Source organism: Aricia agestis, chromosome 1 (genome assembly GCF_905147365.1).
Source record: "Aricia agestis chromosome 1, ilAriAges1.1, whole genome shotgun sequence".
Lineage (NCBI taxonomy): Eukaryota > Metazoa > Arthropoda > Insecta > Lepidoptera > Lycaenidae > Aricia > Aricia agestis.
The window spans coordinates 19740557-19884735 of NC_056406.1; the positions used below are offsets into that span (position 1 = coordinate 19740557).

Below are 144179 nucleotides of genomic sequence, written 5' to 3' on the forward strand. Positions count from 1 at the left end.
TTGCACTAGCTTCGTTACAAAATATCTCAAATACTTATTATATTTAATAAAATAAATAACATACTTATTATATTCGAAATAAAAGTCACCGTTGTTCTAACATAAAGTGGAATTACGACCGCACTTAAAAATATTTAACGACTTGATAATTTTAAGTTACAAGCAGTTTTTTTATTCTGTCAATTAAAGTTTGCAATCATTAAATGTCAGTTAGTGCGTCCATTAAACTGGCAGATAATAACAATTACTGCGTAATTTTTTTTTTACTAGACCCGAGATCGCGGTGTCAATGCCTTATACTTGTATTCAAATGTATTTAGCATGTGAACAATCTGCCATTTTTTTTCGCTTCCGTCATATTCGATCACTGTGGACTAGAGTAAGAAATAATATTAATACAAATTAAAACACGCCTAAAACTCACTTCATACAAAACAATTCATTTCGAGAGTCAACATTTTTAATTGAATTTTCATCTGTACTTATCTGAAATTTTTCATTTATTTTTTAACCGACTAAGAAAAAGAAGAGGTTTTTAAAAAACATCTTATCGGGACTGTGAAATAAGATGAGTTTTATAAAATTAACAATATATATTACAAACGATAATCTGGCAATGCTATATTTTATACAAACTCACTAGCAACGCTACATTCTTTAGTTACTACTTGTTTACAGCTATTATGTATTTACAATTTGGGCAGTGATTTTTACAATGTTACTATCTAAGTTTTAGTGCACAAAAATAACATTCAAAAAAGTTTGGAATACTGGTTTCAAAGAAATAATGTAACTTTCAAATGTTAACACTATAAGATCAGATTTCTATCTTAAAAGCTTGTCTAGCGCTAAATAATATTCGAATTTTGACTAGCAACTATTAAGGCGCTCTTAATTAGTATAAACTTAGAATTAAATAATATCATATTTACATCGTCCACGTTCGAACATTTCAATATTTATATAAATGACTTTTAACTCCACATGATACATCTAGTAAATAATATAAATAAGTGTAAATAATCTTTTCATTATTAAAATTAATACAATAAAAGTTCGTGAATACCACATTAGATATTTACAGATTCAAAATAATACTATTAAAAGTGAAATAAAATATTTTTAAAATTATTTATAATAATACAGTTCATTTAATAGCAGAGATGCCATTCTGTTCTATAAATTCTTATTCTCAAAATACTTTCTTTTCCATTCGAGCTATAAATACAGTCAATTAATACTTTTACAAGCTGATGCTATTGAACAGGTAAAGTAAATCTGATACACAAGACTGGATATATGATTTGCGTCTTAGTAGCCATCGTAGTATGTACTATGTACCACAAATCATTCATACGCTTGTATCAACTCTATTGCCGTGATAAATTCAAAAATTCCCCATTTAAAGTCTTTTTACTCTTTAACATAAAAAACCTCTTTTTGTCCCAATAAAAATTATTTATGCGTTGCATACGAATGTCATCATTACCAACTGTAGCGATAAATTTTTGTACCGAACTTTTCAAAAACCGCACCCTCAAACTATTTCTACTTACAAATGTATAAGCTTCAACCGTAGTTAAAAAACGACCTCTTCCTCATAATACTATGATAACGTATCAAGTCCCTAGCAAAAGGAACCAGAAGGCGTGTCCAAAAAGGAAAGATAATAATTACCACCCGTGATATTATTTACCTTTATCTTAGTTCTCTGTGTATCAATCCCCTTTCCGTTTACCTTTTACTTAAAAGGAACCAAGCGTGTCACGCGCGAGCTGGTAACGCTTCCAGTTCCAAAAAAGGAAAATCCCCTTTAACGTTTACCTTCCATGCTACTGGACCTATCAAGCTCCTAGCGAGGGGAACCAGGAGGCGAGCCCCGCGCGAGCTGGCAACGCCGCACGCAGTAGCGCCTCCTCGTGCGCGGAGAGGCGGAGCAACGTCGCGAGTGCGCGCGTGAGCTGCCGCGCCTCCAACTCGCGCGCCGTCAGGAAACGGAGGACCACGTGCTTTAGATACCTGAAATGGTCATAAGCGCGGTTTTAAGGTCATTTTTTAAGATCCCGAAAAGTCTATAAAATCACAATATACGTTCTATTAACTGAGCAGTGGCCTAGCTGAACCTAGAACTAGGAACCTTCTCGTATTTGTATGTGTACAAGCAATACAAGATCAGTCTTTTATCTCACCGTGTAGTATTGAGAATTACGTTAAAATGTTAAACATGAATTGTAGTCTATACGACATACGTTTATACAAAATTACAGGTTATCGGTTATCTTATAGCAATCGGTCAAAAATATCTGCAACAAAATAGTTGAGTTGCAATATTTGGCTCTAACTTACATTGCAAGTTAAATATAAAGGTTTCTAATATAAGCACGATTTTAAAAGTAATAATAAATACCTTCTACTAATATCCTGTTCCTCTGCGGTCGTGAGATCACTTTTGCTGCTCTGCAGTTCCCTCTGTAACGTCTTCTTCATATCCGATATCCTATTATCTAGAGTTTTTATTTTCTAAAACAAAGAAAATGATAATATTATATAAATCTGAAAGTGATTAATGGTAATACCTCGATTGTGGGAATCGCAGACACGATACATTTTCAATTGTTATGCGACAGCCGGGTGCCGCTTGGGGATTAATGGGTTAAAGTTCTTAAGTTATAAAAGTGTTTACACAGCGAATGTACCATCGAGGAAGTTGATTGCTATGCAATTAACAGATCAACGTTCGTCAATTCAATGTTAATTGTGATCTGTCAGCTGGGTTTGACGTAACGCGACCAAACTACTTAGGTCCCCGATTTGCATAGGAATCAACTTCTCTGATAGTACCATCGAGGAAGTTGATTGCTATGCAATTGCCAGATCAACGTTATTTGGTCGAATATGTCAATTCAATGTTAATTGTGATCTGTCAGCTGGGTTTGACGTAACGCGACTAGGGAATGCAATCTCGTTCTCGCGAGATCTCGGCCTTTTTTAGCGAGATTGATCTCGGACGAAAAAAAGGCGAGATCTCGCGAGTTTGACGAGATTGCACTTGAGCATAAAAACGTCTTATTTGAAGCGCGGACTGACACGGACGGAGTTGCGATCACGAAGTTAAAACAAAGAGGAGCTGGCCTAAGCAACTGTGCACTGTGATTCTCAACTAGGTCCTGAATTTTAACTTCTCTTTGTTTTGTTTGTTATAAAATAACTATTTTATTACTAAACGATTTGTGTTTGATAGTGCGCTTTTATAATTATGTACGTCACGTTTTCGTGGACGCCGGCTTCCACGATAAAACGTTGGGTAATGGGATACGTTAAATGCCCTTTTGATTTTACACACCGCGGACGTTTTGTGGGGTTCAGAAGTGTAAACGTTGTGATGTCCTCTAACGTGCACGTTAAAAAGTTATTGTCGACGGAAATTTAAAAGCGTCTCCATATATTTCCATTTACTTTACTTCCCTATGTTATCGTTTTACCGCGGATGTCCACGATATTACCCCACGTCCAAAATTATAAAAGCGCATTAGAAGAGAAGACTGGCTGTTTGTTATTTGATAGATAGTAGATACGTATGTCAAAGTTTACTACTTAAAAATTATAAAGAGATACTTACATCAAACTATGTTTGATGCAGAAAATGCTATTGAAAAAAATCGTGAAAATGAATGTTAATCTTATAATACTTATAATATTTATTACTTTTTTTTCGTAACTAATTCAAATAAGTATTGTGATTATTTGCAAAAAAACTCACCAAACTGCTAATCTCGCGAGATCTCGAAATTGGCGAGATCTCGCGGTATTGTATTCGTAAACTCACGGGATCTCGCTTGAGCCCCGATCTCGCGAGATTTGCATTCCCTAAACGCGACCAAACTATTTAGGTCCTCGATTTGCATAGGAATCAACTTCTCTGAAAGTACAAGGTCTGTAATCTCTGTCTGACTCTGATTAGAAAGTTTAACAAGACTGACAAAGGCCGCAAACCTTGTAAAACGCTAGAAAATACCTTTATTAGTCAGACATTTTTTAGATTAAGAAAAACATGAGACCAGATACATATCAAATAAAAAAAATAATGAGTAAGTACTGACCTTATTTTTATCACAGATTTCAACTTGTAAGTCTTGTATTGTCTTCTTGAGATCGGTCTCGCTGGCTTCCCTCTCCTGGATCCGCCGCTGCAGTTCGACGATCTTGTCCTCCTTCAACTTGTCGTTCTCTTTGATAACCATGCACTCCGCTTGGACCTGACATTATTGTGAGACCACATAAATATTATATTTGGATGTATCATCTCAAAATCGAAAATGTATGACTGGTAAACTTATTAACGCTTTAACACAACAGAAAACGAAATTTTTTACCAAAAAGATATACGTATGGTTCGGATAACGGCCGTTCCCAATATTTGATCTATCTCTGGTTTTGCCCTACTAGAGATAGGAATAGCTCACAATAGACATTAGAGACATAATATATTTCACGTCAATTCAATGTTAGCTGCGATGCGGTTGTATGTCAAACCAGAGATAGATTGAATATTGGGAACGGCCGTAAATCGGTTTCAGCGCCACGAACTTGCGGGCTACTTCCATCTTATCTCTTCTTATCTTATGAGATAAATACTCACTTTCGCACTAATAATATACTGTATACTTATAAGATGTAAGTTAATATTATGATATTAACTCCTCATAGCAAACCGCAAGGCGTAGACCCGATTTTGATGTAATTTGATAAAGTTATTAACACTTCAAGAGAACACAGTATAGTTTTATTGCGGCAAAATTTTGGTAAGGGTCAATTTATAATAGGGCAGAGTCGAAGCGCGTCGCTTCGACTCTGCGACGCGCGAATACAGCTAATACAGCTAAAATAAATCACGTGGGCTTCGGCCCGACCGAGTATAAGTGTCTAAACACACTAGGCCGAAAAAACGCGGCCGAATTTCGGCATGATAACGCTTCAATATCTTTTAAATTACCGATTTTAAAATACCGTAGCGCATTGCTGACGTAATCATGCCGAACTTCGGCCACATATTTTCGGCCTAGTGTGTTTAGACACTAATACACCTCGCTCGGTCGGAAGATCTTCCTTAATTGTGGCCACCACGCATATCCTACAAACTTTCATATAAGAATGACAATAGCTGTTAACCGTACCTCCTTGTGCTGCGCGATGACCGCCTCAAGCTCCGCCACCTTGCTCTTGAGGTCGACAACTTCAGTCTCGAGGTACCGCACGTTGCACTGACTCATCTCCATGCTCTGAGACATGTGAGCGTTGCGCAGGAGTGCCTCGTCCTTCTCGCGTTTCTCCCTGAAAAAAAAAGTAAAATATTAATTACCAAACATAATAATATTATGGTCATAGAAATTGGTTATTGAATAGCATGTGCTAGATCGTTAAAAATGGACTACACGCAGTGACGGATTAAGACTTATTTGATTGTGATTTAAGAGTGGTCACACTGACTGGAGCTATCCAAAGTACTCAAAATCCGTCAATGCGATGCGGCCCGGCCCGGCAATAGTGTGCTATAGCGCATTTTGCGCTGCACTGAGCCCCGATCCGCCCCGGCACGCGCCGACAAAGTGAGCGCGAACTCTTCTGGTGCCCCCTCAGACGTGATGCCCTAGGGCCTAGGCAATCGCTTAATTTGATTAAGGGCTAATCCGTCACTGACTACAGGGCCCTGAATCCTGATTCACAATGCGGAATTCGACTCGGATTCGGAAACTTCATCGCGCGACATCCAATAAACGCTCGCCGCGCTCGGCGTTGGCCAATGACCGCACGGTAAAGTTTCCGAATCCTTGTCGAACGGGAATCGTGAAACGCCCTGCAGATCTTCCTTCTGCCTCAGATATCTGACACATCATTATTATTGACGTATCGCTATTTGTCTCATACACTCGCATACAAATAAATAATAATGTTATTAAGTACGTTTCAATATTATATTATGAGAGTAAACGACTCTTTGTTGACAATGAAATTAACATAGCGATAGGTTCCCAAAGAAAAAATTCACGTGTTAACTACTGACGTAGCCATAGGTTTGATATAAATACTCGACGGACAACTTAGTGCTCACAAGTGGAAATATTTGAGCAGCGTGCATTTACCCATCAAGCCCCATAAGCTTACCGGTGAGCGAGACACAATAGAATAAAAATAGATTTCCAAGAATCCACGATCGAAGGATTAAAGGTTCGTTGACTTCGACGGTCATGTGACTTTCAAAATATGCCAGACATACATACCTTATACGAAACGCTTTGTAAATACTTTTAAAAGAGTGTTACAATTATTCAATGTAATTATTTTAAAAAGATAAAAGCGACTTCAAAATTGTACGTAATTGAGAATTAAAATTCCCTATCTCAAAAATTATTGAATCGATTTTGATGAAACTTGCAGTATTTCCTAAGTTGAACAATACCTAGTAGGTACAACAAAAGAGAATTACTTAAATTGGAATTGTAGTTCCGGAGATAATATGCAAACAAACATAAAAATATACATACACTTTTAAAATAAGAGACATTTGTTCATACGCTGATATAGACTTAGGGATTGCAGTCCGGTAATAGACTAACATATACGAAAACTGAGCAGTTCTGGAAATGTTACATACATTCGAATTGATAACCTCCCTTTTGTGAAGTCGATTAATAAAATGATACATACTTGTCAAACTTCCTCTGCATATCAATAAAGTCGTGCTGCATGTCCGCCATGGTGGTGTTGAGGTGGTTGACGCGGGCCGTCTGCTCGTCGTACATCTCACCGGACTTGTCCACCTTCTCCCGAAGTATGGCCACCAGCCTCCTCTCACTGTCCAACGCCTCCCTCAACTCCTTATTCTCCTCACTCAAAGCCTCGATTCTCGCTTCCAAACCCATCGCGACCTCCTGTGAAAGAATCTTAAGTTTGTCTTCGGCAGCAATGCTGTGGCTTATGCGTGTAAATAAAACTTTAATATGGAGAATAAAAAGGTGAAAAATAAAAAAAATGTCATAAAAGAAAAACGTATTTATTAAAATATAGTAACAAAAGCATAAAATAATACAAAATATGGTGGAAACTTACATGGAATGTTCAAAGTCTAAAAATTACTACGAGATAGCCGTGTGACTCATAGCTTATCTCGACAGCGTCAACTGTTTATCTTCGCATTAGTTCCTTCTAAAAGGCAGCCGTTGTGTACAATATCGCAACAAAGAATAAAATCTTGATAATAATCTATGCAACATTTTTTTATCGAAATCTCTTTGTTTAACATGGACGGATTTCACATTGTATTAGTGTATGTAAGTATTACAAAAAAGTTTCAAACAAAATAAAAAGTATAAAATAAAAGTATTGTTTTTAATTACTAGGTATAACTTAAAATAATTACTTTTTTATTAAGTACTTTTTCTATAAGCTGTGCTTTAAAAGCGAAGCCACATTCATATTGTGCTTTACAATATAAATTATAATAATGTGCCTAAGGCTAATTACATACTATTAGACCGAGAGTGGTGACACAAAATATTAGGTCATTTGTACCAGTATGGCGATTCTTCAGGGGTCTAATTATTGCGTAAAGGCAAATAGGAAAATGATGGTCATAGCGCTCGCACCGGCGAATCGGACACGTCGGATAAATAACGATTTGTTCCCCAACAATGCTTGTATTTTCAGATAGTCGACAAAAAAAGAAGTAAGCGGTAACGTACTAATGCCATACTTCTCGGGTCTGACTGTACAGCCCGCCATACCTTGTTTTGTGTCACCATATCCCGGTCTATATGTAGTTACATTATATTGCACTGCAGCACGCACGATTCTACACTAATACCACTTTAATAATGACTCTCGGCTACTTATTCTATGGAAATGACTCAAGGTTTGTAAATTGTAATATAACGACGAATGCCGAAAGACACTAATATCGTGGTTTTACTCTAATATACTTAATATAAAAAAAAAAATCTGTATAAATAACATTATAAGCTGATAAATAAAGGATTAGCGGATTTCTGTGATGATAGTAAAATAAAATCAAACAAAAAACTTAAAGAACGCTTACAAATCATACGTTCATAACGTCAAAATAGATTTAAAATTTTAGGAACTTTCTTACAACTAAATGCAATTCTCTTAGTTTTTCTTACCCAGTAATTGACAAATTTAAAAATTTTATTATAAGTAAGCACGACGCATTAATATTAATAAAATATGATATATTCTCCTTATGTATCCTTACTATAGTGTACTCGGCGAAACATGGCGGTAGCGGTCATTGACTCCCTGTCTAAAAATTTGTCATTTTCTATATTAACCGCGATTGACAATGGACTAGGAACATCTGACACTTCATTGTGAATCTGTTTATATAGAAAATTATAAGTTTTTGAAAGGGAGTTAATGACCTACGTTATTTGGTCAGATTATGTCAAACTCTGTAAACAGATCACGATTCCATAGCTAAGGCTTCTTACAAACGAACGGCACTTGTACGCGGCGCGCTTCGACGGCAGTCGCTGGGCTTTTTTTGACACTTGTCGACGCGTGCCGTCGAGAAATGCCGTTCGTCTGTAAGCGCTCTAACATTAACGTAACCCAAACAAATAACGTAGGTCCCACCTATAAATGAATCTATAATATCTACTACACTACTGCGGCTATATACTGTAGAGGGCGGGACTCACGTCGCTGTGCGCGGCGCCCGCCCGCAGCCCGCGCACCTCCTGCGCCAGCGCCCGCACCTCGCCGCTCAGCCGCGCCACCTGCACACACATGCCGCCTCACGCACACATCCTCACACACATAGACACTACCATACACGTCGATGCACACATACATACGTACTACGATACACACGTAGTTTTAAGTTTTTACATTTGGGCAGAGTTTTTTTATTGTTTCCATTTCTATGGAATATGGATTATGCCTATTCCTATGGAAAATTTAACATTGCACACGAATGCAATTTGAGATTTTAAAATAACGAGGGGTCTTCCGCGCATCGTTCATTGCTCTTTCTGGAAACGGTGGCAAAAACTATTCTTCAGCTTGTTCAACAAGGCCTCGTTAAGACATAACACATCTAAAAGACAATATGACTAAAAAATTTAAAATTTAAATTTTCTATTCCATTTTTAAAAAAACAAAATCCAGTCGACTAGGTTTGTAAAACAAGGTAACAAATATACAAACCTTTGCCTCACTATTAGCCAGATTCTGTTTAGCTTTGTCCAACTCGGTGGTCAAGCTTGCAATCTTGTCTAACAGCTCTCTTCTCTCCGCCTCCATTCTCCTTCTCTCCGCCCCCTCCTCGCCCGCCTGTCGCGACACTCGCGCCACCTACAACACATTTTTAGTAAAAACTCAAAAATTGCAAAATATAGTAGAAAAATTTAGTAACTTTTCATTTACGAGGGCTGCTATTTATGTATCCGGAACTGGCCACTTACAAGAACAATATTTAAAAAGTAATTACAACATTTGAAAATAGAACTCTTTGGTTGAAGAATACATTTTGTTTCATGTGACTGTCAATTATTTTTCCATTGTGGCGTCATTTTGAAAATTGCGTGTCTTCATTTGCCATGGATTTAACGCGTGAACATTTTCGTGCAATGATTTACTACGATTTTCGGCGGGGGCTAAATCAACAACAGTGCTTTATTCAACTCACCGCAACTTTTGGAGATGAAGCACCATCAAAAACCACTGTTTATCACTGGTACAGTGAGTTTAATCGTGGGCGGTCTATGCTCACGGATGAAAATAAAGAAGGTCGCCCAAAAACAGCTGTTGTCCCACAAAATATAGATGCTGTGCGGGAACTAATAATGCGTGATCGTCATGTTACATATCGCGAGATAGAGGCGTCCTTAGGCATAAGTATGACGAGCATACATAAGATATTACACGAACATTTGGCTGTAAAAAAAATATGTTCGCGTTGGATTCCGCACAACTTGACAATCGATCAAAAACGGGCTCGTGTCGATTGGTGCAAAAAAATGATAAAAAAATACAACCGTGGTACGTCAAAAGCCGTTTATAATATCTACACAGGTGACGAATCTTGGATCTATGCATATGACCCCGAAACTAAACAACAGTCAACGGTGTGGGTGTTCCAAGATGAGCCGAAACCAACAAAAGTTACTCGTGCAAAAAGTACTTTGAAGCAAATGGTCGCCTGTTTTTTTGGAATTAATGGACATGTGGCTACAGTGCCATTAGAGAATCGTAAAACGGTTAATTCTGAATGGTATACGACCATTTGTTTACCAGAAGTCTTTGAAGAAATAAGAAAGGACAACCGACAACGCAGAATCATATTACATCACGACAATGCTAGCTGTCACACCTCAGCTGAAACAACTCAGTTTTTGGAGGGTCAAAAGATCGAATTGACTGGTCATCCGCCGTACAGCCCTGATTTGGCACCTAACGATTTCTTTTTATTTCCATACGCGAAGAACAAATTACGTGGTCAACGTTTTTCGAGCCGCGAAGAGGCTGTTTATGCGTTCAAAATGCACGTTTTGGAGATACCTCAATCAGAATGGAAAAAGTGCTATGAAAATTGGTTCCAGCGTATGCAAAAGTGTGTCGATCATCGCGGCGAATATTTTGAAAAGCAATAAAACCATATTAAATGATATATGTTTGTTTCTTTTTTTAATTCCGGATACATAAATAGCAGCCCTCGTATCGGCAGTTAGTTTCGAACTTGAGCTACCACCTGATATCGAAAAAAATTAGATAAGATGATAGTTCATAGAGATTCATGGAGAGGGACATTTTGTGTCACTTTAAAAGTTATAGTCTGTCACCGGTTAAAATAGATAGTATGTGTGAGTACAGGCAAAGAATTTGGGGTTAAGTAGGTAAGTTATAATGCAAAATATAAATTGCTTACCGAGACACACAAATCACACACACACAAAATATTGTTGTACGCATGAATACATACAGATAAACAGATATTTTTGAATTTCTTATAAAATAAAATATAAACTTTACATAATAATAATACATCCGGCATGTATGACACTAATATAATTAAACATAATAATCAGAAGAATAACGTGTGGCAAACTTTGTTACTTTGATATTGTAGTTATATTAATAAATGTCTTTTGGAGTACACAAATGATGAGCAATATTTAGTGTAAAAATAGAATACTTCTTGGTGAAGATTTAAAAATATCGCTGGGTACAGAACATGATATATTTAACGATCAAGTTCTTTCAAAAATCGAAGATTGCTGAGGGTTAAGCAACATGTTTGCTGTATTAAAACTTCAGTTTTTTTTTCACGTTTAAAGAATAGCAAGGAAACTGTATAGCGATATGCAACATAACGCATTATCTGGTTTTTGACCTTGCGTCTTTAGTGTTATTCCGGCGCTTTTATACCTATGTATTTAAGGGCGGTAATCGCTTACCAGAAGATTCAATAATGCCATACCTGCGTCTCAAGCGAGGCGATCTGCCCGCTCCAGGACGTCTTGACGTCTGCGAGCGCCATGCGCGCCTCCGTCAGCTGTCGCGACAGCACCGCGCGCTCGCGACACACGCGGTCGAACGACTCGCAACCAGTTGGAGAGATTTTGTCTGGAATAAGATTATCATTTTATATATTTTAAGGTCTTTATATTTTACATTTGATTAGTAAATAGTAATGATTTAATGAACAATCTTCAATTATAACAGTGTTTCTCGAGAGCATTTTTTGTAGAGTAAAAATATTAGCCAGTCCAATGTATATTAGGCTAGGTTAGGTTAACATAGCAAAATACGGTCTGTCCAATTTGTCCTCGTATTCTTCATTGCTGGGAGTCATGCGCGAAACTATAATACTTTTCTTATCCAACTCAATTAACATTTATTTCGCAAAACATTTATTTAGTGAGTAAATAATTTTTCATTTTAATTAAAATCCCACCGTCATCATGCATGTGGTGTTCAGGATGGTCGGTCGGCAGCGCCGCCCGCAGCAGTTCGAGCTGCTGCTGCGCGTCTGATGCCAGCGCCTCCGCCGCGCCCGCCGCCGCCCGCAGCGCGCCGCGCTCCTGCGTCCAAGACCGACGCAGCTCTTCTACCTCCTCCTAACATTATAATCAAACTGGAATATTAGTAGTGTCCGCACTCCGCTACAACAACATAAAAACTGATAATGATATTATTATAAAATTAAAAAAATATAACGATTATTATTCCTTGGTATAAACATTCCTAGAAAAGATATAATCTGCATCCAAGGACCGTCGCAAATTTACATATGCTTAATGCTGTTTAATCACTACTTTATTCTGTATAGGTAACATCCTTATTAATTTATTATATATATAATTAATAAACTGTTATTTTATTGTCCTTGTCTGATACATCGGAAAATGCGCCTGATAGGTCAAAGCATTGTACACATATCGTTGCGAAACAATTTTTATTAGTAAGAGGCTATGTAAACAATTTCTTACATTAAGGGCATCGAGTTTTAGTTGTGCACTCTCGGCAGCAGCCAGCCGAATCTTGAGTTCATTGAGCTGCCTCTCTGTTGCATCTCTTTCGGTTATTGCCTTAGCCGCCTCAGCTTGTGCAATACGAGCCACACTCTGTGCTGCTATTGCTTCTTCTCCTAAATCAAAAACAAAATACGTAGTATTATAAAAATATGATAAATGACATAAGAGTCTTGTTCATCACTTGGAGGACTATACTATTTTACTAACACTAAATAGTTAAATAATAATATGTAATGAATCACATACCTGAGCTGGGTAACAAAAATTTTAAATGAAAGATGATGTAAGTATATAAAACAACTTTTTAAGAAAACATTGAGACATATTCAAGAGAGATTGTATGCTTAGTCAGGTCTGAGTTGTCAATTGCATAATATTGTATAGTTACTGTAACAGAAAACTTTGATAGCGGGATTAAGGATTGTGGCGTTAATTTATTAGCCAAAATATAAACGAGACATTTTTTGTACTATTTTTTATACTATAGTATTGAAAACAGTTACCTTGTGCGGCTGTGAAATTATTTCGTAACTCTTCAATTTTCTGTTCCCAATACAAATCTCGGTCTCTCAGCTTGGCCTCCAGCTGCTCGGTGTACTGCTGATGTAACGCCACCTGGTCTATCTCGCCCCCAGTACGATCAGATAGATATGTTTGTAGTTGTGGTGAGATGGACTGAAATTAATGAAATCAAATAATATATTTAAATAAGACTTTACTTGCGATTGACAGTATCGCATGTTAGAACTTAGAATGTTTGTTAAATAAAATACATAATTGACTTCTACAGAATCCATGTACTAATTATGCGCTAAAAATATTTATAACATGTTTAAATATACTATAGAATGCTTTGTTCTTGCCTAATACTCAAAATATCTTGACGAACATTTCATTCAAGAGACAGTAATATGTCCTTCAAAAAAGGCAAATACTAATCATTGCATAGCTTATACATAAATGTAACTTATTTTATTAATTATTAGTGAGGAGGTGTGTGAAAAAACTAAAACATCTATACCTGTTAACTAAAACACACTGTTATTGTGGATTTATTATTAAGGGTGGATTGCCCCAGAAGCGTAGTTAAAGTTAAGGTTAAGGTTTCGTCAAATATTCCATTATGGACTTTTACTAGGGATTTGACAGTTCATTTGACTTTTTGTTATGGGTTATAGTTAAAGTAATTTGGTGCAACCCACTCTAAGTAAGTGTAAAGTGGTTTAATACGCAAAAATAATTTTGTAGTTAACAAACTTACATCTGAGGTAGAATCCACTTGCCCAGCGGAACTGGTTGGCGTTGTTGTGGACTGAAAATGTTTAACAATTGCTTTACATTGATTATTTACTCAAGCAGCTCATTCTTGTAATAATATATTGTATGATTATTATTAAGGAGCTTACACAGGCGATAATTTGGTCAATAAAAACGTCAAGAAGTGTTGTTGGCCAATATACATAAAATACACATGTACACAAACAGAAATTTTTAATTTTTTTTTTTAATTTAGTTTTCTAGCAGAGTATGCACCTTTGTGCTTGACCACTCATACCTAAAAACTTTAAATAGGCCCCTTAACACATTTTAACCATAAAACAAATAAGATTTAAATTCAACACTAAAATTAAAATGACCCACCCGCCTATGAATCAACTTCTTTAATAGTACATAATATAGTCCGTGCAATCCACGAAGACGCGTCCCACCACTTTTTGGGTGAGCATTTTTCCGTTTGACCGTGACGCTTTTTCTTAATTGGTCTATTTATTGTAGTGTGAGCATGCACTCTTAGGTACCTAATTAGTGTGTACCGATAACACTCAAACATTGGCGAAAGCTTGCACACATATATTATAAACGATGAGTAGCAGGGCGCGTCTTCGTGGATTGCGCGGACTATACCTCCCCCATTCTCCTATATCCGTCAATAAATAGAACATAATATTTTAATACTTTGTCTAACAAGTCCCGCTATCCCCAACCCGCGGCCCGCCGGGACTTTATTTGTGGCCCGCGTGATACTAAATTTATTTTGAAATTCACGCTCACCGGCAAAATAACGTAAACTGTATGTGATAGTCGTTAAATTTTTTCCACTTTTAAATCATTAATTTTGAAGAATGTTATTTTTAACCCTAAAAAATTTTTGTTGCGTCGCGCGACACCAAGACCAAAACATGTTTGTGGCCCGCATGAAAAAAAGGTTGGGGACGACTGAACAAGTCCATTAAAAACATTGATTTTAAAGATACATAATATATCAACTTTGAATTAAATCTATACTAATATTATAAATGCGAAAGTGTGTCTGTCTGCTACTTCTTCGCGCCTAAACTGTTGAGCCAATTTTACTGGGTATGGAGATACTCTCTCAAACTCGAAAGTCCCGGGAAATGACATATAATACTTTTATCCTGGAAAAATGTATGGTTGCCACATGATAAAACGAATTTTGGCGCAATGGCGTCATCCAGTACCTTACAAAGTTTTCAATATTTTTTCTATTGGCTAGTAGACAAAAAACATTTCGCTTAACAATTATTTTTAAATTATACAATTTAAAAATAATTTAATACTAATTGTAAAATTAAAAGCAAACAGGTATAAACTGTATGCTCAAGGTCTTGGTTTAGAAATATGTTTCAATGTCAGTACCACCTGCTAACTTTCCCTTGTAAACCTTTCATTACAAAATATAAGTATTGGAAACAGTTTACAAACCAGTGTACACTGTACTGTAATTATAATCTTAATAACTTTAACCCATCAATCCCCAAGTGGCACCCCACTGCCGCATAACAATTGAAAATCTATTGTATCTACGATTCCCACGATCAGGGTATTAATAGCTACAATATTAAAAATGAAGGTTTATTGTTAAACTAAGCAGTAGTATACTTAGTTTTACAGGCACATTAATTCATCAAGCCCCATATGGTCACCAGTGACCGAGACACAATAGAAATTCTATTGTGTCTCGTTTTTCCATGATCGACTGGTTAAAATGTGTGTGACTTGTTATACTGATTAAATATTTCTAGTGTTGCTCATAAACATTTGCAAAATGTGATAAGTATTAAGTTTGCATTGTATAATATTTAATGATATTTCTAGTTTTACTTTTTAGGTAATAGAATAATATTTCTTTTCTAGTTTTACCTACCACCTAGTTTTTTTTTTAGTTCAGAAAACTACAGTGGTAAATTCTGGACATCATGTTTTTATTTCTAGTTAAAATCATCAGTGCCACATCTGTTGAACAATTTAATAATATACTTAAATCTATAAGTAACTAAACAAAGCTACAAATACTAACCGAGTCATCTCGCAGCGTTAAGCGACTTAGAAGAGCGCCACTTCTCCAACTACTAGTCAATTTACTGATGTCACTACCGGTTTCTTCTTTTATCTTGCTTTTGAGGCTTGCGAACATTGCTGCTAGAGCGTCTTGGGGCTACAACGCAACAAAGATAAAAAGCTACAGTCCTCAAACCAGTAAACTAATTAATGCGATAAAATTCGCACAAACCTGATATGTTAAATGAGAGGAATTATTTGGAAAAGTGGGGTGTTAACCATTTTCGCAAAAAGGTAGCACTACTTCCTATTATTGCTAGTATAATTGGTAAAATATCAACACAAAATTCTAATAAATTATTATCGATTTTCGTCTAATTTTAACAGAATCTAGAATTTAGTGTTTCAGTACTATTGACAAAATGTAGCGCAAATTGACAAATGACAACTGACAAGTGACAGCTGACTGCTTTTTTCTTTTTCTTATTATGGCGCTCGGTTTTTTATCCATGGCCAGTGTCAAGTAAAATATAGCGGGAAAAAAATTGTCGTAAAAACCAAGTTTTAAAGTAGTTTTTCCAGATTATCGTCCAGTTGAAAGTCTAGTAAAAGTCTAAAAAGTACTCGGTAAAGTCAACGAGTCAAGTCAGTTGTTTTAGTAAAGTGGTAGACCCTTTACTAAAACTTTCGATAGAGTTTTAGAGGGAACACAAAATTGCACGTTTCTTGAAGTTGTATCTATGGTTAATATTGATCTACCCACATTACACACTAAAAAACAAAAATAACACAATTTTAGGAAAATAATACAAAAACACAACGTCACTCTTTCTTGTTTATGAATCCCGGCAAGGGGCATGCTCAGCGGCCTCAAGCGGCCCAGCTGACTGCTTATGAGTTTTTTTTTTCTTATTAAGGCAGTTGGCACAGTTTCGGCTATTTTAACCATGGCCAGTGTCGATTATATTATTAAGGTTAAACGATTATTCTATAATACAATTTTCAGCAAAGTTTTTCTATATTGTCAGGTCGTTGTCAGGTCTAAAGTCTAGTCAAGTCTAAGTAAAAATCAAGAAGTCAAGTCGGTCGATTCAGTAAAGTGGTAGACGCCTTACTGAAACTATCGATGGAGTTTCGGAGGGAACACAAAAAAAGCACGTTTCTGTATATTGAATCACTTTCTTACACTTGTGCACGATAACTAATATCTAATAGTTAATATCCTGCTAATATTACACATTAAAAACCTAGTTAAAACACAATATCACACTTTCACATTCCCGGCAAAACTCTGCTTACTACAAGTTGACACTTGACAGTTGACAGACATGACAACAAGATGGAAAAGGAATATGCAACGAATACTATACTCACAAGGAGGACCGAGGAATATGCTTTTTTATTTATCTTAATTAGCCTAAGAAAATTAAGCCGAAAATGGACGATCAGCGGAAATAATTCGTGTAGTTTTGAAAATCGCTACAGTTATTCCTTGAGATATCCAGATAAACATATCGAAAATCCCCAAGGGTGGGGGGTGAGCTAAAGGTGTAGGGGGGGGGTCAAAGGACCCTTTTTTTAGATTTTAGCTCATAAGTCTAAAACCTGCACAAATAGCGTAACGGTTACTTCTAGGAAAACAATCTACATAAAATTTCCTTTAAATTTGATTCTATAATTTTTTTTGTATGGTCGATACTTTAGAAGTTACAGAGTGTTCAACTTTATATAGGTATAAAAAATGAGACGGTTTTATAAATAAAATAAAATTGGTATGTTTTCAAAATGTATTCAAAACTAGAAAATAATAATTAGACAGTCTTAATTAAATCAATAATTTTCTTCTACTACATCATCACCATCTTCACCTTCTATATCTACCAAATCTACAGGTACGCCATTTGTACACGAACCCAAGCAGCCGTTGCATACTAGACTGCACGTGATACCAGCTTTTCGGCATCCACAATTACCAGTGCAATCACTTTTGCAGCGACAAAATATTGACTTCAGCACGGTGTCAGGAGCTGGAGGATCATGAGTGGTAACAGGCTCGAGGTTTCCATCAGCTCCTCGCTTCCATCCCCACATTTCAGGAGGCAGTGCGTTACCTAACCACTCTTGTACTTGGTGGAACACTCGGAATGAGTGAAATTTTGCTGATCCTTTTGTAGGTGGGAGAGAGGAAAGATCTGGTTTGGATTTGGTGCTGGATTTGACAAAAACTGAGTATCGATGTCTGTTAAGATCAAGCTGATCAGTGGCTGCACGATACATCGTCAAAAACATCCTTTCTCCTGACTGTGCTATTTCTTCAGATGTTGATGTTGGATTGTAGAAGATGGCGGCAATATCCTTGATTTTTGGTTTTTGTGTGGAAAGAGTGACTAGCATGGAATTAGTAAGAACTTCGTACAGCTGGAAAGCTTACTGTGCATTAAGCATGCGACGAGCGAGAGGTCATTAATCTTGGTCTGTCCCTTTCAAACTAGTGTAACCATGCTTCTTGCCTATGTGTAAATCTTAAGACATTTTAAAAGAAAATCGCACAACTGAGAAGCTCAGTTTAATAACAATTATTGAAATTAAATAATATTAAACTGAAGCAGGAAAGCGCAGTATTAAAACATGTCGTTTATATAATATTTATGCCTTATTTTATCGTTTTCTACGAAAAATGCTTTTTTCAATTTACTACCAATGTATTATCGTATATTTTACATGGCAATTGTGCGAAAGGGACAAACCAAGAAAATCGATTTCTCGCTCGTGCTCGCTACTATAAGGAGATATTAGTTAATAAAAATAATACTTAAAATTAAATATTAAAATGAAAGTAAGGTTCATTTTAATATTTCAAAATGATGAAGTAAGCCTTCCAGCTGTATAGTACTTCCTAATTCCATGGTGACTAGTCTAACGTTTTGTAATAATAGCAGCTAGGACAAATAATTATCTGTGAATAGCAGGTATTTGAATCAGAATAAGTTGTTTTCTTAGTCTCGGACGTTCGATGCGTGTTATTTTCGCGATTCGCACTTTTGAGGAATTTGACCCCCCCCTGTAGTTCCTAAAGTATCGACCGTACAAAAAAATTTATAGGACATAATTTAGAGGAAATTTTATGTAGAAAATTTTCCTAGAAGTAACCGTAATGCTATTTGTGCAGGTTTTTTACTTATGAGCAAAAACCTAAAAAAAGGGTCCTTTGACCCCTCCCTACACTCTTAGCTCACCCCCCACCCTTGAGGACTTTTGACATGTTCATCTGGATATCACAAGGAATAACTGTAGCGATTTTCAAAACTACACGAAATATTTCCGCTGATTTTATTAATTTGATCGTATTAAATATTTTATTGAGCAACGGTGAAGGTGTAATAATGTTAGAATGATTCCGGCTCAGCTCCGGTGGAATAAAGTATTTTTATGAAATTATTAATTAATAAAAATCAACGGACATAAGATAAATCGTTTAATAGGCTTTCAATAGACATGCGACAGTCCACCGGAGCCGATTAAGTCAGTAATCGACCCCCTTTAAAAGGTTATGGGCCCAGTACGCTTCCACTGGCTGTTAGGCTCTACATAGGAATCTGTGATATAGAGCAACAATCTCAAGCTTTCAAATGAAACCGAAATTGGCTTACGTCTGTGTGTAAAAATATGTGTACGTATACACTTACACAAGCATGATTGAACATGAATTCTATGAGATTAAATTATTGTCAACGTGTCGATAAGTGCCGACTGGACGTCAAAAAAAGAGTTATGGTGATTAGTGTCATGTATAAGACGTCTCTTTTTACAACGCAGTGTTACTGATAGTGACATCTCGCTTGCTCAGGCCTTTGTTTCTCTTTTCCGCTAGGTATATTAACTTTTTGGTGCCGACTGCCGACATAATATGATACGTAACTGAGTCCGACAAGGCTTTATATGAACTAAATGCTTCTATGATACACAAACGTCATTTTTGCCACGTGTTTGACTGTTCTCCTTTACCGGCAGCGCTCCCGTCAATGTCACCCACGTTCATTTAAAGCCTTGTCGAGCTGTAATCCATATGGCATCCTCTTTGCTGTAATCCATATGACATTCTCTTTGCTGTAATCATTGAATTTACCAGGGCGTCTGAGAGCGTGCAGCCGTGCATCTCGTGTCTTACTAACTAATATGTATTGGCCAATATTTTGATGAATGAGACATGATTAGATTCCTCGACATGTTAGCGAGGGTAACTCTACAAGTAACAAGACTTACGCTACAGCATCCTAGTTTCGAGTTCTCCGACAACCATTTTATACTGTGGTTTCGACAAACTTATAGATACGATAAACAGACGTTAAACCTGAAGTAGGCTTATCATAAATTTGTGCACTAAAAAAAACTATGCCAGGTGTGCTTCCGAGAGCACACCTAGCATAGTCATATCCTACAGTACCGACACTGCAGGATGAAATTACGTAGCACGCTAGGCATGTTCACTGGCACTGTAAAGAGGTAAAATCACAAAAAGAAGGACTAATTTTTTTCTTAATTAAAAATTAGTTCTTCTTGAGTTACTGCAGATATATTTTGTTTTTAGCAGTGTTTATGGTTTTGAAGTTTTAATTATGGCAGTAAATAGATTCCGAGGTAAGTATTTACCTATCGTAATTTGATCAGTGAAAAAACCTTTGGTTAATTATATAATATGATTTTTTAGAGAATAGAAAATATGAGCTAGAAACAGGGGAATATGATGATGATGCGATGTAAGCAGATAGTGCCCCATCAAATAAACGTCTAAAAGTAGAAGGTGAGCCGATAACTCATATTCCTTATCTCAATTTGTTATAAAATTTTAGTGCACTTATTGTGATATGGTGGATTAGTGATGAATTGTAAATCATTCGTTACCTATTATATCTAATGATTTACAAATATAGAAGGTCTTTATGATATACCTATAGATAGGCGATAGCACATATTGTATTGTCAATATTTACGTATTTCTGCTTTTTAAAGCATCATGATTCATGGCAGGCATGCCGCATGGCGTACCCAGTGCTTGTGCTGTTTCGTTTTTCATCAATATCTCAAAGATAAGACAGTGTTTTTCATAGAAACGCAAACTTTGTGCCGTAAGCTAATGAGTTATTAAGTTTGTGGTTCCATGATCTAATATTTTTTTTATGTCATCGAAAATAGTTTAATATGTAGATAATGCCGCGAACATGCCAGGCGTGTTCATCTACACGAGTTCTCAATCTTTTATAGTGTTTGGTCAATTTACCAAAACTTTTAATGCGAATAATAAAATAATAATAATAATAATAATAATTTGTTAAATATCTTTTTTGTTCAAATTATAAAAATACACTTAAGTATAGTAGTAGCTTGCTGTGTAGGGAATTTACCATAAAAAAATATTTTTTTAAGATTTTATATACCATTAATATGTGCATTCATGCTTAAGTACAGCTTTGTAAATTGTAGGTCCTATAGTCTCTGAGCAAAACCGCGGACAGACAGACAGACCGAAACTTTAAGGGTTCCTTGTTGACTACGGAACCCTAAAAAAGATTCGAGTATCTACTACATACTAGGTTCAGTAGGTACAGGTTCTAATCGGAAGAAGGGTAAAAATATGTATGTTTATTCTAAAGTAGCACCTAAACTACTTACTAGTCGATATTGTCATTGTCATCAGAGTCAGTTAGGTGCTTTTCAAAACTTTAAGTAAGTATTTTCAAAATCGAACCCGCATTAAACAATGTGACCCAGTAAGTACTCCCAAGTCCCAACACCAGTGTCCGATACTTTAAGAGGAGTCCACACCGCCCTTTTTTCCATACAAACGTTGTCCCCTGTTTCCTCCCTGGATAATGCTAGTAGTTATAATTTTTTCCTGAATATCAACGGCCACTAATACAATGTCCCTATGTTTTATTTTTTTTTCATAATTTAATGATAAAATAAGATATGAACGTTCAAAAACCCAAAAAAAAAATGGCCAGATTTTCCGCTGTGTTCAACGATCCAGAAAACAGATTTGGCTACATTATACAAAAAAAAAAAACAGGAACACAGTTCAAGCCTCTCTTTAATCTTTAATGAAAAAAGTACTTAAATCGGTTAAGTTTTGGAGAAGGAATCAGGGGACAACGAATAGTTGATTTTCTGCAGTTGTCTCTATCGCGTTCTGCGGTATAGGCTTGAGGTAAGGGAGACAGCTATAGATATTACACGTACTTTTTTTTCATTTCTCTAGCTCGACCTGGTGTATCCTCTTAATGTTATGAAAAATTGAATTTTTTAATTGACAAAATGGCCCTTATTCGAACGGTAATAGCTAGAGAGTTTGTACATATTTATGTTGCCGCTATAACAACAAAGAAGTACTGTATACTAAAAACAAAATAAACTAAATATTTAAGGGGGGCTCCTATACAACAAACATGATTTTTCAAACATTTTTTGCTCGGTATCAATAATGACAACAGGTAGGCAACTGAAATGTTCACAAAATACTCAGCTATTTTTATACTTTAATAATCTTATATATAAAATTCTCGTGTCACAATGTTCGTTCCCGTACTCCTCCGAAACGGCTTGACCGATTCTCATGAAATTTTGTGAGCATATTGAGTAGGTCTGAGAATCGGCCAACATCTATTTTTCATACCAAAAATGATTTATATGGCAAAACAACGTTTGCCGGGACAGCTAGTTAATAATAAAATGATTAATAAAGGGGGCTCCCATACAAAAACACTTTTTTACTATTTTTGCTCTATTATGGTACGGAACCCTTCGTACGCGAGTCCAACTCGCACTTGACCGATTTTTTATGTTTAAACATGAAGGAGGTTTTTAACTAGAATACATTCCTAAATGGGATAATTAGGTACCCAGCGAACCCAAAATGATTGGACGCTGTCCAGTTTACACCATACCAGCTACCATCTATCCAACTAAAATAAGTATTTGTTTTTTTAAGCCTTGAGAGTTTAGAGTTTAGGATATCGGCTAGGTCAGGGATTCCCAATCTTTTTCAGCCTACGGCGCAGTTTACCTAGCTATTACAAAATTATACATAAATAAACACCTTAACTTTAATGATAGTTACGTCATGCAGGTAAATAATAATAAACAAATATTTATTCATAGAATTACCTGCTTTACATAATTATTATTTTATTTTATGATACTTGTGGTTTTGGATAATAATGAAGGATCGATTCACGGCGCCCCTTTTGCCTTTCCACGGCGCACCAGATCGGCCGCGGCGCACACTTTGGGAACCCCTGGGCTAGGTCAAGATTGACTGTCATCTTAGATTTTCTTACAAACCTGTACAAACTTTCTCACTATCCCCTTCAGATACGATTACTGGATACCCGTAGAATGTGAGTGAGGGCAATAAAACAATAAACGATTCACATATTCAGTTGTTTATTATCTATACTGTACTCAAAATTGATCCGAAGATCACATCACATAGTAATTTCATAAATAATATTACAATGTCATGTACTTTCTGTGATTGCTCGTGAATAAAAAAATGTTTACAATATTATCAATATTTTGTTCACTGGACCGGTTTAGTAGACTGTTCCTACTACATAATAACATACCCTCTTAAGGTACTCGAAGAACTTACACTGTATTTGATGAGAATTATAATAATCAATTATTGTGTTGCAGTTCATTTTTTAAATATATTTACAGTTTTACATTTTTTTTGTGATTTACAAATAAATTCTTGAATATTTAATTAGGTCTTCATTATTCCACATGGATTTACAATAACAGTACTTTATAGTTAAAAATATCACAAAAATGAAATATATTATGTGTAAGACACACGTAACGTTAAAAATACAACAAAAGAAAAATATAAAATCCACTAGAAACCTCGGGCCTGAAGAGTCCCTTCTAAATGGGAAGGATACTTTCGATGTTCGATCTTTCGTAACGGCATTTTTATACCATTATCAATATTATCACACTAATTAATTATAAAATAATCGATTGTCTTACAATAAATGCGTCAGATCATAAAATTTCGATAATTAAAATAAAAAAGGCAACAAATAATCAATGAAACGATAAATTTCAACAAAAATAATATGACAACTTATATATTTCAAGACTCATAATATATTTTTGTGCCGTATTGATAAAAGCGACGGCCACACGACGGGCGGGGCCGCGCGACTGGCGATCCGCCAACCGCAATCGCAACCGCAACCGCAACCGCAACCCAGGATAACAACCAACACAAAACAAACGCAACACCGCGAGTTTGACTCTCTCCGCACTTCATCTTTTATCGATATGGCATTCACTTACAATATACGACAATAAATATAACGCGCTTACACATTAATCACTTGTTTAATTCCGACGCTAGGAATTATTTTATAATATATACCTAAAAATATAATCACGGCACAAGTATCCCTCCGACTAAATTACTAACATAGTGTCACTTTATCAGGATTTAGAATCAAATATGTATTATGTATCTTAAATATTTCATTATTAATATATCATTATCAAAATATCCACTAAATGGGAGGAATAAATCAAATTATTAATATTTTATTCTAACATTAATCGCATGACTGATCAACAAAAGGATATGGACTAGGAATAATATTTAGGCATTATGCTTCCATGCCTCGGGAGCGCGCCGCTGCGCCACACGCGCGTGTCCGCTCGCCCGCTCGCACGCACGCTGCGGCGCGGCGGCCACTCCCACCTCTCTCTATCCGCATATCACCTCTACATACATACAACAAGATTTCGATCATAAGTTTAATACTGTTCTTATATAAACAAAAGGGGAGCTAGAATTTCACTCGTTCGGGGGTCACTAATCGGACTCGATCGTCGGTCGCTATTTGTGCTTCGATAGACGTGAATCGATCGGATAAATCATAAACATCTAGCAAAATCTATCGGAAATCAAGCCGACCTTCTAACCTATAATTTAGGTAAATATTTTGGAAGTTCGCCTTCTTCGTTTCAATATTGTCCGAAAACTTTGATCGTTTTAAGAACGTACCCGCTACCACTCTACGAGTGTCGTGATCTATGCTACGGTGAGAACGGAGGAGGCACGGACGACGACCGGGCGACCGGACGACCGGACCGGGCTCGCCTCGCCTCGAGTGCCGAGGGGGAGAAGCGGCTACTCTATAGGTGTTTCATTATTGATCCTCCTACTCTAATCTAGTGTAAAACTCGTCATCTATAAAAAAACTTAATTTCATAACATAATAAAAAAGTAACATAATTCTCACAAAAATGCTCACAGTAGGAGTCGGGTGGAGCGGGCCCGGGGCCGGGGCGGGCCGGGCCCTCCGGGGCGGCGCGGGGGGAGGGGCGCCCCCGCCCCCCGCGCCGCCCCTCATCTACCTCCGATTATTTACAACAAAGTTTCGAACGGCACCTGGAGGCACCCGTATCGATCTTTACAGGAACTCATATCGTATCTTAAAAAAATAATATACAATAGTAATAAAACATTTAAAACCTCACTAACTACTATTCGACCTCGGTACGATCTCGACAGAACTAACCGAACGGCTCCTGCGTCTCGAAATCTACTCATATCACAATCGCATGACCGTGCCTGAGAATCATATCCCGCTACTTATGTACACTCTCCGAGACCTCTCGGCGACGCGCGCGCGGCGCGGGCGGCCGGGGCCGGGCGGCGCGCGCGCGTCCCGCCATCTACTACACTAACCGATATTCACTATGATATCACCGCCTCGGACCTGCCCGACCCGAGAGTGCCGGAGGCGCGACCGATATGGATGAGGGGCGCGGGCGACTTACGGAGCGGGAGGGGTGGGGCGAGGGTGAGGGGAGGGGTGGAGGTGACGGGCGGAGGTGGAAGGGTGGGGTGAGAGGCGAGGGGGGGAGGGGTCAGGTTAGGGGGGTCGCAGAGCCGGCGGCAGCTGCACGGGGATGTGGTAGTAGCGGCAGGCGGCGCGGCGGCACGTGCCGGCGGCCGCGTCGCGACACACCACCACACGACACCCCACCACCTGCAGCCCGCACCCTGCAACACCACACGCGTACACGTTACTACACCGTCACGCCGCCGCAATATGCAGCTAAGATATCCTCAAACAGCAATGGCAATGTTTGACTTTTAAAAGGGTACTGGCATTCTTTTACAAACGAACTTAATGTTGGGTCTCTCTTTGAAATTGATAAATAATGTGCTAAATTACTGATTAATTACCAAGAGTTAAATAATTTTCGAAAAATTGAGTCTAAACACTAATCTAAATAAATTTTAGCTAACATTAATATTTTAACATTTATAATAACCGAAATAAATTAAACACTATGACTAGATTATAAAATATTTAAAACTAGTAATTCCACTACCACATTCAACTAACGTCTACTATAATATTTCATAGGAGCAAACTATATGGCCTCTACTTAATGATATTCTGTAATCAAAAATATTTATTACATACATATATTTTACTGTGTGACATCATGCAAAGGGGGATTTAAAGGAGGTCGGACGCATGCAAGAGTAGATACTTAAGTTATAAAAATTTTGAATTCATTGCTCATCAAAATTTCAACTTTACTAAGTTGTTATTTTCTCAGACTATCTACTTCGATTGCAATTCATTTGAGCCAATTATAAAGCCAATCGGGAGTTAATATAGTAAGTACAGAAATGGTCATTACCTTCACGAATATGAACGAATCTGCAGGTAGGTCTCGTACAGCCTTGACGATTAAAATCTTGGCACACCGGGAGGGTGTCCAGTAACTGTGGACATAACGGCGCTCATGAGTACACGGGACAAATACACGGGTATCAGCATGGGTAGCTGCGCTGCTGGAGGTGTCTTTATCCCGGAGTTTGATGAGCTTATATAGGTTCCAATTGTTAAACTCTGATTAGCTTATTTCTGCTTTAGATATTATTATTACTGGTCAGTCCAGTTGCTTTTGCAATGGTCGGTGTGAGAGATAATGTTGACTGAACTCTCATGAGCACACCTTCCACTAATATTTTTTTCATGAAATTCTTTTCTAGCTCTATTCTTTCGAGCTTTTCAATTGTTCTCTTTATTAGGTCTATTCAAAACAGTACTACAGATTCAGTACTAATATAATCAATTATTTCTCTACACAAAAACTCGTTTTAGGCACCTCTACAGCAATCACAGCTACACGAATGCCACTCAGTTAATGATGATTTCATAAACAGTCAAAGTCATCTCTTATTTACATGATACATCGTCTGACGGTTTACGAAGCTCGCATGTTAATAGTGTTAATGCTAAAACTAAACTTCCACTCCATTCATACATCTGACTGACAAGTATCCTCATCGCACAGCCTTCGGGAGATAACGCCGGACAGTCGTTGTAATATTAAAGAGTAGACCCGGAATGGAACCTAGCGTTTACCGCGACAGGAAACTAAAACGTGCACAACGGACACACGGAAGGCTAAGTCAAATATTGCCGCTTCAATATTACAATGACTTTACAAGATTCGTTGCACAATATGATTGGTCCTTCCAAGCATTCTTTGGCGCGCTAAAAGTGTGTCACTTTCATATTGTAATCCTCCGTCCGTCACGCAGCATAAATATAAACATCGTCATCGTCAGATCCGTAACCGGGAGTGTTAAGAACGCGGCACTATGCACATAGGTATGAAATATATATATATATCTAAATGGCATGCAGAACGCTTGAAATATAATCATTATTGCGCAGCCAATCTCATTTAAGCGTGACTATATTTTACAAAAAAGCTGAAGCATGATGCTAGACATATTGTACCAGGGCGAGGGCGTTCTAGGTTCTGCAGCGTCCAAAATACCCATAAAACCAACGGTCGCTAGAGGAAGCATAAGAGGCTGTGTGGGGAGAGTTGCGAATGCGTCTGCTCGGCGGTGATCGTTGAGGTCTCAGTAGCTCATGCTCGCCGGGAGGTAGCCACCATTACATATAAGCAAAACTGACCACCGAGTTTCCGACGACGCCCTGCGGTCGACTCTGCTCTACGCAGTTCGGTATAGGTAAGGTGTTAATTCTCACGAAGCGAATCCTCGCGAATCGCGACACACCGGGCGCGTTAAAAACTCAGTCAGTGTTTGGTTATATGCGACACGGTTACATGTAAATAGACAAATTAAACTTATACCTTTAGCTTACATGACAGTTCTGGACGTGACATGTTAGTGGTTGTACAAACTGCAACATAATGACCATTATAGAGTGCGGTTACTGTACGACAAACAAAACAAAACCGAGATTAATTACGGCTACGTGAGAACAAGCGTCGGAGAGGTTTCCACGTCAAGCGAGGACTGAGGCCGCGCAGGCTTAAGCGGTCTGAAGGGAACTTGAAGTGGATACGCGGCGAACTGCAGCGGCTGATCGCAAACACCAAAATTACTTAGCCAGTTTGTGCCGCTTCAAATTCCCTTTTTCGCCCTGTCGCCTCAAATACCAACTGCGGTAAAAAATTAAAAAGTGAAGCATTAAATAATTATTAAAAAATATATTAAACCCCCTTTTGAGCAGTTGATAGTTGAATTTGACGAGGTGCGAATTTCGGACTACCAAAGAGTTGATAAAGCATATTACAAACTCGAAAATACTAATTTTATTTGTTTTCTTTGAAGAAAATAACATTTTATTTGTTGAACTCAATTCTTTGATAGTTTGGGCTTAGTTACTTATATCGATTGTGTCTTTACTGAAAATAACGCGACTATTTAAAGTGTACAAGTTATTGAAAACGAGTTAATATAATGCAATCGTTACAGCGTTAGTGCAGTAAAGACGGCGAATTAAGAAAAATCACTTATACTCAGGATATTAAAGAAAGCTGATTATATCTTACCAGGTGTAAGCAAGGCATTACTGTAGAGTGACTTCTTCCACATTTGAAAGCAAATATGTTTCACTATACAAACTAAAAATTATCCACATACAAGTTGTAGCATCAACTGTTCGATACAATATTAGGAGTACAGTTATAGCACAATGACTAAATGATATAATATGTGATGTAGGTACATAAACATGATCACTATAATAGCTCGCAGTAGTCAGAAATGATTTAAATTGTAGTCGGGCAAAATAGAAAGTGGGTAGGACTGCCAGCACACAAGTACAGTATCATTTTTAGGGTTCCGTACCTCAAAAGGAAAAAACGGAACCCTTATAGGATCACTTTGTTGTCCGTCTGTCCGTCTGTCAAGACCCTTTTTCTCAGGAACGCGTGGAGGTATGAAGCTGAAATTTATATCACTTACTCAGGTCTACTGTCCCTTGAAGCTGTGAAAAAATCAAACTTCTAAGCCAACGCAATCAAAAGATACAGCCGTTTATGCCGCAAATTTTCGATACTTGCAAGGGAATCAAAACCTACAGGGTGCTTCCCGTGAACTCAGAATCTTGAAATTTGGTACGAAGCAACGTCTTATAGCATAGATAAAGGAAAAATTACGAAAACCATAAATTTTTAGTTACATCACATAATATATTTTTTTTTAATAATTTTTAACTTACTACCCATTTCCTCATAAACGCGTAGAGGTATTAAATTAAAATTCATACCAAATACTCAGGTCTATAATACCTTTAAGCTGTCGGAACCCTCGGTGCGCGAGTCCGACTCGCACTTGGCCGGTTTTTATTAAATAACAAAAATGCTTTTATAAATGTAGAGACTACTGCAACATAGAGGTGTGTGTTATTACAAGGAAACTGTTTTTATTTATCAGGTGTCATTCCTAGTTTGAATTACAATATTTCGATGACAAAATAAACTGGCAGCCCTAGGGAGAGATTCACGCCCTGAACTAGATGTTATAGCGAAGCGTCGAGAGCGTGTTACTTTAATAAGTTCGGTCCTACTCTGTATGCGTGATTTAGGTTGAAGCTTCGTTACGATACCTTTCCCAAGTCGGTGAATCGAATAACCATAAATTAGATACTGTTCGAGAAGCGCTTAGCTACAAAACATAAGTACAGGCGATCAAAATACCTTCGGAAGCACAGATTGAAGCACGAAAGGTGGAGGAAATGAGTTCGATTACGATCGGGGCTACCGATCGAGTGTTCTGGTCCTCCGGGTGTTAAGTTCACTAAACCCACGTGAATTAAAATGAAAGACAAAATAAAATTAATAACGTCAAGCGGAGGAGGATAGAGGTGATATGCGTCGTGTCAAACCGAGTCCACATTAGCTTCTAGGTTAGAGCGAGCACGCCGAGTCCGCGGCCTACAGAGTTACTGGGAGAGGATGTTACAGCCTACAGAAGGTGCTGACTCCGGAGGTTGGAAGTGCTAGGGGGTTATCCAGCGTCATGCCGGGAGATCGCTCGCGGAGAGAAGGGAAGCGATGTCGGTGCGTTAGGAGCAAGCGTGTGCGTGCGCGGGGCGGCGCGTGGCGGCGCCGGGTGGGGGCGGGGAGGGGAGGGGCGTCACGCGGCACACGTTACCTGTCCGCGTTCGTCCGTGTACTCCACGTACGGGGCGTTAGGCGGTGCACAGCCTTCCGTCCCCAAACAAAAAGCGATAAAAGATTTGCAATGCAGACCGACAGCCGAAGCGGTCATTCGGATGGCATGTAAAAGAAAGCGTTAAAATAAATAAGAAATTATTGCGACCGAAATAAACAAAAGGCTCTAAATAAAACACGCCAGCACACTCAGCACACACAGAGCACTAGAGTAATGATAGTAATACCTGATGAGCCAAACGTATAGGGGTGGTGGATTCTATCCATGCGAAAATTAGAAGGCGGTTGTGTTAGGTGCGGGCCTTCTGCGGCAAGCCTGCGACCTCCTAGAGGTCACCGGTACTGCGGTACGGCGGTACTGGATCGACACAATGGCCAAAGCGCACCCGTGCGGTTGCGGAGCTCCTTCGAGATCAAGCGTGTACGTAGTGGGATACGGGGTCGACGGACCAAGCGCTCAACTCTCAGTACGACGATACGATAAACGACGATCGACAAGAGGTAATAAAAAACGTCCAGTCATGCATTTTTAAGCGTTATTATTACCGGGATCGTATAGATAAGAGAAATATACACGCACAAGATCATAACGACGAGTGAATAGATACACAATAGATAAGTCATAGCGTAAAACTACCGAGACATCCGCGAGACGGGAACCGCTCGCTTCGTCCTTACAATAATACAATACAAATGTGACAACACGCCTAGCGCTAATGCCCCGACAGGCCGGGGCCACACACTTTCACACGTACGAGTCTCTACGCGGAGACCCCGCGTCCCGCGCCCCGCCGGCCGCGGCCACCTGCGCACCGCCTTAGGTCGTCTTCATCTTTTTGTACGGGTTGACCGCGGCCGCCGCCGCCGCAGCCGCCGCCGCCGCTGCCGCCGACTGCTGCGTCGGCGGGGGCATCGCGTACATGTAGGGCTGCTGGTAGAACGCCTGCATCTGCATGGGCATCGGCTGCCCCGGCCACCCCGGCCGCATCATGAGCGGCGCGCGCATCAGGCCCGGGACGGCGGCGGCACGCGCCTTGTACGCCTGCTGCGTGTACGCGGCCGCCGCCATGGCCGAGTGCTGCGCCGCGAGAGCGAGCGCGGCGGCATAGTGCTTCTGGGCGACCTCCTTAGCCATGGCGGCCGAGTCCGGGGTGGGCGCGTCCGGCAACTGCGGCGCGGGCGGCGTGGCGGGCTGCGGGGGCGGCGCGGCGGGCTGCGCGGGCTGGGCGGGCGGCGCGGGGGGCTGCGGCGCGGCCGGCGCGGCGGACGGGGCGCTCGTGGCCGGCAGCGCCGCGGTCGGCGGGGCGGACGAGGCGGGCGCGGGGTACTCACATGACACGGGCACGAACGGCTGCTGCAGCTGCATCAGTTGCTGGTATGTGGTTGCCGGCTGGTAGACGGGCATGCCGGCTTTGTCGGCGGCGGGTCGTTTGTACGGCATCACACCGGGGAAGGCCTGAAGAATAAAAAAATTCAAGTCAGATACGATTTTTTACATCCGTCTAGAGTCGAGTCACTACTCACTACGCGTCGGATACTCACGAAGTTATCGTAGTAGAAGGAGCCGACGCTCTTCATGTCCATCTGAAACGAGAAACGACATCGAGTTGAGCTAGGGTCGACAGAGTGGGGGCGAGGACGGAGGGCGCGCGCGCCGCCGGGCGGGCGGGGGCGGCGCGGCCGGCGACGCGCGCGCGGAGGGGCCGCAGGGAGCGTGCGGGAGGGAGCGGGGCGGGGAAGGACAAGCGTGCAAAGCGCTGTACCGGTGGCGGCTCGAGCTCGGCGGGCGCCGGACGTTTCTTGCCCGGCTCCGAAGTCGCGCTCGCTGCCGGCTGCTGGGCTGCGGCGGCCGTCTACGTGAAGCGAAGCGTCGCAGGACGGGACGGAAACAATAACGATGTAATAGATGCACAGAATACACCTAAAGCTCGGCGAAAGGTGATATTATGCGAAGATAAAAAAAAAATTAAACGGAAGCGTGAGTGCGACGGAAGCGTGACGCGGAACGGGACCGCGGCGAAATCAATAGAACAAGCTCTGCTAACATAAGCGGCGTCGCGGCGAGCGAGACCAAGCGGAAGAAGACAAGCGAGCGCGAGCGAGCGAAGGCGAGAGCGTGCAGCCTGGTGGCGTACCGCGCCGCGCGCCTGCGCCTTAAGGTGCGCCTGCAGGTGCAGGGGAGGGTGGAAATAGCGGCAGGGGTCGCGGACGCAGCGGCCCTTGACGGCGTCCATGCACACCGTGACACAGCCGTCGTCGTGCGCGACCACGGAGGGCGGCGGGTGCGCGAAGCGACACTCGGGCTCGGCGCGCTTGCACGCGCCGCGCTGGAACTCCCGGCACACCTGCACCACCACACACAGCCATGTCCCCGCTCGCGCCCGCACCGCGCCCACACCGCGCCGCGCCTACCCCTACCCCCGCGACGTCTAGCCGCGTCTCGCCCGAGTGTTCGTGTCCAGGTGTGTACGATACTATTTTAAACTACTGTCGCCTCAGAATGTAGCAAGGACGAGGAATGGTTACTTTACTTGTATTGAGAAGTTTTGTGATTGTAAAATCTCGGTCCTCTCGACCGGACGCCGCTTACCGAGTAGAAAAATTTTACTCAATTATATCGGTACTTTTACGTTACTGTTACGCATCCGTCGCATCATCGTTACATTTCAAATAAAACTTTAGACATTTTCCAAATTTAAATCTTTAAAGTTTAAGACTGATACGAATATAATTATTTCAATTTTCAGATACATTATAGGCAGACCTAGTGCAGGTACATTTTTGTAAATGCAGGGAATGAGCCTGCTCGAGTACCTAACACATAGTAGAGGAGCCGTGGTACTATCTAGTGTATCGGGAGGCACCCCGGGTAAGCGTGCGATGCTCACAAGCGCACGTGCGCCGGGCCAGTGCGCCCGCGCGCCGCAGACACACGGGGATAGGTGTTAGGCCTTAACTTAGCTAGGCTCCGATGTTACATGGAAAATAATCATTGCTCGTATTTTACGTACCATAGGAATCTCTGATATGTGAGCGCCAGAATTGCCCTCGTTGCAATAAAACTGCTAGATATTAGACAGCTATCGGTCATGTGGCGTAAATGATCCATAGATCACAACGATAACTACGTATACTCCTCAAAAGATTAATTTACATGAAAATAAAAGACTTCTAAAAAATTTCTACCTTTCGCAATAGACATCCAAAAATCTTAGTGTTATTGCAACGATGACATACGACCGTAATGATTATTTTCCCTCACCAGATCTAGTGCGGCGACATCGGAAGCGCTGCTCGCAATTCGACCGGTTCGTATAGTTACCTCGAGGCGGTCGGTGCGCGGCAGCTTCTGCTGCAGCACGGGCTGCTGCATGACGCCGAGCGGCGAGGCGGCGGCGGCGGCGTGCTCGTGGCCCAGCATGGCCGGCACGAGCTGCGGCGCGTAGTACTGCGCGTACGTCGAGCCCACGCCCGGCACGCCCGATAGGTACGGCGACGTCGCCTGTAACACGCCACATCTCGCGATAAGACGACGCTCCTCTCCACCCGACCGCAGTCTCGACTAAGAGCCAATAGCCCAATACACACGGCGCGTTGCGTCATCGCAGCGATATTACGAAGCAGTCTTAACGTCAACAGTCGGCTGCTGTCCGTCATGTGTGCGTTGCGACGACGCAGTGCGCCGTGTGAGCACCGGGTTATTTGTATGTAAAACAACGCAACGGCAGCGCTACGTCGACGCACCGCGCCACGTGGACTGGCTCTCACGCGAGCGCTTCGAATGTAATAGCGCGTCCCTATCAAACATGGCGCGGCGTCGTCACCGTGCCACGACACGACGCCGCGCCGTGTTCGATGGGGACGCGGCCTGACGACGACGAAGCACTCGCGCTATCCAAAACTGTGGTCAAAACGAAAATTCACAAAACATTATAATTTTAACGAGCAATAGATAAACAAGCACCGAAAATACAATAGGAAGCGCATCTAACACCGGTTTATTAAAATAAGTAAGGTGATTATTACGGCTCGTACTTGCCTAGGTAGAGCTTAATCATGCAGTAAGATTAGTAGTAAATATACATACTGAGAAATTAAGGTAAGCATACGCATCTGGTTAAACTACTTCTACCGACCACCGAGGACAGGGGGATATTGGGAAGTAATACAAGGGGTTTAGGATGAAAACATATCAATAATGTTAAGTATAAGTGTCCTTTGGTAATGATCAACTGGAGCTAAGATAGAAAACAGAAAACGACAAATCAACCAATATAACTTAGTTCCAAACTAATATTAAACCCTTAGAAAAAGGATCGAGGTTTAGGAACTGGGTTAACAAACTCGACTAATAGTGTGGGGTGGGTGGTGGTGGTGGCGGCGCGGTGGCGGCGACGGCTGTGGTGGGTGTTACCTGCGGGGCGAGCAGGGCGAGGCTGATGGGATCCAGCGCGGCGAGGTGGCTCGCAGCGCCCGCTCCGCTCACGCCGCCCACCTCGACACAAAACCACACAACACGCTACTTATCGTGCGAGCGACGCCGACCTCGCCCGCCGGCATCCCTCCGCTACACGATGCGAGTGCTACCCAGTGTTGCCAACCCTACAGTTTTAACAGTACTTCTAATGTCCTTTAAGGTCCCTGTTTTCTGTGTTTGTTCTAAAATCAACTTTTTTTTTTTTCAATAAGTCGTAATTAAGATTAACCGATTACTTATCTTTAAAGCTTTGTGGCTGTGGCAAAGTTAACAAAAAATACATAATAATATGATTTTTTATACATGTAAGTATTGTGAATGAGATTTAAATGTATGTGGATCCTACAACATAGGTACTAAAAAATGTTTTAATATCAAATGTGGCATTTTTGCTTCACCTACTTTTTTATACTGTATTTTCAATGACGAACTGGCTTTTTTGTGTTCTCTGGCGTTGGCAACACTGCTGCTATCTCCAGCGAGGGACACCGGCGAGCGAGGCCGCACTCGTTAGCGACAGTGTGAATAGTGAGGGATAAGTGTTTAATTGACATCACCGCTGATACCCAGGTCATACATTTGTGAGTAAAATTTGAGAGAAGTCATGCCGATTAAGAACGAACAAAATTGTACAAACATGCGCAAGCAGGGAGCGACCGGCCGTCGGCGGGGGAGTTTAAGTTGTGCCTGTTCTTCGCTAAATCTACTCTCGACCTCCGGGTAGTGAGTGCAGTCGACTGCTTTACTCATTTAAAACGAGGTCAAATACCATACATCGATCCATTTATCAAATAACTATCGCCTACTATCACTCGAGATTTCTGGAGACGGAGGACGTTTATCGTCTACTGAACAAAACTTTAGGCACAGCGTAAACGTACAGCTCTGTCTACGTGTCGTTCGTCAATGCAGAAGGTACAGTAGCGAGGTACACCGAAAGCTGCGTGTTGCGTGCGCGTACTTACAGGAGGACCGGTCGCTCAAGCGTTAGGATCGAGGCCAGCTCGGCCGGGGACTCACCACTGTGGGGACCTGGCCAGGCAGCACCTGGCCCGGTGTCAGGCCCATCTGCTGCATTAAGGCGTTCTTCAGTGCTAGGTGATTTCTACCGTTGATTAGGAGCTGGTCTTTTAAGTGTTGCGGCGGATGGAAGTACTTGCACGGGGGCTTCTCCCGGTTACACCGACCCTGGAAAATACCAACAGGCGACATTAAAACAGTGTCTCGAACTGCCAACGATACGCAGTTTGTTCGTTCATGTTACGAGTAAAACATACAAGTTATTCTAATATAAATGTTTCTTATTTTTCTTGTCGTCTGTATCTGATGTTCGTGTTGTCTTTAAAAGCCAGACAGACGATAGGTACACGAACTTCGTCTGAAGGTCTCAGTGAGGTAAACAGTAAAGCCACAGTTAGTTTGTATTTATAAGCCGCTGATTACTCGAATTTCTATACAAATTTTAATTAACTTTATAAAGTAGTATACACATTGATGTTAATTATTTATTATGGAGTAGGTACGCGTATTAGCCGCAAATAGCAGCTCGTTGCTAAACAGTAAACAGGTTATTTCGTTATATATTTACATTCAAGGAATGTGTATGTGGAAATGTCTTCAGTACCTAACAGCGGCCCGCCTAATCTTCGCTATACATATAATATATTATAATGAAATAAGTTAAGTAGTTTTAAGGTTTAAACGAACACAGTGCGCAATGAACTATATTTTATAAATATGTAATCAATAACCATTTACATTTATAATGAAAAATAGTAACAAACAAGCGCTAGTTTCGACAGTGTTTACAATATATGCAATATGCATTCAAGGTGCAAATAATCGTATGCTCGTAGCCTCGCTGCTACGTGGCTACGAGCGTAGCTCTACGAATACAAAAAATCTTTAGCATCATAAAAAAACACTTCCTCATACTTTTTTATGATTTAATCAAGGAAAAACAAATATTTCTTTGATGTGAAACTCATCTCCGTCAACATTTGTCTGGTTAATCAACCCTAGGCAGTCCGATAGCGGTAACCGCGATATTGGTATTGTCTGCGATGAATAGTGCTTACATTACGTCGACCCAATAGACGTTATCAAATATCTCTCGAGTGGCGGAAGGCTGCGGGTCTCTGCTCATTTTCGGCGTCAATGAGGCGCGAGATAATTGCCTTTCAGTGGCGGAGCCACCCCTCGCCGCACCCCCTCCCCCCGCGAGCCTCCGATGATTTATTTACATCCGCGTAATTAACTGTCGCAGTACGTGACGGGAGGCCGCGTTTATCGTCGCCGAGCCCCGGCGCCCCGCGAATACCCGCCTTATCATCGCAAAGAAAAACAACTCTGGGCGACGTATTTATAATATCGTAAATCATAAGAACGAAAAACGTATCGTATTTTTGTTTCGAGCGCAATATGTACGATCCCCTCGTTTCGATAGGAGGTGCTCTGCGAGCATATTCTAAGATAAATTACGTACTTCTGTCGAAACAAACAAATCTGTTGCCAGAACATCAGCGCCGGCCGGAGCGTCGTGGCCGCGAACGGAGGCCCGGAGTTCGGTCAGTTATTAAAGTTAGGCGATGCGTGGGCCGAGTAGCCGGAAGCTGCATTTAGATTAACTTGTTACTGGCAGGCGTAATGTCGGCCGGCCGTTAAGCGGGATGAAGTTATTATTTCCCGCTACGCGCCGCCCGCCGCCGCCCGCCTACTTTAGCCGAGTTTCGCCTCCTGGCCGGTCGTTTGCGAAACTTCAATGGCCGATCACGTTTCAATCGTAACTATGATAACTCGGTTAGCTCCATCCGACTAATATTTATTAGCTCGGAGGGTTTCGACAATTATTAACTTTGTAACGGAATTCGCTTTACAATCGTGTTCCTAATGCTGTAGACCGCTTCCACTCTTACTTTCTCCGACTCCTAACCATCGAAGCAATAAAAAGACAACAATATAGTACAGAGGTTGATAGTTATGGAACAGTAAATACCAGGACACACAGCACACTACACCGACTTTTACAGAACTGGTATCGAACTCCACTATTTAGAACTCTAAAAACTGATGTTATTCGTGAAAAGTAAAAACCAAATCGAATCTACTCTTTATAATGGATTACTCGCTGCCAGTAAAACTTCTAAAATATCTGCAATATGCGGTAAATTTTACGCTAGCGCCCGAAAAGTTTAGATTTGCTTTTTCTAATGGTTGTTTTCGGAACTACATAGAATAGTCAATAGTCATACTGCGGAATCTAAGTAAATATTACAAGTTTTTTTTGTAAAAAAACTTAGATACGTTTTAGATTAGGTAATATTACCATATAATAGTTGTTCATAAAAATATATTAATAAGCTGGCAAAATATTTGTGTTTACTAAAATACTAAGGTACAGTATTAAAACCACAGTAATGTTAATTAATCACGTCAATCATTGGTCTTATGACAGAATGGGAAAAGATTGACCTTTACATCTGACATCAGAAAACACTGAACCCCGCCCACGCGCCAGCCCGAACTAGCGTGGGCAGAGTCCTTTTATAGCGTTTCCTACACCGCGCAATGAAAAATAAAAACAAAAACTGTCATTCCAACTATCAAAACGTAAACCATCGGCGCTAACACGGGAAAAATCGGGATGGATCGTTTGTCATCGCTGATGAATAGTGAATTCTAAAATTCGCGGAAACCATCGGATGCAGACCTATATCGAGCATTGCGAATCGATGGCCTATATTCGTGTCGTCGCTGCGGTAACGATGATGATGATGATTTTATAGATGAGCTATCGCACGTTGGCTAGTGTTCGAGATGGAAATAGCTGACGCTGGGGGACACGCGGTGCGAGGTGTCGCGGTGACAGCGAGGTGGTTACTAATGACCACCCGCTCTAGACGGATGACTGCTGGCGTTACGCCTTACCATGTTGGCCGCTCCATCGTGCTCGAATACATGCGACAGATACCATTATATATACTTAGTACTTTTTAGTCGTTGTCACTAATAGTCAAGCCTCCTTTATTGAAATAATTAGAAACCACTAACCGATTTCGGTCAGTGGTTGGTTTTTATTGAAGAAAAAAAAAAACAGGTACAATAAATTCATAAGTATTTGCAGTGCTCAAGCGTAATTTATACAATACTCAAGGGGGCGTTATCGCCCACTTTGGAAAGACTGCTCTAAACCACGGATGCGTGAAGTTTAATTGAAATATTTGAACTGCAACTATGAGGAATTTTTAATAATTCGACTTATCACCGTTTTTGTTTAAGGCCACATAAACATCAAAGTCCAATAAGCTTTTAATATGCGAGCGAATCATGTCAAACTCTGAAGCAGAAAATTTTTGCGTCCTTTGAAGTAAGACTGGCATTGTTTTGTAAACGGAGCGTATATTTTAGTGCATTCGTACTGAAAAATACTGGTGAATGTGGCGTACAATTACAACATAGTGAATAAATACTAAAGTAGTACTACTATTGAGCGTAAATGTCAAATATAATAACTAATTATGTTGTGTAATAATTGTATGTTGTATTTATTGTTATCGGTAACGGTGTTATTGTACTATAACATTATCGGTTTAGCAATTCCTATTTATTTATTATTTGACACGAAATTAACGTCATGCTAAATTGGCCCATTATTATTAGACTAGCACGTTTATCTTCGGAGTATGAGTAAATTATTATTATATCAGTGTATGCAAAGTCTTTGTAGTTTTAAAATAAGCGATTAGCGGTCCTTCTTCTTTTAAAAGCTACGTCGTTTTTAAAATATAAGCATAAGTATGTTAGTAAAATATTCTCGTAACCGCAGCTCTATCATGGCGTCAGAATAGAAAAAGTACCTAATATTGTAAGTTTGATTAGAACAAAAAGTTATCGAATCGGAATTGATAAACGGGAAACCTTTGAGCTTCGTGTCAGATGGGGTGCGCGAGGAGGGTGGCGGGCCGCGGCTTCCACCCACAACTTATAACATTCTTGTGATAGTAAACTCACTGACTTTGCGATCACCTCACACCATAAAACGTTTCTTTCACCGAGTATATTGATTATTTCAAATAAACATATTCCATGTTTTTTTACAAAATTTAATTGAAGTTAATTGCGAAAATAAATTGTTACAAAGTGGATAGCGAGGTAACGTTAGTATAGGGAAGTCTTTAAATCTGTGCGCCCGCAAAAACCATTTAAAACCGCCAACTTCGGTGTAAAAAATACATCAATGAAAAATGAACTAAGCCGTTCTTGTCTTGTCGAGTCGAGTAAAGCGGCTAAGTGTACTTAAAAACTGTAACGCGTATAACGAACGAGGCTCGAGTGGCGTGTGGAGCTGCAGTCTCGCAGTCGCCGCCAGCGCCGCCGCCCGCGCCGCCCGCCGCCCGCCCTGTCAATTATAATTAAACGAAAATCCTGCCTTTTCAACTACACAAAATATACAGACGAAAACTATCCTCCAGTTTCGGAACTCCGCTCGCTCTCGCTCCGCAGCTCGGTTAATTGCTTTCTTTAGCTTCGTAATAGAATATTAATATCGCGTTTATGGAGATTCGTTAGCGAGTAGCGTCGACGGTGCAGTAGCGGCCGAGGGGCCGAGAAGGCGACGCGAAATAATGATATAGATGTTATCGGTGCAGTCCTCGTCTTTTTCGTTTAGCGATTAATTAAACAATGGACGGTTGCCAGCGGCTGATGGGGCACGCCCGAGATTGACTAAATAGTCTCCCCACGACGAAGTGGGCCTAGGGCGAGTGACGTGTCACGTGCCCGACGGAGTTGATCAATTGATCGATCGCGATCGATCCGTCGGCGGCACGCGGTCGGCGGGCGCGGCGCCCGCGGCACGCGCCCCGCCATGCCATTGGCCGACCCGACGGTCCGCGGCGTGCTCCGCGAATCGACTCGCGGCAGAAACAATGGGCATCCGATGAATGACACGCTCGCGGCGGGATCCGAGATCCACTTGTACGCCCGAAGGTGGCTGCCAAAAATGTTCATGATGTCAAAGGGGGCCCGGAATAGCCGCGGCCGGCGACTCGTGCCAACTCGCGTACCTGCGTCCGCGCGCAGATGTGTGGGGCGGTGCGCGTGTCCGCGTGTCGGTATCCGCGGCTCGCGGCCACGTGCCGGCCGGCTACGTTTTGTCCGCGAGGTGAATATAATATTATGATATTTAACGCCGCCCACACCCTCTCGAGCTATAAATAGGTCGCGGCCGCTATGATACCGTTAAGCCAGAAAATATGACTCCGGCGGGGACGAGAGGCCGAGCCGCCGGAATATCGTGCCCGGCGCGCTAAGTTAATGATATTCAACAGGTAAAATTAAATTTTGTCGAATCCGAATCGCAGAAGTCGAGAGCCGGGCTTCGACGTTTAGGGCCGGACGTTGTAAATGATTTTTGGTGAAAAATGAGTGAGAGCGAAATCTAATTTGCAAAATTTTGTGGGCGGGAAGGAAATTACGTAGGCAAAGTCGATTGTGAATGTAAGTAGAATTAAAATGATTTATAGAGGCGCAGGGCCGCGGCCGGGAGCGGCTAATGAGCCGTCACGCGAGAGGGGCGCGTGTTTACGCTGCGCGGCCGACACTCTTTCCGATCTCCTCGGCGCGCGGCGAGCGGCGCCGTCGCGACGACCGCCGAAACGCTCACGTAACGCCTTTACGACCCTTTCCTTTTAGTCGGGAGCGGAAAACTGCACTAGAGTTATAAAATAAAACAGTGCGACAAACGGACCGTTCGAAACGAACGACACGAAAACTAGTCTCATTTTAAGAAGATTTAAATTAAGAATTATTCACACTGGTGTAGTTCCGAACGAGTTCGCCGGCGACTGCAGCTTAGCGCTGAAATATGCATTCGGCCGCGGAGTTATCTCGGCCACTTTTACAGTCGCCGGCGGCGGCGGGCGGTCAGCCATTGTTTAACCCGGCGTTATACTAGACGCGAACATAATGCGCTAATATAGCGGCCGCCGCACTCGTCCTGCAAATTATAATTACATTTCGAATGAACGCGGCGGAGCGGGCCGTTTATCAGGCTGATAAACAGTTTTAATAAGGACGAGCGGCCGGGGCGGGGGTTTATCTACGTATAGTGGAGGTCGGGGCTCGAGGGTCGCGGGTCCTCGCTGGCGGCAAAGGAGCTGCGATATTAATGCAGCGGCGGCTCTCCAGGTGTTTCATTATATCGCACGCGGCGCGCGGCCGCTCGCACGGCTATTATGAAGGCTGCGAGCTCGAGGGCCATTCGCTTTAAGAACGCCCCGCGTCACTTTGTAACGGCCTTAATGAATCTTGTTACTTATAAGCTCGCGTAAATTACCCGTTTCACCGGGAAGAAATATTAGTCCATTGAAAATGACGGACACACGTTAGCCCTCTTTAACAAGTAGATAAAATATGTGGCCTCTATTCACTATGTATTAGTAGGTTCCTACTTTGTTTATTGTGTTTAATGTTTATGAATGTAGGTCTTTTTTAAGTTCTTTTTTTTGTTTAAAATTGATGCAAGCAATAAAATCTGCATTCTAACCAGAAATTGTCATAAAATGACGTAGTGCTAGATCAGAAGAGCGTCAAGAGCCCCGCCCGCCCAGCACCGCCTAACCGGTTTAGCGGCGCTAAGGCCGTAATTACCGAGCCGGGGCCCCGCATGCCCCACCGTCGTGCCCCGCTCGGCGTACTCCGCTCGGCGTGCCCCGCTTGACACACTTCGGCACACTCGCTCGTCTCACTCGCGATGATAAACACGCTTCATTATTCCACTAGAACGTATTTTTTCAAGACTCGAGACGGTTACCCTCCATAGTCTCGAATAACAATAGTACCTACCCATCTATTTTAACAAAGGTTTCTGGGTCGGTTTGCAACGGTATATTTGTAGTCGAGTTATTAAGCGGACGTACATCAGCCCGCTCCTGTTTGTTCTTAATTATATTCGGCGAACGTTGGTCCATTCTCAAAGTTGGTCCACTCCGTCGCGGGACAGGCCGGTACTCATCGGCGGTATTTTCAAAATCGCTACCTTAATATGGGCCAACTCTTCGAGGGCAGTCGTCGTTCGCAGTAAAGGCGACAACTACGAGGTAGACTAACCAGGACCCCCGCTACCATATGTGCAATGTGTGCAATGCACACCGGCGCCATCCTCTAGGGGCGCCAAATCGCCATCTTTAGGGGCGCCAAAACCAAGGACCCAAAAAATTTGCCTAAAGGGACGCCAAAATCCATTTCTTGCACACAGGCGCCAGGAGCCCTTACGGGGGCCCTGAGACTAACTACGAAATAAAGAGCTAGCGCGATAAGGGAAGTTTAAGGGGAGTTTTCGGCGGGTCGGGCCGATAAATCGGGCGACACTTAATTATGATCTCGGGTGGCATCTTGCAGGCGGCTAATGTCCCGGAGTCGCTTAATGCGCGAACTCGCCGGCTCCGGCGCGGGCGGGCGGACGGGCGGCTGCGATAAATTCTCATCTGCGTCACGCTACCCCGGAGCCCGGACCGCCTGGCGAATAAACACCACTTATTTGTTAGCAACACGTTTATTTTACCTCCAGAGTCCAGGAGAATGGATGGCCGCCACGTTAGGTCGGAATGAAGCCCGACCGAACCGAACTGCCCGTTTAGAAGAAACATTTCATGGACGCTAGTGACATACGAGGCGCTAACATCGTTCGTGCTTGGATCACGATCGAATACTTCAGCTTCAAAAAATAAATATATTTGATATTGAATGTACTGTCACTTCTTGGTGGAAATTCATCTTCAATTAAATAATTATACACTTTCCTCGCACTTATTCCACTTTCCATAGGCAAATGAAGTCATCCACATATCTGTACCAATATACAATATTATCTTTATATGAGGATTCAAGAATTTTTGTTTCCAGATCGTCCATGTACACCGGCTGCTGAAGGTACCTCTGGATACAAAAGATTTCAGGGTGGAACTAAATACCATAAAGCACATTGCTGAAAATAACGGCTACAAAAGAGGATTGATCGACAGAATGTTAAAGAGAGCTAAGAAAAAAATAATAGAAAAAATGCTGTATAACCATAGAGAAGAAAAAGAAAAAATAGTAAAAACATGGGTAAAAATTCCTTACATTGGTCCATTATCCTACAGATTTCAGAGAATTCTGCAAAACAAAGATACAAAGGTAGCGTTTTACACCACAGGTTCCCTTAAGAATTTATTATGTATTAATAAAGACAAATATAATATCACGGACAGCAGTGGTATATACAAACTTACCTGCGATACATGTAGAGAAGTATATATAGGCCAAACAGGTAGAAAATTTAAAACAAGAATCAAAGAACATCTAACAGCATGGAAGAAGAAAACGGATAGATCCACATTTGCCGAACACTTAAATACCAATGGACATCACTTCGATCCCGATAAAAACATCGAATATCTACATGTATTGCCGAAAAGCAAGAAGATGGATGCATTAGAAGCACTGGAAATAAACAAACACAAGAAATATGGGAACCTTTTAAATGATCAGACATGCCTCTCAAATTCGGTACCATTACAGGACATTTAAAATTTATTTTAGGACATTATTTTACATTTGACATTAATTAATTTAGTTATTAGAGAATTTATAAACTGACATTGGCATTACTTTGACATGTTTTTTATCAATTTATTATTTTGTGACATTATTGACTTATTTAAAGATTGACGTATTTTTATGAATTGTTATTATTATTATATTATTAATTATGGTTAAAGGACATTTAATTGATTTGCTGATATTTTTAATGTAATTATTGTTTTTAGTTTATCAATGTTATAGGTATACATTTAAAATTGAATTTGTGATTTTTGGTAGAAAATATTGTTTATGGTATAAAAATTTTACTGAATGGTAGAAAAATTTTGTGATGCCCATTTTTTGTTTACAAATTTTTTAAAAATTTAAAATTACCTACAGTACACCTGATGATGATTTATTCGAAACCTGTCGTGTATTTAACAATTTTGTAATAAATATATTAAAATAAAGTGGAATAAGTGCAAGGAAAGTGTATAATTATTTAAATAAATATATTTATCCTTTTCGCCTGCTCCAGGTCGCTTTAACATTAAATGTATATTCCAGGTTTTATAAGGGAACACTTTCAATCGTATAGAGGCTTATCGCATCGATACAAGAATAAACGAATCGAAGCCGGAGTAGGCTTAAGTCTGCGATCTCGGCGCGGCGCGGCGGCGGGCGTGCAGTCGGCGCCGTTCTCACGCTACATCGTATTTCACTCACTAAAATCCGAGAAGTTCGTAAACATGTTTTCGAAATCGATACCCGCCGTGCCGGTATTATCAACGTAATTGTTTACCAGGAAAATCTCCGTTTAATACCTCGCGGTGACCCTAATAGGTATATCGTCGAGGAAATATTCGGTATTATTTTTCACCGGCGAAATTGGTTTTCGCGAGGACGTGTAAAAATCTAAGTCGCCGGGTTTAACGGGAAAAGTTTCCCTCCACTCGGAGTATATTGTAGTGCAGCAAACTCATAAAAGAATCTCTCTTAGATGGCGAACCGTAAAGTAAACATGGGACATCAGGTACGGTGGTCTTTTATTAAAAATCTAATATACCTGGCGCGAGTGAATGTAGTGAGATAAGGATATTACGTCTAGTCCGGCGGGCTGGAGGCATCAGGAGGCAGGCTAGGAGGCAGGAGGCGGAGGGACAAACGGCGAGCACGATCGGCGCCGATGCCGCAGCCCGCCGTAATTACGGCGAAGGCGCTGCCGAGACGCGCGCCGAGCGCCGTCCTAACGACTTTTATGGCGTATGTTACATTTCCGGCACATAAAACGAATGTGCCGCCTCCAGTGCCTCCAATATAGCTCAGTGCTTCCGAATTAATAGCACCGAAATGTTTGCTCTTAAGCCGTACGACTCGCGTTACTCGCAATTTACACATATTAATGACATAAATATCGGGAAGCCGGTATTTCGTTGCGGCGGGGCGGAGGAATATTAGACCGTGTTATGTGTGCATTCGTTCGAGTTACTGCCGCGACGTGATGGGCGGTAATGAGGAGATATGATGATGGGAAACCATTGCGTGTAGCCACTGATAAACAATGATACAGAAGAATTATCGCTACGTACCCCACACGGAGCTCCGACATACGGGGTCAACACAGTGTCGAATGAAAATATTATAAGGAATCTGTATATATAAAACTCAAAGGTGACTGACTGATTGACATAGTGATCTATCAACGCACAGCCCAAACCACTGGACGGATCGGGCTGAAATTTGGCATGCAGGTAGATGTTATAACGTAGGCATCCTCTAAGAAAGGATTTTGATAAATTCCAACCCCAAGGGGTTCAAATAGGGGATGAAAGTTTGTATATAATAATACTTATTAACGCGAGCGTAGCCGCGGGCAAAAGCTCGTTAAAATATAAAAGAAAAACAAAGGTGCGAAAAAACAAAACGTGTTCCCCGATAAGCCTCCCGACGATAACAAAGTGGGAACAAAAATTTGACCACGTTAACGGCTCAAGTGTACTGCCATGAGATAATCAAATCCACAGAAACAACTTTTTATTAAGCCGCTTCAATTCTTATTACTGTCACTCATTTTATTGCCGCGGAACTTTGATTACGTTTCGTAAATCGTACGTACGAACTTTTATAATGAACTCGGGGACCTGTATTTTATAGGACTCGCCGTGATAAATTTTGGGTGCTTCGGGGATAAAGCGAAAGAATGTTAAAAAAAAAACCGTTTAAAACCGTTTCCGGCCGATGGACCCGTGCAGAGGTGGTCGTCCCTTTTTCGCGCGATTGCACAAAAGGAGTGTAATGTTTTTTGGAATGAATGATTGTACCTTTGTTCTGCTATCGTAGCATAGCTAAGCCAATTTAAACGTGTGCCCGCGTTCATAAAGCCTTGGGGTCCGGCTATCACGGAAAAGATTTTCGCTGCGTCGAATTTTCAACGAGTACTTAGGTTAAAGTATGTTGTTATTTGGTAAATCAACGTAAAATGTCTGATATTGGACCGCGCTGTATTTTAATAAAAATAAATGTTACAATTTTAATTCTATCTTTGCCTAAATTTTGATACTCGTAGGACGTACCAAAACATTTTCTAATCACAATAATGCCACTAGCTACAAATACGAACATAATTGTGTTGTCTTCGGGCGTTATCGGCCTAGTTAATATAATAGAGAGAGGAGTAATGGGCGGCTATAAACATTAGACAGGAGTTGTTATAACGACGACATTGTTTTGTAAGCCCAGTCCCTAGCCGATACACAATATATGGCTTCGTGCGACACACTGCCTTTTATATACTGCCTACACTCCGCCGATAAAATTAGATTAACGTATACGGATTACTCTGTTTGCAAAGCTGACTGTAATCTGGTCAGTGAGCACACTGGAATATAAAATCAACTGCACGAACTAATGAGTTACTGTAGTTGCTTTTATATTTTACTCTACAATAAAAACATTCAACTTTTTGTTCTACTAAAAAACATGGTTTTGCAGATGAAAATTTCGATTTTGATTTAACCCAACTAAAGTATTTCGAAAATGTGTACATTGTAAAACAGGAGAATGTAACACAAGTTTAAATTTCTTCGTACTGAATGCAGGTATGCTGAAATGTTTAGACGTTTCTGTTAATCGTACAAATATCACGTATACTCCAAATTCCAGCTCGGCCCGGCCCCGCCCGGTATTCCCAATAACATTATTGTAGCAGGAACGGATTACTTTGCCGGCCGGGGCATTAGGACGTCGGCCGGCGGACGGATCGGGGATTCTCGTCTCGCAAAAATTGGGCCCCCGCAAAAGGGAAAATATTCAAAACAATAACCGCTTTTCATATCTCAATCCCCGAACAGCCGTAATCTTGACAAATGACGGTCTTTGGAGTGTACTCCGCGCCGGCCGCCGGGGCTCGGTATAAACTGGCGCGGACGCAGGAGGCGTATTGGATGTTTTATTGACTATAGGAAATGCGAAGGAAATAGTTTCCCGCGTCATTACGCGACACATCCATCAAAACTCGACCTCCGCGATCGGAAGGAGGCCATTCATTTACATCAACATATTTGGGTTATAGATAATGCGCCTTTTGTAATGGAAAAATTGAGTAACGAGAGCGGGATCCCTTCCGACCTTCACATGTTTGAATTTACATTTCCTTGCTCCTCCAGATGGAGAGCAAATGTTAGGACGTAACGCGTAATATAGCTTATTACGCGTTATTAATATCGAATAACAAACAACATAAGTTAATTACTGCGGCTAAATTCACTTACACGAAGCAACTCGATAATTACCGAGATCAATGCTCGAAACATTTAATAAGGTGAAACGAGTAAATTATAATTAATTAAATTTTGTTTGAGATAACATTACACCGTTGGCGCTCCGAGTTTCTCTATTGTGACTATGCAGCGGGGGACTTTTCATATTATTGTATTGTACTCACGTAATTGGGAAAATTTTGTTTCATTTAAATTTATTTTTGGCTTATTGTCTATTTGACAGTTTGTAAAATATTATATAATTGTGTTATAAATTATAATTTAATATTGAACAAGTAATTTCAATACGTATTCGAAATGTGGTGGGTCGTGTTTGTAATAGTTTAGTTTCGGTGTTGCAAAATGCGAGCATCTTTACCTCCACTAGTTGCTGGAGAAACTACTTCAGTTAAAACAATTGAAAACTTCGCAATGAAAATGATATAAGGGAAAAATGTGACAATACTTTCCGCTTGAAAAAATATAACACACTAAAATAAAGGGCAAATCTATCATAGTCACCATATCACTACATCAGTCGAATCAAATCGGACCAACTACACAATAATAGTCAATATTACTAGTAACATTCTAAAGTCTAAAACATCACGAAATTCGCCTTTGCAGCTCTTAAGTCTTAACTGATCAACTTAAAGGCAAAACCCAAGTAATTTACCGCTATAAAGCTAAAAACAAATCTAGTTCAAAGTGGATAGCGTGCTTATGGTGTTCGCGGGGTCTTGAGTAACGATTTCCCGAGCACATAAAGCAGGGGGTTTTGGCAGTGGTGCACACTGCAGTGTGGCGTCGCGGCGCCGCCCAGGCGCCAGTCGCCGCGGCGCCACTACAACCTACCAGCGATTGATACTGCCTAGATAATTAGTAGGCTTTTACATGAGGTTCCTAGGGCGAATAATCTAAATAAATATAACTCAAAGGTTAAATATATTTAGATTAATCGCCCTAGGAACCTCATGATATATATATAACTGACTGGCTGACTGACTGACATAGTGATTTATCAACGTACAGCCAAAACCAGTGGACGGATCAGGCTGAAATTTGGCATGCAGATAGATGTTATGAAGTAGGCATCAGACATAGGACTAAGAAAGGATTTTGATCAATTCTGCCCCCAAAAGGAGATAAAATAGGGGATGAAAATTTGTATGAAACTTTGTCAATTTTAAACCGATCGGGCTGACACCTACTTAATAATAATTAGACATCAGATTATATGCATTTGCATACTTGCATATGCAAATGCATATAATGGCACTTTTTAGGGGATAGTGCATATTTTGGCAATTTTTCGTTGATAGTGCATATTTCGGTAGTTTCATGCCCTCGTAGTCTCTAAACTAGCTATCATGCCACACACCGAGGCCACAAAACAGAGGTACGATAGATCAAAACACTTCAAATATGTGGCTCCATCTCCATTTAAAAAATGCAATACACCCAATAACAAAATTTTTCTTTGTAGTTGGCAACATTATTAAAAAATATCAGTAAAGTAGTTAAGTAACGATTTAATAAACTTCCATGGGCATTAAGATTTTAATCGGAAAATGTTGCCAGAAAATTATAATTAGTGCTGTATAAGAAATGAAAAATCCTGCACTTGATAAAATTATTAAAATTTGCGCTTTTATTAACGACACCACCGGAAAACTCTTCAAAAAAATTAATATAATATTAAGTGACCTTTGATTGTGCATATTTTGACCATTTTTTCGTGCATATTTGATGCATATTTCGGCACTTTGATTGTGTATATAATCCGATGTCTAATAATAATACTTCTTGACGAGAACGAAGCCGCGGGCAAAAGCTAGTGCCATATAAAACCTAACATCGATTGATATTGCCTAGATAATAATTAGTAGGGTTTTACATGGGGATCTAGCGATTACTGCCATAGATATATTGTTAAGATATTATGTATTAGCGAGATAATAAGTAAGTAATTACTAAAATAGAAAATATATACACTTTATGTGCGCCCTCAAAACAAAAACTTTTGTATTTTGCTTGGACTCTAAAATTATAATGAAACAAAATATATTAAGGAAAAACGTACGTTACCAGAAACATTTAGTTCTTTTACCTATCTGTTACAGTGTAGGAAGTCCTCGCTATGGTAATTCTCTTGTGGCTAATGACGTGTTTAATCGTATTAGTAACGATAAAGTTACTAGTTTATATTCGCGTATCATTACAAATATTACTCGTCTAAAATTTACATAAATATACGCGGTATGATGAAAATAATTAGCTTCTAGGTAATAAAACGTCTTCGTTATTGTTATTACCACTTCGAATATTTTAATGTCTGAATAATAATTTCTGCTGGTATTTCGTTTCGCATTACTATGTAAGCGAGTAATTCGAAAATATTTCCATAATATGTAGCCAGTATTTCGATTTACATATTGGTTATTTACTGGCCGTATGAAAACTAGATTAGCTCAAAATATTATCGATTCGATAAACAAAAACCGTATTAGAGAAACCTTAAGTAGGGATTAAAAGTATCGGTAGGTACATTACGTACTTAAATTTTTAGGCAGGATTAGTCTAATAAGGACCTTTATAAAATCACAGAAACATTTTTCTAGCCATTCTATGTAAGTTAGTAAGTATAATGTTTATAAGTTAAAAGTAGTTCGTAACCACGTAGGCCGCGTAGCAGCTCGTAGCGCGTGGGCGGGCTGCGTAGCACCGGACCGATATTGTGCCGTTTTTTACGCTGCGTAGCGCGCCGTAGAGCGTAGCGTAGAGGTTCTTAGGGTTCCGTAGTCCGTACCCAAAGGGTAAAAACGGGACCCTATTACTAAGACTTCGATGTCTGTCTGTCTGCAGGCTGTAACTCAAGAACCGCTATATCTAGACTTCTGAAATTTTCACATATTGTGTATATCTGTTGCCGCTAATAATACTAAAAACAAAATAAATTAAATATTTAAGTGGGGCTCCTATACAACTAAACGTCACTTTTTGCTATTTTTTGCCCGATATAAATAACGGCAACACATAGGCACTTGAACGATTCACAAAATACTCAGTTATATTTGTACTTTAATAATTATTAATAAAATTAAAATAAATGCAATAATTAAGGGGGTCTCCCATACAAAAGAAAACACAATTTTTAGATTTTTTTGCCTATTTTTGCTCTGTACTGGCACGGAACCCTTTGTGCGCGAGTCCAACTCGCACTTGGCCGAATTTTTTACGTTGCTTGTCATTCGTAAACACGCTTAGCTTGTAAGTCTAAGTCGTAAGGCTTCCGAAGGCAAAGTTAATTTCCATTTTCCAATGTATACGCAATCTATACGTGCCTACTACAGGGAACTGGAGCTTTATTGTTGACGATACGAATAGTCGTACGAACGCTAACGTAGCATAATAAATTGCATTAAACTCGAAACTTGTAGAACCGTCGCACAATGGGGCTCTAATTGCAAACAGTATAACAATCTGATTGAAATAATCGCTAGTCGCTTCAAAGGACACACAAATGATTGCGGCGCGGCACGAGGCAGCCACCGCGAGAGAATTGCGGAGTGCACCGCTGCCATTATCCTATGCAAATCCGGATTTGGCAAATATCGTGCGCGGCGCTGCGCCGCGAGTCCTCGCCCTCGCCGTCGCGCGCTGCTGCGTCGCCGACCCTGTTCGTGTAGTGCCCGCTACTAACTTTCTGAACTGTTATGATTTGTGAAATTTAGAGCATACGAGACCCATAAACTTGATATCTACTTGCACTATTATATGAAATACGTCTTTTAGTAAAACATAGACATAAAATATTTAAATAACATATCGTAAACACGTAAACGCTTAAGAATCTGGCTAGCTAACGGTTAAAAAGATACGGCTGAAGAGTTAGCAGAAAGAAAACAACCTTTTAAATAAAAACGATTTGGAGAACGAGATGTCATCTATATTTCGTTACTACCCAGAAACGTACAAATAAACATTCCCTAGATCTTCCAACGAGCAACTACCCCATAAAGGGCACTCATGACGATGCGAAATCGATAATATTTATGAGCACTTTATACACATCCATACGGGGCACTAATGAAAATGAAGAAATGCAATTATCGTACAAGAGAAATGTTATCCCACCCCATTACAAGGGCGAGCTCTTATAAGCGGCGGGTGAATTAGTGGAGGGGCGGGCCGGACCGGGGCGGACGGAGCCGGATCGGGGACAGATTGCGGTCAAATATGATTTTATGCTCGCACTCGGCCCATTATAAAACGACCGCCGTACACTCGATCGCCGACTGACTCCGGCGTTCGGCCTTTCACGGGGTTTCGTTGAAGAAATTACTGCGTATTTTCGGGGAATTTTCGTGGGCCATAAATGTTAAGTAAGCGAGGAGTTCGAAAGGGTTGCTCGGAGGGAAAAGGTCAAGCGATATTTTGTCATGGAGTAGCCGAGTTTCCCTCAAGGAAAATAGCGCAAATGTGTTGAACTTCGTACTTTAAACACAATAATTAATTATATTCGAGGGCGGCGCCGCTTAGTGGCGACCCGTAATAGAGTTAACTTTTGACTTTTCCCATTCGTAGCGTGCTTTCAATGTTCTACGAGTAATTTAAATGAGCTTACCGATATATAATCGAGGCTGACACAAAAAACTCGTCCGTGCAGGTGCGCAGTCGGCTAGGAAGTGCCCCGTGCCGACTGCCACCCCCCACGTACAATTTAATTAAATAAGGCTTCAGATTAACTCGCTAGGGCTTCGCGGCGAGTATTCCGTTTCATAATTTACCAAACAATCGGGGAATTAATTTACCGCGACGTCGTAATATTTACCGGGCCGTCGTGGAATAGCGGCGAGCGCCATGTCGCGGGGCAATTACCTGGAACAACAAAATAACTTATCAGTCGAACAGTTCGCGATTAATCGGCGTATCGGGCGGGCGGCGGGGGCGGGCGGGGAGCCGGCGTCGGGTGACGAATTAAAGCTATTGTGGCGTCTTGACTGCGACAACAATGGACGCGCGGGCGCGGTCGTGATTGTTTCCGACGATAACACCGGCCGCCGCGACGCCCGCCGCCGCCGCCGCTCGCCGCTAATTAAACACGGAGCGGGAGGGCACGTCGTTTCTCTGTATTTAGGCCGCGACGGGTTACCTTGAAAATATTTGACCGGCGCCTTTGAAAGCTTTTAAACCACTCCAATCAAATTTCACTCCGTCACGATTCCGCCGAGGGAAAATATAATGCCGGGAAAGCGAGCGCCGGCGATGACTGGCAAGAATAGACTGAGCCGAGTAATGTTTGACACCTCGACTGAAAGCTTCTAAGTGCAATAAGGTCGATGCTCGTCGTGGCGCGCTATTTGCTCTTTTTTATTAAAGACCGCTCGTAAAAGTAAACAGAGTGGATTCTTTATTTAGTCACGATATAATTTCAATAAGACGTTCTTTGTTGGCGTCATCGGTTCGGCCGTGGTTTTTGGTGCCGTCATGCCGAACGAGTGGGGCGTGCTTCGTATATTATGTTTGTAGACTATTTATTTGCTTATTGTTCGGTAGGAACGTAGGTTTATTAGGAGTTCATTGAGAACTGGCGTAGTAGTAATTAGCGATCAGTTAACACCAACATGGTGGATATGAACGGGCGGTATTACGCAACCGGTTGCAAGAATAGAGCATTGTTAGCCAGTCGAGAGCGACTCGCATGTCGATCACTGTAACGCTTATGACATAGATCAGAGGCTTTATTGCCGGATGAGGGTCCGTTGTAAAGCTGACTAGGTTAGCATTAACCGTTGCATCGTGAAGTTATCAATCGTTTAATCATGTACTTTTTAATGACATAACATAAACAAATCTTTATTTTCACTTAAAATTTTACGCTACTCTTACACAATCACTGATCTCCACACTAGGATTTCTTGTGATGAATGCATGAATGACATATTTATAACTGAATTGAAGATCATTTTAATTATTCTTTTTTACTTAATTTGTGACCAGCAAATAATTAACATACAAGTAAATAATTACATACTGCCTGTATCAAATCAAATCTCATAAAATGAAATGGTGGAATTTACCACTATTTTTCGTCTTTTTCACCCACACACACAATGTTTACTCAAATAAGCCGGAAGGTTTATCGTAAGAGCATCAAAAGCTAAACGTGCGCTCGGCCTTAGCTGACGAGGCTGAAAATTATCATTACGTAACGTTTCCATTGGAAAACATTGTCACTGGGATGTAGATGAAAAGTACTTCTGTGTATGAGGCCAATTAAAACGGCGACAGCTCCGATCTATCAGCCGCTCGGCCGCCCCGAGCCTGACGCGCGTCAACAGGCCGATTTATAGTCCCGCGCTAATTATCATGAAAACCGGCCAAGTGGGAGCCGGTGCGACTCGCGGTGGAGTTCCGTATATTATGCACAAGATACTTCCGGGGTTTAGAAAAGAACGTAGGATAGTTTTTTGTAGGTATGCTTAACATGCGAATTAAGCTACTTTATGGCGTAGGTTTAAATGCATCTCTTTGTAACTTACATTATTTAAGTAACATAATAATTTTATTTAAAACCATGAAAAACTGAAAAATGTGATTCCGCAATCCAATAACTAACAATACTGTATAAAATCACCAACAATCGCAACTGCAAAACATTGATAAACGACAGCGATAGTGCGCTCGAATAGAAATGAATAATTAAAAGCCGGCCGGAGTTTGGCGTCAATTAAACGGAGGTATTGCAACAACGCCTCTTAAGCGCCTTGTAAAATTCAATTCGGAAAATTAACCCGGAGATAGGCGCGGGTCGGCAAAAACTTAAATGGATCCCCCTCCCCCCCGGCCGGGTAATCTGGTAGTGTGAAAATGTGGAATTACCGCGGCCGATCCGACCAACCCGCCCCGTGAATTATTCAAAAGCGCGGCCGGGATGGATCGCCGAAGACAAACTTTGTTTATTCTTTATGAGCTCGACGTAAGTGCGCGACTTACGAGTGAATCAACATACATGCATACTATATGAGTCAACTTCATCACTTTGTATTATTTGCGCATTATTTGAGTATGAGATATATAGATATTTAATAAATAATAGTAATTTTTTATTATTATTATTATTTATTAGATATATAGATATTTCTGTTGGATAGGGTGATGTTTATCGTACTGTTTGGAAACTACAGTCTACATTAAGGTCACAGCACACATATCAACTCGGAAAGGGATCGTCACCGTATTTACCTTTCGCCTCGCCGTCAACCAGGCGACAACCAGGCGCGGCGTCAACCAGGCGACAACCAGGCGCGGCGTCAACCTAACGTATGTATTTAACCAAAGCGTATCAGTAGCGCCTGCATGTCAACTCGGCTACGGCTAAGCGACGCCTCGCTTACGGCTCGGGGAAGGGGAAAGGGGCAAGGGTGGACGAAGAAACGTATGGAGAGACGTAATCACGGGGACAACGAGCCGTAAGCGGGGGGACTGCTAGTTGACCACGCGTCGCATCCCGGTTTGGAGCCTGTTCCGAGGCGAGGCGATTACGTTACGGTTCCGCTTCGTGTGCGTTGCAGTAGGAAGTTTCATACAAACAATATTGAACGGCTCGAGGCGATACGGTGCCGATCCCTTTCCGAGTTGATATGTGTGCTGTGACCTTTAAATGCAGTATACCAAGTATATTTCGCAAAAAAAAAAACAATCGATAAAAATATTACGACATTTTTTGCAAAAACCCGTGCCGACAAAACAAACAATAAAATTTTATTCCGATTGCACTCGCGGGGGGAGTCAGCGAAATTATTCCACTGTATCAGCGCGCCGGATGTCGCTAGTAAAATAGAATCAATAATTAAGAGTAATGAAATAACAAACTTGATGAATGTAAAATCATTTTATTTGAAATTTATGTGGGGAGTCGGTTTCGCGGGGTGGGTAACTCATTAAAGGGCTCGCGGTTCGCGGCGGGGTAGGGGAGGGGAGGGGGGTGTGGAACCCACCACGGTCGGCCGGCAATTACCAGTGCGGCGCGGCCGGCCGGGACCAGCGACACACTGAACACAACAGCTATCTAATTACTTTGTGCCTCCGCGGTGACACTCGTCCCTACATTGTACCGAACCCGCAAACTTGCTTGCGGTTCTCCGAACACACCGACAACACTAAACTTTGGAAATTTTGATTCATTTGCTCGATTCGTATTTCGTACAATGTAGTAATCGCACTGTCCAAACAAATCGTAGAGTACTGGACGATAATATCGGAAGGTGGAATACGACGGTCATTAGAAACCGATCGGCTAGGGACGCGGACGATAAAGACATAATTTGCAGTAAAACCTTTCGAACAAACTTTTGTTTCCACTTATCGAAATTAAGATTGGCAACGTAGGGGGAGAGTATCCGATCGGTACTTACGTCGGAAATTACCGAGCTATTCTTTTAGATCATTAAATTGAAGCCGGGGGCGTGGTCGAATACAATCGGAATCGAATTAGTTCGGCAGCGGCGGCGGTCGGGTTAAGTTGATTCAGCAGACGGACACGCGCCGCTCCCCCCGCCTCCTCCCCCCGCGCCCGCCCGCTCGCAATAAGAATAAGAAATGAACCGATAAATTCTGCACAGGGCTGCCTCATGAGTATGAGAATTTACAGCGCGGAGACGGTAGCCGACTTACAAGTATCGAACATATTACAGTCTCCAACTGCCGCACATTGCTATATTTTTATTCGAAATCTATTCATGTGTCCGTATGTCTGTTATCTATACCCAGACTTTGACATGATTTAGAAATTAAAATAACAGTGTCTATATTATACGCATAAACATCTGTGATCTAACAAATCATGTTTTTCTTACGTGAGTAACGTGACAAGCGACCTGTAACCGACCCACCTTCGTGCAATCTTCTTAACAATGCATTATCACTGCTTATAAGCGCTCCACTCCGTGAGCGTCTTGTTATTGGAAATTCTATTCAGGAAAATGAAATTCTCTAGTTTAAAGGAGATTGCAAAATACAATGCGGCAACTGAAAACAGCTAATGTAAATTCGGCGCGGGGCGGCACAATGCACGTTATGCAGAATAATCGACTACTGTGCATTTGTAATGTTAATTATTAACTCGTGTTGTCTGAAGTTAGTAAACGCGGTAACACATACGAGGAATATTATAATAAAGTTATTTAGAGCTCCCGCCGCGACCCTGGAGCGTCGCATTATGCGGTTATCCGAGCGCTGCCGTTTTAACAACGATTGCATTTTAATTGTAATGCGGCGAAAAACGCCCCGGAATATCCGGAATATTTCGATCTCTAAAACTGTCCGCGTCCGACGACCGACGAGGGAGCCAGGATCATAAAATCGGAAACATGCGGGGGACAAAAACCCGGCGAGGAGTGACGTCGAGTGAACGTTTGACAGCGGCCGACCTATAGGCTAGGCGATACGAAATTTCATGACGGAAATGGATGGCCGAATTAATTGAAATATAGCGTCGCGCCGATGAGCGGTCGTCCGCGGGCGGGGGATCAGACTTGCAGCAGCGGGGGGCGGGGGGCTGCACTGCGGCGCTATCAGCTTCCCAAACACGAAGCCGAAGCGTTGAAAAATTGCGGCGAACGTCTTGAGTCCGCCTTCGCGCCGCGCCGCGAACACGAGCCACATACAAATCAGCAACACGAGCCGCGCCGCGCGCCACAGCCGCCCGCCCTAATACATGCTCACGAACGTTGAGCAGAGGAATTGAACAATTCACTATATTATCGTATATATCTGTGGTGCAATATGATGGCTTTGCAATATTAAGATCTACTTATACAGAGGAGTATCTGGTAGGTATTTGGCTCTACATTTCACATAATAAGTATATTATATTGCTAGTTTTCACCCCACAACCAATCACATCATTACTACTACACCCGATTTGTGTTACGTGACCTACAACTGTGGCCTATGTTTGCTCTTGTAAATGTGGTTAGTGACCGTTGTAGCTAAAACCACAATGTTCTATTGTTTGCGCTTTACGATGCAAATCAACCTAAACAGCTACCAGACTGCTTAACACACCTGCATAGGAAATTGGAGCTCTAAGAAAATCAAAACCCAAAACGACAATTGGCACCTCACGGCCGAAAACCAAAAATCAATAGGGCACCAAGCAGCCCAGGCCCCAGGGGCATAACATAAAGCCTCTCCGAGGTACCCGACACGTCACATCACGAACAAAATGAAAAGACATTTCTAAAATAAGAATCGCGACAACAAAGCAGATAAAAAGTCTAAGTTATAGAAATAGCAATATAAGTTTGCCATTTACTAAATCTAAGTCTTCGAAAACGGAAAGGTCGGGGAGGAAAATATTACTGCGAAACTGAGCGCAACTTTTGCTATGACTCGACGAATTCGCGACGCTGCAAGTCTGTACTGCAATATCAAAATAAGATTACACGTTTCGTCCGTTTTCGTTCGGCGCGGCCATCGCTCTTCGGGCTTTCAATTATTCGCGGTACCGAAAGGTTCGTATCTGCTAACCTTTTGTCAAAATCAACGGGTAGGAAATAAATTAAGGCGAAACGCAACAAAGGGCGAAATACCCAATTCCACTCGTATGCGAGTTATTCGCTAACTTTATTAAATCCCCGTAAGCGGGGGCGGACGGGGGGCGGGCAGATACCCGGCCTCGATAAAAGAAACTTTACGGCGAACAATAACATTTATATCATACTCGTCTATTAATTCCGAGTCCATTTACAGCTCTGCGGGCGCCGAGACGGCGACGGCGGCGATTGTCTGCCGGCCCGCGTACACTGCGCGCTGCCGCAGACAATGTGACCAGAGACGGCAAACAACCGAAGCGGTGGACTACCAGCTCATTAATTAAACTTATACTTTCAGCTCTGTTTGTTCTATTTAACGCTGCCAGCCAAATTATCGCCGGAGTAGAAAACTATTGTTTTCATAATAGTCGAAGAACTTGTCGCTCGAAAGCAACTTAACATGCAAACGACGTGAGTTTATTGATCATGAGCGATTACATTAGCGACAGTAAAACTCAACAGCTATAAATAAAACGACGGCGATCCTCGAGTCGGGGGCGGCAGGCGGGGGTTGTCCTATTCCAAAGCGGTATAAAATTTTATATCTGGACATTATACGCGACAAACGACGGGAACGATGTCTCCCAAAGAAACGTTTCCACCGTGAGGGTATACATTTTCATTTCGGGCTCACCTTACACCGAGCCTGCCCTGCTTATAAATTGGTTTCTATGATATAAATATAAGTGACAGTTAACTGCTTACATTATTTTGGTATAAAGTAGAAGTTTTATTTTAATACTTATTAGTTATATCTAATCCATTAAAGGTCATCAAAGTTTGACCGCGAACTAATTTATTTCGCATAAAATACTATAATTCAAAATAGCCAAAACGCTATTTATAATTAATATGTATATCTAAACATTCCATACCCAGCACACGCTACCAATAATAATATCTAAATCATCACAACATTTAGTGTGCAACACGATATTGCACACCGCGCGTTGTCAGCGCTTCACCAGTCCGCCACGTAAACACAAATCATCATATTTTAATCTGTGCCCGGCGGTTAGGTAAGGAAATTAAACTACAGAATAAATTAATACTAGCAGTGTGGCTCGCAGTGATAACAGTGAAATGTGTCATGCTTATACGTCGGCAGTCGGCACTAATTCCGCTGGTGTGAATGTTGAACATCTATTACTGTGACGAGGGGCCGCCTCCTGGCATGTAACCGTCGGCAAAAACAACATTCGGCGGAGAAGTAGTTTGTGGATTTAATTGATTTAAACCCCGACCGGCGGCGTTCGGCACAGAACTGTCATTCTTCCGGATTTCAATAGATTGTCCCAGTTAAACCTTCCGCCTGTGGGGAGCGTTTTTGTGGCGGATGTTTAAAGATGCGATGCGAGTTTACTCTTTTTGCTGTATGCTGGTCGTAAACGTAATTGGCTTCGGTGATTAACAAATTCGCTCGAAATGAATTTGTGAATAATAATAACCTACGGACTATTATTAAAACATTACTCGAGAAACTAGGTACATTAAAATAAGTGTTTCAGGTTCCTATGTCCTAACATCTATAAAGCTATATTTGAAAACATACACATACTGCCATGGGATACGTGTAAAAGATACACTTATGGTGTTCTTTATAAGTCGGTAAAGTTTTACAATAGAGTCTGAAATTAACAACACGTATGGTAAACAACACACAACTTTACTTTCCTTCCGTTTGCCTGACGTGGACGTTTCAGGTAAGTACTTCGTATAAAGTATAGTTTTCCTGAAAGTAGACGAGTATAAGAACAAGAAAAGAGTATAAGAACGATAGTGACTTGGACAAAATGTATTAAAAACAACAACACATTCATTCCTAGCGCAGGGCATTAGCGACAACATTAAACCTAGAAATACAATCTGCTGGAATATCCAAAAATACGAGTATCTATTTCTGTGTAGCAATAAAATTTTAGCGGTGCTCGGCTAAAATAAACCGCCGCCAGTCTTAGATACAAAGTACGGCGCGAAATCTGCATCACATGAATCACGGAGATATTTCATCAACGAGTACTTCGCTGCTGCGTAGCAGACGTATCAGGAGCATTTGCAACGGGAAACGGGCGAATAAAAATTTATTATATCAGACGGTAATCTACGATTGAGTCGGGGGCTAATGTGTGTGTGGTGACTGCTGAGTGCTGAGTGGTGGTGAGTCGGTGCCGGCTCGTTACTGCTCATTTGCGTATCTGAGTGCCCGTGGCGGCCATTAGCCGATCGGCGATCATTACTGCGAGGCCACGATAAGGGCGGGCCCTTAACGACGCGGCGAAAAGTGGACAGCGACCGCTCCACCTCGCTCTCGAGAAATCAAACCAAATGTTTGCGGAACTCGACATGTCGAGTGGCTCACGAAAATATAGAATGGAAAATATAAGAAGCACGAGGTTTCCAGTTATAATGTGATTTGTACTATTTCATTTCCTTTACACTGAATATCACACCGATATGATAAAGGCGAAAGTTTGTATGTCATCAAATAATAATTTACATATAGGCATGGTAATAATTTACATATAGGCTCTGTATTAACACATAAGCTACTTTTATCCCGAAAAAGTAGAGTTTAAAGCGTCCGTTATGAATTTGCATCTAATGCAACAAAATATTGTATTCGAAACATAAACATTAAATAACATAATCTGCATAAAAGCATTCACTGCTAAAAATACACGAATTAAATACGCATACAATTTGACGAGTATAATTAATTCGATCACAGTAATTATCAAAGCGTTAGACGCTAATTGTATAAAACTCGATTCCCAATCGATATAATTAGCCAAATGTATGCGGCGGATGATGTGGTGGTATATTTCGCGGAGTGGCAGCACTGCGCTCTCCGCAGCCACGTCGCCGGTTTTAACGAGATTGCGCGGGGCGCCGCGATCCAATTCTTGGCGGAGGGCCCTCCAAAACTTTGCAACTTATTAGGGAATCCTACCGATTGCATTTTAAATCGAAGATCCCGACTATATTTCTTTTCTCTATATTTTGTCTGACTCGATCCATGTGCTCGCTATCAACATTGTAAATTGAAGATGTCTCCGACTTCTCTTTGACTAGTTGTCGGATCAATTAAGACTTCGTCCTAATATGATATTCACTTGGAGCGGTCTCTACTTATTGTCCGATAGAGCACCGAACACAAAGATCTTAAAAGATAAAGTCGAGGGGCCTGCCAAAGTCCTTATCGCTGTGCAGACTTTGACGTCATTAGCTAGCGTCTAGATTTCTAGAATCACAAGAGTCATAAAATATTTTTAGCTTTTATTCGTAACAAAATAGAGTCAAATTCAGCGGAAGCGGGTAAAACATTAGCCGTGCAATTTATTTCAAAAAGTAGAGAATTAAGGTTGAAATAAAAGTAGTGGCCTCTTAAAGTACTAAGTAAAATTAAATTAAGTCCCGGCCAGTACGTCGCCTTAAGTGAGCGGGAATGTTTTGCTACTTTTATTTTCGCCTGCCTTTTGATATTTTGTAACAAGTATAAAAGGTCAGCGTACTCTACTTACATAACTCTAAGTTCCGGAATATCAAAGTTAAAAAATAGAACCACCAAATAAGAAAAAATAAGAGTCAGAATAAGTTCTACATCCGCGAATTTACTAAAATATGAAAGCGATAGCAATAAAATGAACATTGAACTGTAACAGGAATATAATATTTTTAATACATCATACATTCCAGAGAGCCAGTCATGCATAGGCGTTGCAGGTTGTTAAGGCACTAGACGCAATCGGTTTTTATGATGTCATTGCAACATTGTCTCGTTGCATACGTTTTACAATATTCCCACAAGTATTATTTGTTTGTGCCAATATTGCCAGCAATATATTATCTAGTTTCAATGCATACTTTATAAACTATATCCTTTAATATTATAAATTCTTATATTGCTTTCTTTTCATTATTATCTGTTAACGGCAGGTCCGTTCGCAGGAAAAGGAGCCAACAAGAAAATAAGCTGCATTAAGTAGAATCGGGGTACAGGTAAATAAAACCGTTAAAGTTGCAGCAAACGAAACCGTGCAAATAATGATATCAAATAAAAATATTCCGCCGCCGCGCGCGCCATATTGCAAAATGTTAAGTGACCAGCAGCCGGCCGTCAGACCAAAATAGTCATTTGCATAACAAAACATAATTATTTTCATTTTTGCATCGAACCCTCCGGCTGTCTGCGTCCCGGTATCACGCGAGTATTTGTTTATGATAGTAACGGCAAACAGTTTTAAACGCGGTTCAGCTCGTATCGAATATTTCGTTGCCCACGCGGTGCGAGGGAAAATTATTAGCAAATTACAACAGGGGTTGTCATTAAAAACAACAGTATCCGCCGCGGGAAAACGACAGACGGCTGATATTTCCGCCTAAGGGTTGATTCAGACCGCAACGCGACGCGTAGATGCGTTTCTAAATTTGTATGGATTTGACAGATTTCAATTGCGTCAGACGTCTTGCGAATCTGTCAAATCCATACTAATTTAGAAATGATGTCTGAATCAACCCTAAACGTTACATGGACAAAATATGCAGGTGATTTACGGCCGTTCCCAATATTTGATCTATCTCTGGTTTTGCCCTACTAGAGATAGGAATAACTCACAAAACATAAAATATATGTCTCTAATGTCTAATGTGAGTTATTCCTATCTCTAGTAGGGCAAAACCAGAGATAGATCAAATATTGGGAATGGCCGTTAAAACGCGTCGATGATCGACGTAGGCAGTGTAACTTTTCAGTGTAGTATTTTGAATTTTCAGTGTAGTGTAGTACGAGTAAGACAGTTGTGTAATGGCATGAGTCATGATGACCCAACTTGAAAATCTTGAGCCGTTTTGTTGTTCAATTCTTTTATATCCTTTTTCTATTAGCAAAAGGTAAATTAATTGGTATTGTAAGCCGATATTTGGGCTTTGCGTGACAGGCGGTGACTGGTGCAGCTCGGCCGGGCGACTTGGGGCTAGACAACGCGACCGATTAAAATTTCATCTGTCTTTGTTTGGAGAGTGATATTCGGGCGCCGCTAATGCCGGCCGGCCGCCCGTCGACGAACCCGATTCGATTCATTGAATAAATCCCTGAATATTTCAACCGAACTCGCAATTCTAAATTGCAAAGCTAGATTTTTCTTCGGCAAATACATAATGCAATCTAGAACAAACAGAATATGAAAGTAACTAAATAAGTTTTATTCGTTGTGCAATCATTTTTATACGGCGATAGTGCTAGTTCCTGCAATTCTCTAAAATAGCCTTTGGGTATTTAAAGTGCGAATGGTAGCGCTCATTGTATTTGTTTATTGAAAATGTACACTCTTTATTGCTAATATTCGACTCTCCGGACTCTATTTTAATACAAAATTGTTTATTGCTCATTTACGAACTCTACCGGTCGAGTCAGTCATTTATGAAATAAAAATTGCATTCTTATTTTAATTGCGGTAATAAAACACAATGCCAGGGATCCTCATAAAGTATCAAAGCTATGAATTTTTACACAAGTAATAAAATTTTTACTTAAATTTTACAGCTGTTTCCGTTGGTGTTCACAGTTGTTTACCAAAACTTTTAGGTGTACTCAATTTCACAATGAATCTAGGAGAAAACGATCTAAACGCTTAGCGAAAGGCTCACTAAACCAATTAAGGGCGATTGGAGGAGACTAGCGAGTACGGAGATGAATAAAAAGAACAGACGAAAGTTCGTCCGATGGAAGTCTGCGCAGCTGCTTTATCGCAAAAGAACAACTCTTAAATATTTTAAACTTCCATTTAAGTTGACGAGTGGCTAAGCGACGTAACGCGCGTCACCGCCGGCGCCGGCCGCGGGATCGAATACCGAAAAGGAAAAGTTTTTGCGTCTGCTGCCGTAACTTGCAAAGTGCTCTGTTCTGCATTAGGGTTTTACATTAGCGAAGATATTGGAAGTTATAACGCTACAATAACATAACGGATGTGAACTCCCTTTATATTCAATTGTACTTTAACGAGAATTTATCTATTCGAGCCGTGTCTGGCTTCTGTTTCAGCGCAGGAGCGAGCAGAAAAGGTTTATGAATATTGCGGCAGTGTAAGCGACAAGTTAAGGCCGCACAAATGAATGTAAGCTCTTTATTAGACGCGTCACAAATATCTGCCATGTATTCCTGCAAATTGTTTTCAGACAAATGTTCATTGTAAATTGCTGTAAGAGGGAATATTTTATATCGTTTTTCAAAGTGTATCCTTCATGAACACAGATTAAGTAATCAAAATTAGTAAAGTGAGTTTATGATTACATTTAGCAACGTGTATGTCCACTTCAGAACTCTAAAGCTTAATTTCCTACAACGCAATCCAAACATCTCCCAGCACCAAAAAATAAACAGAGAGCTTACGGTCGCTAAGGAAATAACTCAGTGGTATAAAAATATGACAAAGAAGGCCATTTGTTTGGGTATTACGCTATCAGTTATATCCGGCTGTTCCGCACTCCTGCCCGTTCAATTTTTCAGCAAACACCTCGCGGTCTTATCGAAATAGTGATAAATAGAGGCTCGCCTATGAATCTACTTAGGATTTTGGCCGCTTAGACTTTTGTTTTTAAAACGTGATTTACGATCGCTCGATAGCGCTGCGGACTTTCTGAGGCGTCATGAATCATCGTTTGCCACGAGTTAAATATTAAAGTAGAAGTAGAATGTATTTTTAAACTTCAGCGAAACGAAACGTTCCTTCTGAGTTACATCGCGGCGGCCGTCCTCGAGGTGGAAATTAAAACTTAATAGAACTTTACCGGAGCTAATTCCGACGAGAGAGCCGCGGATTGCGGAGGAGCCTCGCTCGGCTTCCGCGTATATTCGGATCGGTTATTGTTCCCGTCGCGTCGGTTAACAGTATACAATGATACGGTTAATATTGAGGAATAAATCAGGCGCGCTTTATATTCCCGTCGCAGCCGACAACGGAGCCTCGGAAGCTATTACAGCAGCCGTAATGAGATTTAGAGCGCTCATATAGAGTTATTTATGTGACGAACGAGACTCCACTATGGTGCAACACTTTCCCGGGAGCGGCAGCCCTGGGGGAAATCGTTCCAGGTCGGCACAGTTTTATCGAGAAGACGCTCCCGATATAAATATATTAGTCATAGTGAAAATACGTGTCCCGTTTCGACGTTAGCAAAACACCCGGCACGAAAAAATCGAGCAGGCTAAAACTATCGCTGTCACGCGACCATTGTTTGAGCGGCGTCGGCACCCCATTATTTATTATTATTTTTATTCGAGGAGGTCGGATGATCGATCGCGGGCCGCGGGAGCCTTTGTTCGGCGCTAGATTAATCACACGGCCACGTATGACGAGAGTGGAGATATTCATTAGCGCCGCGCCGCCTCGCCTCGCGCCGCGCCCGGCACCGCGCCGCCGGCCCGACGCGAAACGAGCCGACACGGGAACTTAGCGAATAAACTTCGTGCTTATCTTTGTGATAACGGAGCGTGCGAGTAAAATATTAGCCTCCGTACCTAACTTAGTGATTAATACAACGTACAATATCACGCTTCGGTTGAACGTTCTCGGAAAACCTGAGTAATGTAAGCTTTAAGACCGATTTCTGCGAAATGTTTTAAATATTTTTATGGTGGATGCTGTTAGCTGCCTTATTTCTTTTATTCACTTTAACAAGTTACAGATAATTTTGATTATTTTTGTGTACGCGTGATTAGTTGCTATTTATTGTGCTTTTAATGCGAACATAATGAAGTTATTGTAATGTTCTAATTCTTAACCTAGTTAGGGTTGATTCAGACCGCAACGCAACGCGTAGATGCATTTCTAAATTTATACGGATTTGACAGATTCTCAAGACGTCTCGCGAAATTCAAATCTGTCAAATCCATACAAATTTATGCCACGCCGCACCTCGTTGCGTTGCGGTCTGATTTTTTTTTTATTGATTCACTAAACTAGATAATACACATTTTCAACTTATTTCTAAATACAAGTTAGAAGTATCATAACGTAGTGTACATCCTTCTTGAAGTGAATACTACATGCAAAATAAATCTAAGTTACAAAAATGGTGCTAAATTCTTGTTACCTAATCTTTGCTTACAATTTTATATAAATTATCTTTGAATAATGAGACAGAAGTACCAAAAATATCGATTTCACCGCAGGTCTTATTGTATAAGGCACACATTCGGTATAATTGACCCTTATCTGTTTCCACTGTTGGTCCTGCCGGAGTAAGTACCTAACTTAACATAACCTACGGCTAACTGACAACGGTGTCCATAATTCTGAACCAAAACAGACCTAACGCGAAATGCAAATACTAATGACTAATAACGCCCGCGGGGTTCGTCTGCTTAAATTTTCATAACCGCATACACGGCGGCGTAGCGCGGCCGCAATGCACTAATAACATTGTAAGTTACGTATGCGCGGCGTAATGGATCGCGTGTCACGGCACATTGCTCTAATTCCCGCCTATCGAGCCATCGGGCTGATCGATCAGACGGACATGCCTAGACAATCTGTTGTTTTCGTTGCACGCCCGCTTGACCGTCGCCGCGTCGCCGCCTGACCACGGTCGGATTCAATCTGATTTGTATTGCGGATTAGGGGCAGATTTAACTCGTTTACGCATTATTAATTCGATTTGTTCTCTATTTGTTCATTGTAATATGCCAGCTTTACTTAATTTATTGAGGGATACCGGATACGCCATTATGTCGTAAAAATATATTTCTTCTACAATCTTGCAATTCTGTTTTTATTCAATTTAAAATATTTAAAAGCGCTTATATTATACTCATAAATTCTCGGCAAAATCCTGTAGAGCGATGTGGGAGGCACATTCAGGATGTAGTTAGGCGAGCGCGGCAAGTTGTCGCATGACGCCATACTGAGCCGGCGTTTAACCTAATCCTTTCATATCTAGCCACGTAGCCGTATAACAACTTTCGGTGTTTAGCATTTAAGGCCAACACAAAGGCATATTAAGGTGTGCTAACTTTAGCTAAATGTGAACTTAAGGCGTTATCGTATATCGTAGGAGACATTAAAAATACGACGTACAAGATACAAGATAGTAATTTTAACCTTTATAAAATTGCAAATGGTTGATGAAATAACTATAATAATATGCAATATGCATTCAGTTCTCTACATTTTTGCGACTATTTTTAGTGAAGGGTGGACTCTGTATTGTGTGCTATTTTTATCGTGTGCGGTATCTTAATGATTTTGAGTTTTGCTTTTGACATTCATGGAGTGTGGCTCGAGCGAGCGTCGGCGCGGCGCGGGCTGCGGACGTCGGGCGGCGGCGCGACGCGGCCGTAACACGATAGTGCAAACAAACGCTCGGACACCACGCCTCGCCATGTCAATTAAGCTAATTAAACACCGGGAGAGCGGCCGTCCCAACCCCACCGCGCCCCGACCCTCCCGACGCATCGGTTTAACAACAAAAGCCGTATCTCGCAAGTGGAAAACAATGGTCAAACCGCTAAGCTCATATTTGTATAGAATTCTAGAGCCGGCATTATAATGTTGATGCGGTATGTTGATTAAAAATAGCTCCATCCGTTCCGGGGTAGCTTATCTATGCGACCGGCGCGGGAGGAGCGGGCGGAGTGCCGCAATTTCGTAACGCACGGCCGCGGACCGAGCGATGTCAAAACGTGTAAACGAGCCGAGATCCTCGCTCCGTGTTGAGTAATTACCGGACGATGAAATTATGGAAATGAGCGGTGAAAAGACAAATAATAGAACGAGTGCTAACAAGAGATAAGACACGGCTTAATTAATAAAGTTTGCGCGGCGGGCGGCGCGGAGGCCGGCCGCGGATCGGCGCTGGATCCGAATCGGATAATCGCATCTCGCTAATTGAGTATAAGATTGACGCTATCGAGACGTGGGGCTCCCGTCGGCCTTCGGAGGCGCCCGGTTTGACGGCATTATCTAGTGTTCGAGGAAGTCTCGGCAGATGTAGACTCGGAGGAGTTAGCTGCTAAGACGCGGTATTTATAATGACACATAAAAATATCACAAAGGGTTCGTTCGATACGTCCAATTTGAGAGCTTTAAATGAGGGGGCGGCCCCGTCCGCGCCGGGCCGCGGGGGGCTGCGGGGGGCGGATGTCACGCGAGCCTCTATCAATGTGCTTTAAACTGTCACCGGTCGACGCGACGGCCGCCGCCGCTGCGCCTGTATTTATACAATCGATTAACATGCTATATAAATATCATCATAACTTCGAATTACCGCCTACTATAACCATATCATTAGCTCTACATTACTCTAGATTGACATGTGCCTGTTAAAATATTTGTTTATTACTATAAGCTGACCTACAGTTAACATAACGATAAGTAATATAAGAAACAGCATTCCTCCTTCATATTTAATTTAAAATAAAAAGAATTCATATATTTTGATATGTGAATATATAAATGGAAATAAAAAAGATAACGAAACATATGGCTGCCATCTGCCAACAATGCTCACACGGTAAGAAGATAAATTATTATTCATGTCAATTCAGATATCAGGATAAAAAAACTTGAGAGGTATCAAGGGACACCCGGATGGAACGAAGTAACTTATAAAAAAATAAAAAAGAATATGAGTACCATCACCCCACCCAGCTAAAAAAATCAAATTTTCCGCCATAAAGAAATGGTAGAATTTTTAATTTCCCGCCAGTTGACGTCATCGCCACATCAACGCCCTCTGCCTCTACTTCGCAGGTACTAAAAAGTGTCGTAACAACTTTTTCCGTCTAGCTCCCTTTCGCAACGCGCGATAAGGCACTTCGTTCCAAAATCAACATACAACGCCTAACGATACGCATGTAGATTGTAGAGTTTTTCATATTAAGTATGATAAAACTTCTGCACATTTGAATATTATTTAAAACAAGCTCAAACAAATTTAATGGATTTAAAACAGTCGCAAACCTGAAAAATATATTATTTCACATACAAGTCCTGTTCTAAATATGTCAAATTACATACATTTAAACATAATCTTATATCTTTAAACGAGCAATTGGAATCTCGAAATTTTCATGAAATTTAGTATATAGGGGGTTTCGGGGGCGATAAATCGATCTAGCTTGGAATAATTTTTAGAAAATGTCATTATATTCGTGTTTTATCGAATACCGAGCAAAGCTCGGTCAAATAGCTAGTACCTAAATAATAATACGTTTCGTACATAATTCTATGAATAAACTTATTATGCATGCTAGCTAATCAAATAACAATTACGAATTTGCATAAGTGTAGCTGATGACTTAATTACTTTTGTCATAGCTTTTGTCTATCAAAATATTATAGTGTATGTTTAAATAAGTATGAAATATTTTGATGCTGAAAACTGATGTCTAAATAACTTTTGTGTAGCAAAATATTGTGTACCTATATTTCAACTATGCAGTACATTTTTTTTGATAAACAATTAACGATGCAGTAATTTTTTTAACAGTTGTGCGTAGTCAATAAGTATACAGTTTACTATTAAATGAACTTGATTTACAGTTCAACTTAATGTAAACAAAACGTTTATTACAATTACGCGTCGGCCTATATGTCTTACGTGATGTAAATTTTGCAGGCAAGCTTAAACAGCCATTAATTTTAATATACGGTAAGTATATTATGTTTTGTACAACACCAGGAATCATACGTACCTACTCAAATCAAAACTTTTCTAGGGTTGTGTATATTACGTGTTACTTCACTGCGCCAGAAAGTAGAGTAGACTATATACGTTTTTGCTTTTGGCAAAACATTACATTCAAGAAGAAATGTAGTTTCTGTGATAAACGGTAAGGTGGTTTTATAATCTAGAAATAAAAATGTGTATTGATGAGCAGAGAGTCGGTTTAAGGTCAGGCAAAAACTTAATTGCACAAGTGTTACACCCAGTGACTGCTGACGTCAACGCGCAACAGAAAACTGCACACATTTCGCGACGCTCGCTCGCTAAAGTGGAATTATGTTGTATCAACTATTTTGGGATATAATATTACGTTACAAATATAAAAGTGAAAATTGTCATTTTAAAAATGGCAAATGGAAAACACAAAAGTAAAATCGTTATTTTAAAAATCTAAACAAACGAAAACATTTCAGGACATTTATGGTCTCGGAGAGCTTTTCACAACTTTTTTTCAGCATACCTACCAAATATTTTCTCTGCGAGCGTTACGGCGCAAAGTAAAAAAATCTAAACGACAAAACATTTCTCTACCATGTAACTGCAGGGAGAAAACATTTCTACAGATGTAATTCAAAGTCGATTTCCAGGCGAGGCGGCGAATAAACGACTTTTCTTATTAAGTACAGTCATTTAAAGGACGACAGGGCGAGTACATTATAAAAACTGTATTTACACTCGACCTCAAGCGGAACGGGAAAAGTTTTGGGGGTAATTTTATGGGTGAAAAAATTGGGAAAAGTCGAGGGGCGACGGCCGGCGGCGGCTCGCCGAGGCTCCGGCGGACGGTTTAATATAATATGTAAATCGAAGGCTGCCGAGGATCCTCATCTGCGCTCATATCCTGGACGTATTACACGGGGAGTCGTAAATTATTGTGCGAACGGCGCGGGCGGGCGGCGCGGGCGGGCGGCGAGGGCGGGCAAGTTTTACGCCGAAAGAGGCAGCGCGACGAGCAAGGGTTACGAGCCTATGAATGCAAATGACCGACGTCGGGAGCCGGCCATTTACATAACCCAGCAGCAGCCCGCGCGCCCAAGCCGCCATACACTGCTCTATTACATTTTACTCACTGATATTTTGTGTAGCAGCGATCGAATTACCTGGAACAAATAACATTTCTTATTAGTTTGGCTTTGAAACCACGTGATTTGGAGTTGAATTAAATCTTAAAATTAACAATGTTTCATATAATCACAATATCATCACAGTTACCATCAAATGGTAAGAAACTCTGTTCCGGTAAAAACAAACGGTACCGGGGACCAGACAACCTATCCAGCTCCTATTTACATCTTAAAGATTATTTAACACGGCCCTCAATAAAGTCCTTTGTGTTGTATGGGAGTGTGGCGGGGCTAATGTATCCACAAAGTTTTAACTAGCTGTCCATGTGAAGCACGGTGGCTTCATATCAGCACAGATTGTCGTTTGCCGAAAACTTTATGTTTATTATATACACGCGCTGGATAAAGGACTTGGGAACTTTTGGAGCGTTTTACAGAAACTAACAAGAACAGCGGTAGATCAAAAGTGAGGAGAAACTACGAGTAGTTTGTTCGTAAAAATAACACAGATATGTAAGAACTGCTCCTCGCCGTCGCCACGACCTTGTTTTACATTCAGAGAAGTTTTTCTGATTGTTCCTCACTTTGTATGGTCCTTAAATACATAGATCAAATTTAAACGAAACGATGGTTAACTTTCGCATAAAACAAAAAATCGTCTTCTGGGCTCCAGAAAAAACTTTTTTGTACTTTGATTATATAATCGAGTCTGCATCGAAACCAAATCGAAACGGTTAACCAAAGGTAATTATTTAATAGATGCGAACTACAGTTTAATATATCATAACACAATAATGTAGATAATGAAACAGCGAGCTTATCCAGTATTCACGGTACTAACGCTGTCGTTGGCAAATGTATAAACATATCTGTACGAGTACCTATTCTGTTTAAGCGCGTAACCTATTTATATAGGACAAACAATTTGCGTCAAAGGATACATGCCTACTCTCAAAGGGCGGAGCATTCAAAGAAAAACCAGCGAGGGTTAGCACAAGACAGCAGCCATGCTCCTGTTGCTACGAGATATTATGAAAAGGCGTTCCGGACGGGTTATTCATAGTCCCATATTCATGTAGGTGAACGATAACTGAACATCTGAATATATTTAGCGGACGCTTTATGAATCCCGTCTAAGAAATGTAACGACCGTATTAAGCAAAATTTTAAAAACTCTAAAGTAGTGCAGGAAAGAAGTTCTGGAAGCGCTTTTTCTAACTCCGCTAATATTTTGTTCGAAAAAATTAATTTCTAAAAATTCTCAAAGAAATTCTTAAAGCGTAACTATAACTGGCATGCACGATTTCAAAGATAAAATCATTTTTTTTTTATTTTTTTTATTAAATAAGGGGGCAAACGAGCAAACGGGTCACCTGATGGTAAGCAACTACCGTCGCCCACTGACACTCGCAACATCAGAAGAGCTGCAGGTGCGTTGCCGGCCTTTTAAGATATACGCTGTTTTCTTGAAGGTTTGCAGGTCGTATAGGTCCGAAAATACTGCTGGTGACACTTCATTCCAGAGTTTTGCAGTGCGCGGCAGAAAGTTACGCGAAAAACGCACTGTTCTTTTTTCTTTCGAAAGGGTCTAAGCTACTGGTCTGGTTAAGACCACGGTAGTTTAATCGTGGCTATAACTAGTCTGTTGCTAGTTGGTTTGGAGATAAGAAATGATGGCTGGCCCCCTCCCCTAAAACGTACTGTGGAAGACAGCCACTCATCAAGGTGATGAGGATGATATGTTTTTCGCGTGGGACGATGGCGAAAAGTTGCAGGAGGTATGATTCCGAACAATTCCTCAGAGCACTCCCCGTGATACAACCGATAGAGGATGCAGAGTGAAGCTACATCTCGGCGTAATTCCAAGGGGTCCAAGCTGTTTGAAACACTACTAAATTACAATAACCGCAAAACCACAAAGTTTACAGTAAAAATATATTCTAATTTAACCCCAATAGACAATCCCCGGGAAGACAATAAAGAACGTAAAGCTTTCGTTCAAAAGTTTTGGCGCGACGCAGAAGTTGTACGTACGCGGCCGCAGTCGGGCGGGTCGGGGCTCGGGGCTCGGCGCCCGCAAGCCGCTGTCAAAGTAAGAAATATCGCTCGCATCCACGTAAGGGAAACGGGGCGCACTAATTTTGAATTAATAAACAATAAAGTGCGGAGTCAGCAATATGTGTCGTAACCGGGTAATAAATGAAATATATGCTCCGTATAAGGCACGTTTTATTAATATCGATGTTTATGTTACGCGGGGCTTACACACTTAAAGCGCACGGCGATGCCTTATAATACTGTTACACCCGCAATTATTAACGGCTCCGAGGGGTTTTTGTAGGACGTATAGTAATGAATCATAATGCTGAGTTTATTACCCGAGTAGTTCCAGAACTTTTACTGCATCTCGACAAGTCGAATTAAGTAAAATGAGTCGTTAGGTTAAATTTAATTATGTAGGGCTATAAGCTTTTTATTTGCCTTTATTGTTGTAAGCCATGACGTTAAATCGCGCTGCAACTACCAGATAAGTGGGACGAAGCGAACTTCCTTTAATGTCATCATTCGATATTCTTAAATGACGTGAAATCTGCGGGCGGCGCTACTTAAATTTAAACAAGGGTCGCTAATAAAAGGGGACAAAAGATTGTATCGTTTCACCTCATCCTCAATTCTCGGGCGCGGCGCACGCGGAGTGCGGACGGAACAATGGGCTGGATAATTTTAAGAGCAGTAATAGCTTCCATCAACAGTGTAAGCCGGCGATCGCATCGTGCATGACGCCCCCGCCCGCCCGCCCGCCCCGCAGCCGTCTCTAATCCTATCCCGATTCCCGCGACAAATTAATATGCTCATCGGCAGCCGCGTCACTAGATTACGGCGCGTTCATGGCGCGATTGTATTTTAAGTGTATTAACCAATTTGGTGGATATTGTACGTGTGCTAATAAGCGGTCGGAGTACGTCGGGCGTCGGGCCGCCGGACGCCGGAAGGCCGCAGCCTGCATAATTGTGCGCCGGGATCGAGGCGGCCGGCGGACTTAATAGATTTCGTTGGTGCAATACGCCCGCTCGGCCTATCGCAAACTAATGGGATTACCGCTCGAATTTGCGTTTCGTCCGCGCACGAATGAAGGCATAGATTGTTTCGCCGGGCCGGGAGATAATGTACGGCTCTATTCCGCACAATGGCCGCGCCGATGAGCCGAGTTACGAGCGCGGCTGAATGTCTTCGTTAAAGAATCCTTTGCCGTCTAAAGGAGGAGTTCCGAGACTCTCGTTATCCGCGAGCGAAGTGGAGCGCGGGGCTCCTCAGTTCTCGAGAATATAAATGCCCAGTCGGGGCTCGCGTTTAATCGAACGATGCGCCCCGTAAATCGTAATCGTATGTGCCGGTTAATCTTTACATAGACGCGGCCGCTCGCTATCGAGTATGTAGCTCGCTGTTAAAACAGAAAAAAAGCTCGAAATTAAATCCGGAGAATAATTAAAATTGGCGCAAACCATTAAAAGAGCAGTTTATAATAGGAGAGTGCACCGTCGAGTGTCCTTCATGTAGGCAGTTAAAGAGTTGGAGGAGCGCTCTCGAGCACGAGTACTGTAGCGCGCCACCTCGCGGCGTGCCCCGCTAACGAGCCCCGCCCCGCGCTGCGCCGACCCGCGCCTACTTGCGCCTACTTGCGCCTACCCGCGCCGCGGACGATCGTAATCACGACCCTACTTTCTGTCGGAAAATCCTTATCGATAACATCATGCCGCGCTCGAAGCTAGCATAAAGAAAAAACTTGAAAAATGGCATTGAAGTGTAAATTGATAGTTAAAACGTGGCCCGACACTTCATCGACTAGGAACAAAGTGCTCCGGCGGATTGACGCGAAAATCCAGTGGAACCGTAATAGCAGACGGAGTTAACCGATTTATTTTATGTGTTTCCTTAGGAACCAATAAATGTTCCACTTTACTCGGTCGGACGTCCCGGCGGCACACGACTATTTCCTAACAACTTTGGACTTTTATATATGTAAGTACTGCGGTAATGTCAAGTTTTTTCACCCCCGAAAATTGTTCGAAACATAATTTAATATTCATCACACGACAGAATAATGGTATAAAACGTAATGAGCCGGACTAATTTAAGTAAATTAACGATAATATTTAAATACACCTCCGATATTAATGTATTAAATATTGGTTCGCGAATCGAAAACGAGCTGAGAATTACCTTAATTATATCGTACGGAGGCATCTGGAGCGTCTATAAGCTTTTAGAGATGCGCTTAGTTTGTTTTTGCGCGTTGAATAGTTCTGATCACCTTACACAGCGCAAGGAAATTGCATAGCTAACGAGCTAAGTACGGGCTAATGAGTCGCTCTCCTTATTTTCGCTTAAGCGCGATATGCTAATGTCTTAACAACACAGCATCATCATCTATGTACGTTTTTACTCGTTCGCCTTGAATTTCCCGAGACAATTTCGAAATTTTCAGTATCACCAACACTTGACTGCATTCCTTGTTATTAAACCGCATCACTTTGTTGGCCTTAATTTTGATTTACAACTAATATTACAATAAAGGACTCTTCCGTGAGTTTACTGATCGCTAACTTTGATCCACGTAACTATTTGTTCTATAACCTAAATTCGCAGTCCAAAATCAATCGGTTTCGAGGAAGACAAACTGTGTACGAAGAATTTAATTCGATGAAAGCAGCGAAGGCTAGGTAAACGCTCGGACGTGTGTTATAGATAATGGCGTCGCAACTCGATCGGCGATAGATCAAGCTCGTCACAAGATATATGGACATTGTTGTCCGTGGCTCCGAGCACTGTCCTATATGTTATACTGAATGTCCGCAACACTAATACAACGTTATTTTTAACGGCACATTATCCTCAATGGAAGTAGTGTTGGGATCTGTTTCAACTTTCAGCCTATTTTTTTTGTGACAGATTTTTGCAATAAGTACGATCGTATTATATTTCTACTTCATAGTTCATAGTTATTACTGGACTGCCGATTTGCTACTACTTGCATGACCTCAACTGAAATCTATACTTCTCCTTAATAAGGAGAATGAATATTTTCCCTTCGCCGTAGAGGCGTGTTTAGTACAGTTTTCGTAATCAGGTTGTGCCGACTGCCGACGTAACCAGCGCGGCTGCAGCGAGGTCAGTCACCGGCCACCATGACTCACGACAATGCTCATGGCGAAACGCCGTAACAGATACGATTACGACGTTAATGCGTCTACCAGACGTCTCATAAGGAACTGTTTATTATGAGCTAAGCTGACCCGGACAAACACGTTATTTAGAGTCATGAAAAAAAGTTGTTGGCCAATTATTATCAGATCTACGCGAAAAGAACAACTCAACAAAATAGTACCAGCCGTTTTTGAAGAGTTGGCAACAAACATCGCGAGACGAGAATTTTTATCTCAGATAGGTACTTCATTAATACATATATTTTTAGAAGGCGATTTTTAATGAACTCTACACAATGAAGACCTATTTTCTGAACGCGTTTAGAGTTATCACAATACGGTATTTTCATTCAAAAAAGAAATAAGAAAAACATCCAATACTAATGAGTTCTATAATAAATCTTTGGAAGTTAGTACTCATTATAAAGAAAACGACAATTATAAGTTACTGGTAATTGGAATTATGATTTTATAAAGGTTAGGTTACTAAAGCGATGTAGTCTGTGGGAGGAGTCCATGATTACATCGTTAGAGTTAATAAGCAGTCGGTAATTAGCGGTTAGGGCTCATTTGTCGTAATGAATCCTCTAATAAACACTTAATTTAAGCTACCTTTCAGTTATGAATAATAAAGTCGGGAGCCCTAACTGGACACTTAAGTTTTAACTACACCAATCTGTCGCAAAATAAGTATCTCTATATTTTTAAAAGCCCGATTTAAAATTACCTTCTATCAATACCCATTATTTTTAATACAGTCTGTCGAAACTAATTTCGTCGATTAAGGTAATCCAACCCAGTCCCCGGCGAAATTAATACAAAAATTTTATTCACAATGTAGGATTCTATCGACATTAATTTAATCGAATCATGGGCGCAATATCTAATCGATTTTATATGTAACGGACGAGGTTTTGACCCTCGTCCGTAAGGCATATTTAAAACGACCCTTTACGTCATTTTCAAAGTTTAACAAACGTACAGGGCTGCTGTCCGTCGTATATTTTTCAACTTATTTTCAACTTCCAAAATCAAACACAAATGACGTAAGTACAAAGTACAATATTTTAGTACACCGCTGAGTTGACTCCTAAGAAGACGAGACACGTTTAATCGTCGTGATACGTGCGAAAGAGAGGCACAAGTGGACAAAGACGATGTGCAAGGAACTGGTCGGACTCGTTTATTTTGCACGCATTCCAGCCGGCCGAGCACCACTCCCGGCCCGGAGTCCGGGACGGGGCGCGTGGCCTTGGACTCCCGATGCTCATGGGGCTATACCTACGCGAACATATTATGGCGTCGACTCAATATGTTAATGTTATTTGGCTAATAGGTATGGGAATTGGCGATGGCGTGTCACTCGCAAAAAATACCGCATAGTAACATCTGTGGCAGAGTAGACAGAATTATAGAGTATACCGACTTAGAATTGAGCTGAGGTTGAAATTTTTAAGTTTGGCGTATTATGACAAAAGTCATCGCTAGGGTCGTTACCGACCTACAAATTTAGTTGTTGTTTATATTTTGGCACATGCAAAGAAAGCTGTCAGAATTCAATTTCCAAATCTTCATTTTAAAAATAAATTATATCAGACAGCGCGCCAGCCCTTAACTTATCCTGGCGAAACCCGAAAGAAATGACAGGTATTAATACACGTCCGTCTCTTAGCAGTCGAAGTATTTGTAGTTATGTCTATTGTGTCTGTGGTGTGCGTCGGCAATTTTAATCGTCATCTTTGAAGCGTCAGCGAAACGAGGTCACACAAAAAGTAGAGTTCTAATTAGCATTTACCTAGGTAATTGCTGAAACTTAATTTTACTTACGTTTTACAGTCGCGTGCAGGTAATTAGTTGAAAATATTTTACTGGAGGGGAATAAAAACTAGGGGAAAGCTAGCGCTATACCATGTTAGTACTTACCTAGTGGTACCGCAGCGTATATAGCTTAACTACTTAAAATTAAACTAAGTTTAAATCGTGTCGATGTAGATAAGAACCAAAAGTAAACTTAAGCCTAATAATTATGCACCGCTTGTTTTGTTAGTAACACCCAAAGTGCGAACTCTACATTTTAAAATTTCTGTTTAAGTGTGCCTAGTAACTGCTTATGACCTACTTTGTTCTTCCAAATAACCATTTGCAGAAAAATACAGTAATTATACGTAAAATGAAACTCAATAACAAAGGCTGTACACGTGTAACTACACTGCGTAGTCTGTAGTCTGTACTAACTACTAGCTACACGGCGGCGCCGAATACCTTCTAATCATGGGCGCTACGATGTGTTTATTCGGTTATACGTTACGTCTGGGGAGGATCTCAGCGGCGGAATTATTCCGGTTTCGTGTCACGTTCGCGATGAGAATTTACTTTAATTGGCAAATAATACGTAGGGCAATTAAGGATGCCGAGTCGGGTAGAGGCGCGCGTGACGCGACTGGCTAATGTTCATATTCAATTATGCAAACACGGCGGCGAAAGAAAGGCTAATCTAACTCGCTTTAAAATATTCTTTGACCCTTTGTTATTGCATTATGTTGTTTACGAAATATATTTAAAAACAATCGTAGCTGTTTCAGTTTCCGAAAACGTGTGTGTGAAAAGGCAGCATTCCTTTAATTACATACAACCAGACATCACAAGTATAGTAATGAGCGCAAACGCATCCACGCCTGACCAGCATCAGTCCACATTCGAGTGTATTACATCTTTATTGTGCTACAGATTTCGTTTCGTACCTTTCACTTTGGATCCGAACAAAAAGGTACCGTTAGGTCATGTCTGACTTTCACAACACATTATTAACTTTATCATAATCTTGGAGCTGCTAATAAGTATCACCGGCAAACGAATATTGTCGAGCTGATTTTATGGTCTCATATTCGGTAAAATGGGCGACGCTACCAGAAAATGTAGCGTATTTGGGAGGCGAATCTATACGGATTACGGATGCTGAAATGTACGAAACAACATTAAAGTATTGTGCATGTTCTATGTGTAGGTAGATAGTGTGCAGATACTAGATAGCGAGTGTCGCGATCCGCCTAGGGGACGGAAGATTGTCGCGTAAGAGCCCCGGCTTCGAGAGCGCCTCCGGCTGAAAATGCACTTTCGCGAGACGATTGAATGTCGATTTCAGTTGCTCGCAGACGACCTAAGAGATAATAACGATCTTTAAATGTCAAGAGGATTGAGCGAAAAATAAGTAGAATGGGGTGGAAATGAAATATACGCATGTGCACTATCCCGGCCGGCTGGCGAGGGTCATTATACGGCTGGAGGAATTGCCTATTCCACACTTTCAATTCTCATATTGACTAGCACTCTTTCATTCGCACTCCACGATAAATAAAAAAATTTATACAGTAACGTGTGGATTTTTTAAAGCAGACGGCCGATGTTTTTGCTAACGTTTCCTTGAACTTTGGTCCCAAATTCGCAATAATTTGTTCGAAACAAACGAGTGTAAAACGAAAAGAACGACGTTTAGAGCGCCCCGCAATTAATATTTTCAAATATTTAATTAAAACATTTACCGTTTAAAGAACTGTAAATTAAATATTAAGTAATTAGTCATTTCCAACGTGAAACGAGCACAAATTATATTAAAGACTGTACGCTAGATAAAACGGTTTTCACGAATGTTAAATACGACGGAGCGCATAAAGAAAAAAATATTATATTAATTACTAAAAATGTTTCGAGCGAAATACGAGTGAATCAGATTATATTCCAGTTCGTTAGAAAACATAAAACATTGCACGAAGCGTCTTTCTGACGAAAACATCGTTTCCAGAATCTTAGCGAGCATTTATTATCATGAAAATGCACAGCACGAGCTCGACGCATTTGTAAAAAAAATATACATATTATGTTTTATTACGTAGGTACTCCTAATATTAATGATCACTGCCAAACCAAAAAAGACGTATGTAAGGCCTTATATCGCAATACTTTCCGTTTGCTAATTACATGTGAAAGTAACTGCGGTGCTATTATTTAATAGTTAATACTCATTGAACAAATGTCTGTACGTATGAATGTCAGCACTCAGCACCTATCTGTATGTTAGTCTGTTACATGTTCAAAGCGATATGACGGGACTTTCACTAGTGATATTAAAATTAGCTTACGAATTCTTTTCCGCATAACGCCGACGTAAATTATGGAACTTAATAATAATAACCATGAGCACGACCATGAGCGGATCACAAAACTTCGAATTAAACACTATTTAAAATGTTGCATACTGGATTTAGATGAGGTTTTGCTAGCCCCATCGACCACTAAAGTAGCGTGTCATTGAAAGAGACAAGTAGCAAATGGTCTATGGTCGAATTTGCACGTTTCGGGTGACCGAGTTGGAGTTAGTTATTCCTTTAAAATAGTGTCATCGTTATAATGACTACCTGTTCCGCTAAATATAAACCATAACTGGTATAAAATTAAAATACCCTCTTTAATCGGTAGGCGATGTGGTCTGTACTTCGCCTGTTCATTTGTAGGCATTTATCGCGGCAGATTAGCTGTCATGTCCTACAGCTGACACTCGCTCGTGCTGGGCCCTAATGAGTCTCTTTCATACAAATGGTGCAACGAGAATTCCGAGATACATGATTCCATCCCGGTTTTTAAGAGTGCCCACGAGTGAGGAGCAAGGAGAGTCTAAAATTCTTTCTCATTCTAGATTTAGATAAGTTACGCGGAACTCTATATTTTATATTAAATATAAAATATAGAGTTAAATATATATAGTTTGAAATTGCAATAAATGTTATTGCAATTTAAAACTTTCTTCTAACAGTGGTATAATTTTAGAAACTGTTTGTTTACATATATAGTTTCCCTTGAAAAATTATCTCTCAGAGTCGCGAGTTCGAGACACACTTCTGTGGCAGGATAATTATACAACTGACAAGTGACAAGCACACGATATATCTTCGCAGACTTATAATTTACAAAGACGGGAATGAGTCATTTTTACGAGACATAAATCACGGGGACCGGCACGTAAATATCGAGCGGCCATGCTGCTACGTTCATTTATATAATTGACCTGGACTACCTTATTGGTTATGTACATTTTGATTTGTGGGCACTAGCGCGTCCCATATTCCGGCCGCGCCGATACTTTAACGTTTGAATTACGCGAAATGTCGCAGCCGTATCAACAAGTGAGCGATCGTTAGTGCCACGACTGCTATAATAACTGGTTAAGAGCAATTTACATACTGCGATATCAAGCGTTCGGAGTTAGCTAAGTTTGTATAGGGTGATTTGAGTTAGTTAAATACACTATATCCGTAAGTAAATTCGATTCTAGTTATCTCACCCGTGTTTCCGAAAGATGCAGATAAATATCTTCTTACTCCCCAAAAGATAGGCTTCACCCATTAACTCCACTTCACGAGCAAAAGCAAACAATTTGTAGAGCATCTACTAACGAACTTCTGGCGGTACAATTCTTCTGTGGGAATTGGGCTCGTATGGACGGTAGCACGTCAAGGTGCGAGTCAAGGTCGAGGCTAGACAGCGCATGCAAATGAGCCAGCACTCATTACGATTCGCACCCGGCGCCGCGTCATTACGCCAGCCTATACAAGACATCATCATTTTATTACCGCCGGAATGAGGTTAACGCTGTACGCTTGTTCCAGAATTTTGATGCTTTGGTACTTTCTTAATTTTCATAACATGCAAAGTATCATTATGTTAGCTTTATGCACGACTAATGTAGATTATTCTGAGGAGCTCGTTCATTTTATTTTCCAGCAAAGTTTCTACGACAAACAGCATCCAGCGAATCCACAATGAGATAAGCTCTACCCACACGCTCGACACAGGTGAAAGTTAAAACATCATTCTCATTCAGCTTAACCCGCAAAGTTCAAGAGACTGCACCGGTTAACAAGAATAGTTTCCTTGTGCTGTGCACTAGCACGAGTAATATGTCACTATTCTGTGTTAAGATTAGGTGAAACTCACTCGCAATGTTTGTGCAATTAACCAAAGGATATTCAGCGACTCGAGTACCATTCGCTGCACTGCTTGCGCCCTGATCTTCCTCCCCCACTTTCACCCACTTTCTTTGACACCAAACAAAGCTAATTACGTTCGACATTGAAAATCATAAGCCATAGCGAATAAAAACCATAAACAAGCCGAGAGCCGTGTCAATGTCGGTCAATTAGCGCGGGCGAGCTCCCATTGATGGACCCGACGTGTTGAGCTCCGGAGCTATTTACGTGATTTTCCACTCAGCCGGCGGAGACGTGTATCTCGAGCCTCGGCGTTTAATTAAAGGGCGAGGGGGTGAGGTGCGAGTGGTGTGCAGGGGGGGGGGGGGCCCCGGAGCAGGGCATTATGGCGGCGCAATATCGGATGGAAATGCGCGGCATGTAGGAATGCGCCGTATGCCGCCCCTCGTCGCGAGCGATTCCTGGTATTTTTTATTGACGACTCTGAAAGTGCCGTAGTGGAAAGAGTAGATGTGGTCGCCTTTAAATGAGGATTTTAATATAAATTTATTTGCGATTGTGTAATTGAATCCCTATTTGTGTTCCGGTGAAATATATTTCCGCATGACGAGTGCGGAGCGGTCGCTTTAAATGACTTTTATGGATGGGTTTTGGAAACAGATAGATTGCAAAGTGAAAAAAAAGGAACAATAATTATTATATCATATTATAAATACAACGTACACATTTGAAATGTACTGTTATTGTGTTTATGTAATGAGTACAGGTGTAAAGCACAATCACCGCCAAACCAATAAAAAATGGTCGCAGACTGCGTTCGCTGATTAAGTAATCATCTGGTTCATTACCGGACATAAAACGCAACGCGCCGAGTTTTCTTCGCGTCGAATTATCTCAAGGAGTCAGCACCGAGTCAATGGTAAATTAATTTAACTCCAGCGGCTGACATTTATCGCCGGCCTCTCAGTCGCCCGATAATGAGGAAATTCCTCGCAAATGACTACTTGACGTACGGTCCACGTCCAGGTAACGATCTCGGCACAAAGGCTAATAACTTCAATACTAACGCGAATTACGATTAGTTTCCCTGTAGCGAGACAAACGCGATATGCGACTATCGGCGCAATTCGACTGGAAGCGGAACGAAAGTTTATGAAACCGAGCACTATCTAAAAATATACTTTGCCTAATGGACGCGGCACGACAGTATTTTTCATCCACGCTCTTCTCTCGGTGGAGAGATTAAATTTAGAGACAGACGTTTTTAGAAAGCGGGAATCCAGTCCGTGGGCACTCCATACGAAAAACATTCGAATGCACTGAAATTTAAAGCTCGTGAAAGGATGGTGTTTTATCAGCCATCGTTGATTTACTATTGGATACGAGAGCTCCGTAACTTTGTTTGGGCGTCTGTGTTGTTGTTTTCTATTCATTTGCATTGTGACTTTGTGAGTCATATTGAAATCTCAAACCGAACATATTTTAACTTCTTTTCATGAAATAAGGGGCAAACAAGCAAACCCTTGATGGAAAGTAACTACCGCCACCCATGCACCATGGACATCCGCAACATCAGATGAGCTGCAGGTGCGTTACCGGCCTATAAGAGGTAATACGCTCTCTTCTTGAAGGTTTGCAGGTCGTATAGGTCCGGAAATACTGCTGGTGACAGTTCGCTCCAGAGTTTTACAGTGCGCGACAGAACGTTACGCGAAAAACGCACGGTGGGAGACTGCCACTCATCAAGGTGATGAGGATGGTATATTTTTCGCGTGGGGCGATGGCGAAAAGTTGCAGGAGGTATGATTACGAACAATTCCTCAGAGCACTCCCCGTGATACAGCCAATAGAGGATGCAGAGTGAAGCTACATCTCGACGCAATTCCAAAGGGGTCCAAACTGTTTGAAACACTATGGCAGTCATTAATTAAAATTACGAAAAGAATTTCACCTTTTCGGGATTGGTATGTAATTGAAGGCTGTGGACTCTACGAACAACGTCCGTTAAGACGTTGTTCGTAGAGTCCACATCCTGAGGATGCTCCGGTGTTGGGGCGAAACGCGCGTCGAGGTTTTCAACCTGCATGGTGGTGAGGGGCCTTGCACGGATTGGCCAACATTATTGCTTGTGTGGTGGTGGTGTTTGCAGGTTCTTGCATGCGAGTGTACGCATAGGCAGTGTGGGAGGAGGGAGGTGCTGTACGCATGCCTATGCGTACACTCACTCATTTACTTAAAGGTGGAAGTTTATTTCGCGGAATATTGCTAAAAATAATAATAAATTAAATTTTGTCCCTATGGTTGCCCAAGCACGTCATACGGCATTCTCGCAACATAGTTGTTAGCCTATAATATGTAAATTGATTGACGGAAGAGACAGACGGACGGACGGACGGAAGACGGAAAATTGTGTTTTATTAGTGTTCATAGTTAGCGTAGTCCAGAGGAAAGAACAGGTCAATACGTCTGTGACAAACTATGTGCGGGTTTCCTCAAGATGTTTTCCTTCACCTTATCAAAATTGCTAATGGCCAAACAAAACCATGTTTGGCGAATTTGGTAAGAATGTTGCAATAACAAAGTGCTAAGCGCCGAATCAGCCACACTGGATGTGGGTTGTGGCGAAATCGAAGAGGCTCCAATCGTGACATACTACTTATCACACAACGTGAAAGTTTACCGTAAAATTGCATTTAGATATTATAATAAATGAAAAATAAATATTAAAATGGTCGAAGATATCTCAAATAAGTACGTTCTTGCTCATGTAATTTTTGCCAATCAACCCAAACCAGGACACGAGTCAGGGAGCTTCATAATATCAAAAATTGATTTTTGTATACAATTTATGACCACTAGTGGCTTCGAGCTCTCTTTGAATTTATTTAAACATTTTGTCATTTTGTAGATAAGTACATAGTTTAAGTATGACATAAACGATTTAAGCGTAAGGAGTTGACGAGCTGTTAAATTTATTATATTAGTCGTAACATAAGTGTGCGACGAATGACGATACAAGTATGATTCACATCATTGTCTTTGATGTTTCAAACAAATTTCTGTCCGTCCGTCGGTACTACAGTAAAATTTTATGTTCGCGAGCGTAATAGATAGTGCGCAATATTTCCGCGTTTCGAGTCGCCACACTTCTTTGATGTTTTGTTGAGCCTACAAGGCAATTTCAACACCGGTCAATTATTGAAAACCTACCTCCCTGTAAGGGAAACAAAACAAAATATGATATTGAATATACGAAAGCTACCAAAAAACTGAAAATAGTTAATACAGAATCGAAATACTCCCAATATTCCATCGACAAACACAGTAATGTAGTATAAAATGATTCATTAAACAATTAAAAAACATCGATAGCACCATTAAAATCCAACACGACATTTTATACAGCAATTATTTGAAGCACCCTCTCCACGCTCAATCCAATTCAGATTAAATGATTTTAAAAAACAAATCAAGCAGACAGCACACGACTACGGCGACCTCACTTTTGCAGGGTTAATGAACGTGCAGCTCGACCGATATGTCTTGATGCTAGTTTTTTCTTCTAATTTTCATTCCTTCTAATCTGATCATTGTACTATAATGTGTTTCAAATCTTACAATGGCATATTAGATAAAAAATATTGTGAGTTGTGACTAGAAAAATTAAAATTAAGAAATTCGAGTTATGAAGTACACATTTTAATCTTGCTAAATTAGACAAAATGTACCTAGTTGTGACTATAACTACAAACAGCATAATATTTATGTTCAGTTCTTTCATATGTTATACGTTACAAAAAAAACTTATCCCAAAAATAATAAATAAGCAACGCAAGGCAATATAATTAAGTTTTATGTGTCGGCAATAAGGAGGCAGCATATTAAATATACCACTATTAAAGCAAGTAGAGTTTAATAAAGCCAGTGCTTTGTCTTCATTTGCGGTTCGTGAGCATCATAGAGATCGGCCAGATAGTGGTATATACGTGTATATTAAATCAAACAAGTACATCTTGCCATTCCGGCCACGCTCGACGTCTCGGCCGCGTCTGGACCCAGTACAGTACTTACTCTACGTAATATCCGTCCACGAACAATTTTAAGCCCGGTCTGAGAACGATGGCCTTGTTTGTCAAGTTAATTGTCAAGAAACGCATGAATGCTCATGAATCTGACAATACTGTAGCGTCTCCGCGATAATTTACTTTAATAATACGGCCTTTTGTTATTATAATGTTCTTTTCTATTTTTGTTTACTTACCTTTAAATTTTAAAACTGGCACACATTACTAAAATCAGATTGTCATTGAAACATCAATATTTTCTCCGTTGGTAAAGTTAGTATTAAGCTTCAGATAAATAAGCTCGGTTTGTAGACAAAACGAAAGAAAATAAAAATGAATTTCTAATTCATGAAAATATTACTTTTTATTGTGCAGATGGAGACAAGGAGCAAAACGCTGTGGTCGCTCTATACGAAAAGGCTCGTAATTAAAAAGTACAAAAACTTGAACAAAGAGGCGGACTATTAATATTTAATACAATACAATATATTGTGCAATATTTTGATCTAGGTAGCCGTTCGTCTAACCTCTCTCAGAGTAAGTACCGTTAGATTTTTTACAGTACGCTACATTTTGTAGTCAATCTACGTTGAAATCCCATTATCAGAGTATGTAGAGTCGAAATAAAACGGGCGGAATATTTGAAATTAGTTAAACCGATTAGCCGGCACAATTAAGCTTCTATTTATATACGCAGTAACAATTAAACAGATTGGTTATTTATGTTCAGTTGCTCTTGCGCTATGTAATGGGCATTATGTCTTATTTATAGTGAAATGTGTGGAATGCAAACGTGTTCTAATTGTTATTCAATCAGCACGTGTTATTTCATGTTTCACCGTAAAATAGGTGTCTATAAACACTATGTTAAATTAGATACGTACAGAATATGTGCATTTGCACTTTTAGCACCGATGCTTTACTTTTACTCAAACTTTTCATGAGGAGTTTGACAGAAAATGTGTGGGAGTTTATAAACTAATCTACATTAAATAGAGTTAAGTAATCATTAGAGTGTGCGGCCGATAAGTTCTACACATTAATAGATGCTTATTTGTTTGAATCGATACTACGTCAGCAATTCGCAATAATCCGGAGCGCACGAGTCGTGTCAATGAATAGTCAGCGGGCCGGCAATCGGCGGCAATAGGGCGGCAATAGGTCGGCGGGAGTCGGGAGTCGGGGTAGAGTCGGCCGGTCGGGGCGCGCGGGCGGCCGCAAAGTTCACAACCTGTGAAACAACTCCGACCGAACAAAGCGCGCCTCGAGATTACTGCCAGCTTTTAAACGCTCCAAATGCTCCAGAACACTTGACGGTCGGCTTCTCAAAATACCACCGAACGACTAAATAAAGACCTCTATTGATTTGTAACTCGCTCCTCGCCTTAGGTGCTGATAAACTTGAGCATTCACTTGTAATGAGCATTTGTGCGAATGTTACATCATAGAAAAATACGAGAATATTTTAGCGAGAATTCTATCGAGCGTTCTAGCGAGCATTCTAGCAAGCATTGCTTCGAGCTATTTGGTGAGCCAAGCTTCGGTCATCGTTCCGCGCCCCACCGCGCGCCGCTCTGCGACGTTTCCTCCCCGCAACCCTGTTACTCTCCCGCTCAAGTCTAACATCTTCGTGAAGACGATGACGAGCGTCGACTAGAGCGTTGACTAGAATGCTCATGAAAACGTTCATAGCAATGTTTGGCTCTATGCTTGGCTCGGCTCGTTGTTCAGTTCGACAAATATAAAAACGGCGAATGCTCGATGTTCTGTTACAAGTGAATGCTCAAGTCTATCAGCAGCTTAATATAACTTGTTTGCTTGCGAGCGTTTACAATGTGCTCAAAGTTCAGGGGCGCTGTTTGGTTTGCATCGGTCTGTTATTATCGGACAAACTCGAGTTTGACGAGAACTACGAGTTATGTTCGTGTAGGATGAATTCAGTAAAAATGCAACGATACTTACAATATCTTTGATTCATAACAATTATTCAGCTTTAGGAAACCCTACATTCTAGCTTTTGTTAAAGTTAATGTCTAGGTTTCGAATAGCAAAATGCAATCCATACAAACGATTTCCACATTAAGATGCAGCCGCTCATTACAATTTAAACAAAACTGAAAAGTAGCGATTTACGCTCCATTCGAAAAGCTAAAATTCCTTTATTAGTTCTGTAACAATAAACTTAAAGTTGGAAACTTACGGCATAATTTATATCGATAAAGTAATATTTAAAAAGTCGTTAGGGCGGGAAAGTGGACAGATTCATCATCGGAGCGGGCCGCGGCGCGTCGTTCGCCGGATCTTTTACAACGTTAAAGTAACTAAGTAGCGACATAAGGTCATTTGATACTTTAACAGCCTTTTAAACACAAAACTTTCGGTGAAAGTAAATTGTTTGACTCGACATATTTCGCCCGGTGAATCTGCGCGGCCATGTTTCTTAATTTCTTTCATGAAACTTCTCCAGTAAAATTAGGTGTCGAGTGGTGCTCTGTTCTGCCATATTATTTTATAGCATGCAAAACATAAACATCGGTAACATAAGACGAGTACACAATTCAATGAGTTTCTAAAATACTAGAGTAGCAATGTCTTAGAAAAGATTCTCAGAAATGCGTAACCACTTTTTTGTTCAAAAGACAATGTCAAGTCATATATTCGTTATGTCATTAATCATTATGTATGTGAGATATGCCTGCAGGCATCTTCGAAGTGGCAACGCGTTGCTACCGTAAACTGTTACGTTAGTAACATAGAATATCATTGACACAATTACCTAAAATTTTATGCATGTCTATTGTTAGTGTGTGTAACAGAAATGACGCGGTCACTTTTGCCACTAATGACGAGTTGGCATCTCTTTATCTGCACGAAGAAATCGCAGATATTATAAGACGACATTCTTTGAACTTGAACTAATTTATGACATCCATTTCATAAAAAATGCATATTTTGTTTTTTAATTTTGTTGTACTGATTCACTAGACGTGCGTGCGTAACATAATATTAGTCACACTTTAAAACCTGCAGCGTGTAATACAATAATATTTTAAAGCGGTGACTTAAATAATTAGCTCCTTGGCAAAAAGCCGTCTTATGCAAAAAAAAAAAAAAAAACGCTTTAGTAGTATATTCTCGTCAGACCGCTTTGTGACTAATATTTTAAAACATTAAATTATGGTTCTCTTTCATAACAAAGGAAATATTTTTTAATTATTATTTTCATTATGTTTTCAACTATACAGCGAATTTTTCCATGCACCTTTAAGTAATTAATAATAATCAGCCACAAAATGGCTGCAATACTTCGAAAATGCACATATAAATACTTTAAAAATGCAGGTCGGTCGGTCGGTAGGTTATAAAAATTAGTCACAGACCACAAACGAAATGATCGTCGTCATCTCTTCGCCTTGGTGGGAATGGCCGCGTGGGTGAGTTTATGAAGAATACTCGTGTTTATTTTAGAGTCGGCGGGTCGATTACACTATCAATATACCGGACGGCTGAGCCCACATGATAGATGGAAAGTGTGCAACAGTTTGGCATCTATATTGATGCAAGTTCGCCTCATCGACGTAAAAATAACTATAGCGGCCTCTACAGCTATACCCCTACAACCAAACATCGTATGCTGCCATACGACGTCCACGTTTGGGACTTCATAGTTCATACACATTTTACGAAATTTTATCAGTTTCTCTGTAATCTGTCTCTTCACTCCATAAAGAGAGCCGCCGAACGGATTTGGATGAAATTTGGTATGGATTTTGATAGGCGTGCAAAGGACGATTAAGGATAGTTTTTATTTCGACAAAATGTGCCTTTAAAATCTGAACAATTTCATTGTAAAAACAATATCAAATGGTTATAAGAATATAATGTTACAAGATTATACATTTCTCGGAAGCAAAAGCTTAAACAGGAACTGAGAAGGTATGTTTGAATGCAGTAGACAATGTGTATTTATGATAAGATAACACATTACACAACCTATGCTCAAGTAGAGTTTCGTGGCAACAAAATATTATGGACTTGCCAGACCTTGAATTTTTTTAAATTATATATTTTTTTTTATTATAAACTTGAATTATGAGAAATTACGCAACCTTTTGATACTGAAACACATATCTGCATCAGCTAAGATAAAAAAAGTTGAAAGAAAGAAGTTTCTACCAAAATTTTAAGATGCCCTCAACTTGAGCCTCTAATTCAACATAGCTCGAGAGCAAAATTTTATTTATATTCATATAATTATATTGTCTCCGGGTAACTGTTAGAAAGTTCGATGCATTGATTTGACATTGTAATGATAATATCATTACAATGTCAAATCAATGCATCGAACGAATCGGCGACAAAAGCCGGTCAGAGTCACCTTAACATATTCGTAGCAGACATAATAATATAATATCCATTGTGCTCATGCAAAAATGTAAGGCATCATGTTAAATATTGTACGATCAATGACTCTATTATCATATTAAATGTGCAATCTTTTAAGGTTTTAGGGCTGCTTGCTTAGTAGACGAACGGATATGGTATAAAATTTTAATGACATTATTACATTAAGCATTTTGCAACTTTGTTTCATGTAGACCAAGACACGGTAGCGGGTAAACGTACATATAATATAAATATTTTTGTTTGTCTCGAGTACCTAGACTCCGAAACTACTGGACCAATTTTGCTAAAAATTGGCGCTAACCACGGGGATGGAAAGAGGCAGGAAACTTTTCATCGCGAAACAATTTACGATTTCTGAGAGATCTCTTAACATCAAGCGAACACAACAATATGGTAGTAAGTAGATTACATGGGCGTACCCAGGTAGGGGCAGGGGGCAGCTGCCTTCCCCTAGAAGATAAAATAAAATTTTCCTGGCAAGTGGGAATTAGAAACGAGTTACCTACTCTGCGCTAAATGAAGTGTTGGAAACAAAACAATAAATGTCAATTTTCATGATTTTTTGTTTCCATACCAGACCGACCATGTTCTTCGAAACAGGTATGCTGCCCCCCCCCTAGCTTAAGTCCTGGAACAGAACAGTTAAAATGATGTTGACATGGGAATACAAAACAGTAGTCTATAATATGAACTGTAACTAGCCTAAGATTGAACAAAAAATACACATAATAATAATATAAAAGCATACATAAGTAATATAATAAATAAATAAGTATTAAAAAGAAATAAAATCTCAAATTAAATAATAATATGGCATGCAATGATTTATATGAGGTAACTTACGTTATACGTATCGTAAAACAATAAGAAATTATTATGTTAAATTTTAAATGATTTAAAATATCTATGTTTACCAGAGAGCGATATAAAAAAATTTGGAATATAATAATATTTAAATTGAAAGCTGATCCTGCAGTAGCGTTAACTTTAGTTTGTTTTTAAAATTATTTATAGAATGCAGATGTTATTAGGTAGTCTGACTGGGCGATTGCACCCACGTAAAATTTTCTCCCTATAAATCTGTTAATAGCTGGTTAGCTGGTACTTGGTGAAAGTTTTCATCTGTTTCCACACATAAATCCGATAAGTGAAAATAACGACTTGTAGTTCGTTTTGCATTGTTTGAACACACTGTCTGTTTTGTATATTTATAATTATTTAGATGAATTCTTTCGTTTCTTTGTTTGTTTGCGTCGTCGAAACTATCAGAGCACTTTAGATAAATTTTGGCACAAAATAGAGCACAAGGTATAAAAAGAAAAACGAAGATAGAGGTGTACGTTTTCTATGTGTTTTGAGTTTTGACAATTAAGAAAACCTGTTGTAACCATATTTGCAGAAAAGTGAAGGTTAAGACAAAATCTAGATGATTTCTAGATTTTGTATGAATTTTCGTTTATTTTCATGGCGCTCAGGATTTTATGTTATTATCCGATGTAGAGGATATAAGTCCATAATCGAGGCCGCCCAAACCCGGGAAGGCCGGCGCCGTGGTCGTATATTACATAACACACTACCCTCCGAGGCGTTTGACCACGATCGCTACAAGTATTTTATTGGCTCAATATCGAGTGGTCGGCGGTATGATATCCCACGGATTATATGATCGGCATTAAGCCACAGATACAAAAGCGACGTGGAAATCCGATTACGGCCTCCACAGATCAGCGGATCCTAAAAACGAGTCTTGCGAACGCGTATTTTATGTGACACAAACATTCTTTATAACGACACGTGTACCCTTAATTTCGGCGCTCATAAAAACGTTTCGAGCACGCTAATATTTTTACTAAGGAAAACAGAAAACATTTAATTAACGTTCATTATCTCTTTCGCGACTTTTTTAAAACATCGAGCATCATTCCCACAGTCTTTTTGGGGCATATTTTCGTTGCGGAGTCGAGTCGCCGTTTTACATACAACAGAAAAACTATTTCAACGAACGCCGCTTTTAGAATTAATATCCATTTGTACACGTAGTTATAGGAGCCCCGTGCCCCGCGGCGCCGCCTGTGTTTCACATTTTAATGTCCCTCCCGGGAGCTCAGTGAATATCAGGATGCTTTATAGCCCGTGCTATCTCTGTTCTGTGAGCACTCACTGTAATATAACCGCCCGTCTATTGGCCGAATATGACGAATTCGTAGCAACTATAGCACAAAGTTTGCTGCGCTCGTTGTCGTATCAAAGATGTATTTCGCTTTGCTCTGTGGTCGTCGTCGTTTTTTTGTTTAAACATTCACTCAGTCGTAATAACTTAAAAAGATAATATCTTCTTCATAATCTGAAAGTAAATTATTGGAAGTCGTGAGATGGGAGATCATTATTGCTTCCATTTGTGTCAGTCGCTGAAATGTAAATTACTGCATTGAGTCATTTACCTGACGCGACGTCATGGCATGATACACGACGTAATATCTTCAGATTAAATACGACACCTACGTTAAGTACGAAGGTAATTAAAGCGCAAGAACCCATTGTTAAATTCCTCATGAAACACCTATTTTTGTATGAGCACAACTATATTATAATATAGTTACATAAAAACACCTCTTTACTTTAAACTTAGGGGCTACAAAACACATGACGTATGATTCCGATACAATAGTTAGATACGAAATAAGGAAAATACAATAGTCACTAAAAACAAAATATAGTATAGATATATAGTATAGATTTTGCAATATTAGTTTTCCTAAGGATATTATGCTAAATGATCCATCGACACGTCGACTGTATGAGCATTACGTGTGTACCGCGGATTACAACACTAATCCCGGCCGGCCGGAAGTCGCCAGTTAAAACCGGTATAAAGGATGATGTTCGGCTCGTTAGCGCTCCGGCTACTCTCGTTTGCATAATTAGGCGACGACGACGAAATCCTTCGAATCGAGCTCCTCGCTCGCTTAAACGGCAAAAGTGAGTGGGCGAAACGTCCTCGAGAGCCGCTCGCGCTCCGCGGCCCGCACCGCGGCGCGGCCGGTCAATGATTCATGGCCGCCTTAATGTCACCCGGCGAATATTCGTCACCATCGGCGTGAGTTTCGAAACCGGTACCGTATCTAGGAGACGACCGCGGGTCCGAGCGACCGAGGCAATAAGCTCGGTTTAATCAACACGACACATAGCCTAATCAAATATGACCCCCTCGTCATATTGCGTAATTGAAGGCTTAATCACGGGAGACGTTTCCCGCGGGGCGGGGGCGGCGCGCGGCGCGGGGCGGGTGTTTGATCAGCTCTCGATTGCAGTCACTACGAGCCGACCGATAGAGCTCACGCGCTATATACCGGCGCGTCTAGTTACCGGCGAAAATATCGACGCTGCTGATTCCGGCTTTTACTTTGAGCGCGAACCCGGCGCATGTAGAGGCGCTCCAGCCGAGTGGGCCGAACGATTATGCCGCCGCATCGAAATTTAACGAGACAATCGCTAAACAGTTTCACGCGACATCAGCGGAGCGCTTATCTCTAGCATTGAGGATGTTGTTAATGGAATTGAAATTAAATACGCTAGCTAAACAGTTGGACAGATAAGAGAGCGAGCAGTTGAAACTTGAAACACATACCTAATGTATACCTAAAGGCAAAGTTTTTAGGGTTCCGTACACAAAGGGTAAAAAGGGACTCTATTACTAAGACTTCGATGTTTTTTAATTATTATTTTTTTAATGAAATAAGGGGGCAAACGAGCAAACGGGTCACCTGATGGAAAGCAACTTCCGTCGCCCATGGACACTCGCAGCATCAGAAGAGCTGCAAGTGCGTTGCCGGCCTTTTAAGAGGGAATAGGGTAATAGGGGAGGGTAGGGAAGGGAAGGGAATAGTTGAGGGTAGGGAAGGGAATAGGGTAGGGGTTAGGGGATTGGGCCTCCGGTAAACTCACTTACTCGGCGAAACACAGCGCAAGCGCTGTTTCACGCCGGTTTGCTGTGAGAACGTGGTATTTATCCGGTCGAGCCGGCCCATTCGTGCCGAAGCATGGCTCTCCCACGTATAAAATGTCCGTCTGTCTATCTCCAGGCTGTATCTCAAGAACGGTGATAGCAAGAGAGTAGAAATTTTCATACTTTATGTTTATTGTTACCGCTATAACAACAAATACTTACTACTAAAACAAAATAAGTATTTAAGGGGGGCTCCCCTACAACAAACTTAATTTTTTTGGCATTTTTTGCTCTTTATTAAGATACCTCAAGATACCTTTTCTCTATATTAATATACCTTACTTAGATAAGTACTTGAAATATTCAGAAAATACTTAATGGTATCAGTACTTTATTAATTGATAATAAAATAAAATAAATATTTAAGGGGGGCTCCCATACAGAAATGCATTTTTTAACAATTTTTGCTCTTAAATGGTACGGAACCCTTCGTGCGCGAGTCCGACTCGCACTTGATCTATTATTTTTACTTAGTTAACTTGATAACGTTTAAATTTTAAAAGCTTGGCTCACATTATAATATTAATATATTTTATTAATGTTACATTTTCATTCCACATTAAAATTTTAGTTTCCCTGGAAAAGCTTGGAAAAGATAACCTCGTATTCGTTAAATAAGGCTTTGACTTTACTTTCACTAGTAGTCCAAGTTGTAAGCCCGTACAGCTTTTGCTAAGCGCAGAATGCCCGGTCAACACATTTATATATGTAAAATAACCTACATTTATTTAATCATATTATTTTTAGTCTCGACATAACTAAGATAAAGTCGTAACGCGATTAGCGATACCTAAATTATTCATCATGGAAAAAAGCAAACAGACAATAACTCAAAATTAACATCAGTAAAGCATTTTATTAATAATTATGCGTTATGCGTTTCCTTATCTACAAATTCACCCAAAAATAGACATTGACGACATACATGATACAATATTCCAATAACGCGATAAAAATTCGCTAAATTACTAGCAGGAAAAGAGCGTCTTAGTTCACTAGGCGACGGCGAGACAGAAACCAGATCGTGACGTGACCAAGTGCACATTGCCCGCTCCTCGAGAATAAAGGATGGCCAGATTACTTATCAGTGCAATCTAGAAAAATGACTAAAACCCCTCTATTATGGCCGACGATAATACTTTGTTCGTGATAAGATTAAGCGACAAGGAATTTGTTAATTTATTGCAGTTTGTTACTACAGTCTTTTCTTCAACGAAACTTTGTGAGTTGTGACTATTCGATATTGGGAAACAATAAAATAGAGAACAACAAAACGATGTAGCTACGAAAACAAAGTACCTAACACACAAAGTATATAGTTAAAACATGTAAAAAAGAATAACGAATAATAAAATTAAGGTATCAAACACGGACAAGACGTTAAGTTTAATTGTATTTTTGTCACAATAAAACCTAAATTCAAATAAAATGATGTAGAAGTGTGCGATAAGCATCGTCTGCGGCGGCCGGGCCGCTGGCGTCGGCGATACCCCGGGCTGCCGGGCACAAAGCGTGCACAATAAGCGATATTCGCCATTGTTTAACGCCGACAACAAGATAGTGTGCACGCTGCTTAGCCGCCCATCAATATTACACACATGAAAAAGATACAAGTTATGAAGAAGAGGAGAAATAGAAATATCGAAACGTTGATGACGAGCTAAGCAGTGGTACCTAGTCTACAGAATGGTTCGCAATGGCAGAGGACAATAATTATCCTGTACAGATAAAACACATTGACCTAACCGTGGACATCCTGTCCTACCCTGATAACTAGTTTCCGAGGAACTACGATATTGTTGTAATCTGACCGCGCTTATGTCAAGAGCTCTACATTTATGAAAATTGCCAGAATGGCACTAAACGAAACTATAGTAATAATATAACGAACATAATATACGGATATGAACCTGCGAGGAGGATTCCGACGTGCGAGCGAGCGATCCGATTTAGTAGACTCCATAAAGTTAATATACCTAGCGGAATAGAGAAACAAAGGCCTGAGCAAGAGAGATGTCACTATCAGTAACACTGCGTGGTAAAAAGAGACGTGTGATACATGTCAGCAGCACTCTTTTTTTGACGTCCAGTCGGCACGTGCCGCACGTTGACAATTAAATTTCATAGAATTCATGTTCAATCATGCTTGTGTAAGTGTATACGTACACATATTTTTCACATAGATGAAAACTAATTTTGGTTACGTTTGACAGCTCGAGATTGTTGCTCTATTCCGCTAGGTATATTAACTTTATGGTAGAGTCGGGAGTCGGGAGTATTGTTTTATCTCTTGATCGCGTTATTCAACAGAGCATCAAAGGAAACACGAGGGGAAATATTAAGGAATAAGAAACGCTTTTAATGCGGCCCTTTGTTTATATAAAGATTTCCTCGAGGGCCACTAAATTATACACAAATTTTATTGTCATTATACTCTGAATACTTCACGAGACGGCTTTGTACACTATCGTGTCGAAAGGAGCCGAAAATGTCACGGGCTCCTTAACATTAAAATCGTTTTAAATGTGAGCAAAATGCTGTTGCGAAATAGAAAACGTTACTAACAAATATTCGAATTATTTTATATGTTACGAGCTTTTGCCCGCGGTTCCGCTCGCGTTAAGAAGTATTATTATATACAAACTTTCCCCTATTTTAACCCCTTGGAGGTGGAATTGATCAAAATCCTTTCTTACCGGATGCCTACGTCATATCATCTACCTGCATGCCAAATTTCAGCCCGATCGGTCCAGTGGTCTGGGCTGTGCGTTGATAGATCATCATGTCAGTCAGTCACCTTTGAGTTTTATATATATGTTACCGTCCAAACCCGATTTCAGGACAAACCAGTTTTGCCTAGGCTCAACTAGTTCTTCCTATGCGCGATAGGATTAACTAGTATAGCCTAGTTCAAACTAATTTGTCCTAAGCCCGATAGGATAGACCAGTTTAGACTAGGCCAAACTGGTTGATCCTGTTAGTAACCAAGAAAAAGTTTCTTTATCTGAAATAGAAATTCATAAAGCTAGAACAACTGCAGCACAAAATCTTGTGAAACAAGCTAAGAAAATGAAAGCTACAATTTTGATAAAAATGATTAAAAGTATGTAGTACTTAGTATTCATAGTAATAATTATGTTTATTCTAAACTATAAAGTTCATCATCAAATGGGAGCTTAAACGATGATAGGAGCTAAACTTGATCCACATTTCATCCCAATAAATTTTAAACTAAAACCGTTTTATTATGACTTTTTATCGTAACCTTATCACGTCATAGGTACCACTGAAGTGATAACACCTTACGTAACCGGGTTTTTGTACAAGCTGGTGACAAATTATAATATTATACGGTATACCAATAATATACAATTATTATGCAAGTGAAGGAAAGAAAATAATAATGACTATCTCAGTCGACTTCAGTAAAATGAGCCACGCAAAAATAATAATGAAATAAGAGAAATCATTAAACATTTACGTAATATGTTATGCATACGTTTTGCATACAACTTATATGGACACAAAATGTAATTGTTTTATGAATAATAATTACTATAAATTAATACACCGAATCGGGCATGAGAAAGCAATATTTCCTTATATATCAGCCATTTTGTCACTGGCGAAATAGCAATCGAGTCACTCTCTCTGAGATCGTATCACGGCAGTCCCAGCAGCAACAGTATGGATCGGATGATGTCACCAGTCTAGCCTTGAAATTGAGGTCAGTACTTAAAACGCTAACGGGAAAAGGGTGTACGGATATATAATACTAAAATGTATGTTTTACGTGTACATAAACAAACGGCATATAGAAACGTTCATACCTTGATACTATCGTAGCAGGCGGTGACTCTGCCGTTCTGCACCTCGACGGTGGCGGGCGGGTGCGCGAACTTGCACTCGGTGTCGGGCCGCGAGCACTTGTTCCGCTGAAACTCCCGACACACTTCCAGCTGCAGCCAGCGCGAGTCTTTGCCGTTCAGGAGGCTATTCATATTCACCATGGTCGCCATCGTTATCACTACAGTCAGAAGCGGGGGACGCGCGCGCAGTTACGCTGAGCGGGTGCGGCGCATAGGCGGCGGGGGGCGAGCGCGGGGCCGCGCTCCGGGCATGCACTTCCTACACTTTGCGAGAGACCCGACGACCACTGGCGAAGGCCGATGCGATACACTTGCACACACGCGGATCCGCAGCGGGAGCGGATATCGAGGAAATATTAAGTTGGAATCGGGGAAACCGACGTAGGGGCTCACTCGGAGGAGCGAGTGCTAGTATTTATCACACGCGAGCGGGTCGACGTCGAGTTTAGTAGAGGAGCGGTGCTTGGTGCGCGAGCATTGCGGCGGCGGCCGGTGCGGAACTGGGCGGGCGACGGTGGGGCGCGAAAAAAGCTAGATTAGCGGCTCGGCGGTCAGCGAGCAAGCCGGTGCGGTGGTGCGGTGCGGGGCTCAACTCTGCGAACAACAAAACACACGGTTACTCTCCGGGCGGTCCGCCCCGGAGCCAAGCACAAGCGGCTACCGGGTTAACAAGCTGCGCTCGGCCGTTCTCGGGCGGCGCCGGTAGCAGGCTCGAGGGGTTAATACCAGCCGGGCGACGGGCGTCGAGTTAATGTCATGCTTTACGTCGATGCTGTCTGTTACGGTACCTGCTGCGAGCCTCGAACCTGCTACCTGGTTAGCTACAGTTGGAGTATTCAAGCGGAGTGGGGTTTATATTATTTACAATAAACACAAGCACAGTAACTTCAATATCGCAGTCGCAGTGAACGGAGCGAGTATCGCTTCTGGAAAATGTGTTCTTTGACAACAATTACTTAGTTTACTTTCAAAGGCATCCTGAGGGAATTCTGATATTCCGTACTCGTTTTATTGTAGTTGCGGCGAGCGTGTTCCGCTAAATATACCTACTCCCTTTGATATTTAATAATACGATTGCTGAAAGACAACAAAATACACCATTTTAGATTTGTTTTCCGAATAAAAAGCCGCACGGAGCATCAGCGATTGAAACTTATTTAGCGTAGTTTCTATACCCAAAAGAGAGCCCTTTTGTAGATTTCATTATGTTTCCCTCTGACCAAAATAAAGTTTGGAGGTACCTGACGTACCTAATACCTTCGCTGATTCTGCAATATATCCTTTTTATAGAAATCCCTCCCGGCAAAGGAAAGGTCTTCACAAAGATTTTCCCGAGCGATTTATTTGCTTTCGAAACTTTAAACACTACTTTCTCCAATTTAACAATATTTACGTCGTCGGGTGCACTTAACGGAATAATATCGAACAATTCTCCTGTATTTATTGAACGAGTCCACAAATTACGGTTTTTAGTGCCTCAAATGAGAAGTATCATCGATTAAACCAGTCAAAGCATACATTCAAGCCAGTAGCAAAGATGGATATAAATAGCAGAATGGGTCGAAACTCGAAACATAGACACGGCGGCGAGCGAGAATATTAATATGTATTAAGAGCATTTCGACAGGTGCTTCTCCAAAAATAATCCAGAGACACGCGCACCGGCGCGCGACCAGAAAAATCCGCGGGACTATAAAAACACGCAGATGCAAGATACTGAATTAGCTCTCCGATAAAACTAATGTTCTACTGAAACATTATACCGATATTTTTACTAACCTCAAATTGACCTTCGATGAGTATACTATATCTCAATAGGATTGAGAAATATTATTGTGTTATTATTGTTATGTAAGAGTTATTATCTAAATATTATTAGGCTATTAAAAGCCTCCAGCACGTTGCATGGTTAGAAATTAGAATGCAGTGAAAATTTATCACACCATTATGTAGCGTGAAAGAGTTGGGCCTATTTGTAGTTTATCATTAGAAATCATGAAAAAGTGAAAGAACGTGAAGCATCAAAAGTAACCGTTTATATCAAACGTAGACTATTACGAACTAATATTATTGCTGAAAAATATTTTGATAAACACGAGTCGAAAAGAGACGGTCGACGTGGAACAGGGAAAAACATCATGAAACCGAATCCCATCGTAATGTGCTATTTAAAGAATAACCCAGTTGAAAATAACTCGTGCGGCGTTACGGAACGTTTTTCATCGTGCATAATTTTCAAAATTTTATTTACGGCATTGATGCAAAAGCTTTTTTATAGCGAGCTTCGGCTATTCAGACGTCAAAGTGGACAACGTATTTCAGTTTGGGACTATTCACGGGGCCATAATTGCTGGCGCGATGCTGACGGAGGAGCGCATTATGTTTTTGTATATTAGAGTCAAATTTACGATCATTGCTCGAGTTCTATACGTAGAGGCGTGTTCACGTTTTATGTAGGATGTGTACGTGAAAAACGGCCGGAGAGCGTAGATATGCCCTCGCAGTAGTGATACACTAATAACAATGTTTCAAACCGTGACACGAGTTTTATTTTCACGATATAATCGGTGTCGTTCGTTATTTATTGCGACTCGTATCCGTTGTCAATTTTAGAATAGGAAAAAAATACGTTTATCTTTTACGAATAAAATATACCAGCGTTACACTCGTGCTGCCATTAAAAACGATACAAATTCGCGGATTTATCTAAATGTCGGGAATCAAAACTGAGGTCAAAAAATGTTAATAATTATTATGCCTTCTTGGGTAATAAGAAAATATATTTTTAATTTAATTGCCATTTTTTGTCATTAAACGTTAGAGGATATCCTAAATGGCTCGAATATTTAGTTTATTACGAAGTAATAATTATTTACATTGTAAAATTTTAAATGTCAATATACACCTAGTAAAACAAAATGCGTTTTGAATATTGCTTCTATTTATGTTTTCATACCTAACTACTACTGCGTCAAAACCTTAAGGAAGTTCGCGTATCGAGCTGAAATAAATAAAATTTTCGCATGTAAGTAGTTTGTGTTTACTTGCAGATATCGGCATGTAGTCTCCGCGTGCTCTAAAAGCGTCTTTATGTATTGCAATTCAAAAGAAGGCAGCGAAACGGATCGGAAATGTAATCCCGCAGAGCGTACATAACTAAGCGATCTCAAAGCAAAATGGACATCGTTTTATTTTGAGTATTAAACAAGAAACGGAGAATAGTGGCGTCAAAGGATATCGGCGTCTGTTTCCTCTCGCGACGCCGCCGCTGGATCTTTCCCTCGCTCGACACGCACGGGGATGACATTCAATAAACCAGTGAAAAGATTACCAGGAGCAATCAGACGGAAGCGAATCTAAATAAGAATCTCGCGGGAGTGCCGGGGCGGGGGGCGGCGAGGGCGCCGCGAGGGGGGGAAGAAAAACACTCGAGCCCGAAGCCTTTGTGATAGCCGATTTAATCTAATTGCCATCAAAGAAATCATTATACGTAGCCGCTATATACCTATGGCCTCCGGCGAGGGTGCGGTGAGTAGGTCAAATAACGAGTATACTACTTTATCAAGCCCGCCCGCCCGCATCCATGGTCTTGACCGGGATTCGAACCTGGGTCTCCCACCGGGACAGAGGGCGCTCTTCCCGCTGAGCTATCAAGACAAATTGCATGCGCGTTGACGGCACTGAAAATATTTTAAAACTTGCATTCATTTAACAACGTTAAGCTAATTATTAACATTATTGTTCAATGTTCATTAAGTACTTAACTAGAATCACATTTTGTACATAGATATTAGGTAAATAAGTTTTTGCTTAGAAAACATTAAGAAAAACTTAAAACAAAATAAACTACAATTCGTTACACAATAAGAGAAAATTGTAGAGTTCTATCAACATTATAATTTTAACTAGAATAATTTGTGTTATGTCAAGTAGATTAAGTTCCTAACATTAAGAAATAAAGTTTAGGTATTTTTTGATAAAAAATAATCATCAATTATGATAAACGAACGCAAGAGTTTTCCGAACAACCGCACCTTCGCCAATAATCCACCCGACAGCGGCGCCAGCGTTATGTAAAACTGTGTCTGAGTACACGCATAAAGATTAATAAAATTAATTACGCTCAAAATGCTGAAATATATTTATTAGTATGAAATACGTTATGTCACAGTGTTTATATCTATGACAAAATTTGGACGCGATCCAAAACCGGGAGCAGGTTACAAATTAACTTGCATACGAATCAAAACTTAAATACCGTAGCAGTCGTTTACTTTTTCAGAGTTATTATTGGATGTAAATAATTGTGTTTCAGCATAGTTTATAATTTACAAATTAAATTGGTTTAGCATCCTTGTAATAGTCTTCTGCCCGTGACTACATACTTAGTGTGTCTGTGACTTTCCTACTCTACATTAAGAATATTTCTATTTTTTTCAATTAAAACAGATAATAAGTATATTATTTTCTTACATCAGCTTAATTCGGCTTTATGTTTAACATTATGTATCGAAGATCAGAGACATTTTTTTCGAATCCATTCTACTTTATTAATACGTAAAATTTTAATATTCATAAAATAAAATCTCTCTCGTTCGCTTCATTTCATCATTGAGAATTCACGTCGAAAATGAGAGTAAACACTAAATAGGCTTTCACAAAGGGATCCTATTTGTGAAGGGTCATTGCGCAAAACGCAAAATACGGCCGGTTTATCAACAGATTATTTATCTCACAAATATAATTTTCACATTACATTTAATGTTCCTACTCGAAAAGTTGAAAACATTACTCGAGTTCATGACTTGCTTGCTACAGCCTTCGCATGCAACTGCTTGCCAAGGATTTACAAGATTTGATAAACTTTAAAATCATAACAAAATCGTGGTGTTTTATGATCGACTAGACTTTAGGAATTAGGATTAATCATCACATTTTAACAAATCGCCGTCTATCATTATTAGGTCATCGGTCGGGAATCGTGAACGGCAATTAGAACTCGTAAAACATTCCATTTTATAGAGCGCTACTCGTGGCCGCGCATACATTTATAGAATTTCGTCATCTCGATTTCGCGTCGATAATTCGCATTAAGTGAGAGGTGACGTAATGCGATATCGGAGCAATAAAGGAGCATGCATTTACCGGAGCCGGTAGGTCAGTAAGGTTCCGCTCGATATAAAAGTGAATGTTCTCGCGATTGAAGGCTCTGTCGCAATATTCAGCAGAACTAACGCGACGGAATTGAGGTAAGGTTACATACGTCGTGCAGCTGAAAGCGGCCGCGGCGCGAGACTTCGCCCCAGCAATCAGTTCAATATTATATATATTTAAGGCATTATTCCGACGAATTTCGTTACAGTTAAAGACTGTATTTTTAGTAGAGGCTTTTAATTTCAAATTTATAACGGAGTGAATAACTGAAATACTTAGATCACTCAATATTAATCTTTTAAATACATGGAGATACTGTTGAAGGATTTATATGACACAATTCCTCAGCAATTACTTGGGATTTTTAGCATCGAATACTCGAGTAAATTGTCTAAATAATGTAGGAAGTTAGATATAGATATATATATATAGCTCATAGCAGACAGAAAATCACACAAAACGTGGCCGCCACACCCAGTTGAAGCCGGTCTACGTTCACTGAGCGTTAAGAGGAAAGAACGCTCGTTAATTGCTTAAGATTGGAAACGAGGAAAGGAGCGTGAATTAAATTATCAGTATAATGGCAACGACAATGGTAAATTAGGTGTAATAAAAAGGCGTTTTGTGACTGGCCGTTTATCACTCGGCGCCACGTTTATAAGGCCTATTGAGTGTCCGAAAGATAAAAACAGCGAGGCCAGTGGATAATTAAAGCGGAAAATGTGGCAGACAAACGACCAGCGGCCTTGGCCAGCCGTCGCGCTCCGGCGCCCCAGACCACCACCACCTAAGTGACCTACCACTTCAGTCAATAAACAATCATTGCAGTTATTGACTCCAAAGAAATCTGACTACGTAGTTGCAAGTGAAAACCTGTTATAACTCATAAGTTGAAGTTAACTTTTTTTCAAACCCAACTAGCTCATTTGGGGGTCGAATACGAGTATTCGAATTTATTTTACAATAAATGAGAGAGTTAATTGTCGAAGAATTTATATTAAAAAAAAACTATTTAATGTAAAATATGGAGCACATTCAATCCAAGTGCACAATTAACATAATTTATTAAATCGTTCGGCTATTTTTGCACGCATCGATATTTCACCGGCTCCGATTCATCTGGTAATAAATTCGCAAGGCCACTTTTTCGTTAAAGCAAAATGAGTTATAATTTCTAAACGCCACGACTCGGAATCACCTGCGCCGAAACGTTCCGATTCGACCGTAACTCGCAATGATGTCACCGATTTACCATTTTGTTATTCCACGCGGAGTACAGCATACGGTGGTCAGACGCGTTTGAGTCAGCAGTCAGCACATTATGTCGTGCACCACACCGTCAATTAATGAATGCAGCATTTTCAGGACTCATTCGGGGGCATCGGGCGTCATCCGCGCGAGTTAATTTCCGCGCCGACGATATCGAGTGAACCTCATTTAAATATAACAATTAAGAGGCATACGGAGCGCCGCGAATAGTTAAACAGTCGGCGTGATTACGGGCACGTAGGTCAGTTCCGGTAGTCAAAACAAAGGGCATTGTTAGCGGCGCCCAGGCGAGGAGATCGCCGGCGCTCCCGTATTCGGGACGTGTTCGAGGCGCATTAAGCGGGCACCGGGGACGCCGGCAGACTGGTAATTAGCAGGAGAGGCGAAAAATTTGCGACGGTTTGAAATTTACGAGGCGCAAATTACACGATTCCGCCGCTATCGCTGCAGCGCCGTTAATGTGCACGCCTTATCGAGCGAGCACGTCGAGCCGCTGCCGGCCTCGTACCCCGCTCTACATTAAATCTACATTTTAGAAAAACATTTTAAGAAACAATCACAAATGAGATGCACGTCCTATCTCTATAAATCTTGGGAGGAACGTGCCTTTTTGCCTTGTATTATTCTGAAGATGTTTTTTGACGAGGTTTATGTAAAGTTTATCCAAAATAACATATTGACTCTAATATTATATTTGATGCAGGTGCCTCAGTTACGACACGTCAATTTGGAAGCGATGAAAGTAGAAACATTTTATGTTGACGACATTATTATAGTACCTAAGTAAATATTAAATTTTGAAAAAAAAAATATGTTTAGAGAAAATAAGATAATAATAAATGTACAGTACTATATCAGAGAATTGATCTGTCGGCTTGACTTGACATAGCCCGATAAAATTAAGTAGGTATGTGTCTAGCATGCGCACAACGAGAAAATTTTGTCTACATGTTTTCTCGATGATTGATGGTTTGTCTCTTTATCTCTATTAACCCTAACATGACATAATTGTTTTTTTTTAATCTGTGCTATTTTTGTCTACGAACTCTGACATGACAACACATTTTTATCGAGTTTTGTTGAGATTGTGACATAAATTATGAGAAGAGTAGTATGTCGTCTACGGTTTGGAAGGTAAAGAAACACGCTTGCAAAATGTCTGTCCTTTATTTTAATAAAAAATATATATTATATATATAATAATACAATATATATCTCAAATGGCATCATCGACATAATATGTAATATCTTATAGAGTAAGCTAGTCTACGAACGAGAAATTTATCTCTCGCAGTACGCATGTTAGGGAAAAAGAGATATATGTTAGTATGTCGATATCGAAAATATAACTACGCTCGACAGTGAGATATCTCGTTGTACGCATGCTAGACACACTGCATCTGTTTATTACTAATTTATCTAATTGTATACCTGTAACTAGTGCTTTAGCAAGTTTAGATAGCACTAGTCGTGTTTCTGAGAAACTTTCCTGCCTACTCATCTTAGTTTCATTTTCTCAGAATAAGTATTATAATATTATTCGTAATGCTTGCGCTACGTTTTCCTGAGAAGCAAATATTTGCTATACATAATATAGGGAGATCGCAGACGACAGACTTTTTGTGCGATCGAGTCTGCGGCGCATATACAGTCGGCATGGCCGCTGATTTTTTGTAAGATTTCATTGGAAATGTTAGCACGAAAATTCTTGTGCTATTATTAATTACAAACAATAATTTTAAAAACATTTATCTATTTTTAGGCTAAATATATTTCTCTAATAATAATAATAATATCTAATAATTTATTTGACCATTCCCGATGACGGATTTTTATAAATACTCCTTAAATTATGGAATACAACACGAAAATTAGCTAAACGATCAGATTAAACCAGGTAATTTGTACATAAGAAAATAACTGTCAACATTGCAATAGCCACAACTATTGTTGAATTCGGGTTTAAACGATACTCTAACAACAATACAAGAAATAACGAGAACAAAAGACAGGAAAATAATGTTCCCTTCTGCCATTTCTGTTTCGAGACAAATGACAATATAGAGCATTCCCGGAGTGGGACTTTATTTTAGACATTTTAAGGTCAAAGGTTTGCTATAATAATATGGAGATTTGTCATTTAAGAGTTATTCTATACCCCTTTAAATATATTTATTTAGATTTAATAGTCGGGTAGTGTATTTGTAACATAGGTAATAGGATAGTTGGTCTCTACATTTACAATTATTTATTTTATTTATTAATTTTGTTCAATACTGTATACAATAATGATTGAGTTCTGACTCATATCTACTACTAGACGTTCCACGCGACTTCGCCCGCGTTAATTAGATATTTCACAGACAAAAAATAGCCTATGATCCTTCACGTGGTCTACTTCTTATATGTGCTAAATAACATAAAAATTGCTCCAGTAGTTCGTGAGATAACTCAGATAAGCTCTTTCAAACAATTTCCCCCGATTTTTTCACATTTTCCTCTATTTTTTTCGCTTCTATTAGTCTTAGCGTGATAAAATATAGCCTATAGTCTTCCTCGATAAATGGGCTATCTAACACTGAAATAATTGGAATCGGATCGGTAGTTCCTGAGATTAGCGCGTTCTAACAAACAAACTCTTCCGATTTATAATATAAGTATAGAATATATATGGTGGATTTACTTCCTTAACACCATATATTTTAATCTAAAGTTTTAGCACAACGTAAACCTTTATATTTTCTATTTATATAGTACCTACTTATTTTATAAAATATCGTTATAATCTACATACAAAAGTGAGAAAGTACCAAAAGCAACTCGGTTTACATAGAAACATGAGAGTATAAGTTTTTGTAATTTGTAATTTTGTGAGAATTTCACCAAAATCGTTTTGATTTTTGTCCCTACATGAGTATGACCAAAATATTCTCCTGCTCTACGTCATATCAAAGTAGAAAAGAGGGAACGTCAAAGTACATAATATATACTGTTTATTGTTATAAAGTTTGTAATTTCCCATTGTGTGAATTGCACATTTAATAATATTGTGTCGGCGTGCAGTATTTCGGTAACATCAGGCGGCGTTATCAGTGATGAATTTCGCCCGTAATCTGCGGCCTGGACTTGTGTGTCACGTCCGTTTAATTTTCATACTGATAAGATAATAAATCTGCGATAGCGCTATTAAGCGGACATTTATTTTGCCACCATTTTGTAAATTTCTTTTAAACTGCGAGGTAGCATCGAACGAGTTATTTCAAAAGTCCCGAACTCGTTACTTACTTGTCTCGGTGTCCTCGCGGGAACGAAATAAATACTTTTCTAAAAGACTTTATTTTAGGGTTACATTCGCAACGACACACATCTGGCATTTTTTTTTATTCTCTGTATATACATAATGTGTATTAACAAGATAATAAAAAATACCAATATTCGAAAACCAAGGTGCATAATGGAAAAATATGTTCTCTCTATGCTTTTATTATCGTCTTTATCACTTTTTATCTTTTAAACTGGAAACACAATATTATTTTTACAAAGTAAAACATTTCCGATAGCGGAATGTTAGCGGCGGAGGATCGTCGTAACTCGTAACTCATAATAATTTACAAACTTACAGCTGTCTGTTTTTGAAACTCGCTCTACGTAGAGTTTCGCTCGAGAGTAGGACTCAATTTCATTTAGACTAATTGAAGTGTCTAGCTCTGCGCGATGTGTTCCCATGTAATGTACCGAATAGAACAACAATAACCCGGCGACCGGCGACTGTTGACTTACGTTTCATTGTAGAGCAGGTAGAGCCAGCTGTTACCCTCGCGGATGAAACATTGCAAACAAATCATTGTAAAGCTGAGCCGATGCAATATACCCAGCCCGACTTCAAAATTTAACACACGCTTCCCTTATAAATTTAGCGTGCCGTATTGTTGCCGTTTCGTTACCGTAATTTACTTTGTTCATATCAAATGTTCATTTTAAAGTGGCATTGTTTCACGTTTATTTCTAGGTTAGTTTTATTATGCGAGGTCGAGATTATTCTATTAGGAGTTAGGACCCGTGTAGTAGGTGTAGCTGAATTAAAAAATAAGCTCTTAACGTCTCTAAATGGTCATAAAGATGAAGTCATCAATTCTGTAGCCGTGATATTAAGAAAGACTTTAGTGACTATGTTTTAATGGATAATCTTCTAATTCTTTTAAAACGTCATTATTAATCACTATGATAACAAACAAGGCCAAAAATTGTGCAATTTAGTGATTCCGATATCAATCTTCAAAAGGACTTTAGATACGATTTAAAAAGTGAAGAAATAAAGATTTTTATGCACTCGAGATAGAGATAATGTGATTCATAATATTTTTATGATTCTACGTTTCGAGATTTAAATATTCTAAAAGGAAACACGAAAACTTACTTTGATCGAGTTTTACGATGAATCGTGTCATTTTTTGTCTGTTTTTCGATGAAATATACAAATTAACTGGTTTAATGTAACAATGTAGGGCTGGAAGCTCCGTTCTTTCGGGTAGTAGTACTAGCGCTAGGCACGGAGCCTTGCCCGCGGCGGACACGAGGCGGCACGGCAGCGGGCACGGGCAGCGGGCACGAGCAGCGGGCGCCGAGCACGCTATCACCTAATATGCGAAAGCTCTCATGCGGGGGCGACGCGACGTGCACGCCGGAGCGACCGGCACCAGCCCGTGCCACCACGCTGCGAGCCGATCGCTTCGGCTAGCCTACAATTTCCATCGAATTTCGGAAATCGCCTTACTCGACGAGAACCACTGATACGATCACTTTGGCGCATGACGCCCCGCAAAATATTCACCGCAAATAAATTACACAACTCGTCACAAACTTTCACGATGCACACTTCGACGCGAGTTCCGAATTCGAGGTTTATAATATAATGAGCAACACTTACATGATGAGGGATAAACAAGCCGGGTAAGGGAGCGGGTAAACGTCCAAAAGTCAAATCATAGCAAGTCGCACGTAAATTGGGAGAAACGATTCGCCGGGAGCGGAGAGGTCGCGTTTGCGGCCACGGTAGGGCGGCACGCGTCGTGTTCGGAGCACGAGTGCGGTGCACGGAGCGGCGCGAGTCACACAAGCACAAGCGGGAGTCGGCGGGCGACTGACGGGTGGCGAGTGGCGCGGCGCGGGGTGTCGGTGCGCGCGCACCCCGCACCGCGCGCCCCGCGCCGCCGCCCCGCGCCCTGCGCCGCGCCCCCCCGACGCCAGCCGGCTGGCTGCCTTATCACGCCGCGCGGCGCACCGCTTCCTTTCTCCTCGTGCAGTTGCGAGCTTTTCGCCACTGCCACACTTCCGCCCGCCCCGTTGATTGTGTCAAGTTTTAGCCGGTCAATGTGTTCAATGTTATAAGGTCCACCATTAGACAACTTTGGCGAACACATAACGAGTTAATGTAGCGACTGGCGACGGAAACGTCGTCTATTGAATTACGTCCTTTTAATTAAGGAAACTTTAATAGGTAGGATATTAATCAGTAGAGCGAGTTAGTCTAATAACTAATCAACTTACAAGTTACAACAATTCACTTCCCCAATTTGGTAGAGAATATGTAGAGTTCCGAAATAATGTTTTGAATCTACGATGCACGCGTTGCATAAAGTGATTTAAGCAGGACTGCATTATTTTGAAGGACACAAGGGGCGCACGCTAGAAAGAGACAGCGAGCATACGGCACAGCGAGACCGGCGCCCCGGGCAGCGCGGGGCTGCGCGGGCGCAGGCGAAGCCCGGTGAAAGTGCGCTGGTAAACGAGTTTTTGTTTGGCGCGTGACCCGTCCGAGGACAACCGACGACCGCTTTGCAATATTATGCACACGATAAGAATTGGCATAACCAGACCCTAAAACAATTAATGGTTCACGTTACTAGTAATTACACTTACAGTATTTTATTTTATAGTCCCTAGACTTTCTAATTCTCGAATTCATTTTAGTAACACTTAAATTTTAAACCAATATGTTATAAAAAGTGTTCTTCAAATTCCTACTGCTGCCACTAAAAATTCTCTTTATAAAATATCTTCAGATCGCGGAAATGATATATCCATTTTACATTTACTTGTATTATCAATGCAACTAAACATGAAGTGGTTTCGCCAGCCCGCCTACTCGAAGTATAGGGAGTAACGCGCTAGCCGGGAGCCCACACAAACAGAATAGAAAACGAAGATATCAAGAAATCAGACAGGACGGGGGTACAGCGAAGTTGAGGAGTATCGGACGCGACCACAAAGCTAGAAATGCATCGCAGCAACCCTTAAGAGCGTTTACGTCGTACGCATAATTTCAAGTTTCATGTAATTCAGTGCACTTTTATTCACACAGAAGCAAGTGCGACTGTGTGCGTGAGTTGGTTCATTATAGTCAAATCAAAAGATTTTGATCCGTGCGGAATGCGGATGCAATGTCGATGCGAGTCGATTTATTATTATTGATTATGATTTACCATTACATTTTATTTATTTATTTATTTATTTTTAGCATACTATTACTACCATAGACTTAATAGGTATAACCCGAAAATGCGTGACCATTTTCGATCTGTCAATGTGTGCGTGTGCTAGTGATGTATATTTTACTATCGATAGTATAGTATTTTGCTATCGATAGTATAGTCCGTTCGAGTTATTTTACCTGAGTTTCTATAAGAAATAAATAATATGCAACTTTGACAGATTTTATATTTCAAATTAGGTATCATAAATTTTAATTGGCAAAAAAAGGTGACGATTGAAAAGTAGATACACATTTTCGTTTGGAATTATTTTTCAATCGTCGGATATGTTATGACATGAGGTTCTTATAGGGGTAAATAATATACACATAACACATTATAAAGTTACTTATTTATTACTCAGGTAAAACCTATCTGGTAAATCAGCCCTTACATTGAAGGTAAACAACACACATAGTATATTATATTTTATTCTTAAATTAAATACATATCATAAAATATCATAATATTTTTTTACAATTATTTTTAACTGACTTCCAAAAACGAGGAGGTTAGACGTTCGGCTGTGGATATATATTTTTATGTATGTTCAACGATGACTCCGCCGTTTGTGATCCGATTTTCAAATTTTTTCTTTTGTTGTACATTGTATTGTTCGGAGTAGGTACCATGTTCACAAAAGTGGTGGTCTGGTGATGGGAACCATGAGAAATCGAGGTGACTCCTTGATATTCAAATAGGAACATGTGGTTATTTTGAATTTATATGATGTATTTTGACAACATTTTTTTGTAAACATTTTTTTAAGCTTTTTGCATTAAATATCAATATAATTAATAATAAGGTTTTAAAATACATTAAAAAAATCAATAATTATTTTTTTCTGAAATACTCAATTACGGGACCAGACTGATGTGTCGTGAAGCATTCATAAATAGCTAGCGACAGCCAGACTTTTGTCATTTAATAAAAGCTGAAAGTTTGCCTGTTTCTGACCACTACAGAGGTAAGAATGACCAGCAACTATGGAGTTTCGGTCGCGACTCGCGGTTACTTAAGGAGGTATCCAGTTCTGAAGGTCTACCTGACCTTCGAGAAAGAGTAAAGCTCAATATCATAGTTTGTATTCTTCGCAGTTAGTTGAGGAATCTCGTCTTCCAGTGCTGGACATCTTTGACAGTTGTTTCCCACTGCCAGACACCCTCATGACTCAAAGTCTAATACTTTAAGAAGGTTTAAGGGTGCCTGGCAGTGGGAAACAACTGTTAATTATTATTTTTAACAAAAAATTAAAACCGACTTCCAAAGTAAAAACAATAATAACATCCATATTATATGAACTAAAAAGTATAAAATAGTTTTTCCTATCTAATAGTGCCTTTTTACAGATTCGGCTAAAAATCAACTATTTCTGTACTCAATCTTCATCATTTTGAAATCGGCATTCATCAGCATCATCATTACTACGACAGCGTAGTAATGATGATGCTGATGATGAATGTAATTTGCATAGTAGCATATGCTTTCAGTTCTTAAAACAACGCCTAAGCCCCCAAACTTGTATCTATAAGGGATCCGGAGTTCTCTTAGTATCCTCGGAACCATAGTATACCTCGGTGCAAAATCTTGCGTTTTGGTAGCATATGCTTAGGATGCTTCTTATAAATCCAAAATCAATGTATGTTTTCATATACATTTCGAGGAGTTCCCTTGATTACTCATGGTTTCCATCATCAGGTCACCACTTTTGTGAAAATGGAATCAAATTGGAGTAAAACCTCATACAACAAAACAAAAATTTCAAAAATCGGTTCACAAACGGCGGAGTAATCGTTGAACATACACAAATAAAAAAATATATATATCCACACCCGAACATATAACATCCTCCTTGGAAGTCGGTTAAAAATGTCCGGCACTGAAAGAAGTGATTGCTACACTTACTGTAAATAATATAAGCTATGAAATTCAGCTTTACTCTTCCTCGAAGGTCAGGTAGACCATCAGAACTGGATACCTCCTTAAGTAATCGCGGCCAAAACTCCATAGTTGTTGGTCGTTCTTTTCTCTGTAGAGGTCACAAACAGGCAAACTTTCAGGTTTTCTTATAGCTTTCAGCTTTGCAGATAGATATGATTTAGGCATGAAACTAGCACATATTATTCTATTAACTGTACTAAACTTCGGAAGTCGGTCAAAAATACTGCTATTCAAATACGAAAGGTACCTTTTCTGCGTGTTGGTTTTCACATTCATCTTTTTCCGTTATTGTTTCTTCAGTTGATTTACTTTTATATTGCCTGAAATACAAACAGAAAGCACACAAAACATGTTATTTGTAAGACTAAGTAAGTAATTAAATGAAATATAAGTTGAAGTAAGGATAACAGTGATAATTATAGCAACATTTTGGCCTCTCTTGCCTTTTCCAAACTTTCCAAATTTTCTACATTTTTGCGTTTTCTTTTCTTTGCTAAAAACATCTTCATTTTGTTTCCCGTTAGTTCTGTAATGTAATGTATTTTAATAGTAAAATTATTTTCCGCCATAAAAAATACATACATAAAATATAATATATTACTTACCAACAAAATAAAATATGTTTCTTACCAAAGAACCAAGATTTTTCGATCGCGCTATAAATGTTCACCAGTCTGGTATGCGCGACAAGGGTCAACAAAGGTCATGCGCAGCACGGAGCGATACGTCCTTCCTTCAGCAAGCCTCGCGGCGGACTAATTTGAATTGCTTTGCGCGCAGCGATTTATAGTAGTTTTAAAATATTTGTAGAAAAAAAATGACAAAATATTTGTTGATTTTTAAAATGTATGTTTTTAATTAAAGTGTTCTTCTATCATATGAAGCTATTATTATATTGAAATAAGTAAGCTCAATAGGTAAAAATAAGGTTTTAAATTCTTGATATTTCTCATTCTTTGAATTGAAATTTCTTATAGTAATATAACAAAATGAATTTTTTTTTTCTACTAACTATTTGCTTAAAGATCTTGTCAATAGGTTATTATTTTTTTCTTATTAGATCTGTCGCTGGTTTCGTAAATTAAAAGCTTCGAAACTGATACTAAAACGGAATTTAAGAAAACCTCTGTTAAGGTATCGAGATTTAATGTACAAATACTCTAAAAATCGTATTTTTTTTCTCTACTAACTGTAAGGACAGTGAAATTTCCTATAAAAATAAGTAATCAACATTTTTATAAAGATAAGTGGTTGATGACTTATTCAAGTTTAAAAAGTACAGTTTTAAGCCAAATTGATCGTGAACAGCGTAAACGCTCTTAACACGAACTTTTTGGAAATATTTGAAGTTTTGCGCTGAATTGAGAATGATCGTTTAAAGATCGCCGTAAGTCGTGGCGCAAGCTGGGCGAGTCACGAAGACACATGGAGGTGGCTCGCCTTTGTGTTACGCTCTCCGGAGCGTAACATCTTAAAGCTCATTTATATAGTTAGCGTTGTTGTCTAGCGATTTTTTCATTTATTATTTTGTAAATTAACTATAAACTCAGTCAGGTAAGAAGTAAACTAGAGATAAGGAGCATAGACGTGGCAGCGCGAGCGAGGTAATTAGGTGTTTTATAATTTTTGTCATTTGTTTTTTGGATACGAGTAAACTGCGTTCAAAATGTCGTTAATAGATCTTCATTTTTAATTAATGCTTATACAGTCTCAACAATTGGCAAGGAAAATAATATTCAGATTTGGCACTAGAACAAGTAATACGCTATTACCAAATTTTATAGATGACAGTTGCGCAGCATATAACTTACGACAATTATCTGGTTACTTTCCTTGAGCAGTATTCGGAGGATTTCGGAACAAAAATCCGTTAAATTACTTTGACTGTTTATTACTGTGGGCAGCCACAAAGCATCCAATTTTGTTTAATTTAATGACAGAACTCATATCTTAACCCATCAAGCCTCATAGGCTCACCGGTGAGCAAGACACAATAGAATAACAATAGATTTCCAAGAATCCACAATTGAAGGCTTAAGCCTATCTCGTGTGCAAACGGCTCGGTAAAAAAAGTCCTAATTTCGCTAATTTATGTATTTTATCAATATCACACAACAAATTTACGGTTCAATGACTAGTCATACTATGTGCCTATACCTACTTAGATACTTATGTTTGACCTAGAACGACGCGGATGTCTCGGGCCATCAATTCTTAGCTGAAAAACCACTAGCTATTTGGCCGAGCTTTGCTCAGTATTCGATAAAACACGAACAAAATTACACTTTCTAAAAATGATTCCTAGCTAGATCGATTTATCGCCCCCGAAACCCCCTTTATACAAAATTTCATGAAATATTGAATATTATAAGAGAATTGCTCGTTTAAAGATATAAGATTTAGAAACGCACAACTCACAAGATTTAGAGCAAACATACATTCAGAGAGATATTGCGGTTTCTTATGAACGGTGATATTACACAGAAGTCATTACATTTTTAGTGTAGAAAGCAGTAATTGAGCAAATCGAAATACATTCTTGTCTGAAAATCGTGTAAAATGTGCAACACATAGCCGGTCTGCGTGCTCGAACGTTTCTTTTTGTACCAAAAAGAGGGCAACGATATCGACACATGTACCGCACTACGCCGTCCAACTTCTCTGTTCACTAACCGTACACACAACACTAATTATACGCTTTAATTATATTTTTAGAGCATTTCTTATTTTAACGACTCATTTTCAGTAGGTAACGATCGTCTCTATTACAAAATAAGTTATTATCCGGCCGGTTACACGTGTTTTTGCTAGGAAAAGAGTGTATTAATATTAATCATTTTATATGGTTTGATGAAACATTTTAATTGTAACAATGCGAGCGATGCGCTTCGTTGAACGTTCGATGTCCTCGAGACGAGCGAAAAAGTTCGACGACCCGCTGCGGTTCGTCTTATATTATCCGCAAAAAAATGCACAGTTCCGTCCCACGCCGGCCGCTCGCGCCGCACACGAGCGAACCACATCACGCAGCATGCTACACACAGCGGCGGCGACCAATCGCTGCAATCACATGTAGCATGCTGATACACATAAAATACACTTTTGGAGCCGAGTTTTTATTAGAAAATGTTTTTAGGGTTCCGTAGCCAAATGGCGAAAAACGGAACCCTTATAGATTCATCATGTCTGTCTGTCTGTCCGTCCGTATGTCACAGCCACTTTTCTCCGAAACTATAAGAGCTATACTTTTGAAACTTGGTAAGTAGATGTAGGTAGTCTGTGAACCGCATTAAGACTTTGATACAAAAATGGAAAAAATTAAAAAAATTAAAAATTTTAGGGGGAATTGGTAAAACTGAAACAAAAAAAATATTTTTTTCATCTAACCTATGCGTGTGGGGTATCAATGGATTGGTGTTAAAAGTCATATTGAGGTTTGTAACATCATTATTTTATAACCTGAATAGTTTGCGAGAGAGACTCTTCCAAAGTGGTAAAATGTGTCCCCCCCTCTCTAACTTCAAGTAATCATGATAAGACTTAAAAAAATATATATTCTACATTACTATAAAAACTACCAACGAAAATTAGTTTGAACGAGATCTAACAAGTAGTTTTTTTTATACGTCATAAATGGTAAACCTTAATTTAAAACTTTCATTAAATTAACTGAAATATAAAAATAAATCAAAAACCTTTCAATTTCATAAAAATAAACCTTATTGCTGCTGAGGAACCCTTCATGGGCGCGTCCAACTCGCACTTGGCCGGCTTTTTATTATGGAAATTACTTCGTGTTTCAAATGTAGGTGGAGCTATGGAGGGTAGATGGAGGAGAACTATCTTATATGGGGGATATTTGAAAAAGTGTCCAGCCTACCTAGCATACGCCAACGAGATATCTCACTCTCGAGATAATCAAATTTTGACATTATGAGACGAGTAGTTACTCGTCTCATAATGTCAAAATCTCGACATTATCTCGACCAAACTCTATAAAAATGTGTTATTTCGATGATAGATCTACGCGAGAAAAAATGTTTGTCATGCTAGGGTGAATAGAGATGAAGAGACAAACCATCAAACATCGAGAAAACATGTAGAGTGAGATATCTCGTTGGCGTATGCTAGGTAGGCAGCTGTACGCAGTAAATAACAGTTGAAAAATCCTCCAAGAGTGGCGCTAGCTGCAGCAAAGAGTATGGAATGAATGTAGCCGTTGGTGACAAAATATAAATTGAAGTTAGCTGAATAGCCGAGTCACAGAATTACTAGGTAATATAATACCAATATAATATTTAAAAAAAAATATAACCTAAAATAGCTAAAATAAAAGCTGCTAAATGATTTTAAATTTACACTGTTGCTACTGTAGCGCCACCCTAATTTAACGCATTTCAGCAGACACTTTTACACACAGAGATAGTTCTCCATCTACACTCAGGTGGAGCGCAGTGGGATGACTGTTCCCTGAAGTTTTGCGCTAGCTATAGTCCTCGCAAGTCATAAAATGAAGGTGGGTCAAATCCTAATGTGACTCTACTTTCGATCTTGAATTCACCAAAAATCAAGTTTATTTTGAAATAATCGCTGAAGAATGCTTTTTGTGAACTGAAACTTCACAGCACCCACATGTTATGTTGTAGCACAAACATTTTTCGTATTCCATTATTTAAGTACTTATAGTATGTATTTTCAACGTGACTGACATATCTAAAAATACTTCGACAACTAAATTCAATATTTTTATATTTCGGGTTATTTGTATTTTAACTTTTGATTTTAGAAAAATGCCTTTCAAATTTTTGTTTTCTGATTTTAGATAACTTCATAGTTCAGTCTTCAATCCTGTGCAAATATTAAGATTTCAATAAATCTGTGATTTCAATCTTCGGTTACACCTCAATTCATTTTAAGCACTCAAAAAATTATAATCAATACGGCAATTGGCAAAGGGCAACTTCGCTCCTAGCCATTGAGTCATTTAGTGGACAATAAAAAGCTGGCGGGGGTGCACCCACGCAGTCATCCTCTCATCACTTCACTGCGCACGCGTCCGACTTCCTGCATTCGCTAAAGCTGTATGGAACATCTACAAATACATGACATCACCTCAAATAACTTATTCATACAGTTTTTGTGTCGCCTCTATTCAATTGTGATCTGACCTACTTTGCCGTTTTCAAATTTTATTATATCTGTTTTACCTGTGGGCTGTGTCAGATTTATACAAATAACGTTGTTAAGCATCTCTGTGACCGCGACGAGCCGGAAACGAACAATCGCTCTACAATTTTCATATTTGTATGTACTTAGTACTTACTTAATTATTATTGTATATGTTATATCATATATAATTTTATACGAGGGAGATCCATGCTTCGGTACGAATGGGCCGGCTCGACCGGAGAAATACCACGTTCTCACAGAAAACCGGCGTGAAACAGGGCTTGCGCTGTGTTTCACCGAGTGAGTGAATTTACTCCGGTAAACTCCGGGCCCAATCCCCTATCCTATTCCCTTCCCTACTCTCCCTTTTTTCCTTCCATTCCCATCACTACCCTATTACCCCATTCCCTCTTAAAAGGCCAGCAACGCACCTGCAGCTCTTCTGATGCTGCGAGTGTCCATGGGCGACGGAAGTTGCTTTCCATTAGGTGACCCGTCTGCTCGTTTGCCCCCTTATTTCATAAAAAAAAACATTTGAGACAATATAGTGATTTGCGTACCTACCTAATAATAATACTTTTCTATGAAATTAAATTTTATATGAGCCTTCGACTTCAAAGCTGTCGAAGTAAAAATTTTGACTTTTCGGAAATTCTGATCTTTATCGCAACATCGAAACATTTTACTTTTTAGTAAAAGTACATCGTCGACGTCAAACGAAGGTTTGCTCATCTTTTATTGCCGAAACGAATTTCCCTAATCCCCCAAGAGAGTGTCAGTATTTTAAATATTCAAGTGTTCTCATAAACATTTTACAAGGAAACGAATCTTTTAAACTCTTTGGATATTAAAAACACCATGTTTACACATGGGTAGGGTAGTTACTTTATGTGTACCTATGCTGTCAATAAAACTGTTAAAAATTCAACATTTGAAAGCAAGTTATTTTAAATAAAATAATCGGCTAAGTGCGAATCGGACTCGCGCACTATGGGTTTCGTACCATTATAAAGCAAAATTAGGCCAAAAATTGTGTTTGTTGTATGTGATTAATTATTTTTTTATTTTATTTTAATATTATTATAAAATATTAAAGTACACAATATATAAAACTAAGAACTTTGAGAAAAATTCAAGTACCTATCTGTTGCCATTATTGATATAGAGCAAAAAAAGCCAAAAAAAAAACACGTTTGTTGTATGGGAGCCCCTTTAAATATTAATTTTATTTTTAGTATTTGTTGTTATAGCGGCAACAGATATGACACAATCTGTGAAAAATTCAGAACTATAGCTATAGCGGTTCTTGAGTTACAGCCTGGAGACAGACGGACAGATGGACAGACATCGAAGTCTCAGTAATAGGGTCCCGTTTTTACCCTTTGGGTACGGAACCCTAAAAAGCATTTAGGCATAAATAGCGTTATATATGCAGACAAGTAATAAAAATATAATAATGTAATTACCTGCTTAAGCTTTTCTCAAGATTCATTGTTACCTCTAACCTGATTTCATGTAGAGGTAACGATACGGATTAAATATTCATCCTCAGTGGATTTAAGTCTCAAGGAGATTCCGGGAACAACAAACGTAGTTCAAATATTAAAACACGTTCCTCAATCCTCGTGGTAATTACACTGTAATTTACGTAGTGAAACTTAGTTATCTATTTATAAATATTAAATAGGTACATAAACGCAATTCACACACTCTCCAAACACCCTTTTAAAAATTATGCACAAACTGTAAGTATAAGTGCAATTGAATTTTTAAGGTAAGTAATTACACAAAGGACAGAACTGCACTAATAATAATTTATATGATTTTAGACATGGTACAGTCTACAACAGGTAGTGTGAGGTAGGTAGTGTTAATTTGTTACAAATAAATATTTATAATAAACGAGATGTTCCCCACGGCTTCGCTCGCGTAATTAAGGTAAGTATTTCACGGAAACCGCATATTTTTCCACAAAAAATAGCCTATGTCCCTTCACGTGGTATATTCTTCATGTGTGCCAAATAACATAAAAATTGCTCCAGTAGTTCTTAAGACAATAGGCAATTACATTTAATTTTCCCCGTTTTTTTCCACATTTTCCTCTGTTTCTTCGCTCCAATAATTGATCTTAGCTTAATATTATATAGCCTTCTTCGACAAATGGCCTATCTAACACTGAAAGATTTTTTTCAAATCGGACCAGTAGTTCCTAAGATTAGCGCGTTCAAACAAACAAACAAACAACCTCTTCGGCTTTATAATATTATGTATAGATACTGAACACTACCTAACTCACACTTAACATAACATTTGTAATATTAAATACTATAATATGTCTACCTTTATTTCTACAAAATACCTTTTTCTATTTTGATAGAACGTTATTATTGCTCACCCAACAGGGCAGGATACTCGAAGAGTTGAAAGTTAAAAAATAAAATAAATTATCTAGTCCAATTTCGAAAACATATCTTAGAAACATTATAATGGCATTAAGCAAAGAGTGTGTAAAACAAAACACTCGAAGAGTAAAAACAAAGGCGGAAAGATACCTTAACCACAATTTAATCCACATCCGTACAATCGGGGTAAATTAAATATACCGAGAATTTAGAAACTCTGGCTTCCTTCAAGCGCATCGTCGTAATTGGCTCCACAAGCTGGGAGCACGAAGGCGTCATTTGTGATTTATTTGTTGCTCTTTTTTCGCATCGGGTAGTTAGGCCGACACACTTCAATAAAATTCAACGCTTTTATTACAGTGTAAAAAGCATTTTATTGACTTCGCGGACCACTATTCGGGTTTCATCTATAGCTTTTCTTTATTTTAGTAAGAAAACTTTTAGTCGCTCTTACGCTACTCTTGCTAAATTAGAAACGAGTTGCTTTACGTTCCATTATATTGTGCATTTCGATTTCTAGGGGTAGCTAAGATACGTCGTTTTTGCAAAATTTACCCTTAAAACGCACATCCATTCTATACCTCCATCCGTAAGGGTTGGATCTCTCTCTGAAAATTAAAGGTCATTTCGGAGGAACGCTAAAATTAATTAAAATGTTTCAATAAGCACCCACAGCTTGTACAAACATTTTTATGCTCGTATTACTATGAAACTTTTAAAATCTTAATTAAAATTGTGACTTTTAATCAGATAGCAACCTTTAACCTTTTAATACGGATAAAACGGTCAATGTGTACTATGTAGCTTGTCGCATGAAACTAAAACGGTCTTATTTGAGAGAAAGTTTTTTAATTATGAATGTAATAAAAGGAGTAAAGGACTGCGTTTCTTTATTCAAATTGTAATCTGAATTTAGATTAGGACAACTTATTCTAGGTCTCAACAACAACAATCCATATTATTCGTAAATAGAAACAAGTACAAAATCAAATCTGGAATCATAAATCCACCCCGTAATCACGAATAATAACTCAAATTACCTAAATACACCAACAATACGTATTTAAATCAAAGCAGAAACGTAAAGGCGAAATCACTTAACGGCTGCTCTAAATATTTAATTCGATTAAGCATCAATTGCGCTCGTATCGGAACGTATCAACGGCTGATTATAATTAGGTAGCGAATGTTTGACGTAATGCATGGATCTCTCGCACGGCTGTTCTGGCGTTTAATTAAAAGCGGTGAAGCGGAGTCGCGCTCCTGGGCCCGATCGGAGCCATGTACCCCCCGTACCCGTTTGATGACTCTGCATAAACGTTAATTAACTCGCTTCATCTACTTCAGAACGTTTCGTAATCGTATTTAGTTTCAGATACCCGAGCTCCCGGACTATTGTAACGAAAACCGAATTTAAAAAGATAATCTGGAACGGAGGATTCGTTCTGTTCGGCCATCATCATGAGCGACGATCCGTTTTTGTCGGATTACCACGTCAACTTCCGTCTATGAAAATAAGGATAATGCAGGGAACTAAATCTTTACAGAGAGTCTCCTAGACTGACAAAAATCACACCTAAAATGCATCTACGTACGTTTTAATACTAAACAAATAAATCGATCCTAGCAGCTTATGCTCACACGACAGGATTCCGAAGCGGCTTCCCTTTTAAAAATATTCACACTTTGCAACTACTAAAGTAATATTGACAAGTCGGATGTCCAAATCCCAGCGCCAGACAATTTTCTGTTCGGGAATCCGTGCAGCCAGTGTATTGAATATATATTTTTCTTCTTTTAAGGGTGAACGGGGCATTTTTTGCAAAAACTTGAAAACCTTTGCATTTATGAATTAGTTTCTTAATGTAATGTGTGTATTTAGTATAGATGAATTTTTTTTTTCTGAGTGCCAACTCAGAAAAAAAACTAATTCATCTACTACTAAATATACATCTAATCTAATCTTATATCTTTGGAATCTCGGAATCGGCTCCAACGATTTTCATGAAATTTAGTATATAGGGGGTTTCGGGGGCGACATTTTCTAAAAATGATTCCTAGCTAGATCGTAAATCTCTCTCGAGGAATAATTTTTAGAAAATGACATTTTATTCGTGTTTTATCTAATACCGAGCGAAGCTCGATCATATAACTAGTAAATACTTAAACGAATAGACACAATCAATAAAATCTTTTGGTTTTGATTGTGGTCGTACTATATTTCTAGAAGTGGGATCCAAAGGGATCATTTTTCGAATGTCATTGGGAGATGCAAAGCCCAAAGGCCAACGATGATATGGCACAAAACAACAAAGCTCCACCGAAGTCCGAAATACATCCAGGTATCGCGATATCAGCGAACAGATTTCCGCCCCGGCCTGGCAGCGAACGCTCCGCCAGTGATCATCCACGTACTGAATTGGGTTCCGGCACGGTGACGCGGCCACGGAAATGAAACACTCGTATTGGCCATCTATTGATATTTATTCTCGGCTAATATTACATCCTCGTAATATTCCTTGCAGTTTAAAAAAGTATTGCTCGTGCACTTGTAGAAAAGTGTCCAGTAAATAGATTGTTATCCGCAAAATTTGTACCTACCAGTTAAAATACAAAACTCTTTAAGCCTCGTTTCATTTATAACCAAACACTGTGTGCACAAAAAGGATATTTTTTACTTCGAGCGGTAACAATGTAGGATATTTGGCAATGACCAAGAGCGGCTAGATCTAGTGCGGTCGAACAAATTACAATTTAGGCAATAAGAAACGCACCGAGTGCCGAGTACATTGTGTTAAGTGGCTGTAAGGTCGCTTACCTCATCATAAAGCCGCGTCCAGCTATGCTCGTGCCAGGGTTGGCGACTGCACGAGATTCCTCGTACAAATTGTAAGACCGACACAGAAAAATTCACGAGCAACTACAACGGCAACCCTGGATTGTATACACAATTATTACAGATCGCTACTGTTTATTCGATCCATTTTTGTAGCTGTGTTGTAAGTTCCTTTGGATATGTTGTTTGACTTTCGACACCGATACGTTGAGACTGAAGGTTTATTTATCAGATTAGGGTTGTTCGCCCGACACGCGGAAAAGCGTGAAATATTACAAAGACATGCCATTAGGAACTCCAGCAGTACCGTTTCGGACTATCGATCTGCAGAACCTTGACCGGGGTTATGCATAAGGAGTCGGAAAAGCCGTAACTACGGAGAACTTCTTTGTGAGTCGAGACTCGAGCGTGACGTGATTACATTCCAAGTGTAGGTAGATTTTCCGTGAACGTTTTGAAACGATATAATTTAGTACTTTAAAAATCATTGTTACAAGTAAAAATGTTTCCTAAACCTTTTTTATTACAAAAACCATTCTAAAAATAGACGCCAGCTTAATAATTATCGAGGTAACCAATAAAAGCCTGTAAAAGAGTGTAACGTAATCGATGTATTGTAAAAAGCAGTGAGTCATATTAATGTAATCGTTCGGGCTACAATAGACCTGTTTATTACAGCAAATCATCGCGTTGAACATTCGACGCCAGATTCTACGCTGAAATATTCTGATATTGATAACAACTCAAAGTTACTGGTCATTTAACCTTGATTGCTTATATTATAGAACATTGGTTATAAGTACACAAAGCTCTTATAAAACCTTACTCAATTTGGAAAAGTGTACAAAAGAGAAAGAAGAAAGATCACGACAAAATCACAATCTTATCGTGTGCAATGTGTATCATTATGACTTGTATTGTGTTTGTAAAAGCGCTGAAACCGCTAAAATAACCAAAGTATTAGAAAATAGAGCAGGAAACTAAGTAAGTCGCTTAGATAAGTTACATAATAAGATTTTATTATCACCTATATTCGGTAAGTAGTTTGAAATTCCGGGAACCAAAAAAGGTTCTATGAACGAGTTAAATTTATCATTGCTTACTTGTACATAAAACATTCCATCACGCGCTCCGTATCCGTCGCGTTTTTGTGTTAATTCAACAGAATCGGTCCAATTTTTAATTTATTTTAGTCAACTAAGTTTTTTGTCCGCCATTGTCGGAGCAGCAGCACGATTGCGACAACAATAGATCCGATTTACCTTACAACGCTCGTCTCCCCCTCCACCGGGTGATTACCTTTTACTGAAAATATCCAATCAATTCGATCGTGTCCAAATGTTATTAAGCCCATTGAAAGCTGCCCAAATATGACGAACGTATGAATCGGAACGTGATTAGAGGATTAGTGGGTATTTCCATTTGAAAAGTGACACATTTTTGCTGGCTCGCCTCGAGAGGGAGATAATTCACGTTTGGAAGAGATTACTTCTCTATCGGTAACATTAACAAAGATTATTTGGAGATTTCCAAGGACAATAAAAATAAATGAAGTAGAAATGGAAGATCACTGACACAATAAATTCATTGCTGAAAGTAAAATAACAGATACGCAAAAAGACGTGAATCTGTTATCATCGCATTAAAACCCAATTACAAATTGACATAGGATTCGAGAGCAAACAGTCGCTTGCGGTGTGACTCCGGAGCTCGTAAATAAGAGCGTCTCATTGCAAGCCATTATTAATGAATCCCGGCCCTCCCCCACACCCCTACCACGCAATCCTAAAGCTAAATAACAGGTGCGCGTAACCCCGTTCGCACAATCTATTTCGGATGTCTTATAACCGTGCAGAGAAACGCACGTTGCGTCTTCTCGCTCTAAATATTCATACCATATGCTAGATATTGAGATTCGTTCGGGCGTCATCTGCTCGAGTCTCGACATTGTCGGCACTCGGCTCCAAACGAGCTCGGTCTCGTGTCGGTTTCGCAAAGTTTCATTAGCCTTGCGGGAACACTTCCTCATGGCATCGCCTCGCTCGGATTAGGAGTCAAATTCCTAGATTTCATTGAGCGACGTTTGAGTAACATTGACATGTTAAAATAACCTATGAAATAGAAGTAATGAGCCAATGAAAAACAGTCAAACAATTTATTGTATTTTATGTATTTTATTCCTTAAGCTTCCATCTTAAAAAAGCACCTCAGTACCGATTGGCTTCATAGGTTAAAATCTGTCACGAGACTTCAAGGAAAATAAACAAAAATAACCTAAAGCACAGCAAACAGGGGCATACATTAACTGGGACGTTGCAGGTGTTACAATACTCCACATAATAGGAGCAAAAAGCTGCTCCAATTATAATAATGTGTCCCATAAACTTGTAACAAACAGTGTATTATGGCTACAAATAATGAGTATCCATGAAAAAGACACATTAGTTGCTACGCCAGCCACCGACTGACGTTCTATTATTTATTTGTCGGAAAACGGTTTTCATATCAAAAACAAGCCCCGGCCGACATAAACAAAGATGGCGCCACTGTACTGTACTGAAGTGCTTACTTTGCGAGTTATATTATTTTGATATTTACTCTCAAAAGTTGTCTTCGTTTTCAACAAACGATAAGGAGAATAATGCTAAGTACTCCGTAAATTAAACAAATGAATAAAAGGAAACCGTTCCTCCTAAATTTAATTAATCCTCCTAAAATTAGAAGCAAGTCTTTAGCGCGTCATCTTGAAGCTTTTACTAGATTGAAGATTTTAGATACTATTTTCATCTAGAGTCTAGAATATGTAGAGAAATTACTGTAACACTGTAACAACTATTATATCAAAATGTCAGCCTCAATTTTTGTTAGGAGTAAGTAAACTCAAATTTAGATAAATATTGAGTAACCAATAAAGCAATATTGTTATACCCGAAGTAGCGCCTTGAATAATTTAGAGTTTAGACAATATTCCATCGCTTCATCAAAACAATGACGTAACTTTAGAGGAAATCGTCATTTGCCTCCTACTCCTCGAGACATAATGAGGATGACCAAATTGATTTATGCTGGCACACAAAGAAATTGCTAAACGTTATTGCGAAACCTTATAGAAACGTTTATGATAAAATCGTGCTATTTAGGTACCTGCGTGAATTTGTTTTTCCAAAGACAAGAATCAATCCTAAGAACATATTTAAGCCAATTCATAATAATAACTATTAACTGCAGTTATATACGACGTTTGAAATATTATGACTATCATACCAACAGGCTTAGCAATTTAGCATGACAACATTAGAAATGGGAGAGAATGGACATACTGATAGATTTTAGTGACAAAATGGCGAATTTAATTTGTCTATCTGTCACTTTGTCTATTCTTCCGTAGAAAGAAACCGTTTCTAAGGGTGCCATGCTAAGTCTGCAGTTGTAACTAAAATAAAGAAACATGCTTGTTTTCTACTTGTTGTACGTCCGTCATTTCATGATATTACGAGTATGACGCACATAGATTTGGAGCGTTGATGTTATGATCTTTGAAACGTTGAACGATGGGTATAATATTACAATGAAAAGTAAGAAACATTTCGATGAAGGCAATCCCCTGGGAATAATATTTTGTATAGCAAATGTTTGACGAAAACAATAACGCAGATTTGTTTGCTCGGTTGCCACAATTTATAATCTTGGAGCTGCATTTGTTTGAATAATGAATAATCTAGACGGAAGTAAAGGTTTTTTTATATCAACTGTTGTAGATTGATTATTTTGTAAAACTTTTGCGTGTTTTATGATTAAATTGACTTGTTTACGTGGAGGTATCCCTCGTTATTGTCCTCGTATTCAAAAACGGTTTCGCGTCGAGTTAAATTTTATTTGAGCCATAAATGTCGTTTAGTACCCAAGTTTCCCCATAAAGAATTGACGAGACAAACGTAAAATACAATATTTATTAATCGGATACGAGTAAAAGTTTTTAAGGGATGCTCGATTTTATAATAACATGACGAGTCGGAAGTAAAGAGACAAATGTGCTCGTAATAAATTCATTTCATTCACCTCGGCCGGAGCTTGCCGTAAATCTTGAAGCCACAGCATGTTGGGGCACATGGACAGTGGACTCTTAACTCTAGACTACCCAAAGCAAAACTGACCACTAGTGCCAATATGCGACTATAATAACCAGGCTCTACCTAGACGAGGAATACTTTATACACGATGATTTGCTCGAGCCTTGCGAGAATAGCCACTGGCTTATCGTATGACGTAAGTCATTATTGCCTAAACAGCATAGCCTACGCAGATGTGGAAATCGCCAAAATGCATAGGTTGGTGTGACAAATGCCAAACTAAATGTCAAGAGCTCTACAACTTAAAAGCGAGTATAACTCGATTGCGGTTTTTAATTTTCGATAAGAAACGTTTTTCGACCATGAGCTAGAGCAGTAAATCTTAGTGCGACACCGTAGAGTTGTTGGGATAGTCGTTAATCCTAGTAGTTAATCCTTTGGTATACGGTAAATCTAATATTTCGATTGAATTGTCCAAAAACAAATTCAGATACACTCCTGGGGCTTTATTCTAGTAAATCGAATGTTTATTTGATCGTAGGCTGTCCAACTCGCGCGGGAGATACAGCCTGTGACCGAAGAGACGTTCGAAGTATGAGCAGAGCCCCAGACCGTGTGCTATTTACGAGGGCACACATCGTTCCACCTCTGTTATGATTCACGGAGTCAATTAGCACGCGGTGACGTCAGCTATCTAATTGATTGCGCGCGCCAAGGCCGCGGCGCGGCGGTGGCTAGCGAGCCGAATTGTATGGTGCCTGACTCTGACTCGTATTTAGCGCCGGGTTTTAGTACCATTTGTTAGGCTCATCAAGCTTAATATTAGGTGCACCAAGATATAAATTTTCTCTTTGCAAAAACAACCCCTTTAAATGCTTAAAGTGGCCGACAAAAGCACAGGCTAGATCTGCCACCTGCCTGTCTGACAAGAAATAATATTCATCCCTGCTCTATCATAACCGGTGGAGCTGTATAAATTATGTATGCCACAAAATCATTAACCGTCACAATATATTGCTAAGCGAATAATAGAGGTTTTAGTAAATCACTCCGGCTGTCTGTGCTATACATTATTCTTGATTTGGCGCTCATCTGCCCGCGTCTGCAATCTCGAGATGTCACAGATGAGGTAGGCCACTAGCTAGTGACGTCGCCCGGTCGGCTTCGGCGCTCCGACACAACTAAATATTTTACGTCACATATTAGTACAACCATGTACACATTATACTGTAAATCAGGGGTTCCTAAACTTATTTTGTCTACCGCCCACTTTGAGAAAAAATGTTTTGGCAACCCCTTTGTTTCAAATACTTTTAAATTAAAGCCTCTACACAACGCCCCCGTTTTTTTTAGGTCTCACACCGCCCCATTAACCATAACCTCCCTTTAGGCCTTCAGCGCCCACAAGGGGGCGTTATCGCCCACTTTGGGAAAGGCTGTTGTAGATCATTTTCATAACAGACTACCAATTGCCATTTAACTTAAAGTAGCAAACGTTGAAGTTGTACTGTTTATGTTGAGTGAAATTGATTTCATAGTAACTGTGGAGTGTGGAGATAATTTAATGTATGATATTTATGTTGTTTTAGTACCTACTATAGAGGTTCTAAGCAAACATTTGCACTACTAAATGTTTCCATAAAATACATTCCAATTTCAATCGAACTAAAGAAATAAAATAAATATCCACTCGATCTGTTATCGTGCCAAACCGATTGAAACAAACTTTTCAAATCTATTAGATAAGTTTCATGACTTTCATAATTTTATTGTGTTCCTCAGTTTCGATTCAATCCAACAAAATATACTTTGTATGCCTAGTAGGTATGTACTTGCATAGCTTGTGCTTGTGGTTTCAATGGGGTAAAATGATTAATGGTTTATTATCAGTAACGCCGCGACGGAGTCTCTATTTATGCTTTAACACGTAAAAAGCATTAAAATTTAAATGACGAAAACATACTAATGCCACGCATTAATGTTAGACAACAATCGAAAGTAACATACGAGTACATATATACTTTAATAATAATAGTACACATTGAAACCAAGATGTTAAGCTTGACAATTATTCACAGAAGTAGATATTCCACACCAATATCGAGTAACAATAAAAGTTATATCACACAAAGTCGCACGGAACCGCGCGTTCAAACTCGACAGTTCTAATATAACTCGGGATAAAGGCCACCCGAATCTTGAGAATTTATTTGAAAAATTCCGTTATACTTTCTCACATTTCCTCAAATTCACCCCGGGAGAGGAGTCATTTGAATTATAAAGTGAGACGCGAGTGCATACAGAGTGCATAGATACCTCGGCTATGTAAATGAGGTGCGACGAGAACGGGCCCTTCCCGGGCACCTGCGGCCTGCGGGTCAAACCCCGGCCATCGGGCCCAGACTCCCTCGGTCAAAGTTCAATCGCCAAAGTTTCAATTATTATTAAGCTATCATATCAAAATATACACCCCGTGTACATGTTTTAATGATATTGGTATAGGATGTGAGCTGTCGATATAAGTGTCGATCCGAAATGAGACTTAAAAGCCATGGACTGCACAATAGCTTACCAGTCGAATTCTCTAAGAAGAACGCAAATAACTTATTTATAACTGCCAGCCCATCGATGTCAATTAGGTATCATTATCAGAAATCAATCTACCGACTTCCGGGCAATATATATTTAATTGCAAATACATCACGACCGTGCAATTAAATCATATTCTTCAAATTACATCCGTCATAAAGCGGCGTTGAATAATTTAAAAAGTTTACAACGATCTCGCGACCGTTACTAAATTCGGACCGGCTTTGTTCCCTAGCTTCGGACTAATTTATTCCTAGCTCTATACGCCACGCATTAAATAATCGAAGACAAAATTATACATGCATATTAACGGTCGAGTCATAGTTCAAAGATTAGGGCACCGGGGCCACCGGGCAACCCTTTGCCGGCCCGAGGTGAAGAAGTCTAATGTCGGCCGCGATCGCCCCGCGGGGTCGCTGCACGCTTACGTCACTCGATATTTAATAAAGGTGCGACCCTTTTATTTATAACGTCCGTTCGCGGCAAAAACTGAGCTCACGCGTCCGGGGACGTGTCGACGAGCGTACATTATCGGGAAACACGAGTCGATATTTTTCAACCCTTTAGGTCAGTTTCGGCAATGCAAAGCCTTATCGCTCGCGATCGTCGCAGGCGGGGTTGCAGCGGGGCGACGCGACGCGCCGTCCAGCCGGCGAGCCGGCGCGGCGGTCGCGGCGTCGCGTGTGGCGCCACTAATGGATATTGATGACTGTAGCGCGACTAATTAGACGCCCGCTCCACCGCCTTTGTGTCTAGCTCGCGTCGACTTAGTCGGCCCCATCGACCGCCGCTTAACCCCGGCACGTACTCTGGCACCCCGACCCGGCCGGCGCGTCGTGGCGCTGCGACGAGATGCTGCGGCGGCGAGTGCTAGCGATATCAATCACCGTGGGCGGGCGCGACATTGGACTTCAATTAGGCGGGCGGCGCGTATGATTGCTCACTACACACCGAAGGGTCACTTGACCCACTTACGGGGCTCGTCGCACGCGTCCTCGTTAGTGCCAGCACGGAAATGAAGAAATAATTCAATATGAAAATTTATATTTCCATACGAGCCGGAATGTGTTTATTTTATTCTTAGTATTTATGTTAACGCGGACAAACGGGCCGGACGGGTTCTATGAAAGTTATTTTATATGCAGAAACGTTGTTTTGCTTTGAAGTTTTTCGGACCACTAGTATGAAAATAAGACACATTTTAGTATATTTTGTATGGCGCCTCATTTTCAGCATACAATGCAAATATAACATTTGGCTGAAATGCTAAATGTAATCTTCTCTGAATTATTTAATGCGCTGCAAGATTGCAAAGTGTGTCTATTTTAGAAGATAACGCATTCAATCTTTGACAAACGTTGTTGCTAGTTGAGAATCACGTACCTCATACATACGTGGGAGAGCCTTGCTTCGGCACGAATGGGCCGGCTTGACCGGAGAAATACCACGTTCTCACAGAAAACCGGCGTGAAACAGCGCTTGCGCTGTGTTTCGCCGAGTGAGTGAGTTTACCGGAGGCCCAATCCCCTACCCTATTCCCTTCCCTACCCTCCCCTATTCCCTTTCCTTCCCATCCCTACCCTCCCCTATTACCCTATTCCCTCTTAAAAGGCCGGCAACGCACCTGCAGCTCTTCTGACGCTGCGAGTGTCTATGAGCGACGGAAGTTGCTTTCCATCAGGTGACCCGTTTGCACGTTTGCCCCCTTATTTCATAAAAAAAAAAAAAAACATAAGTCATAAGTGGTAAGTCATAAGTCATCATCACCCAACTACCAAATATCATAATATCATTTATTAAGCCCCTAATTTAAGACTGCTTGCTTGACAACTAATAGAGATATAGACCACTGCGCACAAGCGCTAGCTATTGTGCTAGCAAGTGTTCTATTTAAACATTTCCCTGGCATAAAAAAAACTCCGCACAAAAGGTCACATGACCGACCTTGACATGACGCGAACGCAATTTTTCATTCTTCTTTTATTTGTCTCGCGCAGCTTATTCCGCGCTTGTCGTCGCTGCATGAATATGACGCTTAAAAAGGGGTTTATCTTACTCTCTTAGTCTAGGAATCGGATTATGTGCTGGTTTATAAATCTCATATAGCTTTGCTAATACGATTTTCGTTTTTGGTAATGGATAATGGATTTTTAGTTAAGTTTTTAAGCTATAAACAGTAGTTGCTACTTGCTATTAACCTATTGGACCTACAATCTACATAGAGTATCTATACACGAGGTAGAGAATGAAGCCAAGTCGAGCTAACAGAGCCGGCGACAGGCAATACAAGATTTGTTACCTACGCACCTCAGAGACAGTAACTTGTTTTATATTTTAAGCATTTGGACTATAAAACTTCCTTGTTTCTTGTGTTACCAACCCTTTACCTCTGTATCTTATCTCAAGGAACTAAAAAATCTAAGGATAAAACACGGAATTAACACGGTAGACTATATAGAAAGAGCCTAAATATCCAGCCTATTGGCTATTACATATTTGCTTACCCTAGCCCAAAATTTTTACGTTCCTTCAACACAATATCCCTTTATTATAAAACATGTTCGTTAAAATGATAGTAACATAAAGTAGCGAACGTAATTAACCGGTCGGGCATTAAAAACTTAATCTCAGTATCGACGGCGGCCGGACTCACAATTACTGCAATGTGAACCGACCTTAATGCAGGTCTAAGATTACACAACTATACTTAGGTGATTGGAGCGTCTAGGTTGGTCTAGGAGCGGGCTGACCGCAAATAGGTCGTGTATTAAATAACAACCGAACCGGCCGCCACGTTCTACGTGTTTACAAAACGACATTTGTATCACATTCTGCACAGCTTTGAGAAATTGAAGCGTGAACTATTTGTAAACTGCTCAAAACGCGTAGTAAGCTGCAGCTTGGTGTTGCTACTTAACAATCTTACTATCAGAGGATTTTCTATGAGTTGATACTATTATATCGTTCACAATTTCGTACATACTATCGCAAATAAAACTAGTCCTTCGGCTTCTCGGCACCAAATTGATCATTATTAGTTTTGTAGTTTGGCAGTAGACAGGGAAACAGATTTTGTATTTTCAATGTTAGTTATACTGCTGTTTGCAAAATGAATATTTAGTTTTCGATAAAACTTTTTTTTAGACCGTGGGCAAAACTTGTCCAGCAACGAGATCAATTGATACTTTTAATGGAAAATACAGGTTTAGATTATTTAAATAAATATCAGCTACCGTGCTACTATATTTATGGTCGCTAAATTATGTTTGTTGGCTTGATAGATTAATTTATCATATTATTTTAATGACATATTATACGTTGCTCACAAGGTTGTTTTTTATTATGTGGAAGAAATATAGTTTGCCTATCACAATCCGTCCCGAAAAAAGTTTCCGCGCGAAGAAATAATAAATACACACAAACTTTTACCCGTATATTATAAGATTGATACGGCAAGATAAGTCGGGATTGGCGTGGTCGTGACTAAACATATTTTTGCTTAAGGAGGATACGATTGTGGAACCCCAAGTTTTAGGATTTTAATAATCTTGCACACAGCTCCAATGCGGCTGGCCTTATTCAATAAACAAAATATTATGAAAACTTATTTTCAATATCAGCCCCAAGTTACGGGAAGGAAGCCCGCAAGAAGTTGGCCAGCATAAATCATGGCAATGGTTGAAATATTTATCAGGCGACCGCCGCACGGGCGGGCGGCGCGGCGGCGGGCGGCGCGCGACCGACATCGATGGCAAACGCGTCCTAATTTGAGTAATTAATGCAGCTACTTTATTAGTTGGCCAACTAACTTGCTCCTGCAGGGCTCAAGTGTAAGCCTGCTATTCTCAAGACTTTCGATATAATTAACATTTACGGCTGGAACGAAACTCCCCAACTTCCGACACGGAATTTACACGCTTTTTAATCAAGACGCTAATTACTTCTATCGGCTGCTCCTACTGTATTATTATAAACCTTCGCTACACAACAACGATATTTGGGTAAGCCGGTTCGTTTAATTTTTAAGTGCCCTAACCAGCGCCGGGCAATTTACAAATAAAAAGCTCGATGGACAGTCTGGCGAGTGACATTAACCCCCTTTTCATGTTTAATTGCAATAACAGGATTTACATGCGAACAATAGAAAAAATAAAGTAATAAACACAGTAATCTAGTAATTATGGTAATGCTGGTGCTTATATTGTTGGCGTATTATCTATACGTGATGGATAAGGTGATGAACGATGAAACCTGACCTTATGAGGTGGATCACGTACGATATAATAGTCAGCGTAAACGTGTTGCTATGGTATTTCGTATAATATTTATGACAATGAAACTCGATATTATTTAGTTACTTTATTGTCTTAATCGAACATGTTTTAGCAGTTGTTTCATTTACTCCGGCAATGGCAGCGAGAGATAAATAATTAATTCTTATCTTCATAGAGTTTTTAAATCTTTGGTTGTTGAAGTAAATAATTGTGATTGCAAGCCTGTCTGTAGTCTTTACCAACATCGGCATTTAATAATTTGGAGTTGCACGAAATTGGAATGAAACAAGACAATGTGGATGAATAAGTTGTAACATGTGAGTGCGATTGGTGCGGCACACCGACTAAACGGCGGGCTGATAGCCGCGGCGTTATTGGACGTGCAGTGCAAATATTGAATTTCATTTATAGTGAAACGAGTTTATTGCTTGTTATTCAATTTCTCCCGTCGTAAAGAGTAGCAGTTCTGACCGCACGGACCACATTCACCTTCTAGATATTGGCGACTTCTTTAAGAAGCAGCGACACTGTAGATATCATACACAACAAAAAGTATAAAATATTTACTGTACCTAACTATAATAAGACCCATGACACATCGAAAGAGCTCCCGAGTAACAAAATAAGCTCAAACTTTTGCCGTCACATCATAAACGTATGACACATTCGTATTTCGTGCCCTCGACGATTTCGCTTTGTAAAATAAAGATGATGCAGTAATGCATTTTACATTTTGAAGGATCATTAAATTGCGCATTACGCGGCCCGCCCGGGCCCGTCGAGTGCCAATTAAAAAAGAACTGTTAAGACGGTGCTCGTAAACTCAACTCGTGTTCTCAACTGATTAAAAGCAGCTCTAATCTCAGACTATATTTTATTTCAATCGCAATTACAAAGTTTTTACATTTGCCAACATTTGAGAAACGACTTGATTCGTTTTGTTTGTAATGACCGATTTAACAGCGAAAGAAACGGTACGGTATTGAGATATTATTAATGATGTTTTGCGAGCTCTTATGTTTGAAGTTGCTGGTTTTTATAAGTAGACGATTTCGAACTGATTTAGCCGGACTATAAAAATGTTGATCGATAGTCTACCTAATTAGGGACCGTAAAAATTTTCGTGAAACATCAAAGTCAACAAAGTCCGCAGTAATAAGAGTAATTACATTCAAACAAGTTCTAGTATGCATGGAAAAAGTTAGTGAACAATGCTTACAAAAATAAACCATACAAAGATGCCGCGGAGACCTCACGCTTAGTGAGGCTGTAAAAATAAGAAAAGCAGCGTTTGTAACTTCGTAAGTGGATTGTTTCTCATAACAAACGAGCGTCTAGTATGAATTTTTGTGAGCCCAAGGCCGGCTGCTTAAACAACTCGGAAAATATTACCACTTTCAGACGCGAAAACTAGACGCTACATACAATATATTTTTAGTCTCATACGAGTTTTTAGAACGAGTTTTGAAGTATTATTTTGTACCTTGTACGACACATTTACTTGCTGAAATAATTATAATCATTAGAAAGATAACTGTACCTTAACATTATAAATTCTAAGAATCGAAAAACCCCGAAGAATCAAAGGATATACTTATAGGATATAATAATGCCAAACAATGATTTTTTAAATTGACAACCTGTAATTGGAACTATACTAAGTATGCCAACTTCAGTTTTCGGAGCATCAATAATTAGTATGAAAAGTAGAGCGCCCTTGGAGGAACTAAGGATAGTCTAACGGTCCAGCAGTCACTTAGCGCGCCATTACCTGCCATTAATTGTAAACAGATTCAAGTGGCTATCAATATTGACGTTGAATATATTAATTCACTTTTATTGAAACACTTTCCCACTCTATTAAGAGGATTCCACACCGCCATTTTTCCCATACAAACGCTGTCCCCTGTTTCCTCCCTGGATAATGCTAGTAGAGTTATAATTTTTTTCCTGAATATCTACGGCCACTAATACAATGTCCCTATGTTTTCCTTTTTTTCATAATTTAATTATTAAATAAGATATGAACGTTCAAAAACCCAAAAAAATGGCCAGATTTTCCACTGTGTTCAAACGTCCAGAAAACAGATTTGGATAGATTATACAAAAAAAGCAAAACATAGGAACACAGCTCAAGCCTTTTTTTAATCTTTAATGAAAAAAGTACTTAAATCGGTTAAGTTTTGGAGAAGGAATCAGGGGACAACGAATCGTTGATTTTCTGGATTTTCTGCAGTTGTCTCTATCGCGTTCTGCGGTATAGGCTTGAGGTAAGGGAGACAGCTATAGATATTACACGTACTTTTTTTTCATTTCTCTAGCTGCTGTGGTATCCTCTTAAGATTCAATGTTTTACGGTGCTCCTTCACCTAGAGAGTTAAGGTCGCTAGCTCTCTAATGGTCATTGGTCAGGTTTTACCAACCTACCCTCACCCAAAAAAGCCTTCAATAACATCACCACACAAGCTTTCAACCCCTATTTCACCCCCTTCGGGGTAAAATTTTCAAAATTCCTGTCTACTTTAATAAAACAACCCTACCTACCAAATTTCGTGACTGTAACTTTAACAGTTTTTGCTCAGCGATGATGAATCAGTCAGTCAGTCAGTCAGTCAGGAGTCAGGACATGTAATTTTATAAGTATAGACTAACTCCAAAAAAATGTATGGATTCCTCTACAAATACAATATACGTGGGAGAGCCATGCTTCGGCACGAATGGGCCGGCTCGACCGGAGAAATACCACGTTCTCACAGGAAACCGGCGTGAAACAGCGCTTGCGCTGTGTTTCGCCGAGTGAGTGAGTTTACCGGAGGCCCAATCCCCTACCCTATTCTATTTCCTACCCTCCTCTATTCCCTTCTCTTCCCATCCCTACCCTCCCCTATTACCCTATTCCCTCTTCAAAGGCCGGCAACGCACCTGCAGCTCTTCTGATGCTGCGGGTGTCCATGGGCGACGGAAGTTGCTTTCCATCAGGTGACCCGTTTGCTCGTTTGCCCCCTTATTTCATAAAAAAAAAAAAAAACCATATTTTTAGACCATCAAATCGAAATATTAAATCCTTTCTATTTCTAGCTCTGTTGTGGCTCTGTTAGCTACCACTTTCGAGAATTTTCGCACAGGAAATTCTTGTTTGTCTTATCAAAATGAAGCTACAAAAAATTTGCTTGATAGTAATAAAAAAAATGTTCTGGGGAACCTGTACAGTGTACTACTACCTAAACATTCGCCTTCATTTAATTTAATATAATTAAAAACATTAAAGAATAATGAAACGCTTGAATCTCCTCTTCAACGAATCATAATAATTTAGTAGAGAGTATTTAAAACTCACAAAATATGACCAGTTAGGAGGTACCTTTTCATAAAGATGAAAATGTTGATGGATGGTTATGATGATAATGATGATGACAGTGGCCAACTTCCTATGAGTAAATTAATCTTTTCGGACGCTCGTATCCGATTTCGACTAGACTTGAGGTCACGTGTGGGAAAACTCGTATTTTGTCAATAACCAAATGAGAAATAAATTGTACAAAATAAAAAATAAGGCAAATGTAAAATTAATATCATGATTAATAGACGAAACTCGTGTAATTCTTTGAGCATTATATAAATATCACCAGTAACTAGTAAGTGATAAGCGATTAAGTTTCAATACTTTAGACTTATCATGCCCCTACTTTAGAATTTAGAGGGGGGCGACACACATTTTACCACTTTGGAAGAGTCTCTCTCGCAAACTATTCAGGTTAGAAAAAAATGATATTAGAAACCTCAATATGATTTTTGAAGACCTATCCATAGATACCCACCACACATAGGTTAGATGATTATTTTGTTTTGTTTCAGTTGTATCTAAAATTTTTAATATTTTTTTCCGTTTTTGTATCAAAATCTTAAAGCGGTTCACAGAATACCTCTACTTACCAAGTTTCAATAGTATACCTCTACTTACCAAGTTTCAATAGTATAACTCTTATAGTTTCGGAGAAAAGTGGCTGTGACATACGGACATGACGAATCTATAAGGGTTCCGTTTTTTTGCCATTTGGCTACGGAACCCTAAAAATCAGCAAAGTGCGAACCGGACTCGCGCACGAAGGGTTCCGTACCGATATAGAGCAAAAATAGGCTACAAATTTATTATAGCGGCAACATAATATCATATACACAATCTGTGAAAATTTCACAAGTCTAGCTATAGCGGTTCTTGAGATACAGCCTGGAGACAGACCGACGGACAGACAACGAAGTCTTAGTAATAGAGTCCCGCTTTTATCCTTTGGGTACGGAATCCTAAAAATTAAGTAGAGATTTTAAAACGTTTTAAGTCGCAGTTCAAAGCTAACATTAACATTGGTTAAATAGATTTTCGAAAGAACCTTAAAACATCACCAAAATAAGAGTAAGTATACGATATTTTTAAAACGCAATACTATTGGGTTACAGACCTCAGCGTACTCGTCATGTAACGTCGTCACGTCGAAAATTATATTAGGTACCTAAATCGTGACTGGATTCACTTTGAACACGATCAAACCGTCATATTCTTATACATATTATGTAGCATCCTGTTATACAATGATGTAACTCATCATATCTACAAAAGTATTTTAATGATTCTATATTATTCATTATATTATATTTGAAAAAAAGCCTGACTCTTTGCCTTTGGAAATGGATAGGTCGTCTAACATTATTAGTATAAGTGCATTCTAGTGACCAATAACGAACATAAACTTTTTATACGATTTTATTGAATTCCAAAAAATCAAGCTAAAAAGGAAAAAATGCCATTGTTGCATGGGAGCCTTAAATATTAGTTATTTTCTTAAATATTTGATATTGCTATCGAGATTTTCAATCAAATTGTAAGATTCAAGCCCCTACTTTAGAAGTTAGAGGGGGGGGGGGGAACACACATTTTACCACTTTGGAAGAGTCTCTCTCGCAAACTATTCAGGTTAGAAAAAAATTACATGAGAAACCTCAATATGATTTTTTAAGACCTATCCATAGATACCCCACACGTATAGGTTAGATGAAAAAAAAAAATTGTTTCAGTTGTACCTATGGGGACCCCCACATTTTTTAATAATTTTTCCATTTTTCGATTACGTAAATTCAATGTTGAATTGTGTTATTAGAAATTTTATTTGATTAAATCGGATAATAAAACAAAATTTAATTCGTTTCTAAAATATCTGTCTATTTTTAAAAGTAAAATCTTAAAATATAGGCGGTAATGTTTCCTTTACGTTACTATTTGACCACAACTCTTTCTCATCTTTACGATATTAAGTCTATTTTATCTTGTATAATTTTTTTATACATATAAAAACATAATAATATCCTAATAAAATATTAAAAAAATCAAAGAAATATGCACCCGCTTTTATGGGACAGTAACCAAAATATAATTCTGGTAACAAAATAGGATTTCTTAAACCTAGTCTACACAGTAGTACAAATAAAAAAATCTGTTATATTTAAGAGTAGGTATCATTTTTCTGTTTCTTTACGATCCTTTGGTTAATAAATCAGTATCTGAAACAAAATATTATTTGTCTAATCTTATTACATAATAATCAAAAATATCAATGTTACTTAAAATTATAAGCCAAAACAAGATGAGCAAATAATAGAATCTTTAAAAGCTTGGCTACGACTCATGTCATTTTCATAATTATTATAATAAAAATCACATAGTCAATACTCTGCCTTACAATTTCCTATTTTGTTACCTTCGTTTCCTTATATACGTAACCACTCAAAAGTAACAAAAAAGGAAGTAACGAATAATGTTAAATAAACTTTTCAACTTGTATACGCGTAAAACTAAAACTATAACTCGTTTATGATTTGACTTACGAAATCAAAATTGGGAGCTTTCATGGATCTTAAGGCGAAATAATAATAATATTAGAGCTTACCTGCGTTTCTTGGGTAACAAAGACTGGAAATTTTTTGGACCACTACGCTAATAGAGAACCTTCTGTTCGCGCACGTGGAATGTAAAAGAAATATCAAAACGAAAATAAGATGGATATCGAGCTTAACAATTTTGCGACTATACTGAAACATATTTATACCAAAATAGACTCCAAAATTTTAAAAAATATGGTCACAAAAAAGGAATTTCAAAGAGGAACTTTTGCCGCGATACAATAAAAACATTATTTATTAAATAAATTTGGTTTAATACGACCAAATATTCTTTTTAAATGATTTACGGTCTTGTAGCCCTAAATATATTATACATAAGTTGTTTCAAAAATTTCCGCAATTTTTTGGGAAGGTATGAAATTGGAAATTTGTAAATATAATATGAAATTTGAAAATCGGTCTAATCTAGTTGTATAAAAACTTTTTATACAACTAGATTAGACCGATTTTCAAAATATTTTTATAGTTAATAATTTAATAATATAATTCTAATTTGTAAATGTTTTTTTACTGAATTTATTTAACTTACTACGTAAACAATTTAATAAAAACGGGTAATGGTCTATTTTATTTATAGAAAAACATATTTTAAAATGTGGGACAAAGATTTAGATAGAAAGTACACTTTTTTTGAGAAATGCTCACAAGGTTACTAACTTCACGGCAGTTACGTTTTGTTTCACTCAGAAAAACGTTTGTAAATTTAATAGTTTTTATTTTAAATAGATCGACATTTTTGGCAGATGACTGTATAAAAATTTAGGGGACAAAGTTTACAGGAGTTTTCTAAATAAATAAAATGGACTGTGATACTTTATTTTCCAAAAATATTATAGTTTAATAATTTTTCTTTGAAATATTAACCGCCTTTTGTTTGTAGTTTCATAAACTTCTTCGTGAATATCATTAATGGGGATACGGTGACAGGGACAGCCAGGGGACTGTATTTTTAGGGTTTCTATCGCTTTTAGAAAAAAAATTTTAACAGTTATGGTTTATAAAGGCCTATTAAGTTTTGAGGTTGAAGTTTCATTAGAAGTGTTTTTTCTATAAATTATTATAATTCTTTTTGATAAAATCGGTCAGGACAGCCACTTTACGAGCTCACAGAGAATCGTCCTTATCTATATTATAGGTGATAGTGGAGATGTATCATAATTCATAAACATGAAAAACAGAAATGTAGAGTGCCAAATTCTAATAGACCTCCTGAACAGAATTTGCAACACATCGAATTTATTTTAAGGTAGAAATTATTTATTTATTACTGTAGGTAAAATAATAATTACATACATTTGAATCAGCAATTCGTATATTATGTAGAGCTTATTATTAAAATTATCGATGGTCCTTTCTGCCATGATACTAATATAGGTAATTTTAGCCAAAGTGGAAGCAAAATAGAACGTAATAAAAATCATAATTACCTAAAACATACGGCATATATTCAAAGCTTTGAAAAATAATACGTAGATTACGCATGCACCCCTCGGCAGCCGTCGGCGACACGTAATTATAATATAAATACCTACCGGCGTTTAGCGACTGACCCGAGCCGACCTGACCACTGTAATCTTAATAACGCGCCCCGAAACACACGGATGAAGCCCCGCAAATTTGCCAAAACATTGCAGGCACGATGTAACAGTTAAAACTTTTATTCCTCGAAGCCCCTGGCATTTTCGCTGAATATCTATCAAAATATTTATAATGTTTTACCGCGGCGGTACACCTGTATTTATTTTAACTTTAATAACACGATTTTCGGATTACTTACCACTTTAAATAAGTTATATTTTGAAATTATGTAATACCTGATTGAGCGTATTTTTTCTGTTTAAGTCCTCTTTAGATCAGTAATAAGTCGACAGTTTACTTCAACAAACAAAAGTGACATTTCTTACCGTTGATTACTGATTCATTGACCAGTTGCGTAAGTCGAGTTAAGTTCAAGGCGTACTGTGGTATTGCCAATAACATAATTTATCAATTTAACCTTGTAACTGTAACGAACAACAATTGTCAATTCTTCCAAATAATGAGTTATGGCTCATTGCTTGAAACTTGAAAGTGAAATTCTTTTTATATTGTTGGCTGTTGTCGGATCCAAGGTAGACCATCAGATAATATCGCAATCGAAAACAATTAGTCGAGTAGAACAAGGTCTCTAATATCATACTACAATTGATATTATTATTAAGTATGTACTTTTTTTAACAACTCTGCCTCAAATAACATTAAGAAGCTTTCACACTGATGGATTGTTAAATTGACAAGCAATAACTTTAATTAGCTCATTCAGTTTATGTCAACAAACATGACCGGCGAAACAGCGGCGTGACAGCGCCGTCAGCCATGTGGTCACATCAGTAACAATAAGCCGACAACCGGTCGTAGGACCGACCGTTACGGATGAAGCACCAGCCGGCCGTGAATATGCATGAGTCTCGACCTCGCCGCTCGCGGTAGACGACGCTGAGCGTGGGACCCCCCGGAACAATCGACGCTTAGACAAACATCGATAATAATTCGCGATCTCTCCTCATATTCACATCCATAAACGTATGCAATAGCATCCGAGAGGTCAAGCATAATCGTCCGCATTAAAATATGACCTTTTTAACATTTGACCTGGGGTCGTATTATGCACGAGACCCCTGTTGAAGGAGCTCGGCCGTGAACTTTCGTTTTAAATTCTAAAATATCAATCGGTATCAGATTTCACCTGTTTAAATGCCAGCAAGTAACAACTGAACTCTTCTACTGACAGCATACGTACGACATCGTCATAGTCCAAGGGCTATTGGTCCATCAGAATTCAGATCCAATCGAACAGCTCACGAAACGTAGGAGGGGTTTAAGCTATCGCGTCAAAATGAAACAATAGCATTAGCCCGGCA

General features: G+C 39.7%; 2 protein-coding genes across 17 annotated transcripts; both read right to left on the minus strand.

Annotated features, from left to right (window-relative positions):
• Window positions 1-1156: 1156 nt before the first annotated feature.
• On the minus strand, window positions 1157-16254 carry LOC121731631 (golgin subfamily A member 1). Of its 3 annotated transcripts, XM_042121157.1 has the most exons (14): window positions 16082-16254; window positions 15871-16006; window positions 13813-13863; window positions 13055-13226; window positions 12507-12664; window positions 11972-12134; window positions 11495-11640; window positions 9223-9369; window positions 8715-8792; window positions 6706-6929; window positions 5175-5331; window positions 4101-4256; window positions 2408-2520; window positions 1157-2019 (listed from the first exon to the last, which is right to left on the minus strand). In XM_042121157.1, the coding sequence occupies exons 2-14, from the start codon at window positions 15985-15987 to the stop codon at window positions 1845-1847; spliced, it is 1857 nt and encodes a 618-aa protein (XP_041977091.1). In that variant the 5' UTR covers window positions 15988-16006; window positions 16082-16254; the 3' UTR covers window positions 1157-1844. The 3 variants fall into 3 exon arrangements, with proteins under 3 accessions (XP_041977091.1, XP_041977102.1, XP_041977112.1); XM_042121168.1 differs by lacking the exon at window positions 8715-8792 and having other exon boundaries at window positions 15871-16008; window positions 16084-16254; XM_042121178.1 differs by lacking the exons at window positions 8715-8792; window positions 9223-9369 and having other exon boundaries at window positions 15871-16008; window positions 16084-16254.
• A 9326-nt stretch (window positions 16255-25580) lies between these two features.
• LOC121732752 (protein muscleblind) lies at window positions 25581-110648 on the minus strand. 14 transcript variants are annotated; one of them, XM_042122742.1, is made up of 11 exons: window positions 110444-110648; window positions 99055-99687; window positions 35872-36039; window positions 34789-34869; window positions 33697-33876; window positions 32138-32227; window positions 31917-31958; window positions 31707-31830; window positions 30355-30407; window positions 26568-26652; window positions 25581-25914 (listed from the first exon to the last, which is right to left on the minus strand). In XM_042122742.1, the coding sequence occupies exons 2-11, from the start codon at window positions 99241-99243 to the stop codon at window positions 25784-25786; spliced, it is 1143 nt and encodes a 380-aa protein (XP_041978676.1). In that variant the 5' UTR covers window positions 99244-99687; window positions 110444-110648; the 3' UTR covers window positions 25581-25783. The 14 variants fall into 14 exon arrangements, 12 of the variants coding, with proteins under 12 accessions (XP_041978676.1, XP_041978700.1, XP_041978707.1 ...); XM_042122766.1 differs by lacking the exon at window positions 34789-34869; XM_042122773.1 differs by lacking the exon at window positions 32138-32227.
• Window positions 110649-144179: the final 33531 nt, after the last annotated feature.

Bases quoted from the DNA above. Each gene is read 5' to 3' on its own strand.
- LOC121731631 (XM_042121157.1), bottom strand. From the start codon at position 15,987: ATGTTCGCAAGCCTCAAAAGCAAGATAAAAGAAGAAACCGGTAGTGAC. The intron at 5,332-6,705 runs GTATGTATCATT...TTTTTTTTTCAG, and splicing joins ATGCAGAGGAAGTTTGACAA to GGAGAAACGCGAGAAGGACG. The intron at 2,020-2,407 runs GTATTTATTATT...TGACCATTTCAG, and splicing joins GAACAGGATATTAGTAGAAG to GTATCTAAAGCACGTGGTCC.
- LOC121732752 (XM_042122708.1), bottom strand. From the start codon at position 99,243: ATGGCGACCATGGTGAATATGAATAGCCTCCTGAACGGCAAAGACTCG. The intron at 36,040-99,054 runs GTATGAACGTTT...GGTATTTTCCAG, and splicing joins CCTGCTACGATAGTATCAAG to GGTCGGTGTAACCGGGAGAA. The intron at 31,959-32,137 runs GTACAGCGCTTT...TTCTCGTTTCAG, and splicing joins CCGAGCTCGAGCCGCCACCG to ATGGACATGAAGAGCGTCGG.